Source organism: Athene noctua, chromosome 7, assembly GCF_965140245.1.
Source record: "Athene noctua chromosome 7, bAthNoc1.hap1.1, whole genome shotgun sequence".
Classification (NCBI taxonomy): domain Eukaryota; kingdom Metazoa; phylum Chordata; class Aves; order Strigiformes; family Strigidae; genus Athene; species Athene noctua.
The window spans coordinates 35,375,337-35,496,736 of NC_134043.1; the positions used below are offsets into that span (position 1 = coordinate 35,375,337).

The following is a 121,400-nucleotide window of genomic DNA, read 5'->3' on the forward strand; positions in this document are numbered from 1 at the left end:
ATCCTGACCCATGAGCTTCATTATATTTTCTCTCCCCTGTCCATCTGGGGAAGGGGTGATAGAGGGGCTTTGGTGGGCATCTGGCATCCAGTCAGGGTCAACACACCACATTGATGCAGGAAAACGAAATGGCAAATGCCTTTGGGGTTCCCTGTCCTTTAGAAAGTAAAGATTTAAGCTTGACTATAAGAGGTCATTGAAGCAGTCATAAAGGAACACAAGTCTGGCATGAATGTATTTAGTCAGATGTAGAGTCAAGGTAATGATGAATAATGACTAAATGCATTTGTAAACAGGTGCAAACCAGGTTTTTTTTCCCCTGCTTGGAGAGCTGCCACTGTTACATGATAGCTTAATATTTCAGCTAGAACTACAGCTGGAAAGGCAATGATATTGAATGATTTTCATTATCCATTCTGTGCTGGTGAAATTAACATTGCAGTGTAAATAATACTAAAATAAACTCATCAACTAGACTTTGCAAAAAGCTTTACAAAAAGGGATTTTTTTTAAATTTTTTTTTTGTTTTTGTAAATGACTGTACATTTGTGGAAACCCTCAACTTGTCGCTACTGCTGCTCTCTGATGTGGCAAGTGGCCTTTGAAAATGGGACCACTCACCGGGACAGTCCAGTATCAGCTCATGACTGTTTCCTAGCATTACTGTTATAGCACCAAGGCTCTGTTGTAAATGCTGCATAATACTTGCAGCAGAACCGCAGTCCCTAGTCTAGGACAATTAGTGACAGTTGCTAGACTAATAGCAACTAAATACTAATTAGAAAATTAGCACTAATTTGTTTTCAAACTGCATTTCTTGTCTTCTCGAGGTTCATGCTACAGGTACTTGGAAACATCTTCAATTTTGATGCGATCATAACATTGACTTAGCTTCTTGCTGTCACTGCCTTATATTCAGAGCATCTATTTTTGTGCATCAAACATCTATCTGTCTTATAGAAACCTGCACAGCAAAAATTGTAATATTCCTGAGGCTAAAAGGAGAGAAAGAAAGCAAAAGCATCACTAGCTAACTGAGGAATATTGGCTTTAATAAACAAACTTGAACAGGACCACTTGGTTTAAAAGTCTAACTAGACAGAGGTTCTTAATAAATATTTCTTCTAGCCTCAGACTTTTGGACTTGGGAAATATATTAATGTGCCAGTACTGAATAGATAATGTGGCTAAGCTTTTAACCAATGTTTCTAGCTTCCCAGCTGTTCGTAAATGTTCAACACATAACAGTGTGCACATATCAAATGTAAACATAGTCTTTTTAATGCTATATATTATTGTTGCTTGTTTCTGGGCTGTATTTCAGTTTGAACGGTATAATGTCGATATTGAGAAAGCAGGATGCCAAAGTGGACAGTACTGAAAAAATTATCTAGGTATTCAGAAAACTCTAGTTAATTTTGTAAAGACAAATGTCCAAACTTTACAAAAGTTAATTTTGTAAAGAATAATGTCCAAATATCTTATGTTAATAATAGATATAATTTATTACCTTGGAAAATCCATTCTGTATTTTGATTTGGATTACTGCTGGATTCAGAAGGATGAAAACCACTGCTGAAGTGCATCAGATTATTCATGGCCCATAGGGAAACAGCGTGCTACAGAGAAGCAGGTGTCCCTTTTCGCTAGGAATGCTTTCCATTACAGGAACAAGATTCAGAGTAACACATGGATGCCTGCAGGATCTTAGAAATCTCTGCTTCCTGCTACTCTGCATCCTTTTTCAACAACCTTTTGGCAAGATGAGACAAGAAATGTTTACATGAGTTTTGTACTTACAACTGCGATCTCTTTCAAGTAATTTTATTTTGGGAGACTGCAGCTTTTTGGTGATAATTTAATTTTTTTTTTCTGTCACTTCTTCATTAATGCACAGGATGTAGTGATAAAACCATGAAAATTTCTTCTAAGTTAACCATATTTAAATAATTTCTGTACCTATCCTGTCCATGAACCCTGGGAGGTGTCACAGTGGTGATGGCCTTGTGGGGGAAGCTGTAGGGGTCTCTCAATTTCCCAACCCTATGCTGCCCAGAACAGAGGAGTTCTCTGGGTCATGGCTCTCCCAGGGCAACCATGGTATACAGTATACAAAGAAAAGCTAAATGTAGCAGATCACTGCTGAGAGTCCATTGGAACTCAGCATAAAACAAATGGCGGGTGTCCTTACAGAAAGGCAAGACTTAGCAAAAACTGCATTAAAGTCCCAGAGGAAGGCTAAGAAGATGGCAACTGTACAAAAAAGATCTGTGTTGTGTGGCTTTGTGTAGGTCATGGGGATGATGGTGTGTTATCCATCCTTGTCCCATCAAGGAATGATTCATATTTTCTAGGTATTTTTCCCTTTCTTCTGTACATTTGACAGGAGTAATTCTTCCAGAATTAAAGCACATTCTGTCCTAAAAACAAATGTCCACCTGCAGAGGTTACTCTGGAATAGCTCTTCAGTAATGTTTTATTCCGAAGGGGAGTCTGCAGTTTGTCTTCGTGATGAGTTGCACTATGTCTCTGCTATTAGTAGGCCACTTGTGACAGTGTTCTTGAAGCAGTGAGGGGTTTTTTATCACCTGATAGTTTTTTAGCTCTAGGGATGGAAACTGAATTTCCAGTTGAATATAGGATAGTGATCACTTGGTGACAAACAGCTTCAGAAAAATGGACAGATTTTAAAATGTTTGGCACTCTATGCTGTGAGATTAGGTGTCGACAGCATTCCTTTGGGGTGATGTGAAGTCTCAGAGAAAGCACCCTGGCATGTTTTTATCTAAATGGCAAAGGAGCATTCAGAGACAATGAAAATCTTGGGGGAATCTTTGCACTGCTATGCTCAGAGTAGATGTACTGCTTCAAGGTGAAGTACTGGGCTTTCCCAGTCATGACTTAGTTCAGGTTACTTCATTTGAAACTGGACTTCCAAGGACAAGGTCCCCTTTGCACAGTGATCCATTGTCCCTACAGGATAGGTACGCTATTGCAAACTATATTGATGTGGAGGGAGGGGGAAAAAAAAAAGTTTTAGAAAAGGTATTGCAGTTTCCTATTTCTCTTGGAGCCAATTCACCTTCTGGAATAGTATTTTCAAGAGCAAATATTTTATTTCCATTATTGGTGTATCCTCACTGAAATGCTTAAGATATTCTCAGTTTCTCATTCAGTTCTATGGTAGAGAATTTCTTTCTTCTCAAATGCATCCTGTGGTATAGGATCCTTCTGCTATAGTGGTGTGTACGTTTGGTAGGGAGCCTAAGTTAGTCAAGAAGTATAGAGCTAGTCAAAGCTAGTGCATCTTAAATATGCTGTAGAAAGCACATGAAAAGTTGGAAGACTTATTTCTTTAGAGTTTTCATCATTTTGTGGTATTATGTTTTTAGTAGCAATATTTTAATTCTTTTTTTGTCACCTGTCTTCAAGATAAGAAAGCTTACTCGTAGTTGGGTCTTGCTGATGCTGCATAATGATTCTCAAATCTGTTCAAAGTAACTTTTCTCAACCTTCCTTCATATTGCTTCTTCATTTTGCCATGTAACAACAGGAATAGGAATGTTCTGGGATGTAGTTAAATTAGGATAAAATCTTTTGTATACACAAATACTTTCTTTAGTATTGGGAGGAATTACGGAAATGACATTGCAAGAGGCGATGCAGTTGTCTTGGGAAACCTATCGAGTGCATCATCAGAAACTGTGGGAAGGTGAGAGGCTGTTCGTGTCCATACAGATTGTCTCAGTTACCCAAAAAGATCAAGTCTAGAGCATGTATTAGCTTTTAATCTACCTATCCTATGGTCATGATAGTTTCAAATGTTTATATGATTTAGTCTTGAAGCTAGACTTTTGCCTAGTTTTGTTTTAAAAGCTATCTGGGAATCAAAGTGTGAATTAGAGGAATGCAAAGGATGCTGCTTCTAATTTCTTAACACTACTGATGGGGTTAAGAACAGCTCACGTAGCCAGAGGTACATTTCCAGACCTCAGCATTTTTTGCAGGGTGTCCTCACAAGGGGAATGGAAAATCTTCAGTAAGACTATTTCAGTGACTGTGCTGTTGCTGTAAGATTGTCATAATTTCATTGTGAAATCTTCAGTTGGAAAGAGCAGCTCTTTTACACTTCACTTTCTCATTAAGGTCATTTTCATTAGTGCCATTTTGCAATGACAATACATATCTGTATCTACATGACACATTTAGGAAAGATGGACTTTCTAAATAGTAATTTACAAATATTTTATATATTAATCAAAATCTAGCTATCTAGTCGTTTTAGTTTTCAACAGGAAAATTATTTGATTAATTGCTGGTAAAGAGAATAATATTGTTAAGTCATCTGTGAATTATTTGAAATTACATCTCTGTTTCTTTATGCAGTACTTCATGTGGCTCTGCTATCACTAGTATGAATCATGAAGCCTGCTTTTAGCATGTGGCAATAGCCTGGAGTTTTTGAACAGTGGCAGAAAAGACAACAGGGTATCCCTTTGGTCACAGTGCATGTGTAACCCGTTGTGTGGCAATGGGAGTTTATGCTCACAGTGATCTGAAAAATATATCCTTGAAATATGCAACTAATTATGATTAAGGAGTAATCATTTTACTAAATGTTATACAGTTTAGTGCAAATGTGAGTTGCGAGTGACAAATACACATTATAATAATTTTCTTAGAATGCTTAACTGTAAGATGTCTTTCTATTTTTTTTAAATTTGTGTAACATTAGTCAGGATAATGGGAACACAAGTTCATTATTCTTTCATTTTTAGAGCAAGCCTGGCACTGATGAGTGAGGCTGTGCATTAGCTGAGAAAAATCTGTAGTTCTCGAGGGGTGCTTTGTCAACAATCTCAGAACAGGCTCACTTAGTGCATTGAACAACCCAAGAGCAAAACTGACAGAATTTTGCACTCTAATAGTAATTTAATATAAATTATAGCCTGCTCTGGACTAAACTCTTAAGCAGCAGTGAGACTGTGGAATAATGCTGAAGTTGAAGATTCATGCTAAAGCCACTTCCCCACCCAGAGGTTTATGTGCATTTCGACTTCCCTTTAATCCCAAGTATGTGAAATATTAAAAAGCATTAAAAATATGCAACTAGAAATTTCAACAGCTGAGTTCCACTATCTTACTGACAGTGAGTAAGTGAAGCTTCATTTTTTTTGTTAACAGGTTTACCCATAGTCAAAGGAAAGCTGGGTAAGAACAGGTATACAAAGCACTCAAATGAGAAATCTAGACTCCTGGTTTCTCAACGGCAGGTCAAATAAATGTTTATGTGTTTCCATCCAATTGCCCATGTAGCTTTCTCGATATTCCCAACTAAATTCCTGGGGTGAAATACATTTATTCATCATAATCTCTGTAGTGCACTAAAGCAAGTCACAGTAACGGCAATATTCTCTTACATTCTTTCCATGTGTATAGAATGAGGATTACTTGAGTATTTTAGCACAGCTGAAATTTGGAATTGAAGACTTTTATCTCACTTATGAAATAATAGTCATGCAATTCAGATTCCACTCTATGATTTTGTCACTGAGTCCAAGGGGGTTTTATTCATTGTTTTACTGTTTGCTTAAATATGACCATCTGGACAGAGAAAGAATATGTGACTTTTCTTTATAATATTGCCAGTAACTCTTCCAGTTATTCATACTTGCCAACCATTATTGGAAAAGATCAAATATTTTTAAAAAGCCTAAAAAATCATTAAGGAACAAAATAAGACTTTAAAAATTTTACTGGAAGAGTTTCAAAGCTTATGTTTTTACCAAAAAAAATTGCAAAACATTCTTTACTGTCTGAAGCCCACATAGCTCATAGAGTGGGGGGCTTGTTGGAAGTCTCATGACGTGGACCACCAATGGATAGTGAGAGAAGACTTAAAAATTAACTGGAACAAAGAATTAAAGTATTATTCCTCCTACCTGGTGAATGAGTCTGTACCATACTCTCCTTGACCCACGTATCATATATTTACTTACTCTGTGTTAGGTAGTAGTGCTTTAGCAGAATTATCTCATGACTTGAGAGTGCATTCATCCAGGAGAAAAGAAACACATATTTTAGAAGGCTTTCCATATTTTTTAAAAAAACAACCAGACATACACAAAGCAACCAACAAAAAAAACCCCAAAACCCCAACATAAAAAACCAAACCACAAAAAAAAAAAAAAGAAACAAAACAAAACCAGAAATACCCACCAACAACAGTACAACACAGTTGGGTAAAAGGGAAAGAGAACCAAAATAATTTTGTGTTATACGGTTGTACCTTTTTAGCACAGGTTTGGTGTTAGGGATAACAAGACTTAGGCAGTTGTGGATCCTGACACAGAAATGTAGATGCTTGTGGGTGGCACCTATGTGTCAGATTTAACTATCTAAAATGTCTATTTTGGATTTCCCTGTGGTCAGCTTGTCAAGGTTTGAGTTGAAAAGGGGATTTTCAGGGATGTCTTTTGGAAAATATTAATCCACTGTATCCCTTTTCCATAATTTACAGTAGAGAGAGAATACTAATGCCAGGAGACTTTCAGAGATGCTGATCCAAGAATATGTCACCTTCTCAAGTCCCAGGGGAAAAGTGACCAAGTTACTTATTCTCCAAAAGATCATCCTGTTTGAGATACTATTTGCCTGTTTTTAGAGAAACAATCATTTTAGGTGTAAGATGGAGACTGGTTATCTCATGGATTTATTATACTTTTTTTCACATGACCTTCTGGATGCTAACTGTAGGATATCTGAAAACTTACATTTAGTGTAGATTGTAAAATGCATACTCTGTAGAATACAACAAGTTTAAAGCCAGATGCTTCAGCACAGTAGGAGGACCAGTGGAACAGAAGCTTCTCAGATCCAGTAAACCTTTATTTGTCATAATTTCAGTAATAACCAAAAGCATTGGCAGTTCAAGGTGCCTGACTCTTATTTCCACATCAATGCCACACAACCTTGATTTTTGTGAAAGTTTCACAAGCTTTTAGGAAAGCAAGGGTTAATGAAGTTGTGCTTTGCTTTGGGTTTTGGTGTGGGGTTGAGGTTCTTTTCCTTTTGTTATGATAAATTTTCTCCTTCAACAGAAGAAAATTTGGCCTTAGTTGCAAGTGCCTATATATCTTCAGTAACTCTGGAAACATTTACTGAAATTCTGTTAAGTGTATCTAATTTTGCTATGGTTACAGATTTAATGTGAAATTAAAGGTCTGTTAGTGGTAAAGGTTATAGAGGCAATACAGTGAAGTGCAGGAGGTGTTTTCACAGAATGACAACAGTCTGATTTGGTTTTCTGTTATCATCGTGTCATACTTGAACGTATGGATGGAAACTGCTCTAGACATGAGAACTTTATGCTTTGGCTCTAGAAAGGGACAGAAGGTCATTCTTGAAGTGATTCCCCTTAGGCTTATCTGTTTCTATTTCAATTTTTCCATTTCATGCTTGTTTCAATTTGTTTAGCACTCCTGAACAGGTGAAGCACATGGAAGAGATGAGGACAGGCTGAGAGAGTTGGGGGTGTTCAGCCCGGAGAAGAGAAGGCTCCAGGGAGACCTTATAGCGGCCTCCCAGTGCTGAAAGGGGCTACAGGAAAGGTGGGGAGTGGACTAGATGGCCTTTAAAGGTCCCTTACAACCCAAACAATTCTATGATTCTATGTTAATACTCTGAAAGAAAAGGTTTTAAATCATTTCACTAACTTCAAACATCAGTTCTTCCTCCCTGCGTTTACAAGAAACCCAGCAATATTGCAACTACTAAAAGTAAATAGACTTCCAAACATTTATTATGTGGTTATTTTCTTTTTCTGCTGTCCACGCTGATAGTACTAACTCATATCTAATAGAAACATCCCTTTCCACACACCTAGCAGGACCATTCCCAGGTTGTATGAAAGTTTTCCTCCGGGATCAGTGAGTTCTCCTGGGCCCCTTCACCTTTCAGGGCAACTTTCCACCATAATCCCACCTGCCAACTGGTGAAACAAATCAGAAGCCCAGGGCTGCTGTTCTGTTATTTTGTCTCCCTTATTGCCCTACTGCCTCAAAGTCATGACAACACAGTTACCCTTGGTCATCACATTCTTATCCAGGTGTGAGTAGCATAGGCAGTAGAAAGTCTCTCTTAAGCAGCCCACCCCATGCCCGTCTCCAACATCTCTAGGATTGCTGGTGCCCTGCTGTGTTGCCCTTCCAGCAGGTGGTGGGTTAGTTCAAGTCCCCACGTTAACCCGTGACCATGAAGTTTCATCTAGTTCCTCCTCATTTATTGATTCCATAATAGACACCCACCATGATGTCTCCCTTGTTAGGAGACATCTCTTTGATCCCAATGGCTCTGCAAATACTTGGAGAATCCTACTTCCTCCTGCCTGCTTCCCACTAGGTATGATGTTCTGTATGGGCACTTGGAGATGGACCTGATGGTTTTGCAGCTTGCTCGTGGGCAGTGCCACTCCTCTGTCCATGCACACTGCCCCGATTTCCACACTCCCTGGGGACTTGCACTCCACCCCTCAACCTGTCTAAAACTCTGCTCACTAGTTTGCGAGCCTGCTGGCAAAGATGCTCTTGGCCACTTTGTCAGACAGATCCCACCTCTCCCCAGCAGTACTCGCCCTCTCTCTGAGGGTCTTGTCATCACAGAAACCAAAGCCCTGCCTGCAACCACCCGTGCAGCTAGCTTCTGAGCCTCAGTAAAAGCAACAGAGGCATTTACAGCAAGCACTCTTGCTACTTCTCCCTGTCAGAATAGAGCCTTGTTCTACCTATATAAACCTCATACAAATGCAATTGTCTTTAACTGTTTAAAGGAAACTTTAATACTTTTAATAAACCATATATGAGTTGGTGTCACTTCTAGAACTGTGCAAAAACTATGTAAGTCAGGGGAAGCCAGGTCCTTGTCTGCACGTGGTGGCACATTTGGGACTGAGGCTGGCTCTTGAGACCTTGCTGCTAAAGTAGTAACCACATGGTCTTGCCTTTGCTATGTGCCTTATACAACAGGAACAGTTTTGTCTGTGGATGAGTAGAAACAGACTGTGAGGCTTGTTGAGAGGTGTTAGATCAGCCCAGGCTGGTTCAGCCTCACCAGCTCTAGGGAGAGAAGCTCAGGTGCTCAGTCCTGGAAAGCCAACTTGCAGGCATACATCCAACTCTGCTGCTGCATCTTGTCTATTGTTCTTGCAACAAGTAGATTTTGCCTAGCTCAGATATGTCTATCTAGTCTGTACCGGCATATTCCACTTATAAGAAGCTTTAACTTTAAATTGTGAAAATACAGTATCAGACACGGTTAGAAGAGCTCAATCTCAACTGACACAGCATTCCACCCTTCCTGTCATTGGAATGGGCAGGACCTAATATGGATAATTTACAAACTGTGGTATAAACAAGTTGTGGGTGTACTGGAGACGTTGGTGTTTGCTGTAAACTGGTAGAGAAGATGTTGCTAAATCTCTGAGTGAGATCCATGGCAACGCTGCCAAGGAACAATTGGCTTCCGAACCAGAATTAGGGTCCGTGGGAGCGGATCTGGAAAAGCCTTGTGAAGGCTGCATGGCCAAAACCAAGTAATCGCATTTTGTTCTAACTAAGCTCCTTCTTAATCACAGTTGAAAGAAATTTGTGGAACCAATTTTTGGTTCTTTTTCAGTTAAAGATCTGAAGTTCAGCCATATCTAATCCAAGCAATAGATACTGAGGATTGTGTTGTACCTTCTGTATACATGACTTGTTTTGAGATCCACTCAAAAACAGAAAAAAAGGACTGTTGTATGTGATTATGTGGTAGTAACAGTTAATGCAGATCTAGTCAAATGAGATCTTGTACAAGTGCAGTGGGAGATTTAAAGGAGAGGGCAGTCACAGACAGCTACAGATTTTTGAAGAGTTTTGTAAAGGCCAGTGGTCTTCACACAAGTACACAGATACCATAACAGGAGTATCACTGTCACCAGAAGAATTTGGTGGTAAAAGGCACAGGTCTGTGTAGGAACTCTTACTAGACCAGTACCTTGCTGCCTAAAATTTGTACTTTAAAATAAGAACCAATAAAAGGTAATTCACTATTGCTCATTACACGTGATGAAAGAATATGTAAGATAAGTCACCCATAAATACCTTGTTCACTAATGGTTAAGATGGAAAAGGTCCTTTACTGAAAAATACCTTTTTAATTTTTTTTTTTTAAATGTTCCTAAGGCTGCTGGTTTTAAATATAAATAATTAAATTAATCACTTCAGAATTTTTTAATGAGGATAAAATACTGAAAATCTAGGACTTTTTCTGGATACTTTCTTCCTTGGAATCTGAGAATCTCTACTTTTTTTTTAAACTTTATTATGAATGTTTTCATGAACAAAGATGAAGCTGTAAAAAAAAAAAAAAAAAAGAACAAAAAACAATTTTAATAGCAGATAAAAATTTTGACAAGCAAAGAAACCTAAGATCATAGTCACCTTCAGGCTTATCATTTTGTGGCAACTAGAGCTTGAGTCTAGATCTGATTTGGTTGATAAGAAAAGTTCAGATAGTTTTTGTGAACAAGAAGGGTAAGATGCTCATAGAAATCAGAACAGAAATCTGTGAGGATGCTCTCATAGTTTTTCCAATTTTGATAAGGTATTGGAAAACTGAAATTAAAAGACGTCAGTGCAAAAAGTAGATTAATAAATGAGTAAGCCACAAGTTATACATAAAAGTTAACAAAAGGTGAGGCAAGTAGCCTGAGAATATTTCAGAGACAACACGTGGCCTTAAAAGAGAATATTTTGGGCAGCTGCCTTCTCTATCTCCCTAGGAAAATGACGCAACTATAAATGGGATGTTCTGTCTGAATGGGTGCCAGCAACTTTCTCTGGAGAAAAAAACAAGCAAACAAACCCAGATTAAATAAATTTTATTAGTTTGATTTATCGAGTTTTTTGGCAGCTGTTGATACATACTGTTGTGACAACTCAAATCCATGAGATCTGACGGCAGGTCAGCGTATAAAATTCTGATGCCGTGGCTGGATGTTGTGATGTGACTTTAGAGGAATGGTTCTGCATTGGGGAAAATCCCGATTTTAATGCGCTGTCTAGAAGGAAAATACTCCATTTTGATAAAGTTATGCTGATGTTAGTTGAAGTAACCCATACCCAATGGTACATCTGGACAGACAGTGGTCATTGCTGGAATCCCATGGGATATGTTGTTCCTCGCTGCAATGGGTGAGCAATGCAACTGAACAGAAACCTCTGGCCAACTGATGAGGTGACGCTTCAGTGTATTGCACTAGGTGTCACCTATAGCAGCAAAGCAACGGGCTGCTTTTTTTTTCCCCTGGACGAGCACCTAGGATGTGCTACCCCACATGACAGCGGCATGCCGTGGGCAGCTGAGCTCAGCCCGAAGGCATGTGTTTGACGTGCCTCCTGCTCCTCTGCTGCTGCGACCACCCGGCGCCGCGCGCGAGGCGAAGCTGCAACCTGATGCCATAATGCGTGACAGCCAGGTGTTCAGTTTTGCTGTTTCATATGTCAGCTTTTCCAAACTTGATGAATAACAATATGAAAAATGATGATGAAATTGCTAGCAGGAGAGCAGATTACTGTTTACCTTAAAACAGAATAAACCTGTCATACAAAGATGCAGATGCTATAGCACAAATAGTCTTTGCTCTGTATGCCGTTGTGTATGATGCTTAAGAAAGAGCATGATTTCAGAGTGCTTCATGACATTGAATTTGCAGTGCTATGTCCCTAATACTATTGCTTGGTTGGGAAGGTAATTGCTCTTCTCCTGGGTGAAAATCTAATGAGGAAAAAAAATTCTCACTGTATTTCTGCAGGAAAAGTCCATGAATCAAATAATCTTAACTGCAAGCTATTAGTCAAGTCATCAGTAATTAATATTTTGCATTGCTACATATTCAGATTATGATGCAACAAATTTTAAAACATCTGTTAGTCTTGGCAAAGAACAAACCTTTCCTGGACTTTTCAGTTTAAGCATTCTTATGGTAGAGGAAATCAAAGTTTAGGCAAATGTATCCAGGATCATCCTGGATTTGGGAAGATAAAAATTGTTCTTACTGTCTTGGTTACATCCCATCAAATTATTTAACCCCTTCAAATTTCAGTTTTTATATTATGCTCAGTTCCTTGAAATATGTAAGAAGCAGACCGTCCTTTGCACGTGACTAGTTTACAATAACCATGTCATGCTTTGCAAATTGCCTTTTCTAAGTTTTGCGAAAACTATCTACTAAGTAATGCTTCCATAATGCTTTCCATGATACACTTCCTATACCATCATAATCTTTAAGGGCTCTTGTTAATTTTACTAGTGAAACATGGAACTTAAGGTGTATTTCCTGCCAAAAATGAGCACCGTTGTACTTTCCTGACTAACCAGGTCTCACCCAAAGGTCATACAGCATTCATCAGGAGTAACAGAAAAGACAGTGCTGAGCCAGGACTAGTCCCTCTGCCTTTCCACAGGCAGGATTCATTTGACCTGAATCCTTTCAGCTCTTGAGGAGGGATTGGCTTTACTTTTATAGAGTCAAGGTAGTATGATATATATAATGGAAAAGTGACAGGTTTGAAATTAAATTTTATTATTGACTTGTAAGTGAAAAACTTTTCTATAGGGAGAAAAGTTAATAGCTTTTAGGGTCACTGGTTAGTTTGAATGCATAATTAGATTTAGAGTGCAAATAGCCTCTAGGTTAAGAACTGATGCATCACAGGTTGACACATGGACTCTAAGCTCTTTTATTTTCTCTGGAAACTACTGTTTTGAAAACATGCATACTGTGAACTATGTTCACTTCTAAAGAAAAGGTACAGGTCTTTCCTGCAGCCTCAGAAAGCTTTAACAGTCAAGGCTGGTGAAAGTCAGCCTGATTTACACCCAAAATGCTGCAAAGTTCATTGTCACCTCGTCTACAGAGGGGTTCAAGGCTTCTGGAGTACTGAAAAACAGGCAGTAGAAATACCCACTGTAATAGTTCTTCATACCTCAAGTTCACCCTGTCCAACCATCAAAAAAAAAGTTTACACTTAATTTATCAGTACACCCAGTGATTAACTGCAGTAGCTTACTGTTGAACACAGACATACACAAGTCTGTGGGACCAGATGGGATACACCCGAGGGTGCTGAAGGAGCTGGCTGGGGTGCTCGCCAGGCCACTTTCTATCATTTACCAGCAATCCTGGCTGAGCAGGGAGGTCCCAACGGATTGGAAATTGGCCAGTGTGACACCCACCTATGACAAGGGTCAGAAGGCTGATCCAGGAAATTACAGGCCTGTCAGCTTGACGTTGGTGCCCGGGAAGCTGATGGAGCAGCTCATCCTGAGTAACATCACACAACATATGCAGGACAACCAGATGCTCAGGCCCAGTCAGCATGGGTTTATGAAAGGCAGGTCCTGTTTGGCAAACCTGATCTCCCACGACAGGGTGACCTGCTTATTGGATGAGGAAAGGCTGTGGATGTAGTTTACCTTGACTTCAGTAAGGCCTTTGACACCGTTTCCCACAGCATTCTCCTGGCAAAACTGGCTGCTCGAGGTTTGGATGGGCACACACTTTGCTGGGTAAAAAAACTGTCTGGATGGCCGGGCCCAAAGAGTTGTGGTGAAAGGAGTTAAATCCAGTTGGCAACTGGTCACGAGTGGTGTCCCCCAGGGCTGGGTTTTGGGGCCACTCCTGTTTAACATCTTTATTGATGATCTAGACGAGGGATCGAGTGCACCCTCAGTCAGTTTGCAGATGACACCCAGTTGGGTGGGAGTGTTGATCTGCTCGAGGGTAGGGAGGCTCTGCAGAGAGACCTGGACAGGCTGGAGCCATGGGCTGAGCCCAACTGGGGGAGTTTCAATAAGGCCAAATGCCGGGGGCTGCCCTTGGGCCACAACAACCCCCAGCAGCGCTACAGGCTTGGGGAGGAGTGGCTGGAGAGCTGCCAGTCAGAGAGGGACCTGGGGGGTGATTGACAGCCGGCTGAACAGGAGCCAGCAGTGTGCCCAGGTGGCCAAGAAGGCCAATGGCATCCTGGCTTGTGTCAGCAATAGTGTGGCCAGCAGGGACAGGGAAGGGGTCTCACCCCTGTACCCCGCACTGGTGAGGCCGCACCTCGATGAGTGGGTTCAGTTTTGGGCCCCTCACTACAAAAAGGACATTGAATGACTTGAGCGTGTCCAGAGAAGGGCAACGGAGCTGGTGCAGGGTCTGGAGCACAGGTCGTACGGGGAGCGGCTGAGGGAACTGGGGGGGTTTAGTCTGGAGAAGAGGAGGCTGAGGGGAGATCTCATCGCCCTCTACAGCTCCCTGAAAGGAGGGTGCAGAGAGCTGGGCATGAGTCTCTTGAACCAAGTAACAAGCGACAGGACAAGAGGGAATGGCCTCAAGTTGTGCCAGGGAAGGTTTAGACTGGATGTTAGGAAGCATTTCTTTCCAGAACGGGTTGTCAGGCATTGGAATGTGCTGCCCAGGGAGGTGGTGGAGTCCCCATCCCTGGAGGGGTTTTAGAGTCGTGCTGACATAGCGCTGAGGGATCTGGTGTAGTTGGGAACAGTCAGTGTGAGGTTCATGGTTGGACTGGATGATCTTCAAGGTCTTTTCCAACCTGGATGATCCTGTGAATGAGCTGTACTTTTGCACTTCTCCACAGCTTTCTTCCACAAGTTTTCTATAGTAGATGCTGGCAATGTCACCTATTTTGTGATTAATTAGAAATAGCCAAGAGTGAACAGAGCTGTACTTCTTGCCTATTCAAATTCAGAAGTTGGCCTGTAGCCCTAACTTCTTCCTTTGGATCTCACCAGGGCTTTTATAAACTAAACAGCAGAGACAATGAGCACTTTAGTGTTTCCAGAGCTTGTTAACATCTTATTTTTATGGATCCAAACATGCTACACATGTATTTCAAAGGAGAGGTACAGTCTTAGTGCTTGCAGGGAAAGATTGCATAGAGAAGCAGATGCAGTCACATTTGTAGTTTATTGAGTGTTTCTTTGCCAATTCTTTAAATCAATGAATAGGTAGATACTCGTGATGTTAGGAGACACTGTTGCTGTAAATAACATTGTTGGGATGAAGATAACGTGCAAGAGCATGGCTAACCTGGATCATTTCAAGCAGATAACTAAGGTTCTTCATGACAGTTTTTCTGACTTACATAGAGTATTGTTTTAAACTAAACTTGTCATGTAAAGCTTCTAGTTAGTGCCTTCCATAACCTACTATTCCCTAATTTTAAAAAAATTATTATTCCATAAATTTATAAGTGGAGGTGGGATGATTTGGTTATTAAGTTTGTCCATCCAGTACTTCACATTATAATACCCTGCTTTGTCTTGCTATAACTTTAACAAAATCTGACTGAACTGTCCAAGGCTAGTCTCGGGCTGATCTCTTTTTAAAAACATTTAGCCAAAAGAGCTCATTCACATCCAAGAATGAGTCAATCCAATAATCTCTGTGGTTAAAAAAGAAACCACCCTGAAAAAAAAACTACAAAAAACCCCCAAACATCAATGAACAAAACCCAAACCTAGACTCTACAGAACTGAGGAAAAACTACCTAACACTATGAATGGAGTTGGCCTTTAGTTGTTCCTTTGAAATCTGATTGTATTTAGCAAAAGAGTACATCTGTGGAAAATTTCAGTTCACATATGCTTAGTGGTGAAGACTTCTGTGTCAGCTGTTCAACTCCCCAAAGGCTCCATTTGAGCAGATGGGAAGGTTTCCTCCCCAAACCACAGCATTCAGCAGAAGCAGGATGAGTTGAATCTGGTTAGTGGGCAGGAGGGCAATACTGCAAGAAGGCTGCTCTCCCTGTGAAAGGGCCCGTGGGGCAGAGTGCGAGTGTGCTGTGGGCTGAGGTGGGGTGGGACATGCCATGAAAAATGGGAGGGAAAGTGCTACTTGAACCACAGCATAACTGGAACTGGGTAGGAGGTAGGTGGTAGAATAGCACTGGCAGAGAGACTGGCTCATGTTGGGAGGGGAGGACCTGGGCAGTAGAGCCAAGGAAGAGCTGAAGCAAAATCAAGATGAGGGACTGCCCTGTTGCAGGCGTGCATAAGCATCCTGGGGCACTGGAAAGCTGGATTCTACCTGTGTCATTCCTATGGGGGTCTTATGATACCAGGCAAGGAAATGAGGCTGTTTATTTCTCACAAATTATCCCTCACTGCCTTTTTGTCTTTCTAGGTACAGCTTAACAGTGAGATTTGAGTGACACATAAAGCACAGATGCTGCTGAAGTCTTTAGGACCTGAGCCTTGGAAATATAAGGGTGTAAAATAAGAACTGAGTGAATCATTGGCATCTCAAATTGACTGTCAATAAACACATTAATTATGGATCGTTCAGCAGCTAAAATCAACAAGATCAAAGCTCAGTTGCATGTTCCTTGAGCAGTACGTGAGGTCAATATTAAAAACATGGGAGCCAGGACTGCTTTACAGTAATTTAGTTTGGCAAAATATGAAGGACACACACTGCATAAAATTTCCATGGAATAAAATTTACCTGAACGTCAAGGTGGAATGCTGGTTGGAGTAGATGTTTTGGGGAATTCATACTATTTTTCTCAGTTTTGGTTTATTTTTGTTTTCACTGATACCAGCAAAAAATATTCCATCACTTGTGCACCGCATTTGTGCAGGGTACAGTTATCACTAGGCAGCCAGTAATGCTACTTATATGGGGGTAACTGAATTTGCATTAGGTTTAGTTTAGCTATCGTGAGTAAAAATAATTATTCAGGTGTCATAACAGACTTTGGTGGAGTCTTTACTATCAGCTGCTGCTGCCACACCTCTGAGGCTGTTGCTATGTGACTGCTGCATATACAGTTTTCAATGGGCAACATTACAGCCAGGGAAGGTCTAACCACACAGTATACAATGGGAGTTAATTGAAGTCTCCAAACAGTTTAAGAGGCTTTTGGTATGCCTCATGCAGAGCGAGACTATTGATAGTTCCTATGAGCAGGATGGGGCTATCTGGTGCCTGAATGTCACAAGTCAAAAGTTAAAGAGCAAAACGTTGGTGTCCCTTAAAACCAGTGGAAGTTTTGCCATCAATAAACCTAGGAATTCTCCTGTAATTTTGTAACTTTGTTTTTTGGAGAGGAAGGAATTGTGTTGTACTTCTACTTTGTGTGGCTTCACCACGACTGTGTATTCCAAGAGATTTAAAATTATCTTTTATTTACTCTGATTGTGTTTTGTGGGAAACTAAATTAAAAGTGTATTTAAGGGTTCCAGAGACCTGCTCTGATGAACTACATCAGGAGAAGCTGAACATTTGCTTGATGCTTGGACACAGCTGTAGCAGAACTCCTAATCATTCAAAAGAGATTGTAGAAAATCAGTTTGCTTTTAAGTTTCAAACCTCATCGCTCAAAACTTTAGATCTTAATATCCTTACATACAAATTTTTAAAAAGCAGAAAACCCAATACAAAATATTTACCACCTAGGCAGAAAATATATAGAAGAGGAAGGGAAAGAAAATCAAGTATTTTTTTGCCATTTTAAGGTGGTTTTGCACAAAGGAAAAATCAAAACTGAATTCTGGAATAAAACAAAAATGTGTATCATACTAATGTGAAAGTGTTTTAACAGTGATTGTGTTGTATTTCACATGTGAAATAAAATGGACTTTATAGTAAATAGTTTTTTTTAATTTCGATTAACAATTTTTTACCATAACGAAAATGTACAGAATTTGGGTGGAAATCTGTGTACTATGTTGACTCAAATAAAGATAATACTTTGCTGCAAACTTTTAAATATAATAAAATGCATTTAATAGCAATCTTTTGTGGTATCATCATTATTTATGGAAATAACATTCAAAGCATGGAAATTCAGTTGTGGATCAAAATGACCATAAAAACAGTAACCCAAAGAACCTTATAAACATGTCAACACCCATCATTTATCACAGATGGCTCATACCAATGTAAAAAACATACAAAATGTAGTATAATTCTCAACACATGGTTTACTTTGTTGCATTGTTCCTACATATTATTTGTGTTAAAATCCAGGAAATAATATTATGAAGAGAATATTGTTTTTTGTTTATTAAACTAAAGTACAGGTTAAAGTCATTCTTTTCTTGCGATGAACATATACCAACAGAGATTAAAAAATAAACATTTATTTACAAAATATTGATGCATACATATTACACAAGTCAGTTATATCAAAGTGGTTTTTTTAAACAATATCTGTAGCAACCAACTATTTGCATTGGTTTATCATAGTGCAAACGGTAATGTTGCAAAGGCAGGTTATAATGTGGGATTACGATCTGATTGCTAGACTTCTCTGCTGCCTTTTGTTTTACTACATCTAGAAAACTATTCCCTTTCATTTAAAAAATATCTATTTCTTGCGAATGTTGAATAGTGTACCTGAGGATAGGGCAAATTCATTATTAGTCTAAATTCTTTCACTTAGATAACTATCTTTCTATTTACTCAGCCTGCTTACGTAGCACCATTGCCATTGATTACTAACATACTAAGGAGAAAAAGGAATGGAAACACGCTAAATACACTATGCCATCCCTAATTTCAGGATTTGTCCATTTATGTGGAATTTCATCTGATACAATTCACAATTCTGCACTATATATTCAAGTGTTTAAGGATGATTCTGGTGGTATTGTGTAGTGGTGTATATGTTACCAGTATATATTTTCCTGTAAATAGAATATTAAGTGAAGCTGTGAAGAAATGGACTTAAAAGCCCGCTCCTTCCGTCCTCAGATGAGAAGGAGCTTGCTTTTGATTACCAACATGTACTGAAACCTGCATATAAATTTGAGTCTGAATGACTGAATATTGATTCCCTCACAATGTAAGAACTTCTGTGTTAAATCCGGTGATTTTGATTGTAGCTTTTCTGTTTCACTGGCTCAAAGCCAGCCGTCAGGTAACTATATCGTCCTTTAGTTCATGTTCTGTAGCTGGTGCTGCACTAAATCTGTACGATAGCCTATCATACAGCATATAGGATGTCGACAATGCCTAGCGTACGTAACTTCACAGTTTCAAAGACTGGTAAGGGGGTATAACTTTTTTTTTTTTTTTTGGTAGCTTCCACAATTTATGAAGCAGTGGATCTAACGATGATCTCATGAGCACCCGCAGCGATCTACAACCATGGCTGGTATCTTGCCGTATATTATTTGTTCTTTCCCATTGAAGTACAGCATGTTTATGGGGGACATTTTGGTGGGGGTGCAGCAAGGGCCTGCCGAACCTCTGGGGTTTGCTTGGTGTACGAGGTGAGTGTGCGGGTATTTTTGTAAAAATACAAATTCGCATTCTCCGGAGCAGTAATTAGCTTTGTATCTTTTAGGTGCAATAATCCAGTCCCATCCAAAAGCTTCGAAATCCACTGTCAGTGGGTAGCGACAACATCGGGATTCTGTTGAGTGTTCATCGCAGTCGAGGCCAAAATCTCTGCGGGACCGTTTTGGTGTGTCTGTAACTCTGACCTCTAAAAATGGGTTCTGTGACGAGAGAAGGAATCGGAAGCATTACTGAGGTAAGCCTAAGTTCAGTTAAAACATGCAAATAAATAGTATTTCAGACAAAGATACATCAAAATAATATTCTCAAATCACGCCTGCCACAAAACTTTATTCTCCTGCAAATCTCTGCTACAGTTGATCTCTGTTCAAGGATTTCTCTTGCTCTTTCATGCTGATGACCAGCATTTCTCTGCTGTTTCTCTATAAAGAGCTTTAATTTCTGAGCATCTGTTCCTCAAATCACTATTGTCTCAGTGCTAGCATCATTTCTGTTAACTGCTACAAGAGTGTTTCAGAAATTTGGAGGATGCTGGATTTTTACTTTTGGTGTGGGTTTTGTTTGTTTTAAATGCCGTAAGTAGAGAAGAACTCCCAAAAGGAAACAAAGAACTCCAAAAACTTTTAAAGGCCAGGACCAACTGGTGTTGGTCTCCTTTTTGTGAGTCCTTCTGAAATTCCCTCCACCAAAATCATATTGAGTTCAGGCTTTCTGGATATCAAAGAAGGTTTCTTGTCCAGACTAAGGGAGACAAAATTTGTTCTGTAATTGCTGTCGTGTTTGAATGACTGCAATGGCAGTAGAAATGAGTGTTTCCCCTGCTAGTACAGGTTACTTGTATTTCTCAGCTTTCCCCTCTGCGAGAGGGATGAATTAGCTGTCCTGGATTTGGAGGGCCAGCTAACATTTTGACTCCTGAAACAGCCCTGTGGCCAGGAACATAGTTCTGGCATATCTCCCATCCACAAGCCTCCCACCAAAGGTGTGTTTCCACAGTCACTAACTGAGACAAAAGAAACCACAACCTTCACAATCACCCATTTTAAATGTTCCTGAATTTTCCTCCCTTCCACGCACTGATTTCAGCCCTGTGTGTTGGTTTTCCACTGACTGGGCTGTCCCGTGAAGGAAGCCAGTTCCTTAGGAGTAAATAATAGCCCAGCTAACTTTTTTATGTGGGTTTGTCCCTTCCGCCTTTATGGCTGCAAGTTGTCCAGCTGCTGGAGATGCTCCTCCAAAATGTAAATGATATGGAGAGGGGCTTGGTGAGAGGAGCATCTCTGTACCAGGAGCTGCCAGAGAGGAGCCAGAGGGAACACAAGAGAAATTTCCTTTCCCGTTATCAGCCATACATCTAACCCTGCCTGCTGCTGAATTGATTTGTTTTTATAGGTGATGATAACCATGAGTTATCCACGTGTGTGAAAACACAGCGTTGGGTATTTGAATGGATGGAGGTGGTGAGGGTGTTCCTTATCGTGATATCCAGCTGGCCTGTTTCAGGTGTGGGAGATCCACATCTATATTGGATCTACGATTGAGATATCACAGTCTTTTTCCTTTAAGTTCTTTTAACTGCATTATACTAGTAAGAAGTTAAACATAACATAGCTATCTAAATACAGTTGGACTCCATGATCTTAAAGGTCTTTTCCAGCCTAAATTATTCTATGATAAACAGATTGATCTACAGCGTAGAAGTAAAAGTAAAATAATATTCTTTATACTTTACTCAAAAGGAAGGATTTCTTTTCACTCATCAAAAAGGTGATTGTTTCAGCTGTGGTAGGTTCAAGAATTTTTATAGGTTGTAGGCGATTAGTGATTTGCAGAAACAAATAACAAGGAAAATGCTATAGTTTAACTGGTGCTTTAATTTGTCCGTCTATACCTGAAGAAACCAGACAGTTATTCTATGCTCTTTCTCATCATTATGACTCATTTATTGTATCAAGCAGAATTTCTCTATTTAAACATTTCTAATAGGTGGAACGATGCGCTCTGTCACATACCGAAAGGTACAGAACTTAACATTATGAAGAAGATCTGCTCTCACCTTCATAAACATAGATAATCCTTGCTGTTGTTAATAGAAAATATATGCATGCAGGGTAGGGAGAAACTCCCTTGCTTTCTCAGCACTATCAGAGGCAACTTTCCTATCAATGAAAGAATCTAAGGACTATTCTTTTAGCTGTAAAATAACTATTTATTAAGCAAACTTGAAAACAATGTTACTTTGATCGTACTATCCATCAGTAATTATCAAAACATTTTCTAGTTGATGACTCTCAACGTCCCTCTGGAGTACTGCAAATTGTCTCAATTTTTCATATAGGGAAATGGAGGCACAGGAATGCTATTGATTTTGACATGATCAGAGAGCAAAGAACAAAAGAATTGGATATACAGAACTTTTACCTTCTATTCCCTAAACAATGTTTTCATTTTATCCTTAAAACACAACTTAAATACTTTCCAATAAAATGCAAAATATTTAAATGGGATTTTTCTAAATAAACTTACCAATCCATCTTCACCTGGTCCTGGGAAAGTTACAGCAAGATCTCGTCCATTCTCATCAAAAGCTTTTATTTCGATGCCTAAATTGGATTCAGGCTGTTTGAGCCAGTTCTGCAACACTGTCTTCACATCAATACTCTGCCAAATACCAGTGCCTGGGTTCATGTCAAGTTTCAAAGATCGAATTCCAGTATATCTTGTACCGTCTTTCATGGGTTTAATAAGTCTCAGGATCTGCACAAACACTGTTGTAGGTTTTTGGACTTGCCTCAAGTATATCCACAACTGTGCCTTTACTACTTTGTTATATTGTATTTTAGAGCTAAACTTAAAGAAGCAACATTTTGGTTTTCCCTCCATTTGTACAAGAAAATCAGCTATAAATGAATGGAAAGAACAGATTACTGAACAGGGAACAAAAAGAAATATGCATATAAAAACCCGATTTTTTTCCAGACCGTGTAGGAAGTCTTACAATATGTTATAAACAGTACCAGTAACAAAGTGGATTTAACTTAATTAATTTTCTGCGGTTTACGCTCTACAGCAAATTTAATGGATGTCAACAAAATCATTATGCTATCACCTAAAAGTAACATCACATGACAAGGAACTGATGATCATTTTATAAACGGGCTACAATGAGATTTGGCAAATCATTTTCTAAATAACTAGTTGGTGCCTTGTGCTCCACAGGCTAAGCAGAGCAGAGGTGTGCTCAAGCTGAAACTCGGCAATGATGGACAATCACGAGGAGATGCATGCTGTGGAGGACCTTCACGGTCCTCAGTGTGCTCGGGGCTCTGACCAGTGGTACCAGTGCTGTGGGCTGACCTGTACAGCTGCATAAAAGCCTCCTTCCAACAAAAGTTACCTGGGAAGAGGGCACAGCCTTCACTTCACAGTGACTACTACCAACTCACATCTGCTAGCCATCTCCCAAGGGCCTTCATAAAGCAACTTTGCATACACTGACTCAACATGTGTGTGGTGATCTAGCTATTTCTGATTTACTAGATAGTCTCAGCGTGCTACATATCATACAAACAGAGGCAGCCACGGGCAAACTACACAAACACTTTAATTTCTTTTCTCAATGGGAAAAAAAATAATTAAGGGAGTATTAATCTAAGGATCATTTTGTTTTCCTTTCAGTTGAACAATATTATAGGAAAGTCATGTGCAGTGCTACATTCCTCCTTCCTGTAGCCTACGACGCAGCTGTCATACCTAGTCATAGCAATATCTTTCCATGCCAGGATAAAATGGGTAATACTAATCTTAAGTGGTGCAGGGCTTTGACATTCATAAATCTCACCACTTAAGATACCTGTCTCTTTAGTGCATTTAAAATAGTTCAAGGGCTTTTTATAAAAAGTAGGAAATGAACTCAGTTCAATGAAGGACAATGACTTTTCTTCAGTCACTGTAATAATGTAACAGTTTAATTAAAAATAGTTATAAAGCCTTGGACATAAGAGGCTGGAATAAGACTGCTGACAGACCTCGACTTTGTGATAAGGCTGCAGTAATATATTGCTTTTAAGTACACATCTTATTAATTAAGTTGAAAAATTTTACAGCTAAAGTTACTTTTTCATCGATGCATATATTTTTAGTCGGCTAGAGCTGCTGATATTATTCTAGTATGTGTATTCTAACGATATCTGTAACTGCTAACATGCCTTATTATGATATTATTCTGATATTATTCTAGTATGCGTATTTTAACGATATCTGATAACTGCTAGCACATCTTGTATGTCCTGTCATCTTTTTTTCCTTTTTGACATCATATTCGTGTTATTTAAAAAAACCAGCTGCCATAGCCAAATACTTTAGCTGATGAAGAACATAAGATACTATAGTATTAGCTGTGCAAAAGATACTTGATAGGAGCCATAGCAGATGTTTAGCACTCAGAAGATAACTCAGAATCTGCTCATTCAGTAAATGCCTTCATTCTTCCTTGGCACGACTACTGGAGCTGATTGCTATAGCACGGACATTTTAACATTTAAATCTGTTACACACATATTTGCTTTAAATATATAGTTTTAACTCAGAGGTGGGTGGTGCTAGTTTATGGGATCAGCAAAGGAGCAAGAATTTAACTCCATACTTGCACTTGCTATAACATGTTGCAGTTAGGTAGGTCTAGTGCTCTAAGCTGTATTTCTGCTGATTTCTGTTGCTCCTAAAAATACTGGCCAGTGAAAGCTCCCTCAGGAAAATAGTTATCTCGTTATCTGCACTTGCACTTTGTATCTGGGATAGGAAAAGCCCTGAGTACTGCAGATAACAAAGTCAACTAAACTGCAGACTTCCCTTTGCTTTCTAAGGCAATGGGCAAATCCTAAGTGCTACAGGGCATACATGTTATAAGGAGCCAAAAACCAAACAGTAAAACAAAGGATCGCAACACAGTCATCTGAACCTGGCTCAAATTCTTTAGAAATAACGCTCTCCTCCCTCCCTCTAGCAGACTTCAGCCAGCAGCCTGTTGGGAGAGCCCGAGGAGGAGTTGCGTGGCTCTACAGCAGGGAGACAACTCTCTCGGAGGAGCGGTGGGAGGCGAAAGCAGCAGGGTTACTTACACTCCGTAGGCATTGTGATAATCGTTTCGGTGGTGGCATGATAGTCATCGTCTTCCAAAGAGCCATCGCTACTGTCGTCTCTCTGGACATCATACTGATCAATTAGTTCCTGTAGTGGAGGAGCTTTGGGTAAAAGTTGTTTAATAACATCCCTGCTAATGTTAGGAGCTTGTTCCAGACGCAGTTTGCTGAGGATTTGAATTTTTATGGCTTCTATTCTGGAAGATTTTGTATTCTGTCTCCACGTACAAGCATTGCACAGTCCATCTTTTTCAGCGTTCTCTGTGGGCTGACTACTGTCATCAAGAGCCACTGGATCAACTGAAATCAGCATGAACAGGTAAATATAAACATAGATCACTAGTTTTTGCATGATCTCACATTCAGTGCAGCGTTTTTCCCTTTTTCTTTTTTTTTTTCTTTTTTCTCCCTCCCCCTTTCCCTTTCAGTACTAAACAGATCCGTGAAAGCAAATGCAATCTGAGAGACAGCTTGCCACACTGGTGTACCTTATATATTCCAAGGGGGCTTTTTATACTCCAACTTTGATTAGGCTCATGTCGTCAAACCCAACGATTGGTTGCTGTCCCAACAATGAATCTGGCTGTCAGAGGGTAAAGCCCTGTCGATCACAAGTCACTAGACAGCGTTTAGTTACAGCCAAGGGTGAACTGATTTATCTGGGTGCTTCATAGAGGATATGTCTTCGCATACTGAAAGGATATATTTCCCAGTATTGTGGGCAGCAGTACTGAAAGACAGCACTGTCATTCTTAAATATATACCAACCATGTACTTGTACTATGAATCAAGACAGACCACTCTCTAAACTTGCTTTATGCTTCTACTGTTTTTTTTTTTGACTTGAAAGTTTGTGCTATTTAACAGAAAATCCCAGGGGATTACTGTTAGCAGGCAGGGAAAAAATACTTTAGAAATGCATTGCAAACATTGCCAACTTATGTTGTTCAACAACTAAAATAAATTGAGCGGTTCACATTTCAGAAAACTTTAATGGGTTTTCCTGCTAGGTACTAGCTAAAGCAGTAATAAAGATTTTGTGCATATATGACTCTATATAAATGCATATCTTATTTGTTTGTCCCTTTAGTATATATCTAAATCAACAGAACAAATCCTTTGCTGAATTAACAGTCAGTTATGGAAAATGAGTCTGTCCCCTCTTTGTGCTATCTCTAGATCAGCAGAATCCTGGACAATAAATTAAATATTGAGAGATCTTTAGTAGCAAAGGTATTTTTAAGGAATATCTTTAGCTACTCACTCTAATACTATTCAGAAATAATAGAGCTTGCTTATTCCATTAGTAGTGAGAGTACTGGAAGACTTAAAACATTTAAATCTCTACTGTGAGTATATCTTCTTTTTCCATATCATATTTTATTTCTGTTCAAACTATCTCTGTCATGCCAATTTAAGTGATACCTTTCTGTGCTTTCTTTAGCTTTCTACTCCAATATGTGTAAGTTCTCTATATACATTACAGTTTTAATTGCTTTCTGCATAAAAGAGATACATCTAGATGTGGTTTTATACTTACAGGTTACAGCTTATAAAAATCTCACAGCAATGTAGTTCACATTTGATGTGCTGTTAGCAAGAATTATGGAATTCACGCTTCTTTGGGGAGGTGGAGGGGCTGGGGGTTTACTGTTCAGCATAGGCTTATATTACAGCAAGCAGAAATCCTGGAATTTTTCTACGTTGTGTATATTTTTATATTTGGAATCTGTTATATTACAACAAACAGCAATCCTGGAATTTCATGCAATATGCCAAAGTTCGACTATCTAAGTTAGGACTGAATTGTCAGTTTCTCACTGAGTTTCTCTTTGTTTTCCATTCTAAGTATATATTAAAAGGTGTCAAACAGTGTTTTTTGCATATGTGCTTGTAGGAAAATGTTGGTATATAGAAAGATGTGGGACAGAACTTTCAAAGAGCTTTTTCTGCCTGGTCATTCATATGATTTTGTATCACCTCTCCAGGGCATGCAAATTCACTGCATAGCACAGACCTGCACCTAATATTCAGCTCATGACCAGTGACGTAAATCATGAGTATTCAATTGAAATTGATTGTCCTACCCTGCTGTAAAGTTGATGCAAGCAATAGATGTATCATGCTCACACGTTCCAGGCCTATGGCTTTAGTGTCAGACCCTGACATTCTGTTTTCAGCCAAAATCCATGCTTAAAGCAAGCAGTCTGACTTCTTAGCTCCTGAGCATTAGCTTTTTACACAAGATACCAATGCAACTACTCTCAACATACGGTAACATAAATGGGCTTGTGGTTCACTGGCCCTAGAAGTCAGGATAGATGTGAGTTTGCAGTGGGGACTGCCTACCATGCCTTTAACATATTTTAAACAGACTCTTAGTGCACTTCAAGGGCTGGAAATGTATTTTTATGGAAGACGGATAGGATGATTCACAGTGAGAATCTTTTTGAAAAGCACTGACCCTGTTGGTGAATTTTTAGGGGGGGTTAAGTTGGGGGTTTTTTGTTTATTTGTTTACTGTTATGGCAGTGAACGTCATAATAAAACTATTTTTAAATTATTTTTTATATTAAACCAGAATGATGTAACCAGTTGAGTACAAAAAGGAAGCTACCCCCACGTGGAAACCTTGACAGGTACCAGGTTTCACACTAGGAACAGTTTTAAAGAGAACAATGATCCATCAACAAACAGGTGGATTAATGACTGTGTAATCAGAGTAATTAAATGCTCTGACAGACTATGGCTGTAAGGCCACTCAGGTTGGAGCGGGGACAAGAGACGTGCTCAGCAAAGCAATGCCTGCAGCACCGTGACTGCTCTTTGAACGTGCTCTGCAGCAGCTTGCCCGCTGCTCAGCGGCCACACTGGTACCTGGTACCAGTGGTATCAGCCGGCTCCTTCTCCTTCAGGGTCTTCCCACTCTGACCATGGCTTGCCATGAGCATGCAGAACTTCTGTTTATTTTTCCCAATCTTCTGCCATGATTCCACTGATCTGCAAAAAAGGACCCCTTTAGAATTATGACCACAGAACCAAAGTTCTCTCCTGCCTGGAACCCCCGTGAGCTCCGAGCGGGAGGTGAGCTTGCTCTCAGCTGCCAAGGTGACATGTGGTGGCAACCAGATCCTACAGAGCACCATGCCTCTGCTTGCTGTTTAGAAGTAGGAGACAGCAACAGCAGCTAGAGTGGTGGCATAGGGACTACCAACCAAGGGTGACAGAAGTGCTCCTGAATTCACCAGCAGCCGCATAACCAAGAGCAATATTATTCCAATACTTCCCTCATAAAATGCACTTCATATCCACGTACTCTGAATAACTCTAGGTTGTTCGTAGAATACCTTTCTCTTTGTCTTTTTTATATGTCATCTGTTTCTTTTCTATGAGACTACAAGAATTTGGAAGAGAGCTTAAACAGTTGCACTCAATCAGGAGCTACTGAGGTATCTAATTACTTTAATAAGAATAATATAATATGCAAATTGGTTTTCTTTCTGACTTTCATTCTAGTGTTTTTGGAAAGTGATGACTACAGAAGTAGGTAACAAAGGTGAGAAAAGTAAGAAAGTAAGTGATAAAGCAACCAGGTAAATGTTGTTCCAAAAATTTATCTGGCAAAAAATAATAAATTAAACAAAAAAAACCCCAAACCAAAACTGAACACATTACCACCAGCAAAACTAAAGAAGAGTTAAAAACGAAGTGCACATCTTGCTGAACTTTATGGCATTTTAATATCATCTTTGGGATTTGTGTCATTCTACCCGCTGTGCCTGCCAATAGTGAATAGTATTCCCAATCCTAACTATTCAAAGATCATGGCTCAGGCCCCCAAAATCAAGCAATGTAAGAACGTGTTCCTTTCTAAAGGAAAAAGGCACACATCTGTCTACCTGTCAACTTCTCCTCTCCTTTCCCCCTTCCATCAGGATCTTTTGTACTCATTGGAAAAATTAAAAAAAAAGGAAAAAAAAAAAAAAACGACTACCCCCAACAAATTTGACTGATATAGAGGTTTCAAAGACACTGTGTTACTTGAGTTTTATGGAAAAACAGTGACTGTGTAGAGGGAAAGGGGATTACTAATGCCCTCCCTGAGGAGAAAGCAATCAGAGCCCAACCATTACCCATCCTTTTTGGCAGCCTTTAATCAGCCAATCAGCTTGTGCTTCTCCGTCGTTAGTCAGCACACTGATAGCTCTGGACCAACTACACTGTGTCATCCCTTGCTGGGCCAGCAGTCCAGAAAAAAATAAATAGGGAGCAGGATGGGATTTGAGCTTGTTTTGGAGGTGGACCAAGTGGATATGGAAGGGAACCAGGACGTTTCTGGGAAAAGGGAGAGTTACAGGGGTATGAAGGAGCTGCTCTCATGGCAGGGAAGGAGAGGGACATGGGTTATAACCCTGCCAGAAATTGGACAGCTTCGTCCTGTTGTAGGCTAGATTTCCAAACACTTCCTTACAGCCTGCGAGACTAGAAATTCACTCTTCTTTTTTCTGTTGTTTAAGTGAAATGAAATAGTTCCCAGAATTGATTCATCTCAGAAGGTAGAACTTGAAGAAAAAAACAGGTGGTGTGATATGCACTGTAAATCTGTAGTTGCTGTTTACGTTGATGTCAAGTCCTACCTCTGAACCAGCTGGCTTCTCTCCCTGATTTGTCTTATAAGGAAGATGTATCATTCATCCTGAACCCCTGAGGAAGATACTCTTTGAGTCACCTTTCCTCTCACCTTAGTCAGCACAAAGCCTAGTTTGTAGGATAGCATATTGAAGTGGATAGAAAAAAAACGTTTTAAATATTTTTGGACTGTATTCATCTCTCACTTAGCTGCAATAAGCTGTTAATACTGTTTGTGAAGTAATTTTGGTTGGAACAGTTAAATTTGAATAGAAAAATTTGGGCATATCATTAAATGCAATGGAGTTAAGGTGTTTTAAAGCGCTTAATTATGAGCCCAGCTGTCTTAACTCCCTGGGTGCTTGCTCTTAGTCACTTGAATTGTAAGATAAGTGCATTACTTTGAACCTCAAAGCAGATATAAGGTCGTGTCTTATATACAGCATCTAGAAAGAAATCTTGCAATAGCAAAAAGCCTATGAAATCATCATCCCAATCACATTGTGTAAACTAAAGCTGCAGCTACTGTAAGGCAAAAATTTGAAATTAAGGCAAAACCAAAATTAAACTTATTACCATGAACTAAAATCTGAAAGCTCTAACTAGTATAAATTCTTGCTCTGTAACAAATGCCCTGAAACAGTCTGTCCTCTGCTATACTTTTTTTTTTCCTACAAAGTAGTCACACATAACCTTCTAAACATTGTGCTATATCACCTACTGGAAGACAACTTTCTGCCTTTATTTTGATGGTATGGACATTTACTTCCTTCAACTTACCAGAAAGTAACCTTGTTTTCACCAGTTTTGAGTACCAGGTATCCACATGGAAGGAGAGCATGCATGGTGCAGGGTATGGATGCCCTGGTACACTGGCATCAACTCCTTCTCAACCCCTGCTGTCAGGTTGTTTTCCCAGGAAAACCACGACGTTCAGATATTTGGGATTTTGAGTGGTCTCCTCCAAGGTGTACTTGAATATGTGTCGGCAGTTTGAGTACCAGGACAAGTCGTCGCTCTGTCTGGTGGATGATCTCCTCGGCTCAGGAGCTATGGAGACAGTAGTGAGTTCTACCTGCTGAGGAGTTTCTCACAAGCCGTGGTGTGTAAGCATGCGATGGATAAGATGGGGGAAACAGGTAAAACTGATGGCAAAAAGGTGCTGTGGCCATTTCAGCCTGTGATGCACCTCTCAGCTTGCCCAAGAGATGCTGCTGAATGTAGGCTGCAGGGAAGTCATATGGGGTCCCCTTCAGCTTCTGGCTTACTCTTGTCCTTCTGGCCATCTCCTTCCTGCCTGCAGCTTTTGTGTTGCTGTGCATAACTGTGTGTGTGGAATGGGCCAAAAATGCCCCATCACTTTTTTCTTTCCTACATATTCCTGTACATGTTCCTCCAGATACATTAATGGAAATGAACTTTAGAAACAGTTAGGGAAATATATTCCCATTAGACTCATTAAAAATATTCAAGGAAGGATGCAATTACAGCAAAATCTGCCAGTTTTTCTAATTTCTCTTGTATTCAGGATTTTATTCTGCAGCTCTCTCTATAGTGTCTATATATCTTATAATAAATTTTACAAAAGAGCCCTGTTAAATACCTGTTTAATTCTAAGGGCTCTGACCTTGTTAGAGGATGCTAGCTTTTCTTTAGAGTTGTAGCTTTTATGCTTTTAACCAGAATTCCTGACATTCATCTTCAATGTCTTTTAAAATAGCTGCATCAGCCACCACATTGCTGATGGGAAACCTTGAATTCCTCTAAGGAGCTGTTACTGTACTTTGAGAAGTTTCAGTTCTGCATTTGCACAATCAAAGATCTTGAAATACCAAAATACTTTATCTTACTAGCATACTTAGTATTACTAGCTACAAGAATGCTTGTATTTTCTCTAAGGCACAACTTTCTGAAGAGGATTTTCAGCCTCGGAGGTCAGTGATTTGGTATGAGTGGCCTGTCCTCTGCTGGGTTGTTCAGGAACGGCATCCGCTGGGAAATGAGGGCCACAGCTTGGAAATCTTTTTTTTTTCTTTTTTTTTTCTTTTTTTTTCTCTTTTTTTAAATACATGATGTGTTAAAAGCTAACATATTCTTGACAAAAACATAAAAATGCAGTTTTACAAGATGTAGTACATTTGACTGTGCTTAATCTTGCCCAGTGCCATAATAGACAGAATTAATTCACTTTTTTGATTAGAAGATAGCTATACATGGGATAGATTTAGCTCATCATCTCAAATTACCCTTTTGCTGCCCTCCTTATGGACTGTGTACCTCCTTTGCTTTGGTCCCACTCTGTAGTTTTGCCTCTACTGAACATAGATACAGGCTGGATGGGAACAACCCAGCATCCACTTGTCTATAAGTGATAAGTAAAATCACAGCATATAATTATATACAGGGGTAAGAACAGCTTTTTTTTCCCTGATTTTTGTAAGCAGAGGAGCTAGCTTTGAGGTAAAGTTTTCTAAAACTCTTGGCATTTGGGACAGTGAATTCATAAATACATTGAATTCTAATGGTTAAAATAAAACCAGTTTTCTGGGATTGTAAACCTGGCACATCGTTCCATCAGTGTGCATCCGTAGTGGCAACACATTTGCTAAACTCCTTTTAAGATGCAACATAATCAGCCAAACTGTAGTACTTCTGATAATAATATAGTGTAATTATTTCACAATGAAATGAATGTTCAAAATGTACAGCAGTGTCCTCTCCTGGTCACTGCCGTACGTACTGGGATTGGCCAACTGCACTCACACCACGCATTGATTTCTGCATGAGCTGCAAAGGCGTTAGTCTTAGGTCTTTATATATAGTGTTTGTATGTTTAAGTGTTCTAAACAAAAATATTTCAAAAGTCAAAACAGCTCCAGAAGTTGTAAGACATTTCTTACTCCATGTAAGTGTAAGAATTTTTAGTTGCCCTAAATTATGTAGACATTTTCAGGAATCTACTTTAAACCTGGAACAAAACAAAGAAGAAGATTATCTTTCAGACTGAGAGCGACAGATTGTTTAAAATACATACCAGGAGAAAGGGAGGTGATAATAAATGCAACAACATAATTTTGACCATGAAACTTCTTTCAGAAATGTTCAGCAATGAAAACACGGTAAAGAGCACTGATATCAACTTTCTCCTTTACAAGTTGCTAGTTTTACCTCATAGCGACACAGGACTGATAGAGGGTGTAATGATTTTTCCTGCTTACAAAGCTCATTTAGGAATACACAGACCACAATACTTGCCCAAAGGTGGGTACTTCAGCTGGTCTCCCGTTATTGCTCCAAGCGAGCAGGAAGAGTAAGATGAAATTATGATACAAAATTTTCCTTTCTGCCACATGCTGATCTGTGCCAGTTTCAGACGGGCTAAACTGAGGCAAGAGCAACTACGATTGAATGAAAAGCAGTGATAACATCCTCAAAGAAATCAAAGAACAACATTCAGATCTACAGTCATCCAAGAAGGCCCTTGAACGTGGCATATTCATCAGCAAAGGAATTGTTTAATTGACAGCTTAGAGCTAGGTTACCTGATTTAACCCTGGTGTTAAAAATGCTGGTAATGTAAATTTTCAAAAACCTCATAGAAAAAAAAATGAAGCAGCTAATTTTTTTATGATGAAATATAACATATTAAAGCTTTCAAAGTAATTTAAAAACAAAAGTGTATAAAGGCAAAAAAGGGGCACAAACGGCCACAGTTTCTGATGAAACTGCTTCTATTAAAGTAAAACCCCAGAGAATCGGGTGGTACCTGTGAAAAACCCTGTACAAAATAATGCAGACAGAAAAAATAATGCAGACAGAAAATCATGTAAGGTGCTTGAGGGCTTTAGAAGACAAAGAGCAGATCACAGACTGAGTAAAACTTCTTGAGAATTTTGAGTGTCATTCGGAGGAGAAGAACATAAATGGTAAGTTTTATAATAAATGAGGTACCTCTGGAAGATTTTCACATAACTAGTGTGATTGTTCAAAGGTGTTGGGGCATCCAAGGGAAGAAGAAACACAGCCTTTAGTCCCTCGCCTTTCTGGTGTCTTTCCTTACTTGTTGTTCACTCCCTGTTGATGTAGTAAAGATGTTTCATATTTATGAGCTCCATTATGAAGCATCACATAAGAGCATCAGCTGAGGGAAAGCTGCCTATCCTGGCTAAAGCATTAGCTTTACTGCCCTTTCCTCTTGGGAATTGTCTCTGGCCCCTTTAGCAGACCCTTCCAATTCCTCACAATTTAAAGGCTGATGCTTTAAAAATTTACAAGTTTGCTTTTGTTCAGTTTTTTGTTTTTTTTTTTTTTTTTTTCCTTGCAAGCTTTTCCTTCCCATCAGCCTACTAATTGCAGCATCAGCCAACTGGTTGATGAGAAACAAGGATAAACCACAAAGGATTTGACTGTTTGAATTTTTTACCTTCAGCCACAGACTTTTAATCCCCTCTATCATTCTGGACATATATAAAACCACTTAGGAATTAACTCTTCATAGACTTGTAGCAGAGAGACGATCACTGTATCGATGGATATATGCCCTACACTCATGGAAATGGTGTAACGATTTTTTTTATTTTTTTTTGACAATGCAAATAATTGAAAGGATGCTGGCAAAACATATTATGATAATTCTGAAATATTACAGTGGATGTTGCTTCAGAGTTTGGTTTTAAGGTGTACTATCATAATTCTAGTTGGAGTACGAGTACTACTATTAATGAAGGCTAGAGAATGGCTTTTAGTGAGTAGATCTGGAAGAGCTAATAGAAAAAATATTCCTAGGATAAAAGATTAATAGATATACAAAGTTACTTGTATGCTACTGACTTTGTGATAACTACACAAAGCTATTTTTATGTCAAGTGAACTTTGTACCAAGACATTTTGAGTACACAAATTGGAGGAACTTCAATAACTGTTTCTGAAGTTTTAACAAGTAAGGAAAAAAGTGTCTTGCTACATACAAAAGCCAAGATTATGATCAATTTAAAATAATGGTACTTTGACCAAACCTTTAAGGCTTTCTAGCACATATTGATTGAAAGAGATGGATGGTACAATTAGGAATGCAATGCAAAATGGAAATAAAATTGACTATATCAAATGACTTTGTTATACTTGCTACAAATTATTAAAGTAGCTCAACGTTAAGACATTGAACCATTTTGTCATTTTGTCCAAAGCCTCTAGAACAAAGGAAAATTACTAACTATTGAATTGTGCAGTTGACTGCTTTGCTAATTCTAAAGTTTGATTGATGAATCTAATGATTTATATCAGTAACTCTGAGAGAGCAGTGTGGTAAATTTTAATATCCCAGTAATAACTTGGTAGAGAGAAATTGCTTCACTGGCTCTTAAACTGTGTTTAAATGCTATGTTTGTATATATGTGGTTATAGGGGGTGTATGAGTACATATGTGGATGGGTTTTAATTAGACGTTCAACCAGAAGAGCAGGTTCTCTGCTCAAAAACTTGCTCATTGCTACTTATACCGGTTGGCTTAATGAAAGAGATTGCCTTTCTGCATAGCACTTTCCTCATGTCAATCAGTCGGGCATTAGCTAGGAGGACCATAATGTCACTGAATACTTCCCGGAATTGTGCTACACAACAAACAGTATGCATTTCTAATAAGAAATAAGGTCTAGTAAAATAATAAGAAGGAATGACTTATTGCAGCATGTGTCTGGAATTGTATGAAATGTGTATTTGTTGTTCATAGAGGAAGAATGTTAGAAGTGCCGATTATTTAGTGACAGGCACATCTTCTTGCACTTTGGGCTAAGATTGGGTGTCAGCTGATATTGATATAAATTAGTAATTTATTAATCATAAATCAAATTAAAAGCTCATTATATGAGCATTACTATATAGGATTAAATCTTATTTTTTCTTTCAGACATTCAGCACTACTAAAGTGTAATAAAAAGAGGAAAGTTGATAGCCAATTTTGTAGCCTCTACTGTGACTAATATTGAACACACAAACAAGCATATTACAAAGGAAGGGATGTTATTTTTGCCTTGTGATGTGCTGTGCTTCAAGAAGCTCTTTGAATGGCCTCAAGCCGTGTTAGCCCAGAGTGAAACAGGACAATGCAGCAAATACAAACTCGTATCAGCTCTTTATAATACCAGCAACTACCACTGCATAGCACAGAATTTAATTTTTATTTTCTAGAGAGAACCTAATCAAAAAGTGCTTTTTGGTATAATGGTATTATCCATAGTTCATAGATCGTGCAAAAGTCACCACTGCCAGTAGTTTCTCCAGACAGCTAGGTATGATGTGTATTCTTTTCAGTTAGATTATATAAGAGTCCTAAATGCTCTGAGTCTTTGCAGAATTTACAGAGAGAGTATTGCTTCTTGAAAAATAGCCATCTTTCTAAGATGATGCTTTAGAGCCAGTTGTTGGGGTAGAGCTGCTCTTTGAGAACCGCTATTGATATGCAGTTCCTGCAAGACATCCGTCATGTTTTATGAACCTCTTTCTTCTTGAAGGAGCGTGTTTGCCATGCACAGTATATAAATCACAGTAAACCTTTCCCATATACCTTCTCTGTTAGGAAGGTAACTTCAAGGCATTGGTCACTGGGATGGAAGCGAGAGTGGATGGATGCTTGTGCTGGGAGGAAGGGCAATAGCATACTTACGAGAAACGTGCTGAAGGATCTCCTCACACAAGAAGGAACAACTGCTTTAGGGTCGTAGCAGCCTGGCCAAACTTTTCCTCTTTCCATAGAGAAAAAGAAAAATCAGCCGACGGTACGGGGGTGTTTTTTCACTTCAGCTTTCTCACAGCATGGTCCCTGTGGAGTTTTTTATTCAATATAAAAGTAGACAAGAACGTGCAACACAAGCATTCTGAATCACAGGAATTGGTGGAGGGTGAGAGGAGACTGACAGACAGCCAGCAGCTCCCTGGTTTCCGAAGTAATAGTTACTGAGCGCAGGAATGGCGGCTGCTTCTCTCCCAGCCACAGACTGTGGTGATGGTAACCAGATACTTCTCAATCTTCCAGCAATGGACTGAGCTTGAAGTGTGTTATTTCAGCTTTAATCTGGGGGGAAAGTCAGATTTCCTCTTGGGACAAGGTACGTATCCAAGCTTTGCCTTGGGAGCAACTTTCCTTACCTTTTTTCTTCCCCAGAAGTATGAAACAGGTACCCAAAGCAGGGGAACAGCGAGGAGCTGGAACCAGCTCGCCCAAATGAGCTCATGCTGCCTCATTTCACCTGGTGGTGAAGGCTGGTTTTGAGACATGGTTAAAGAACTGAATTGCCTTTATCTGATCCACACTGGTTCATTTGCCTCCCACAGCAAAGCTGAAATACCTGTTTGCATCCAGATATTCTGTTCACAAATTTCCGTAGCAGCAGCAGCAGCCATTATATAATTGTGGGGGCTTGGGTGTGTGGTTTGGGGTTTTTCTGGGAAACCTCTTTTGTCATCCTACAAATGATCAGAGGAAGAGCAGATGTTTTAATAGAGAACCACAATAAAACACAAATTTGGTTAACGAGTAGTAATCAATAAGAAAGTTAATGGGGCTCAGGACAATTCTTGTGAGTGTCAGAGGAGTTACACGCCTTCAGAGCTGATTTTGCATTCACATCACAAAATCAGTCAGGACCCAAGAATTCAGGTTATTTTCATTCCAATTCAAACAAGCCTGGTAAGCATTCTCTGCTTTTGTAAAGATATAATGTAAATATCTCTTATATATCTCACTGTTGACTCTCAGGGTTATATTCTTGGATCTAATTCAGCCATTCAGCATCCTAAGCATTAACATTCAGTTCATTTATATTTCTCTGCTTACTAAAAGCTAGTTCCTTTATATTTATGGGCATCTTTTTCATCACATTCACATGTCTATACCCAGAGATGCAAAGGGAAACATGGCTACAGGGAATACAAACTGTGCTTCCTGAATCCCTGTTCCCACTTTCGTCTTTCCATTCTCTTCTCTGGTTTTCACCGATTTGTTTTCCAGCAAAACTGTCATTAAGATGTGTGTTCTATGAAATATGTACTTTTCTGTTTTCTGCTGTTTAATTAAAAATCCACCAATTTTGGTTGAGGCTGTGAAATCAGAGATGACATGCATGTATTTAACATATAACCAGGTCCTTCAAGTCTGCTGTAAAATTCCTTTTCTTTACTAAAATTGCAGGCACTAGGAAATTGTATAATCCTCAAAAAATCTCAGTAAACCTGCAAAATAATCTGCCACCTCACAGATCTCCACCTTGAGCACTGCAAAGGACTGGCTTCAGCATCAAAGCACGAGATCAAAAATCCTTTCCAAACTTCAAGGTGCGCATTACAGTAAACCTAGGTGTTCTGAATCCATTATAATGGTAACATCTCCTGTGGGCTGATTATGTATTAGGTAAAGAGATTTCTCTTTTTATCACTATGGAATTTCCTTCCTTTCCATTATATTGATTCTTCCACTTTTTCTATGAGAAACAGAAAACAGCAATTCCTTATCTGCCTCCTCTGTTCCATGCATAACTTTAGATAATTTACCATGTTCTTTCTTTTCTATAGTAAATAGCTCTGCTTTTGCGTTTCAGCCCTGTATCATTTTTGTTTCCCTTCTCTAGGGTTACTCTGTGAGGAGTTTGTTTCTCTTAAAATGAAGCAATCAACAATATTCTGCAAATATGTCCAATATTTCAGACAAGGTAACAAATTGATTACACACCTGTAGATAAACTATAGTTGTCTTATACTTACCCATTCTGCACACCAGTATTTGGAAGGTACAAAACACACCTGCGTGTTGAACAGCAGTTTTTAACTGAGCTATTCACAGTGGCATTCTCTTTAAATAATAGCATTTTTTTAAAAAGTATAATAAACATAAAACCCTGTAAACTTTTCAAGTAATTCAATTCTTCCTTCTGGCTGACTGCATATTCAGTAATCCCAGCTGAGCAGTGTGCCTGACTGGAAGGCAGAATGAAAGTATTTTTCCCGAATCACTTCCAGTTTAGCTATAGTCAAACCTCATGAGAACTGTGGCTCTTAAAAGCAAGGCTAAATTGTTCTACTTTAGGTGGTTCTGGCTATTTCCATGACATGGAAGTTTCTTGCATCTAAAAAGAAATGTGCACAGGTTAAACTTGCTTAAACAATGTATTATTAAGTTTTAAAAAATCATGTAATAGTTCTAAATCCTGCACTTAAGTTTACCGGGGTGATAATTACAATAATAAATACTTTTATCAGTGATATCCCTCAAATGTAATTTAACAGTGAATAAGAACCCAGTAGTTCTCAAAAGTGAGATTGTATCACATAGACTTTGATTTTCTATATGAGATCTTAAATCTACCTGTCCTTACAAAGTAAAAGAAAAAGCTAACATTATTTTTACTACTACTCAGTGGTGTAGTATACACCTGGTGTATACACCATCACCTATGATATTGCTTGTTGCATAGCTCAGTGTTCAGGAATTAAGCTAGAATAAATTTACTTTCCATCTGCTACATGCATGAGTGTAGGAGCAACACAAGTTTCTTTAAAGAAGAGGAGAAAAAAAAAAAGTTCAGAGCTTAAATAAACAGGCTTTGTTCACTTGACTAACACTCAGTGACAACTTTGAGAAGTGGCTGAGAATCTTTCAAAATGTCTTTTCATGACTGATATAGCACTGAGTGTCTGAGGTCTTAACATTGGGGATGAGGGTGGGGTATGGAGACTATTGCAGCGCAAACGTAAACGTTTCTAACACCATGAAATCCACTGGAGGGGGGGAAGCACAAAATCTTACTTCTAGTTTTCTGCTAGGGAGAACAAGGAAGCTGTATCAATATTCAGAGAGAGGCAAACATTTCTTGACAGAATTCTTTACTCATGCCTATAATACTGACAGAGTCAAAGGCAGAGATTTTACAGCATGAAGTGTCTTGCTTTCTTCAAAGAACAAAACAACAATACTAAATTTAAAGCATAATAAAGATTCAAAAAAGTCACAGTGCTGGTTGAAGAGATCAAATCTTGTGTGCTGTTCCATTCTCTAACAAGCACATACATAAAGCCATGAGTAAATACTAATAAACCTGGCAAAATATCACTAAAGACAAAATATTCCAAAGGCAGTGTTATCGAAATCCTTTGAACTGAATTAAAAGATCATATGGACTTCCAAAGGCTGTGTGGATCAAGCCCTTGGAGAAATCAATTCTTGACTTTAAATTCCTGTGGCCTTTGCCCTTTTGCATCAAGCAGGAGCTTCTTCCAAAAATAATTTCCTGAATGCAAATGACCTGTTATAGCACTTATTACTTGGGGTATAATGTTCGAAGCAGAAGTGAACCTTAAATTAGTTGAAGAACACATATGAAACTCATAACTTCTAATAATAGTGAAGCAAGTCTTCCATATGTTGTTATAAATTTCAATCCAAGATGATTAATGCGGCTCACAGGCTACTCCTGTAAGATGATAGAAGAGATATTTTTGCTGCCTCTCCTGAGAGGGCTAGTGTTTCAAAATTATTTCCAAACAAGCATCTTCCAAGTAAGAGATGTTTCTCATTTTTTCCTCACCTTAATAAAAAAGGTGGTGAACACTCTCTTCTAACTTTGTCATTATATCAACATCAAACAAATATCATGACAGTATGACGTGATAGCGGTGTGTATGTGATATCCATGAAATAATCTGTTATATTCACTAATACAAGTCATTAATTTATCGTTGCTGTCATTATGTTTGAAATAGAGTGCTCATATTGTAAGCTTTCAGGGAATCTCAGGAATAAATTCAGCAAATCCATCTTCAAAGTTAATTGCACTTATAGTAGGCTTCTATCTAGCACGTTCTAAATCAATTCTGTCAAAACACTTTAGAAAAAAAAAAATCTTACAAAAGCCTTTAATTAAATTCATGCCAATAGTAAATTGGGTAGTGAGGTATTTATAGCCATAAACAAGTTGTAGTAGCCTGGGATCTTTCTTTCAGCATAGAAAAATGTGACTGGCAAAGCTCAAAGGATCGGTTTGGCAAGTAAGAAAGGTTATTTTAGTTTCAAAATCTTAAAACTTGGGCCTTGGCTCTACTGAAATCATTGATAATTCTGTCACTCACTTATGCAAAAATGAATTCATCTCTTCATTATATGAAATCCTGCTCTAAGGAGTGACTATGACCAACTGAAGGGGCATTTTTCTAGTTCTGTTCTCCAGGTTGTTTGGGAGACCTTGAATAAATCGATTTAGTATTTCTCATCCAGTATCAATAGCAGCAAGAGGACTGATTGTTAAATAGAGACCTTATTCTTTCTGTCGATACAGGCAGCTATCTGCCTGCCCGGTTGCTGGGCATGCCTGCACCCACAAAGCCACACTGTGTTAAGAGAGCGGAGCCAACTCCAAATGAGTTGACAGAACCCTACTGCCAACGTGACACAGAGCCACACAGCACAATATAATTACGTGTGCCCAGTGCTATACCCTGGCTTGTTCAGAGCCAGCTCACATCTCTCTGTACAGCCCTTTACTGCATGCACACGTTAAGCCTACACATTTTCCAAATTTGCCCTCATTGTCCCTCGTTTCCCCACTGTTAAAAAGTAAATATAATTTTCCACTTGGAGGATAGCTGTGAGAACAAAATGTGTGATGTTCCAAGATACTGTCCTGTTGAAACCTCTGTGAGGACACAGGCAGCTAGGTAAGGAGATGACTAGTGGTACAGGTTGCAGACATTAAGCAGTTATTTAATTACTGATAATGTGTGATGTTGTTCGTAGATGAGATAGATAAAAATACTAAATATTCTCGTTTGGCTGCAACTATTCATCCTGATTCATCCTCTCTGATTCAGAAGAACTGAGGCTTGAAATGCATGTCTGTCTGTGTGTAGTATTGACGCTTGCTGAAAAGAATTTGTCAGACCATATGTGTTTGTGAGCGCTGAACGACTCCTTTAGTTCACTAAATGCAGGCTTGTTTTGGAGCTAAGCGACACAAGTCTTGCTGTGGAAACTGCATCCAGTTGTTGGCCTCTCATCACAGGGTCTGTATCTGACTAAATTTTTCCAGCTAGTAAGAAGTCATGCCGCATACAAGTAGGATCTTGAACTTCGAACTATGCAAGACAATGTTTAATTCAGACATCAAAAAGCAGAAATTTTGACTTTGGGGTGAGGGGAAGAAAGGAGAGCCAGGAAGAGAGGGTAACGTTATTCAAGTTAGTAGGAGTGAAGTTCCAATATTAAGCTGTAGGGTTGTTGGCAGACCACCTGGGATAGAACGGCCTTCCTGGATATTTTTTGTGATCCATTTGTCTCTCAGAGTTTATATTACCTTTCCTATATTAATTACTTTATCAAAACTTAACCATATAACATTATGCTGAAACTCAGTCCAAGACCTCTCTTAGGTTTATGAGCTATTGGATCACAGTAGATTATTAGTCTACAAAACTATATATATATATATATATATATATATATATGTCTATCTGTGAGTATGCTTCCTTGTCAAAACTTGGGACTACATCCCAGACTGATATGATACAGGACGTCTGATACTTCTTGACAGATGTGCTTTATGACAGGCAAAGACTGATCCAGGTAGTTTTAATTCTCATAGGCTACTTTATGACATTTTTTCTCATGTACATTTCAAAGACAGCATCACTTAATACCAACTGAGGTGTGCTCTTTTGTAAGACAAAGCTTACTGGAAAATGGACAGAGATTGAAACTACCACCTTTAAACTTCCAGTGATAAATTTTGTAGCTTTGGGGTTTTTTTGGCAGGCCCCTAGAAACTTGATTTTGCCTTAGATCCTGTTTTCCTTCCAGACTGAACTAAGCCAATCACCTCTCACTGCATTTTGACAGTGTACTTCTGGGCATTTATTTTTGCTCTAGTATCTGGCTTTCCCCTAGCTCAAGCTCTAGTTTAGCACAGCAGCCACTGCCAATCCCAAACCTACAACACCTCTGAAAGGTGAACACTAGGTCTCAATTGACACTGACCAGTAAAACCTGGGACTTAATCCTGGCTTTATCCTGTCCCAAAGCTTATTCCACAAAGCCTTTACTAGTTCAAATCCTATGGTAGTGATCATAGGCTTCAGTGTGTTGTTTAGAATCATGCACATGATCAGATCCAATATTTTGAGTCTTTTCAGTCACAAAAGCTTTTCTACATGCGGTCAAAATTACCTTTTCTTGAAAGCTCTCCTTGAATGAAATAAATGTGTGGCAAGCTTATGCTGTCTAACTTGGTCTTCCAATTGAAGTATTTCCACTGCTGTATTTAAGGTGGGAATGGATATCATAAAATTAGAACTAGAAACAGAGAAAACTGAGACTTAAAAGCAGAATGCTAGTCCGTATCCTAAAAGGGCCCCTGAAACGTGCATTCACACTCCGTTGAATCTGTCAGTGTACAGCAACTGTTACACAAACCACCCATAACTAATGTTTATTTCAACAGAATTGTTCTACAATGCTCATGATGTCCTCAAGACATTTTTTTCCCCCAAGATAAATCACTTGTACCTTGTTAAAATTTATTTTTTCCTCCTGAAATCAAATCGCAAAGTTAGGGGTATCAGGGTCTATGTATATAATGAATTCAATCCATTTTCTTATTTTCTTCTTTGCCATTACATGGTTATAGATAATATTTCTATTTATGACTTCCAAAAATTTTTATTGCATCTTGCTGTTTGATCTGTGAACTGTCATAAATTTCACTGTGTACAAGAGCTCTGATTTTAAGATTATGCATCTAAAAATCTCTTGATACAGTGTAAAGGATATCTAATATCAGATAGTGGCACGGATAAGATAATTAGATCATTTGAGTATTTGGATAACATCTGTAGGTATCAAAATATTTATTATGTGAGGTAATCATGATGACAGATCTTTGTCAGTAAATTAGACTCTTCTGAAAATTAATTTCAAATTTATCTTCTCATTTCAGTGACAGTTGAAGTCATTTTGTGACTTTATAAAGGAATTTATTGAACATTTGTGTTGCAAAAGGGCATGTTGGTGTATGAGGGAAAGTACATGGGGTCTGATCTCAGCCAGCAAGGCAATTTAGCGAAATGAAAGTCTTCAGCAGCAATAACTCTGATTCAGTCACCCATAAATCTCCCTAAGGGATGCGTATCCTCAGCATCTGTATCTTTCAGTCCCCTGTCTTTGCCCTAATGTAGCCTCTGAGGGAGTCTCTACCCCAGCTTCTTTTTAAGGCATCTTCTGGCTCATTTCCTATTTGAAAATCCATTTGCTCTGTGCTCAAAAGGAGCCAGTTTTTCTGCCCACCTCATTAGTGCACTGATCAGTTCAGACTGCACCACCGGGTGAGTCTCCCCATGGCTGCCTGTGCTGGACAGGCAGCTGAGCAACAGATGAAATAAAAGCTATCCCTTACAGTGAGCGGGGATGCATGACTGCCCTCAAGGAAAATTGAGAGAAGTGGGCCAGGTTCTTAAAATAGCAAGTGACATTACAGCTGCTCTCACGGCAGCAAGGGTCCACCCTTTCACAAGATGGTCTGCACAGCTTGATTTCTCCAGGTTGAGAAACTGATCTTCTAGGCAAAGGTGGTTTGGAGAGTTACTACAAGCACTAAGAAAAACTCTCCATTTCATACCCATTAAGCATCTTTAGCCTTGTCCATAAAAACACATGAACAGTGTGCTTCAGGAAACATCTTCTGAAATGAAGAAGTGGTGGGTCACGGTCAACAGCCAAACACCCACCTGGCTGCTCATGCCCTCCCCTCTCCAGGTGGATCTGGAGAAAATAGAAGGCAGGCGAGGAGACTAATGGATGGAGATAAAGACAGTTTACCAGGTGAAGCCGAAGCTAGGTGTGCAAGCAAAGCAGAGGTTTATTTGCTGCTTCCCATCGGCAGGCAGATGTTTACCTGCTTCCCAGGAGGCAGGGCTTCAGCATGCACAGCCAGTGCTTACGTGGGAAGACAAACACCATAAACACAGATGTCACCCCTTCCTCTTCCTTTTCATGAGCTTGTGCTGCTGAGCGCAAGATCACAGGGTATGGGATATCCCTTTGGCCAGCTCGGGTCAGCTCTCTTGGTCACACGCCTCCAAACCAATCCATTGAGAGGGCAGAGTGGGAAGGAGAGAAGGGCTTGACGCTGTACCAGCACTGCTTGGCAATCGCCAAAATACTGGTGAGTTATCAACACTGTCCCAGCCACAAATCCAAACTGCGGCACCCGACAGGCCGCTGTGAAGAAAGTTAATTCCATACCCGCCAGACCTAGGGCAAATACAAAGCCTGTTACTCTTGCTTCCTATTTGTTAGCCTTCTTTAGCTGTTTGTAAAACATTCCTCTGAAACACATTATTTCTCCATGTTAAGTACATTAATGACCACAAATGTTACGAGATTGGGAGGAGCGGGGTTTTTGCATATCACTAGCATATAGCTAGTCTGTGGCTTCATCTGCAGTGATGTGTGCCTTTAACATCCACTTAGAAGCAATTTCCTATTTAATATTTTATTTTAATATCTTTTGTACTGGGAACTCTGGAAGAGATTTGTATTCTGGAGAAGGGAATGCTATAGGAAGATTGGATCCTTAAATTCCTCTTATTTCTCTGTAGTATTTCCCCTTGTGTGGCAATTTTTGTATGGCTACTGCTTTGTTGCTGTCGTCAGGGCTCTTAGTTTTCAGCATGTCAGTGACCATATTCAATGTGATTTTGCTTTTTTGGCAGATAATATTTGACTATTGCAAAGCTATAATCTCCAGTTTAGAAAGAAGATGGCGTTGTTTGCAGCCTCATGTCGCAGGGAAGCCTGATGTGACGTGTAGCAGTGCACATGTCAAAGTCTGAGTCTATTCTAGGAGAGATCTAAATTTAACAGATTTACCCGCTTTCTGTCTGTCCAGCTTCTCAGCTGACTGTAATTCTGGTGGGTGGCTTTTCAGTCACAAATCTCTTTTGATCCTCTTCGCAATATTCTAATGCCTCATGTTTGGTTAATCTCCTCACTGTGCTGCTGCCTGGTGTTTTCAGGGCTGTGGCTGGCATGTCCTCCCCTGCTTCATATTTTACTGCTGTTAGATACTGATAAAAAAAAAAAAAAAAAGAAAGGGAAGAGGACTTGCATATAAATTAGGAATATTTCTCTGGCTGGTCTATCGCCTTATTAGCAAAAATGTAAATAACATTTGGTATTTACTGTTTTCCTGGTCAATGTTTTCCAGTACTGCCGACAGCGTAAGGATGGTCCCCATTCACAAGGAGGTAAGTGCCAGACTGCACAGGCTGCACGCAAATCTCACCGGGCAGCGGCATGGCTGAAGCTGTGTCCATGGTGCCTCTCATGGACAGCTGATGTTCAGGCTCTCTGCTAACCTTCTGCCAAACATGATCTCCAGTTTCATATACAGAAGCAAAATGTGTATCCGCCTCTTTTCCCAGAGTTCCTGGAGGGCATTTATTGCTGCTGGTTTGGTTTTCCTTCATGACGAACACGCAGCCCTGCTTTGGGGATTTAGTGCTCAGCTTCTGTATACACCACAGCAGGAGCCATCACTTAGAAAGGCTTCTGAGGAAAAAAACCCAAACCTAGTCATTGCTATGGCACCAAGAGGAGACACAGACTAGAGGCCAGTGTTTGCAATTCCCTGGGGAACAGTTTGCTCCCATGAGCGCAGAGCCACCACCAGTGAGTCTCCGTTAGCTGAGATGGTCAACCTCCTCCTGCTGGAAGAAATTCCAGTGTTCTGGAAAACTGTCATCTCAAATGAGAATTAATTCTCAGAATCGTTTTTAAAGATTTCTCAGCTGCTGCTGAATTCCTCAGGTGTCTTTGCTCTGCCTTACTAGAAGACGCTGACGCACTGCCCTTGAGGAACGGGGGTAACTTAGAGAGTCCCAGGGAGTCAGCACCACTCTCGTTGGAGGACACCAAACCTGAAAAGCCCCCAGAGCATTAGAAAAGCATTAGGCTTTTGTAATACAATAATATTTGAACTTTAGAACAACCAGGAGAATCCAGTATGGGTGAAACTACTTCATATCACTCACCAGATACAAAAGTCTCAAATTTTTAGTAATTTTTTTTTTAGCTTGAAAACAATTTTTCTTTCACTTACACTTCTAGAGCATATGGTGCCTATAAAATGAGGCTTGACGTTACACAAGTGTCTCAAGTTTTGAAAGGAAGGAAGGAAAGATACACGCTTAGCTGGTGTAACTAATAATCCAAATATCAGTTAATCCTACTCTTTCTCTTACAGAATTAATGTTCTGTACAGTGTTCTCCTTCAGCCCTAAAGTCTTTTCCCTCTATATCCTTAGGCCAGATCCTGATCCTGCTTTTACTTCGCTATATATAGGCTAATGATGAAAGTGTCTTTTTATATTGTAACGGCACTTCAAAAGATGGAACCTATGTTGGATAGCTGTGTTTTCCAGTGTTTAATACTTACTCTGTCTTGTTTCTTGATAAATCTGCTAAACAAAGGTATATGATGGGAGATGTACAAAACTGATGGAGAATGGTCAAGAGATTTATTACAAACAGGCATCAGGTTTCTGACTAAAAAGCAGAAATAAGGAAAGCATTTTCAGTACTTACCTTGCAGAAAACAGAGGGGAAAAAAACTTCCATTGGCTTTCTCTGACAATGTTTTCTTGTAAACTTTTTTTTCTCTATTCTACAAAAAGACCCAACACATTTTCTTAATGAGGTCCTTTTAACAGTATTTCAGTGAGATGTGGTATGATGTAAGTTCTTGAAAATATTACAGGTTTTATCAACTAACCAAGACCCATTTTGTGAATTAAGTTTGTTTTAAAGACTCCTAAGATTGTCCTAGAGAGACTTTCTTTACAAACTTTCTAGATTAACAGCTCCCGTGCACTGAAACAAAAACATCTAACAATTTACATGTTCAACTGGCTAAAAATCTGGGCCGTATAGAAATGTGTAATTTATTTTATAACCTCTCTCCTGGTTTCTTCTTTTTTATTACTGATAAATATAGTTCATCTATGGGAGAAAATAATTAATACCCGCATAGTACATATCATTTTATTGGGGCAGAGTGCCTTTATTATGTAGCATATTGTTATTAACTTTTTAGCACATTTTTAAGTATCTAGACAAGTTCTAAGTAAATAATGTTGCTTCTTCACGGAAAATTTTGCAAATATGGTGGCTTAAATAGTTCCAAATGTCTTTGCAGAGGTGCTGGTGACTGGATGAAATGAATTACTGCAACTCAGCCTCTATCCATTGAAGTGCTGCAGCACATGCTGAAGTGTAAGTACATAAGTAAAACTGAGCATGTGCTTCAAGTACTGCTCTAAATGGGGTATTTCTCCTCTATTTTTTTAAAAACAAAACAAAACAGGTCTTTCTCCAAGTATCTCATTGTGATCATGATTGACAATAACAGTCCGCTCTTCTCACATAATGCTGGGGATTCATTAATATGTACAAAGTCCAGTGAATATGCTGATGGTTCATGTTGCTTTTCTCGTTTGAGTTATACCAGTATACGCACACACAGCTAACAAAAAAAAGAATCAGATTAATAGCAATGGCTTAAACATTATATTTTAAATATTCAGGATACCTCCACACAAGAAAGTGGAATTTGGGTTGACGGTTATATTCTAAACTCACAGTCAGAAACTATCAAACCCTTTTTTGAGAGCGGGAGGATGGGATGTTCTGAAAATAATTGTGATCTAGAAATCAATATTGTGCCCTAAGGTTTGGAGCAAGCGTGCAATTGCCACTGCAATGTACTTTTGTAGTAATGGAGTTGAAAACTGGGCAGCACTGAGTGATTTCTGTGACCTACGCTTGGGCATACTCCGATCATACTCGTCCTTCATTTTAATCAACGTGGTTGCAACATTAAGGAAATAGTTTAAGAAAATATGAACGCTGAGAAAAGGCTTTGGTAAATCTCAGTTGTGCGTGGAGTATGACAGCAATGCATAATAAAGCAAGAATTAGGTAAAAAAGAGAGGAAAAATCCATAGCTGAGGAAAGGAATATCTTTCCCATCATAACTCTTTTTTTAAAATAGAGCACTTATTTAAAAGGCCTATAAAGCTGGTTGTTGCAGTGAAGTAGACGTTTGCATTATGGGTTTGATTCTGAAACCCTACCAAAGTGCCTTATTGCAAGGCAGTCAGAGGGCGTGGGGTAAAACTAAGGCTTCTGGATTATTAGGAGATTTCAGCCAATGAGAAAACTTGGGGGGGTTTTAGCTCTTCAGATTCCATATTGATTTCTTTTCAGACTGCGTAACGTTTTCCAACCCACACAGTTAGTGGATTTCTGCACATATAAATAGATTTTGTAAAGTCACCACGTGACTGTGGGCATGTTGGGGGGTAGCCACTGGGGCAGAGAAGCTTCCCTTCTTTAACTCTTCAACTGGATTAGAAATATGTGCCTCAATAAAGTCCTCCATAATACAGGTGTATGGATGTATGTTTTTAAACAAAAAATTAAGGTTCAGCCAGCAATCAATGACTAGAAACTGAGTTGGCAGTTGGATTTGGACAGATGCAGTACTCCTTGGAGTTTCATAGCCCTTCTTGAATGTCACATCTCATGTCAATGAAATCTTAAATTCACTTAAGCACTACTTGGGAAAAGGATTTCTTTTTTTTTTTTTTCTCTGCTTTCTGAAGGAGAGGCAGGGAGAATCTGACCTAGCGTTTGTCAGTGTGCAGCACCAACAGACTGGCCATCTGGGCAGCACCTAGTCAAAACCAGAGCACAGGCTACTTTTTTGCCCACCCAGTCAACGAAAAAGCACCAAGTCAGAAGATTTGGAAGCAAGCTGTAAATTGGGCACGGATGAAATATGAGGGAGCTGAGATATTGCCAAGCAGAAGAGGATATGAGTAGTACAGAAATGATTGTAGGATATTGTGGGTTTAGGGGACACAGAGGAGAAAATGAAGGCTTGGAGGGGGAAGGGTTTGCAGTCATGGTGAAGCCGTGATGGGTAGCAGGTGGAAGGATGAGGACAGGAACTGTGAAATGGTATCAGAGGGAGGGAGAAAACAGATTTCATTTATTCTGTTACCCTTGGACAAACTCGTTAAATGTTTGCCATCTGCTACAGAGGTTGGTAAGTGACAAATTTTACACCAGAAGTAGTAGGTTAGGAATTTCTTACTGAAGTTGCTCTGAAACTTCAGCATAGCTATCATCTAGTCTGGCAGCTGGTTACCGTTCCAGCAATGCCAACACTAGCATGGTTCAGTAACTTCCATGGCTCAGTTTGCACCACCTTCCTCCCATTGCAAATGTATTTATGATGCATGCACCTTATTATTGGAAAGTGCTTGTATAACTCTGGGGACATCCAAGCAGTTGTCCCCTGCCAGGGTGAACACATGCACACAGAGCAGGGCATGCCAAGCATTTAGAGGGTTCAGACTATATTATAGGAAGATCTAGCAAACTCTAATAAGTGAATAACTAATAAAAATAGTTAATGAAATAAATATCACATTTTATGACAACAGAAAGGTCAAATTTCATTCAAAACATTTCTTCTGGAGGGAGAGTGCCTTCCTTACCCCTATAGGAAAGTGCTTTCAGCCACTCAAATTGGGGAGAGGGGTGCAAGAGGCAGCACAATCTGGGAAACTGAGTCCCGGGAAAGGCTTTGGTGCCTGTGTCTCCTCAAACCAGTCTGTGCACAGCATGGGCTCCAGCACCCCAGCAGGGGGGAGGGGACCCTGGGGACCCTGCAGCCCAGCTCTCTGGGCAACTGCTGTGCCTATGAGGCCCCTGTGCCTGGGACTGGCGTACCTCAGACTTGCGCATTGTGGTTTTCAACATCACGGCACCCATGTCTGGCCTCAGCCTTTCATGCTGAAATGCTTCACAAGCTAAATATTTCATCGATTGCCTGGTCTGTGCCTGGTAGTAATCATTTCAAGTGGATGCTCCACATTTAAAAAGACTGACTGCTTTGCTTGAGCCAAACATAATAAGCTGTCTTGCATACTCCACAGCTAATAAAATATTAAACACGTTTTGGCACCCAGAAATAAACACCGGCTCAAAATTCTCATCGCACCTGCCTCCGTCTCCTTTAACTCCCTTTCCCCCCCTGCTTTACACTGAAGTGCTGCTGCCCAGACTAAACGGTTTGTTGTTGGGTTGTGACACAGGGAAGTAAGCGGTGCACAAGTGCCGTATGGTTATTATCCGTCGGGATGTAACGAAGTAATCAAATCGGGTGCTAGTGATGTACTTGCAGGCTGTGCCACGCAGAGGAAGACAGCCTGTGAAATGTCTGTCCCATGTCTCAAAGTTGCTCGGTGGGAACTGCACTCGCTTAAAAGCTGAAGTTAAAAGTGGAGCTTTGCATTAGAAACCAGGCTAGAATGAAAAAGAGCACAGTAGCCATAAACCGCTAGAAAAATATTCATAATCTAGTTATGAAAGTCTTATTAAAAAACCTGTTTGTTTACACTTTAAAAATCACTGTAGTAACAACACCATTGTGTTAATGCAAGATAACCACGCCTTTCCAGTACTCAGTCTTGTTTTAATTCTCAGGGCTATGATTTTATTGGATTAGCTCCTCCACCCACTCAAGGGCAAACTAAACCAGTCTGACCGAAATCTAGACAGTTCAGTGAGTACCGAGTCAAAGCTCCTTGAAATCAAAGGGTATAGTGCTGGCGGCTTTAATAGGCTTTGGGTCAAGCTCCTAAAGCCTGCTCCTGCAAACACTTACACACATGTGTTTAGCTCCCAAGGGGCTTATTCCTGGCTGGGGGGGACCTCGATGCTGAAAAATCGCACATGTGAGGAGCTGGAGCGGATGTAGGTACCTGAGGTTGCCTGCCCTGGGAGCTGCCGCTGCGGGGAGGCTGGCGGGGAGGGTCGAGCTTTGCCCCCGTTTTTACCCCAGCCTCAGAAACTCTCCTTTCAGTCTCTAAGGGCAACGTGGTTCCTGTTGAGAGACGGTGTAGGGAATGCAGTGTGTGCAAACCCCCGCGCACAGCCCTTGTCAGCTGATTGCTTCCTTTGAGCCCTAAAGGTAGTAAATAGTAAAACACTTTTATTTTTTTTAATTCACTGATGGACTGTTGACAAGTAATGAGCGTGATATTGCGTGCAGTTATCGAGTGGTCACAACAGCTGTAAGCAGTGATCCTTTCACAGAACAAACTGCTGGATCTTGTTGGTGGAGGTGTACAGAGGTGGCTGCCCGCTCGCTGCCCCCAGCTCTCCGGGCTAGCGAGGAGGGCTGGGGCGTTGCCAGTCACCAGCAGACAGCAGAGGCCAGAGCGATGGCTCTCCCGGCCCTGTGCAGCCCCTCCGGGACTTGATAATGGCACTGCAGCGGGCTAACTGTGACCAGCAGCTACATTTATAACAGCCGTTTTCTTGACTGATAGGACCAGTGGCTTTGATAACGTTGCAATAAATTCCTTGGCTGGCCGATGCCTAACTGGAAAGATGTTAGAAACCTACCTGACAATAAAACTGTCGCCTAAATGCGCAGGAAGGGTCAGGCCCGGGTCAGCACAGGCATTCGAAGCGGGGGGATGAGCGCAGGCAGCAGCCCTGCAGCACCCCGGCTTGTGGCCTGCTGCTGTAGGAGACACCAGGGCCCGGCGTGAGCCCCTTTTCTGGAAGCCCGGAGCCTGTTGCTGCCGGGGCCAGGAGACCACGGCAAGCCCCGGGGGCTGTTTGCCAGCCCCGGCCCGGCTTGAGCCCTGGCACAGACCCGTACCCAAGGTGTGCGCTTTGCCGCCGGGACTCCCCAGGGGCGGGAAGGCTTCACCCGAGCTGCCAGCTCACAGCCTCCCGTGAGGAGTATTTTTCAGTTTTAGCATCGATTTTAGAAAAATTAAAAACGTTATTCCAGTTTGCTCTGCTCCTTCATTCGGGAAGCTTTCCTTTGGGGTGGGGGCATTTGGTCTAATTACTATTTTCCTGTAGTATTCCTGATTTGATGCTGCCTGACAGGATAAAACAGGAGGTGCCTCACCCAGGCCTCACCCCTTGCCTTTCCCCCAGTTGCCTTCACTTTACTGGTCCCCAGTACTTCGTCATTCCCCACTCTGTGGCCCGTCAGTGTTTTATTTGATAATAAAACTGAGTTGAACGTGCGATTCAGCTTCAGAAAGCCGAGTCGACCACGCGATCCCGATCACCGAAAGCTTTTACATGGTAACTCCGTCCTTTAAAAATGCTTCCCCTCATTTCAGAGAAGGAGAGGAGAAGCCAATGAGAAGCGATTTTCCTGGGCGTGATTTTTTTTTTCTTTTTTCCTTTTTTATTTTCAATTTTAAATCGCAGGCCCCATCCCGGCGCGGAGGCACTGCGCTGCCACAGGGGAAGGGAAGGGAAGGGAAGTGGCGGGCGGGGGCTGCGCGGGGCGGGGCGGGGCGGCAGGTTGGGGCCGCGGCCGCGGCGCTGCTGAAGGGCACGGCGGGGGGCGGCGGTGCCTCCCCTCCCCTCCCCGCCCCGGCCCGGCCCGGCCCGCCCGGGAGCCCGCGGCCGCCCCGGCGGTGCCGCGGGGAGGGCGGAGAGCGCCCGGCGAGCGGAGCCGCGTGAGTGGCGGCGGGTGGGGGCCGGGGCCGGGGGCCCCTCCCCGGCCGTTACCTGTGGGAGCGCCGCGGGGCCGCGCCGGGTGGCCGCTGGCTCCGCCGCCGAGCAGGCCGGGTGGGGGCCCGGGAGGTGCCCGCGGGGGTCGGTGGCGGAGCGCCGGGGGGCGGAGGCAGGGCGTTGCCCGGCGGGAGCCCGCGGTGCCGGCTGCTGCCGGTGCGCTTGCGGGTGGCTTCCCGAGAAGTGGTGTCAGAATGGACTTTGATGGTGGTTCTGCTTCTTTGTCGTTTACGAGCAGGAACCTGGAGGACGCGGCGTTGGTGGGACGAGGGCCTGATCCCGCGGGCGCCTCGCCTGGGAGGAGGGAGCAGCCCTGGCCGGCCGCGGGAGTTCCTGCTCGACGGCCGGAGGCGTGCTGGTGGCATCCCGCGCACAACATGCTCTCGGCACTCAAACCACCCCCACCGGCGTGCTGGTATGTCCGACGGCTTTCTTGCCCGCGTCTCATCTTGCTTAGGTCCTACAAGGAGGAGCGGGGTAGCCTGGCGCTGTGTCGCGGAGGGACGGGCGGGCTGTGTCCCCCGGCAGCCATCACAGTCTGTGGTGACCCGCGGGGTGAGCAGTGGCCGTGGGCAGGACCGGCCTTCAGCATCCTAAGCTCATGCTGTGGAGGAGAGGAAGAAAGAGCTGGGCTTTGAGGTGGGGTTTTTCAGGACAGGCGGCGGTGACGCCTTACTCCTCCCACCATCTGACGGAGAGGGTGCTAGCAGCAGTCTCCTCAAAACTGAGGGAAACGGAGGTGCTGCTCCAGTTGGGCCCCCGTGGGATCGCCTGGGAAGAGGTCGTACTATGGAGAGCAGATGCAGAGCGGGAAGGTAAACGGGGTGGCTGCTTCTCTGTAAGCTGCGTGCCTGCTGCGGGGAAGACGTGAGACAACGGTCTTTGCTGGCCGAGGTGGTGTGAGGGCTGCTTGCCTGCCCCCGCTCTGCCACGAGTGCCTTTTCCAAGCTTCAGCGCAAACCCGTACAGGGAAGGTTACCTTGATCTGGCACGTTGTAAAATACAGATTTAGTAGTGTAGGATCAGCCACGGCAAAAATTATAAAACACTTAGAAGCATCTCATGCTTTCTCATACTTCAGGAAGTAGGAGTCCAAATTAGGTTTCTAAATATAATAATTAAAAAAAGAAGAACAATACAGGGGTTTCTACTATAGTCTTAACAAAGGAGTATTTTTAACCTTCAGGTACATACAAATTACTTTTCTTTTGAACATTATGTTCTGCTCAGAAAATTCTTACTTTAAAATCACTTTGGTTTGTACAAGTCGCACAGGGGGTTGTGCAGAGCCTCGCGATGCTGACGCCTCTCTGGGGCCAAGGTGTCTCCGTGGCTGGGTGCCGGAGGGAGAGCCAGCAGTGTCGCCGGGCTGTGCCGGGCATGACTGCCTTGCCTGGTTGCCAGCCGCTCCGCTTCTCAGGCACGAAGGCGACAGCTCCGTCAGAAGGAGAAGAAGCTGGCATGTTAGGAGTGATGAAATTCAGGAAAACAAATACTGAGGGAGAGTTGTGAGACAGAGTGATATTTTTAAGGCTTAGGTAGTTCTTCATTGCAATTCTGGGCAGCTTTCCTACAGCTGGAGCATCTGGTTGTTGACTCCTCCCTTTGTTCTCTTACTCCTCGGCTGATTTCTGCCAATTGTTAGTAATGTAGCTGTGATTTTAAAACGTGGAGCTGTGTTTTCCTGTGCATTCCTGTGCGAGACGTGGAAAAATGGGTCTTCTGTTGCATTCTTAATTCTGATTCCCAGTTTTACAATTGGCTTCTGTATAGGGAGATTAAAGGACAAAATGGGGTTGTATGCTGCTTCTCTTGTACTCTTCTCTGGTTGATCTTGGTCAGATCCTGCCCATCTCCTTCCTTCTGACTTTCATTTGCATTAATCCAGTAGTGCCTTTGCTTTGTGAGCACATCCCAAAGCAAACCAATGTACGTCATTCATACCTTATGATCAGCAGCTCCATATGTTCATAGTTGAATCTTGTGACAGATACTACAATAAAACGCGACCCTGTCAGACTGAGATACTGATGCACTGTTTTACCTGCTGCTGCTCATCAGTTCTTGCTGGCAGGATCCCCAGGCTGGGCAGCAGCCAGTGATAACAGCAGGAGGGGCTTTCTTACTTGTAAAGATTTGTGCATCCCTGTTTGTCATCTGCAGCAGTCTGCCTTTGGCTGGCACCTGTGGAAGACAGTACTATACCTTTATAAACAAGGCTAGTTCCTAAGCTTTGGTATAAGTAGCTTGATGTTTTAACGTGTTCTTGAAGGTGGGCTCTTAATAGGTAGGCTGACTCCACAACTGACTCATTAGGATGGGAATTTTGTGGTTTGTATAGGAAAATACCAGTTTCCATTCTCGTTCATTCAAAACAGTGTCACAGCATCATAATAAACCAAGAGGCTGCTTTGTTTGGACCCAGCCCCATGCTTTAGAGCAGTCTAACCTCGGTGTGGGACTTGGCCAGTGACGCCCTTTGGTGGTATGCTGTGCATTTTCCCCTGCTGTGGGGAAAATATTTGTGGGGGTCTTCTTCAGGCTGTAGATTTGCAGCTAATACATACCAGGAGTGGGCTGATAATTGCAAGAACTGTGGGCTTTGCTGAAAGATGTGTTGAACCCATCCTCTTTCCACAGAGGATGCAAGGTGAGGAAACAGTTATACATCTATGTTAAAAATTTATATCCATTTTTTATATTTTGTTTCTGTTCACTCAACAGTTTTGAGCATTATTTTGTATTTGGGTTCTTGGAGAGTTTCAGATCTCTTCTATAACCATTAGCTTTTCCTTTCTCTGAACCAAGGCATTCTTCTATAATTTCTGAGGTTGGGTTCCATAAATCTTGACTGAACTTCCTGCAGATGGCAGTTTCTGAGAAGCTCTGCATCTTGTTCCATGCCCTTTCTTCTGTGACCTTGTTCTGAGGCCTTGCTTGCTCAGGTCCACTCTTACTCATCTAGAAAATGGGATTTCATCAACAGGAGGCATCCTGCTCTTGTTTGTATGAGGGTAGGATGAGTTAATGTTCTCCCTTGTCCATGGTCCGGCAGAGAGTCTGTACTGGTAAATGTCTGCTTACTTGAACTCTGAGACATTGAGGAAAAGAACAACAGGCATTGAAAAATCAAGCAGAATTAATACATTGTACACACCTCTGTCCAAATTTGGAGAAAACAGTAGCATGTATGGTTGCTTGGACAAGCAGCTAAGTTAAAACGAGAGCAGAAGCTCCAAGAAGTTTTCAGCATCCTTTTCGCCTCTTGCTTTCAGGCTGCTCTCCGAGCTGCATGCAATTCTGGTAAATAAACCACCGTACTGGAGGGAGGAGGGAGGATTTCAGGACAGGCTGACTGCATACGGTTTTACTTTCATGAAATCAGACAGCTACCAAGCACATGGTGTTCTTTATTTTTAACAAGACTCTTTTTCCTGAATGAAAACAAACCTTGAGGCTGCTGAGGACTGTACCTACTCGTGTTGTTTTTTTCTGAACTATTGGTATTTTCACCTAAAGGTTCCTTGCTTCACCTTTGCTTGCTACATCAACTGTCGTCTCATTGAACAGCCTTTTAAAGAAAGATAGATTCTGAAAAGTGTGTTGTTTCCCCATTCAGTTACAAGCTGGCTTAGAAGCCTGCAAAAGTTTTACCAGTTCTGGCCACCGGGGGGAAAATAACTCAGGCCTTTGAAATTCCAGCGTGTACTCGGGAGACAGATAAGCAGGAGACTTTCACTTACGTGCTAATCCTGCACAGCAGTTGTCTGCGGTTCCTGCATCCAGCCCTTTCCAATCTGTAGCTCTTATCTTGTTGGCAGTAAGCGGCAGAAGGGGGAGAGGACGGCCCTGCGAGGAATGAGGGCTCCATTTTTACTCTTCGTTGCCCAAGCTGTTGCAGGGTATTTAGGTATTTCAGTGATTGCCTGAGGTAGCTGGATCTTGGGAATTGTGCTTATCTTTAACTCTAGCTTTTTTTAACTTCCTATGATTATAAGGTCTTTATAATAAATGTTACTACAGTGTGCCACCCCTGTAGGATTTGCAGACAACTGGATGTTAGAGGCAGAAGTTAAAACTGGTGGACTAGGCGGCTCTGAGAGCCCCTGCCTGGGGCTGCTCTGCACGGGGAGCCTGGAGGTGATGATGTGCACTAAGTGAATGATTCATCCCTCTGCCATTTATGTGCCGCTGCTCTGCTCAGAACTGCAGACTATCCGAAGGCACAGTATCACGTGTCCTCCTGAATGACATCCCACCTTGTTAGGGAGAGGGAAGGCAGACAGGGGATGTTCTAGGTTTCTGTTTCTCTCCATTATTACATGGAGGATGTAAATATTTAACGCCATTAGGTGCAGTTCAGAAGTCTGGGTGCCTAAATGCGGTTTGGTTTACCTCTGCTGGTACATCAGCTGGGTCACCTGCCTTGAGTTTGAATACCTTTGTTACAAAGAGTAGCGTTTATTGTGTTCCATGCTAACAACAGCACTGTCATTATCTGACTATTCTCCCTGTGTGCTTGGATGATAAAGGTCCAGGTCTCAGCAGAAGCTCTGAGAGGGAGAAGGGGAAACAGAAGCGAACTTTTAAGCGTAGGCAGAAGATGGGGCGCTCCAGATGCTGCTCTATTGCCCTTCCTGTATCGTTGCTGAAATCAGCCATAACTGGACTTGCTGTGGAAGGAGGTTGGCATCCCACATGTAGGACAGGAGGCACTCGCCCAAGCAGTGGCCCCGCTGTACGCCCAGGATTAGGTGCTGTATATAAATTGTTGCAGCCTGCCATTCAGTCTGATTTCCTAAGTGCTGTATCATCATTTCATCTTTGTCAAAGTCAAATACTGTGGGTGAACAGGCAAACAGACTTCTGCAAGGCCAGCACTACAGATTCATCTAACTTTGTGATGATGTGTAACTTTGACATCTTCATGAGGGCTCCGTTCTATTTACTGGTTGCCTTTGCAGAGTCCCTCCCAGTTGTGAAGCTGTCCGTGCTGTTCTGGGGACAAGTGGGACGACTTGTTCAAAGCAGACGTGGTTTTGGTAAGTAGCATACTGAGCTTCTCTTGCAGATACCAAGGGAAAAACTAAAAGCCTCCCTGGCTGGAGGAGGGTTGCAAGGAGTCATGTTTGAATCTCAGAGTTTGGGAAGTGAGGAGCTTGGCTTTGTCACAGCAGAGATCACCCGCTGTGTTCAATTGGGCAAAGCTGCGCTAAGCTGTTTTGAAAAGTATGACTTACTTTTAATCTGGTGACTCCTATAGCAGAAAGTGTTGTGGAAAGCAATTCATTGCAGTATAGCATTGAACTTTCAGGAGATGTTCTCAGAGGTCTTAGGGATGGAAACCATTTAAATGGTAGCAGGAACTTACTTGCCTGTGATAGCTAGAGATGTTGTGTAACAGCAAAACTCTTGCTCTTATGTCTGTTTTCATCATGTGAAGATGTATTCCAGAGAGGCAGGCGAAACTCTATTTTTGTATATATTTATCCTTTTGTAATTACCTCTTATTGATGATTTTAATACCTGTAAAAGTCTCATTTCTCCAAATAAAACTGCAGTTATGCTATTAATGGGTTTTTTCCCTGTATTTTATGTTGTATAATAGTGAATTACAGGCATCCTTTTACCATTGCTTTGTTTCCTTCAGTGGTTAGGAATGAACTTACCTTGGCAGGAAACACTTAGCCAGGCTGGCAAAGAGACTGCTTAGCCCTCTCATGCAAGGTGAGTTCAGCGATGTGGTACGACTCACTCAATGTTTTCTCTCTCACTGTATTACCACAGGGCACACGTATAGTAAATAATAGGTGAAACAACACCTGAACTTTGTCATTGGAAACTTCCAGTTCCAGGGATATGGAAAGGAATGGATTGTTTTCAGGACTCTTCTTAAAATAATACACAGTGTTTATAGTATTGAAGTTGAATGAAGTATTTAAAAGCATATTGACTATATGTCCATTGAAATTGAGCACAACTAGGAACCTTTATTTTTCAGATTAATTAACTCAACATTTCAGTTATTGTAAAATTGGTCTTTAAAAAGAGAAGTTAAGGTTTGTGATGGTGCTGCTTTAACTCGGGGCTGACAGTGTAACAGTGCAGATTGCAGCTCCCTAACCTCTGCCCCTAGCTAAGCACGACAGCTCGTCACGTGAGGAACTGCATCTGCAGAGGGTTTTTGGCCTGAGCCTCAAACCATCTATGCAGTGGTTTCCAAGACACAGCTGGCAACAGATTAGAGCCTGGACACTGAGAGAAACAAGACTCCTCTCAAACAATTTTGCCTTGTGCAGTTACTGAATGAAACATCGTGCTGAGAGTAAAATGAGCGGGGTTTTTTGTTGTTTTGTTTTTTGGTTGGTTTTTTTTTTTTTCCCCTCTCTGAGGGTGTGAACATTGTGAGGAAAGCTAGAGGTGTTAAAATCCCTGTCAGAATTTAACACTCTGGAGATGAGGTAGGTGGAAGGGATTTAAACAGCGCTTCACCATGTATGTGCAAGCAATGGTTGTCAGAAAAACAACAAAGCAGAGGATTGAGGGCAGCTTCATTTGCAATCATTTATGTGCCAGCAATTATTAACTCAAGTAGAGCGGGCAAACTATAAAACTTACTGCAGTGACTTTGAAAGTGCTGTGCTCTATAAATAATGAAACGAGCAACAGTCGAGAATTTAAACTAGGGTCAATAACTTTGCTTTTAAGCTCAACTAGTAATCAATTTGGAACAATTCAGTTGTTTTGCATGCCTTGCTACCTATAGGTTTTATAGCCCTTCCTTCCTCTGTGTAGGACAGTCACACAAACATTTGATTTAGCCCAAATGAAAAGGCAGAGGTAAGAAGGTGGGAACGGAAGTAAACCCTGCAGAGGAAGATGCTGACCAAGGGAATGTGTGTCTCTGCCTGCTTTAGGAGATGTTTGCCTTCCCTCTACTCATTTCCTCCTTCTTTTTGTTGGACACTCACTCATCTGCTGGTGTCCCCTAACAAAAGAGGAAAGGAAATCTCCATTGTAAGATGAAAACATCTTAAAACAGTGATAAAATACTAACTAAAGCCGGCTACCATTTAACAGGCCTCCTTTAAAAAATGCAAAAAAAGGATAACATATAAAAGGACAGGCCTCCAAACTTAAGATAAAAAATCTAAATCTGATTAGTCATTAAAGAAATTGTCAGGGATGAAATGCTGATGAAACACATATACCAAGTGTGGCATAGAGCATTTGTGTGTTTGGGGAATCTGAGGTTTAAATCTACAATATTTACAGTTCTGGCTAAGCTGAAAGAGGAGACCATATCTAACCTAAAACTTGTAGGTGTTACCAGTAGTGTAGTGAGAAAGGATTAGACAGCATACCTGCATATCTCCCCATGAAGCTGGTGTATTGCTTTGGCTGCATAAAGACTGCAGCCTTCAGGTACCAGCAATGCTGGGTTATAGATGCCACTGGTGATTCTTCGCCGTATTAGACAGTTCAAGCTACGTATTTGTCCAGAAGAGCAAGTTTATGTTTATTAATGGTAATTATTGAAATTAGACATGCACAAGATATTACTGTTAGAAAGTCCTGAATTATTCAGATGCCTGAATTGCTTTCATACATCTTGGCCTCTGGTCTGTGAGCATGTTCTGTAAGCGGTTTAAGTTTCATCAGTGTATGCAGTTGACAGACATGGGTATAAAGCTCATGTGTTTTTTATAAATCTCCATAGGGATAAATGTGGTTTCTTCTGCAGTGATGGGAATCCTTCCTTTTACTCGTTTAATAACAAGTTAGTTCCCCTCTGTGTTGGGTAAAACTGCAAATGATAGCAGCAGGGTTTATGTTACAGGCTTGTTAACTGTACTGCCTACTCTAAAATACACTGGCACGTGCTGCAACCTGTCATTATGCACAAAAGAAACTTAATGAATTTTGTTAAAGTGATTTACAAACATTTCCCTAAGGCACTGAACTGTTCTGATACAAAGCTAGAGGTATGAAAACATCTGTACGTACTTTTGTAGTTTCAGAAGCCTTTTAGGTCTGACTTGCTGCCAGGAACACCAACCACCACTTCTGAGTGCTGGCACTTTGGTCCTACAAACTGTTTTCTAAATAGGTAGCGATGTTTTTATGAACTAGCAGAAGGAGGAGGGAAGCTTGTCACCATGAACCTGGCTCTCCTGAGTCAGCTGCTAGACTGGGGAAGTCCCATCCTAACTGTGAAGCACCATTTGCCTGCAAATGGGCTTCATTTCCTCTGCAAGTATTTGCCTGGGATCAGTTTACTGGAATGGAGCCCCTATTTGTCCCAGTATATAAAGCAAATACATAAGGCTTAACATCTTTGCCATGATTATGTTTTCAAAGGCTATTTACAAAAAAATCTTTAACTTTGGCTGACCTTAGTACAGCGTCATCGGGTGAAGCTGTAGGGAACAGTTGGTTTCTGTGCAGCACAGTCTTTATTTTGGCTGGCAGTCTATTAACTCTGGTAAGTGGGTAAGCTCATGCCAAGCAAAGTCAGCCATATCATGAGGTTCTGCTTTGCCTGTATAGAGAAAATAGCAAGAGAAACAGCTCTGTAGGCTAATAAACAAAAAAACGTAGCAGAATTTGGGGCTGAGCAGTTCTGATTCTTGAGGAGTCTGACAAAAGGACCCTGTCAGGTGTTTAGTTCCTCACTCTCCCTTCTCTAGATGCAGAGTTGTCCCTGTCAGAACTGCCTTGAACACAGCAGTCTGCTGCTGCTTTCCCTACCCCCTCAAGGGAAAAAACGAAAAGCAACTCTTGTTTCTCGTGAATAGCTCCTCGTGACTGCATGCTCAAGCCTCCTTGAGCAACGGCAGAATGACACTGAGAATCAGTGTCACTCTTGCCCAAAGGGTGTACAACAGCCATGGTGCAAGGCTCTTGTTAGGTGGTGGTTGTGTGGTGCTTCTGTGGGGTGGTTTGGGGTTTTATTTTTATCTTCTTTAGCAGCAGCAGTCAGTGGCATTAAACAGTATTTGTTTACAGATTCAGGAAAAGAGCATTGCATTGTCAGTTTGGAAGAAACAGATTTTTTTTTTTTTTTTTTTTTCTAAGACCTTTATGTTCCTAGACGGCTTACATCACGTACTGGGAATTGCATTCAAAGGCAGCTTGAATTCAGGTCAAGCTTTGCCTATTTGTAGTAGATGGATGCTACCGATAAAAACATTTTACGCACGCCATGCAGAGAATTATTAAAGTTGCTTCTAACAGCGTCTGTACTGAATTTAGCTTTCCTTTGAGCTCACTAAGAGTGGGAAACTATTTATTGTGTTTATATGAAACACTATTTTGACAGATTTCTTCAGAAGTAAAGAAGCACAAAAGGAGACGCTCTGTTCTTTGAAAATAAGTGGAACCACTGGCAAGAAGCAGCGACACTGCATCAAACAAGGAAACCATTTCCAGGTTATCAAAACATGCTGTTGAACTGAATCTTGCAGCTGCGTTTTCGAATGTACCATGGGATGCATCAAATCCAAGGATGCCTTTCCCGGTTCAAATGCTATCCAGGATGAAAGGATCGGGGAAGGCAATGAAGGATGCACTGGGGAGAAGTCATCGCTGATAGCAGTGAAGGTGGATGAGAAAAGTCCATCAAGCACCATAGTGCTAGACTACGCACACCGTCTGTCCCGTGAGATTCTCGATCAGGCGGTGAAACAGTGGGCAGTGACTGAAAGCAAATATAGCGACATACCTTTTATTGAAAGTGATGTGCCCTGAGCCCTGACTGGCAAGGACTGTCTTCACAGTGAGTGTCCTGTCTGTTAAGCAGTTTGTATTTGGTACTAGTGCAAATAAAGTAAAATCAGTTGTGACTTAAGCATAATGCCACTATATGAATGTGTTTGCAAGGAGAGGCTGAAAAAAATTTGCCTTTTAATCTATATTGCTAAGAAACTAATTGGATTACAGTAGAATCTATTAATTGTGTCATTTGTTATCAGCCGTATGTCGAGTATATTCTGTCTTTGTGTTGAATGTGATCAGAAATTAGTGTTAAAAAAAAGGATGAGAAGAATGTGGCTGCCCTGCAACTATACAAGCACTGCCACAGAGACCCCAAAGATGCTTAACAAAGTGTGGATTATTTTATGTACTGCATAAAAAAATCTGTGGCCTGTTTGTAGGTGAAGAGAGGAACTCTCTATGCTTGGTAAATTTGTCTGTGTTTGGCTAAGTGAAACCAAGGTCTGCATGTAGCAAGGATAACCGCTGTCTAAATTTTACTTTGATTCTTTGACCTGACTAAGTCTGTAAACCACAGAATGATGGTGATGAGAAGCATTTTATAAAACCAAGCAGTATTCAGGGAACCATATGGATTATGATACTATTCAGCTTCCATTCTGACGTGAACCAATGAGAAACATTACAATATTTATAAACAGTGCATTATAATTAACAGATGCTCTGGCTTCACTAAATGCATGAAGGCTATTCTCTAAAAATCCTGCAGTAAGACAGTTTAATGACATCTGATCACTGTGTTCTGACCAAAGCTGTTCGGGTTTTTTAGTTTGGGGGTTTTTTTTGTGTTCGGGTGCTGGTTTTGGAGAGGTTTGTTTAATTTTTTTTTACTGTAACCCAGGTAGGTATGCAGAAACTACTGATGCTAACTAGTGGAACAAACTTCCAAAGGTGTAACGCTGTTTTAGGACTGTTTGTTTCATGGGAACTATGGCTGCATTACACTAAAACTTCATTCTAAAGTAACACCCTTGACGCCTTCCTTCAGCTTCTGTAGGCTCATCACTTACCCATTGGTAAAACCATGTATGGCGATGCAAACGTGAGAAACCTAAAGCCTGAGCAGTGCACTGAATTAGTGAAAAAGCCTTAGGCCCAGAGCTAAAGGGCTACGTTCTTTACCCACTTGTATCTAGCTTGCATCCACACACTGCACCCTGCTTCTCCAGGACTTGCAGCCTGACCTACTGTACTCATAACTAGCATTTGAGATACCAAGAAAGGGATAAATTAATCGTAGTCATATGAAAGCTGCAATGCTGGCACTTTCTATAAAGTGAATACCTTGTAAAAGCTTGGGGGTTTAGCACCTGTTTGTTCCTTTTTCTGTTATGGCCAGTTTAAAAGACACAGGTTTTTGCTTAGATCAAAGTGCTTTCTGTTTTATGTTTCCGTTTTATAGAAAAATGCTTTCCATACTGGCAAAAACTGTTACTACTTTTAAAAGGTACATGTAGCTCTAGGAAATTATATAAAACATGATTTTTCAAGTAATGGGAGGCAAGCAGAAAGAAGACCATGTAAATTGTTATTTTCATCTTATTCTCAGCCATAAGACAGTCTATGAATTGAGCTGTTATGCAGACTTTGTGACACAAACATAGTTATTTGAAATTCACCTGTATGGGGAAGTGGTTTTATCAAGTCAACAGTGAAAAGTTCTTTGTAACACAGCACAAGACACCCATAGTTCACAGTGACCAGACTAGACCCTGCTATTAAGACTGTTCTCAGGCTTTTGCTGAAAAAGGGAACAAAATCTGCTTATGTTGTAATGTCTTTTTGTTTGATGTAATGTAGTCTTCTTTGAAGCCATATGTAAAGTGGGACTAAGGTATTATGGCCCATTTGAAGTCTACTGCTAGCAGTGATGCTCCTTGAAGCTCTAAGGCGTGTAAAACATTAGATCATACCCTACATTTGCTCCATCTAAAAAAACTCCACGCCTTATACTAGGGTGAATTAAAAAGCAAAACCAAAACACTGATCAGATCAGTTTGGATATTCCTTAACCAGAGTATTTAAAATTATTCCTCTTATAATAATAGCTAAAATAAAGCTTTATTACAAAAAGGGCCAATGTTTCTGTAACATTTGTCTTGACTCCAGAATGTTAACACTGCTAAAGACAGTAATTAAAAGGGGGGGGATAAAAAAAAAAAAAAAAGCCCAAACTCCATAGACATTACTTGCCAGATAGGGGAATATGGACTCTTAAAGTGAGTGCAGTTTTCTGTTTGTCTTGACCCTTGTATGAATGCCTTGGTGGCTGCCATGGGGAACTGGGTGTTGCAACAATTGCTATTGCAGTGTCTCAGATCCTTTCTTTGGATGTAGCTAGAGCACCTGATGCTCTTCTGGAGTCAGAGTATCAGATGCACTTTTGAAAGCAGCTTCTCCATTGGCAGGCTGCCACTGCATGGTCCAACAGCAGGCAGAATTATAATATAAAATAGCCTAAAGTTACATCACAGCATCTGTACTGATAAATACTGAAAATTTCCCCAAAGGAGCAAGTTACCTAGGTATAATGAAACATGCCTCACTGTGAGCTTCCGTGTGGAATGCTTACTCCGAGAGCCACCCGTAACCCAACACCGACTGCACCGCCTGCTGCTTGCTACCTCCACCAGGTCCCTCACCTGCAACCACAAAGCCTGGCTTCCCTCACTCACACTTGAAGATTACAGGGGCTTCAGTAGGGCCTGAAGTGCAATTCTGGCTGGCTTATGATGCTGTCTATGACACTGACACTTCAGGGAATGCATACAGCAAATGGAAAGCAAACAAGCTGACCAACAGGGAGACAGCTTCTCACCAGGAAAATAATCTTTTACAAGATGCTGTCTTTAATAAATAATGCACTTAATAAAAAAAACCCAAAACTGTTCAATCCTACAATCTGTTGAGATCAAAGGAGATCTCTTTCCAGAGTTCTGCTGTATTTTTAATAGGCATAATACTAACACATTCTTTACCTAAATACAATTGCATATGTTTACTTACAATTAGATTACTCTAAGCTGTATAAACCACTTACAGTGGCTTTCCAGTGAAGTTGCCACTGATTCTTTGACTTGATTTTGTGTAAAAGGCACTCCAGTATGGGACTGGCATACTCTGCAAAACCATTTACTTCTATTTAGGAGTTAAAAATACATTTGTTTTATTTTTCTCCAGGAAATGTAAGCATAGTCTGAGTGGGTACAATGTGACTGACTTGATATTCTGCTAACGGTTCAAAACTCATTAACTGCAGCACAACTTTGTAAAATTGACATTTCTGGAGTAAGACACACCAGTATTCCCAAATAAAACACACTACAATATATTTTTACAATATTTTTTGTGGAAAATATTTTCTTGTGGACCAAATAAAATTAAACTTGCCATCTGTCTGTATGACTTTTATTTGAGAAAAATGCACAGATTGGACAGAATCTTATTACCATGAGTTTAGGGTAATTCCTGTTCACATAAATTTTGGAAGCAACTGAACATGCAAGTTAAAGTTTATTGATTCAAAAGTATACTCTTGCTAAAATGTTGGAAGTCGTTTTCAATCACAGAAGGCATGATCCCTACTCCCTGGGGATTACTGTGTTTTTCATTAAATGTAGTCACTGAAAATTGCTCCTTTTGTACAAAAATAATGGAATTAACCAATTTTAAAAAAATAAAAATAGGCATTGTTTAATAATCTAAAACTTATAAAAAAATTTTAAAATAAGGGGGAGAGGTTTATATTTCTTACAGAACCAGCATGAGGTAGAAATTCAAGTCATATTTTCAGAATTACCCTAAAGGTATTAAATTAAATTTCTCAACTACTTTTGAAAATAAACTCAAGGACTGTCTCATAACAAATATGTACGTGGTAGCATTAAGTTGCAACTGAAATTTTGACAATTTTATCTTAAAGATTCTTAAAGACAAAGCAAGGTGCCATCTTTTCTTGATTTTGGTCTCTGTTTTGCTCACCTGTAGTTCTTTGAAAGTCACCCTAGTAGTTCACCTTGATGCCTGAATTTCCTGGACTTTGTTTCCAGGCAATAGCTTCTAGGAAGGAAGGAGCCGTAAACCGGTGTAGACCATTATTGTTGGCAATAAAAATGGCCCAATGGTGGAAACTCTGTAACAATTCTGCTGTAGCACTGACTTTTGGATTCCCCAGTGCTGATTACTGACTGTGTTATTTGAACAAAAGTTTTCTTCCTTTAGTCTCAGTGGTTCATCTTCAGAGAAGCCAAAATCTGTATTTGTGACCTGCCTATAATTGTAGAAACAAGTAGGAAGAGATACTGATACATGATTTGATTAATCATAAAAGAGCACGCAGTCTTAATGTTGAAGATTAGTAGCTACGTGTTGCATACACAGTTAGAAAAAATAGTTTTACCCCCCCCAAAGAATATACTTTTATCAAGGGGCTCTGGTTATGTCATATAACTTCAAAGTATTAGTATCAGAACCGAGCAACCTTTAATGTACATACAGTGAAGGGTCTTTGATGTATATTTAAACTCTGATCCCAACAAATATATTTGTTCAGATATGTTGTGTTCAAAAACTATATGATCCATGCAGCAGCAGATACAAGTTTTCCCATTCGTTATCTTCAGCACATACTGCTGTGTTCCCCCTACTTTTCGCAAATTTTCCACCCAGCAGACAGGATATTCATGGGCACAAACAAATGGGAACCCAGACTTGTTGGTATAGAGAAACTCCAGCCACTTGTAGTATTAGGACCAGGCTGACCTCTACCCCTGAAATCATTAGACAGTCACAAATATCAACAGGAAATGTGCTGCTTAGTGTTCAGAGGAAGGTCTGAGACTCTTCACCACTGTAAGACCAGAAAAAAAATAGCGCTTTCTGAAATAATGAAAAACTAATTATGCAGTTCAATCAAATATAATGGCATTTTTAAAAAAATCAGTTTTACAAGCAGACAGAAGTGTGCTCTAGGCTCTGGCAATATTATGTCATCTGAAACAATGTCTGCATCACAGAGCCAGACTGAATACTGACCAAATGTTAAATCAATAGAACAATTTCTTGCTCTCAGACTAATGTGCCAGTCTGACCTTTTATTTAAAGACTACTTAACACCATGGATTTAGGATGTCTTACATTTTGCTTTGTAGCTCTGATAGTTTCAAAGCTTTAAGTATATTGTATTTTCATTGTATAGAGAAGAATCTGAGGCACAATCCCAATTTAACAGATCAGTGTCAGACCCCAGAACACGAAGGTCTCCTTACTTCTTAGGTTATCCCTTAACTATGCCCTCTCCCCCTAACCTACGAGTTGATGCAAAAAATTAAATGTTAAATATTGTGTAAAGCAGCAAAATTAACAACTTGTATTGAAGTGATTTTCCTCCTTATTAACCAGAGATATTATTTTGCCATTATGGCAGCATAACAAAAATGTTCCTGAATGCAAAAAAATAGACTTACAAATCTCACGCTAGCTAACAGAGTCTTGTCAAACTTTATCACACTACTATTAATTTTTATAACATAGAATTAAGAAGATATTTAAGATGTCAATAGGCTTGAACTTTACAACTTGAGATCGTTGTTTCCCAATGGCTTAAAACAATCGTCCACAAATTCATCACTGACTTCTTCTAGAGCAGCTGGCTTCCATCTTGGGGATTGGTCTTTGTCAATCAGCACTGTCAGGTGGAGTATAAAAACAGAAAAGTTACTTGTAAACTTTCTCTAATTAAGATGACTTCAGATTTTCTCACAAGATTGGATTAAGACAGACAACTACAGTGAATGCATGGGGGAGAAAATATGCTCTGGAGAAGAAAAGAGGTTTGGTAACATATACGTTCTACTCTAACAAAATTTTCTGAGTTGTAGCCTGTATAGAGACACATCTCGAGTTGCCAGATGATACAAGGCACAGCGGATCATTTCAGGAGTAGCCGAAGCTTTGAAGGAACAGACCTGAAATTAGTGCCTTCTGTTAGAACTACTACTCTTGCCTGACTTTAGCTTCTTCATCTGAAACTGGGAACATTCATGATGCCCCTTTTGGACAAGGGCTTTCAAATCTCAGCAAAAGCCTTGTAGAGTACAGATGACTCAAAGTACATGTTAAATGCCTAAAGCTAACTTAAACACATCATACAAACTAATAATGAAACGACTAATGAGGAATGAGTAACACAGAGTATCTTTGTGGGAAAATCAATATTTATTTGTAAATACTGACAGATACTGCAGACCTATGTAGATTTAACTGTGAAGATTTGTATAATCTTAGTATGTATACCTTATGCTGTATTCTGGGAAATACATCACTGAAGATAAAATCGTGAATGAATTGCATGTAAAAGTATAATGAGAAAACATCAATTCTTAAAAAGCATTCATTGTATCACAGGAATTCTGAAGACATGTCAGCAAGCACTAACAATGGTAAGACAAGAGAGAATTTATTTGTGTGAAAATGACCAATTTGAATGAATTCCAGCGTGTCCTTCCAAGCACCTTTCTGGCTCCAAGAAAACCCATAAAGCTGCTATTCAAAGTGTTAATTTTTTTTATAATTTAAAAAAGAACTGCTACAATAACTGTGGCTCTCTAGGATGCACTGACTACCCAACTTCCCTCCTCAACCCACACTCCCTTCAGATGTGTGATATCAGCAACTGATCTGGAGATGCACCTGTGTCCCAGGAAACCTCCTGACCAACACAGCCCACAGCAGGTAAGGGGGGGACGGGCAAGAGGCACCTTTCATGTTCCTCTGCTGAGGACAGAATTTGGTTGGTTGGTTGGTTGTTTTTTTCTGATAAAGATTTTAGAGTAGGCTGGTTCTGAAGGTCTATTGATAGAAGACACAGAGACTACATATTTTGAAGAATAACAGCTGTTTTTTCTCTAAGTTGTCATGTCTTTTTAAACAGACTTCATTCTTGGTGACTAAACTAGAACCATCCAGGATGAGAAATGTGCAAAGGAGTTGGATTTTAAGTTCAATGGGAAGAATGCCTACCTAAAGAACATCTTAACCAAAAGACAGGCATTATGGTAGTTTGGTGGTAAAAATGTGACTTGAAAACTTTTTAACTTTTCCCTCTATAGCCATCACTTGGAAAGTGCCCAGAAAATAAATATCATTCAAATGACAACTGCACTAATTAATATTTCTGTAGCTGAAGACTTACAGACATCACAACTCTTAGCTTGCATCTCCAAAGAGAAAGGAGAATCAGAGCCCTGCATCTATTCACTTGCAAATACAGGACTAAGGGCTCCTTGGATACAAATAAACACTAATCTTGAAAAGAAACCCAGTATACAGATAGAAGCTGTAATTTCACAGAAAGTAGAATCTATGTGGGCAATTCTTTAAAAGAAATGTGCTGTAAAAGAGTGATTTTACTGGGTGACTTACTGAAAAGTTACTATTCTACAAGTTAATTTTAAACCTTGTGATGTGAAGCCATTTATTGTTTTGGGTCAAAATACATAATTCTCCCAAATCAACTATATTTATTTCATTGGAGTAGTACTTACCTAATGATTTTCTTCATCTTTAATTGAATTTCACAATCTGGCCAAAATAATCTTAACTGTTATCCACAAAAGCCATAACTGACTAGAGATGCTTTAAACTGGGGGGGGGGAAGGGGAGAAAAAGTCTGTGTATACTACTATGGCTTCAACTCTGAAATACAGTAGTAATTGTTGGTAATTCCCCACTCTATGGCACTACTGTGTAATCAAGTTAATCTTTCTGTCTGTATGTGTGGCCAGTTTTACTCTGCTGGATAAATTGAATGCTCATAAAGATGTCTCCAATAAAATCTTTACCCTTATATGAGTTAAAATATTTGTTTTCTAATAGTATCATGCAAATAGTCCCTTTCTGCATTAACTTCTGTATATTTTGTATTTCTCCAGCTTGAGATATTGATCATTACAAGAACAGAACAAAAATTCTGAAGACTTCTAAGGTAGGCTAAGGGAAATTCTTTAAGATAAAAGTAACTGAACATACACATTGTTTTAAGGGTTTGTTCTAACTTTTAAAGTTTGTTTTAGCTTAAAAAAAAAATTATCCAAAACCCCTCTGTTCAGTGGCAGTGACTTCACTGGACTTCAGTTAGTCTTCTATTGCTTAGCTTCAGCACAGCCAAAACATTGGTATTTCTATGCACCTGAAATTCTGTTAGTCACAATGAAATCTCTCTCCCTGCCCTCTGACTGCAGGGGGTTTGTGTGCCCAGGGTAAGGCTCACATCTGCCAGCTGCTAGCACTGCAGGAGGGAGGGCAGGAGCCACACAGAAATAAGATCTTTGCAGGATCAGCAATATGCAGAAGGCCTTCACAATTCTGTTTGAACTGTATGTTCCTGCACAAATAGTTAAGAAGCTAATTTAACAGATTTTTGTCCCCTCTGGCTGCTGCAATTGTAGTCTACTGGGATGTATTTGAGCAGTGACTCCGAAAAATGACCACTTTTCTTATCCAGTTAAGAATTAAAAAACAAAATCATTGGAAATTACTCAGGGCTATGCATTTCTTAGTTTATGTATTGTTCTATAAATCAAGGTGAAAAATTAATAACTGAAGTGATCAAAGACCATATTTACCATTATATGGGAAAATGTTGATGAAATATGATCTGTGAATTTTATGCTTTAAGGGATTTGTCTTTTCTTTAGTAGCTCCAATCATAAGAATTATAAATGGGGGAGACTGCCAGCAGATTTTCAGTCTGGTTGAAAGAAGACTGACTAAAAGAAAAATGAAATTTAGACCTCAGGTCAAAGCAGCTTTAAAAAGCTTTTAAACAAACTACTTCCCTAGCATGTCTATTAAAGTTATGGCTCGAAGCAGATAAAAGCTGTTATTAAAACCTGACCTATGGCCGTTGCCACTGAAAAACAATCTTCAAAAAGTAAAATCTGATTATTATGTCTTTACTTTGTGGTAGGTACTCTTGTGTTAGGGTCAACAGCTGGCTCTTAATTGCTTGGAATGTAATGCTTTAATAAAGAAAAAGCTAATACTTAACATTTTTATCATTTTCATTTTTATTCACTGTGGTTGATCCTGTGAAGTACTTAATAATCTTCCCATTACAAAGGATGCTCAGCACATTGTTGGATAATGATTTTCATGCGATCAGACGCAACTACAAAAGCAATCTTGAGTCAGATTCTGCACCACCCTTAAGAGAAACAATTTTAAGTATACAAATCTGAGAACAAGATATATGCAGTAAGCAGAGAGCACAAGTGCTTCAAGAACAAATTACCATTCTTAGCAATCCCCTCAGTGCAGCTGGATCTCTGGTGGGTTTTTTTATTTCTTCCCCTGATACAGTTAAACCTTTGCTACATCATTCTGTGTAAAAGAGAAGCTTCTCAAACTGCTGTCCTTGCAGCTTCTTTCTTTACAAGCAGTTTATGTAATTTACTGGCCATACTGACAAGTGATTTGCCTTTGTCCTCTACTGCATCCCCAGATGGTTTCATGACCTTGTGCATTACAAGTGAAAATTTGGTTCGGTGTTTATCTGACTCCCAGACTTTTGAGCTTGTCACTTCCTGAATAACTATGTTCTAGCAGCTTATATGGCGATTTAGAATATATCCTAGGAATATTCTTTTGAATATCCTTGTCCTCATTACCAACCCAATGAAAACCATGTACTTCTCAACACGTGTAGTTAAATTCTTCAAAGGTGTCTGTGCTAGTAAGTGCTAAAGATTAATTAATTAAAATTAGAAACTTTTTCCATGCTGTACAAACAAACATTGCATCTCTCACCCCAGGCTATCTAATTACTAATAGTGAACACTCCGTTACTCAAGTGGATTTTAAACTACTTTATGAAGACAGACATGAAAAAATGAGGAGGAGGTGATAATACATACTCGACTGTATAACTGTGTGAATTAAAAGCCAGGTTCCTTCAACCCCAAAGTGTTATTCATCCAAAAGTCTTGTACTGTAAAGTCCTTGGAAAAGGAAATGCCTGTGCTTTATTTCATCTTGTGCTGAATAGTACATAAATAATTACTACAGTTTCTAACAGATGTGACACTGGGTTTGACAAACTGCATAGTGAATCAGCAGTGGAATCAAGGACAGAATCAAAGTCTGTCCCCTAGATGAACTTGCTGAGCCACTGCTCTACTACCACTGCCTGTCCTGATCAGTGCCTTAAAATGCTTATTTATTTAAGTTTACATTTTGGGGTTTTAATAGTAAGACACCTCTATACAGAGGTATTTTGGATATGGGTGAAAGTAGTCTCTAACTTTTTTTTAAAATACAAATAGTTGTTCTTAACTTTGAGTCTTAAACCATCTTATAGCTGGCTGAACCAGCTATGTGGCAACACTATATCTGCACATACAAATGATATGCATAGCTACTCACTACTGTCAGCATTAACTATATTTTCAACTTCTCCAATGAACTGATGAAACTTTGTGGTAGTGCTGTGTTACCGGGTGGATAAATAACATTGGGAAACTGAGATTACACAAAGGAAATGTGGCTGTTACGCTTTGGAACAAATAATAAATTTTGGCCATGCAGAAGTCCAATAAGAGAAAACTATAGCAAGCTAGGAAGTGTTCTCTGGGCTGTTGCTGCATGCACTTTTCTTAACCTCCAGAGAAGCAACACAACAGTGAGTCTGCATATTATTAAGCTTGAGAAACATTTCTGGTGTGCATGCTTACCTGATCGAACCCCTTCATAGAAGTCATGGCCTCTCTGAAAGATTAAAAACAAAAAAAAAAAAGCAGCTGTAACATGACAGATTCTGTTTGTCCCATCATCCCACTTCTGTTTGAAATGTAGGTTCTCAAGATTCAGTTAAATCCCACTTGAACTGTTCTCATCTAGTCCTACTTTCTCTTATTAAAGAGCTCTATATCCTCCTGCTTAAATGCAGCCACAGCTCTTAAAATCACTCTGTTGAACTGTAGTTGATCAACCAACTTCTATGCAGTGCAAGCCCCCTTTGTGTTACATCTCATAGATTTTTCTAAAGGGTTTTGCATGATGAGGGCTAAGGTGTATAGGATTAGAAATTCTTCAGAGAAAGGCCAGCCTTCAGGAATCGTGATGTATTCTGCATACTTGGAACACTTTGCAGTTAAGTGGAACCCTGGAAACATCCAGTTATTTTTTTATAAAGGTAAATAATAACATTTCAATCCCTAATGATGATTCATTAGCAATGGAGCAACAATACTAGTTTTGGGAAAGATATGGCAAGGCTACTGTCAGGCACTACAACATATCAGAATTAAATACATTCTCACTCTCTTTTAAAAGCATTTATTTTAATTATCACAAAGCATTTACTCAGATTCATAAAAATATTGTTTTAAAATGTGATGAAACTAATAATAAGGATGCCATGGAGAAGTTTTATGAGGAATTTGTTATAATAATATATTTCAGATAATTAAGTTAGTAGCTCTATTCTACTGAAAGGATCACTTCCTCATGTAATCCAAGTGCTCAGTCCTTACTCTAAAATCTCTTGTTTTCTTTAAGAAATCTATTACAGCACTCCCAGAAAGCAGCGACAGACAACTATTCCCATTCTGCTGATGGGAACTGAGTCACTGAGGACCAAGTAATTTAAATAGGAAATTTGTTGAAGAACACCAGTTTTAAAATAAAGGTCCAATTAAAAAACTTTCTATACTGTAACATTATCATAGTTCTCTTAACAAAAGCCTTCTACTACTGCTATCTGACCATCATTAATGTAGTTTCCTTTGAGTTGCATATAAAACCATGGAACTGGAACAAAGACAGTGACAGCCTAACGAACACAAAAAGAAGATACTGAAAATTAAAACATATAAATGGTGGGCCCTTGATGTAATCTATATAAAACATACTCTCTGATAAACTTGCTACACCTCTGTGGCTGGAAAGAAACAAAGGGCTCAGCTGCTTGCTTACCATGCACGCTTGGGTCAGTCTGTATTCCATTGTGAGTACCTCTTGTAAGCTCATGGAAGCTCCTTCTTTGAGCTGCCTGAGAGTTATCTTTAAGGATGTAGGCGACATCTTATTAATAGTCTGGGGAAGACATTAACAATTAGTTTTATTCTCTTCAATGTAGACACATTTTCAAGTCTGTCTGTGTTTTAAACTTTGTGAAGTAAATGATGTTACTCTTCTCCCTGAGCTCACTTGTGATACCTATTCCTCCTGCTCTCTCCCACCATGCTGTCATACTAAATGAATTTACTTGTGTCAACTTTTATCAGTAAGATCTCTGGGATGTATGCCATCACTTGTGGGAAGCCTACAACTCCTAAGGTCACACTGTTTATGGTCAAATTACTACTAGCCAGGGAATCTAATGTAGCTTGAAAGCCATTTCCAAACAGATTCTTTTAAGAGGTGAAGGTGAGTTTTACAAGTAATTATACTCCATTTCTGAATTGCTCTTAGATGTTACTGATATTGTAGCCAATACTAGTATTGTACAGCATTTGAGTTTTATTTGGTACAGTAGTCAGAGTAGTAAGATAATAACAATGAGATTAGCTTTAAGTAGTTGCTTTATGATCATCGTCAATGACTAGACAATATATGAAGAACAAAGTTGTGGAAGAAAAAAACTACTAAAAGAAATCATACATGAATGCGTATTTGTCCAGGCTTCTTGTCCGGATCAACAGATACTGCAGTAATTTAGCCCTACACTGCTCTTCTGATAGGAAGCCTAGAGGTCTTGCCTTCCCTCTTTTGACAGAGCTACAGGCTATAAATATTACGCAACAGACAAGATCTGTTTAAGGCGCACAAACAAATACTGTAAATCTGGCTCTCATGACTGTCCTTCAATTAACAGCATGGCAGTAAACAGTAGGGGGAGGTGGGGAGAAAGACAAAAACCTAGTTAAGAAAACAGAACCGAGCTTCAAAGCTTTCAGGGTTGTGGGGGAAAGGCACTAAATCTTATTGTTGCTGATCTTTGTTTCCTTACTCTAAACAAGACTCTTCTTCTCCTGTAAACCCAACTAAAAGCTCTGTATTATTCACAGTACAATAGCCATTTCCTGTTAATTAGGACATTTTTACCACTACTGAAAAGCAGCAGATGGTAAGATTTGCCTCTTTACATTATTTTCATTCCAGACATTAGACTCCTTACCCAGAGACTGAAATGGCAGGTTTCCAGTCATCAACATTAACATTTTTTCTGGCTCCCAATTACTCTTCATCCCTCTCCAGACACCAGCTGATACAGCAGTGACCCATTTTGCCTAGTTAAGCTGGAAAACATGCAACTGCTATACAAGCAGGAGGCTGTGCAATTGTAGCTTAAAAGCACTGGTCCTCCATTCTGTTATTTGCATGTTGACGACTTCACTTAAGAGAGAAGCTGGTTTAGAAAGAATTACTGCTGGCTCAAACTGTCCACATTTCCTGAGTTCTGGTAAAGCTCTAAAAATGATCTGCCTTTCAGCTGGTAAGAGAAACCGGCTATACCTCTAATTACATCACTATGTAGGTCTCGGGTAGCAACTCTTAACTGGACCCCTTATTTCCCATAATGTGCTCTTACTGGCTCTACCTTTGAACTGGACATTTTCTCCTTTGAGTTTTACACTCTGTCATCTAGATTAGAAAGTTTTTGCTCAGACCAGGTTAAATGGGATGCACAGTGCAACCAGATGGTTCCATAGGAGAAACAATAATGGCAAGTTGTTTCTGATTAAAGAAAGCACTGAAATGGGGAAGATCTGAAAACAGTATTTAACCAGTCTAGTGCATCTAGCAGCTACCTTATCTTGGCATATCAATGAGGTTGAAGGTGGAGGAGGCACTGCCATAAATCAAGCTGAAGGAAAAGGAACAAGGAAAGAAAATGGGTAGGTGTAATTGCAGAAAAATGAGTCACCCATGTATCTATAAATACTCTGTACAAAGAGGAGGGGATCGGTGCTAGGGAACAAGCCTGAAAAGGAGACAGGATAGGCTGAAGTGGGGAGTACTAAAATGCAAAGTCGTCCTCATGGAAGTATTTGACATCTATTCCAGTATCTCTGAGACCATCTTGATTTCAACATAATGATCCTAAAAGCTACAAACTAAATTTGGAATAGAACTGAATTCCAGTAAGATGCTATCACAAGGTGACTGAATTAAGTGGCACCAATTCAGTGGAGTCCCTTACAAGAGTAACAGCTGGAATAGTGGCTGCATCTTTTGTCTCCAAGGCCCATTATGGCTTCTGACCTGAGCTGCTGAGGGTCCCTGAAGAAGGCTGTCTTTAATTTAAAAACAAACAAAAAAACTCCCAGAGGTCCAGTGTATCACTTCCCTGGCAATAGCTGAAAACACCCATCACTTACTTTCTGACATACCAAAGCATCTGTTCTTCCACATAATGGTACTAAATAATGGTTCTGGATGAGCTTTGACAAAATATGAGTAGCTAGCCAGAGCACCATAGGAAAGCTGCTTAAGGACACTTAAGATACATCACTCTCTTACTAGTCTGTTCAGAGTTCCATAATGCTTCTGTACTTTAATTCAACGCTACCATGATACCATCCAGCTCCACTCCTGTCATCTATCTCACTCGCTGCATATCCGTTTAAGGTTTCAGGAGCTAGTGTCTGCATCTCAGATTGACCAGGAGATCTGGACAAGGTGTCTAGTAATCCTTAGTCTCTGCAGTGTCCTGCACACTACACTGGAATTCAGTCAGTAACAATGAAGGCTATTAAATTGTGAAGTATCAGTGCTCAGGAGGTCATTAAGCCATTCTCAAGTAGAATTTTCTCATGTTCTTCTTACTTATGCAAACCACTTTATTATCACATACGTTAAAGCCTGCCAAGCAGGCACGTTTTGAAAGTAAAAAGCAGAAGTAGTGTAGATCTAACAGAACGGGATACCTGGGATAGCATGGCTCACAGCATACTTGCATTACAGCAGCACTAGTAGTTCTACTTCATTAACACTAAAAGGTATCTGTACATCCAAGGTGTGGATGTACCAAGGTGTACCTCCAAATAAGGGTGTTTGTATTAGACTTTCAGTTAGGGTTTATTCCATATGTTTACTAATACAGGGAAACAAAGAAAATAAGCATACACATTGCTGTTACTGAAGCCTTTACAGTCTCTGTATTTATCATTTGAATGTGCTATTGTTCTGGTACCTGGACACTGAAGTGAAACCCTGGCTTCACAGAGTGACAGGGAACTATCATCTATGGAACATACTCTTGGTACTGTGATAATACTGATGAGGAAAATAACTTGCTTCACACAAGTCAGTGAACTGCTATAAAGGATAATGTCCTATAATCTTACACTATCATGGTTTTGATACGTGTTCCCTGCTCTAACCAGTTCTTGGAACTCTGTTCCTCCAGGCGATGTGACAGCAGGCCAGTGCTCTGTCTGTAGGTGTTGTAAAATGCTGAATTGCTAGGGTGCAAGCTACCATTCTTCCTCCAGCTACAATTAAGTTTAATTACAATTCTGCTTCCCTAGTAAAACAAAAGCTCCAGTTTAAGTGGCAAGCATTTCCTGGAGAAAGCCAGATTTATACCTGAATCTCTTTTTAACTTTTTTCCCCACAAATGCATTTTCCTTCTTCAGTTTTGTGTATCTTTCACAGAAGAAATAAACTATCTGATCCTACAAGCTTACTCAATTCTACTGCTTAGCACAGAATGTGTGCTATTGAAACTTGTCTGAAACTTAGGCACTTGTTCACACTAAGCCTTGCACCAGCTAGAAAATGTGGGGTTTGTTTTTGTTTTTTTCCCCACAAATTTCTGTATGGACAGAAGCAATTCATTATCAGAGTTTCATCTCTTGAGCAAAATGGATAACAGACAATTGTTCAGAAACTTCTGTCAACTCCAAGGACAGTCATTCATTTACAAATCCCATGAAAGAAAAAAAGCTGCTATAAAGTCCTATTAAAGGCATGAAATAAGAAAACCGAAGAAGCAACAAAAAAGCCCTTTTTTTTCTGTTCAGGAATTAAAAATAAAAAAAACAGTTACACAAAATCATAACTTTGAAGTAGACAACATAGTTTTAAATTCTAAATTTAAAATATTAAACAAATGTACCCCCTAAACAACAAGGAACAAGAACTTTTTTTTTTAATAGGGGAGATCTGAGTTATGAGAATGCAGATGAAGGAAGCAAGTTGAGCAGGTTTGGGTAACTAGAGGAAACACGGCAGAACAAACTATTTAGTTATTGTATTTCAGGAACATGGTGTCTCCAGGCTCCTTGCATCTTTTGTAGTAGCAACTGTATTTTGAACAAAGCACCCTTTAAAGGTTATATGCTATTTTAGTATATCTTAAAATACCATAAAGTTGTATGAAATTAACTTAGAAAAAGCTATATGCAAATAATTCTTTAATTCTTTTCAACCTCCAGTGAAATTAATCAATAGTCCTGCAGAATTGTATTAAACTTTATAATCTACATAAAATACTGCCTTGTAACTCAACACTATAAAGAAATAAAAACCACCAAAAGTGACTATTAACATGCTATCAAACTGTCTCAACAGACCTTAATATGTACTCCCCGCCATCTATAACAGGGAAAAAAATGAAGAACTGAATTGTACAGCCTATATAGTTTGGGGGAAAACCATGATGGTAACATATGGTGGAATTCAGGTCTACAAACACATAAAATGATTATTCTGGCACTAGCTCATTTGACTATTTTATTCAATTCATTTGACTACTTGAATACAAGTGAGGAAAAAATTACCTAGCACTTTCATTCAATTTTGCTTTTTTAATACTTATGCTAAACTTCTTGCATTGTACTAGGGGTACTGATTAGCACAAAGATAACTTTAAAACTTCCTTTCTCAAAAACTGTTTGAGAGTTCCAGTGACAAAATGTTAAATCTTTAGTTAAAAACTAAAACCAAAAATGTATCTCTGTATCTGGGACAGGATGCCTAATGCTAATGATACTACATTATAAAATTATATTCCTTCTGCTCAAATGAAAGTCTGAAGATGATGGATGTTTTATTTTATTGCAAGAGCAGGATTTCATCTGTGAGCTGTAACCAAAGTTAAAACAGAGCTGCTGCTGGAAAAATGCTTGTGTTCTATCCAATTGTAAGTAGTGTTTGAATAGCTCCAAGATGAATGTTTACAAGGTACCTGAATACACATACTTGAAAGGAAAAAGAGCAAATACACACATTACTTATAAGTGAGTATAAGTTGCTTCTTGCTTTTGAGGCTGGAGTGTGTGTTAATTGTGTAGTATTACTGTACATTTTTTTGAGTAGTGACTACATCCAATACTCAAATGCATTACAAAGATCAAAAAACACTTTGTGATGATAAATTGCTTGCTGTTTATCCGAATAAGATATCTGGAATCAAAGAAAACCAAAACAACAGCTTTGCTTTATTCCAACCCTTGGCAATGAAATGAGAAGCTATAAAAGGAGCCTTTGTCACAAATAACCCCCTGATCATGGGGAAGGGAAAAGGAAAAGGGAGTTTGTTTTTTTTTTACTAGATTACAGTTTTATGCAGCATATGATGGTATTCACATTGCATGGTTTTACAGAGGAATATTCTTGTCTGAGTAGAACTACTGACAATTCCACAGGACTGTATGTCAGAACCTGAGGATCTCAGACCAGTGTTACACAGTTACTGGTGTTACAGAGTATTAGTTATGTTAATAAGGTGACTGAAGTCTGCCCCATGGTAAGAAAGTACAGAACCAGATTTAAAATCTCTAACAAAAATAACATAGAAGATGTTACCTCTAGCTGCTTAATGGCAAAAGGAGAACCATCTTGCTTTAATTTTTTAACAATTTCTTCCATACTATTTGCTGAAAAAAGACTAAAAGAAAAAAAAAAAGTTAACTGCTTCAGCCTTCCTCTTCCATATGAAGAGCTAGTAACACAGAAATTAGAAACAGAGTGTAACCAGCTGATTTGGCTTTTCTTAGCAATGTGTTCCCTGTTGTTCAGTTTTAAGTAACTCAGTTGACAGGCACCTCCACTTATTTATATAATTTCCTCCTCTCATTTATATAATCTCTAGCATTTCAATAAACCTCACTTACGAACTCTGATATTTATCCAGAAACTTAAATTACTACCATCAGTCTTATCTGTATTTTTATAACACAACAAATCTTTAGCTATCAGCTCCATTCTACTGGTTTGGTCTCAACATCTTTCATCTGTAAACCCAGTTACCACCATCCTTCTTCAAGAGTTTTAGCTGCTGCTTATCACTCTCCCTTATTTCTCCTTCCCTTTCTGATACAGAGAAGTTCAAACAATCATAAAAATGGCCTTATACCAATGAGTATAAATGTGCTACATAACATTTCCTGTTGAACTGAACAACTACTCTCGCAAATCCTCATCCATTTTCTATAGAAAATGTTTGTTTCAGTGTGCCATAGGGTAGTTGCTTAATATAATGGTGTATGAATCAAGCAAATACGCTCAAGTATTTAATGATGAGTGAAATATTTAATAAGCTGCTGATAAAGCTCCCTAAACACAAAGAAGTTTAAATGACCAACTTGAATGTCATCTCTATCACCTTATCTGTGGAACACGGATACTGTTACTGGATTTAACATCATGTTCTCCATCCAAAAGAATAAAAAAGAAGATTGTTAAATACCTGTTAATCTTCTCCATATGTTCATCAAGTACAAACTCCTTTTCTTGATCAACTTTGCTCTATTTAAAAAGCAAATACATATTTTACTTGGTTATTTTAGTCTAAAAAGCTTATCAGCACAGACAAATTTCAATGACTTGTGTTACAGAAATATCATATCATAACCAAACATTTAATATTCATAAGACACCGACATTTTCAATGAATTACAATTTTGCAGTGTGTATAAATGAACTTGACACTTTATCTTATGAATGTTAAAGATGATACCTCATAATGCAGTGCTTGCTCTGAGCTACTACGTATGCGTATGTGACTGGGTGGTTATCTTGTACACAAGTATTCATTGTTATTCTTGTTAATACATTTCTATCAAATACACTAAGAAAATCAGTGTAGATAAGTCTACTCAAAAACCTGAAAATGTTTTTAAAAATTTTTTCTTTAAAAATGTACTCGCATGTATATTTTTTTTAGAAGACAAAAAAAAAAAAAGCATTTATCTTCCTTATCTTTCCTCTGTCATTTTACAAAATTTTATTTTGACAACTAAACAGTGCAAAAGATCCATTGGCCTTATGTGGAAAGGCTGTCAAATGTTTCATATCTTCTGGCATTAAGGGGTTTAGGATGTAAGCAGATGTTTCAGTAACAGCAGCTGAAGCTGTGAACGGTTCCCTGTCATTTCAGCTCTCATAACTAACAATACACAGCTTCCTTTTCCATTCAATGTCGTCTCGTAAAGCAGTATACTGCAGCATATAATCACTCCTACTTCATAGCTTTCTATTTTGTCAAAATAATCAGTACTACTATGTAAATTAGTTTATCCCACTTATTTTTCTAATTAATCTTTATCTATGAATTTAGTAATTCCAAGCCAGAAATAACAGAGGCACTGCTCATTTTAAAGCCAAACAACTGTAATACTGATATTAAGTGAATACATTGAATCCTGATTTGACTCTAAAAGTTTCCTTTCTTTTGAAATAAAACTACAATGCACATCAAAACATCTAAAATAGTAACTGAATAAACTGATTGTAAAGCCAAACCCTTTTATTTTCATGCTGTTGTTACATGGGGCTAATACAAATACTAATTATGTATTATCAATACAGTTACATTCACCTCCAAAATCACAACAGGGAATGAGGGGGTTGGTCCACTGGGAAAACAACACCTTTCTCCCCCTGAAAATATTGCTTTAAGACCTCAGATGCTTTCCCTACAACATATCTGCACTCTGCTAATATCTATCCTATTGATAACTCTGTGCTTACTCATAGTCTTTCAATTATCTCAAGGTTACAAACATATAAAATATTTGAAAAATTAAAGGAACAACTTGAGCCTTTAAATTCAGGCTTCCAATCTGGACTGCAGATGGTCTGCATCAAAACAATGCTAAAATTTACATCAAATGCATCAAGCTAGCAAAATATTTCTTCAGGTTGATAAAGACAGGGTTTCTTGGATGGAAATACAACATTCACTTCCAAGTGAGCAATGTAGCATTTAATAACTGGTGCTGTAACTTCTGTAGCCTCTAGACTAGGCCAGTAGTTCTACCTCATTTGTGTTTGTCAGAATCCCTGAATTTCAGGTTAACTCCCCAGATTGCACTTGCCAACATGTACAACTGCCAGTCTGCTAGCGGCTGTCTATTTTGCCTTCTGCAAAGTGTGCTAGAAATCTAAGAATAACAGGGGAAAAATAAAGCAGCAATATTCTGCATCACACTACTGGCTGGAAACTTACATACACACATAGAAAGAGCGCTAGCTGATCACAATAAGAATTTGAGGGTATACAAAATGAATGAAAAGTGAAGAAAGATTTCAAATTTTAATTTTGGCCACATTAATCACGTAAAGACATTAATGCTACAAATTAGTATTTTATAGAGTGCAAAGAGTTTGGAAAGCCATTATTTTTTAACCATAAAACAAATGATCAGTATCGTGGATAAAAAAGAATTTGTATTTACATATATTTTAAAATTCTACTTGATTTCAGTAACTGATCAGATTACCTTCATATGGTAAGAGTTCAATAAGTCTGCAATATTTTCTGTTGAAGGAGATTTCAGTGCTATCAGGTCTTTCTCTAAGGCAGGTAGCTATTTAAAATAAAAATTAAAAGTAAGTAAAACAAATTTTATTTCTTGCGTTATTACTGCTGTGGTAATAGTACTATATAGTGTATATGTATATAAACAAATACACCCCCCAACTTTCAGACGGATCTTGAAGAGATACCAAGTAAACAATACAAGGAGCCAGAGTTCACTTTTCAGTGTTGATCCATATGAATTTAACTGTCTGCAGTGATCAACGAAGATCTCTGCTTCCCAAGCAGACCCCCAATGCAGTGCTACAGCTGCAGCAGGCAAAGCCAGCCTACAGCAGGCTGAGAGGAAAGAGCAGGAGCCTGGCAACCATGCTGTGCTCAAAATGGTATCTAACCAGCTCCGCAATGATAGTCATGGGTCTTTACACAGCAAAAAGCAAGTCATTGTTTCTTCTTCACCTATGTCCATGCAAGTTACTGGAACATTACGACCCCGACTTTATCACATATACTCATTTTTACACGTTCTTACAGCAACTGTAAGAAACAAATAGGATATCTGTTAAGGAGACTGATAAAGAACACATTAATGGGGTGTTACTTAGATTAAAAACTTTGCAGTTGTATAAATAATCTCTGATTTCAGACACTGTTGTCTAAATTGTATGGTTTTTTAAGCAACTTCAGTTATGCTCAGTAAATCATGCCCTTTGACAGCAGAAGCATGAAGACAGCAACATTTGCTCCCTCTTGCAAGCAAAGCTGTCACTATCTGGCAAGTGTTGTAATGACAGCTTGAGAGTATTTTACAATTCCTGTTCACAGTGCATAGCCAGCTAGTAATTGTGCCTCTGCATACACCCAAGTTGCTAAAAGTATATTAGTGTGCTACACAACTCAAACTAGTTACAGTTGTAGGCTGCGCCCTTGCTAGCACTGGTTAGGAGCTTACCTTTTCAGATTCTACAAAATGTGTAGCGATACCAGCTTTTAGTACATCTCTTCCTTTCAGCCTAAATCCTGTTAGTGCAAGGAAACAGCCAATCTTTCCAGGTAGTCTTGGCAAGAAATACCCTCCACCTACATCAGGAAAAAGGCCTGTAATAAACAAAACCAAAAAAAGTGAAGGGAGAGAAGAACTTGTCCTAATCATGCATGTAACTTAGCTATTTCTTCTTGTTTCACTTCTATCTCCCTGACTTAGGCTGGGCTCTCTTGTCCAAATTTCTCCTTGACTTGGTTTGACATTTCTCTGTCATCAAAACCTTCCTGAAAGCAAACTCTTGAACACCTTTCAAACTGTATCCTTTCCAGCGGTACATAATTTACGAACAGATACCAGACAATAGTCTTCGTTCTATTTGCCAACAACTTGAGACATTTTTAGATCTCTGAAGAATCAAGCATGTTCTCAGCAAAAACCAGAGCTGACACAAAGAATTATGAAATAATTTGTGCAAACTCAAACAGGATGCTGCTTTTTCTCTGAAATCTTTTAGTACGATAAAAATATCAAACAATGATGAAGTGCCCCCTGCACAGCTAAGTTTCAACAGATTTTGGGGCTGAGAATTCATTAATAGATCAACAATATTGCCAGGGTCTTCCTGAAGGTGGAGGCACAAGATGTTGACCTAATACCTGGCTCTTTGACAGGACTATGACTAACCCGCAATTTAAAAAAATTCTAAAAGATTCCAGTTTCGTGACAATCTTACTTTTTTTTTTTTTTTTTTTTTTAAATCCACAGAGTAGGGTAATTTCTAAAAATTCAAAGCTGTGAATAAATTTTAAAATACTTTTAATGCATGTAATTGAAAAATATATAGCTACTTTTATCAAAGTTTAAATATCTAATATAATTTCCTTGTCAAGATCTACCTTATTCTGTTATATAGATTAATCACCTACAAAATAAATTCAAACATTTTTTGTAACTTTTAACATTCTTAAACTTAAGAAAACTTAAGCTTAGCTGTATCAATCTTGGAAATCAAAATGGAAAGCAGCAGTGTCCAGTTACTACTACAAAATAATCACTCATGGGGCATTCACAAAACTGAAAGTCTTCTCATGAAATTAAAGATGTGATGTTGACTTTTTCACTTTGAGAGACATGAAAATAAATGAGAAAGAATACAAATGAGCAGTAAGAAACTCAGAAAACACTTGCCAAAGCAGAGAGATTAACTGGAAAGATTAAGATGTACGTAAGGAGTTTAAAATGGGTTCTGATAGAAGGTGGTAATTTTTCATTCACAAGTAATTGCTTTCAGTCACAAAAGAGTCTATGTGCTATAGAAAGACCCTATTACAAGTATCTTAAGATGTGGGAAATTAGGGGTCCCTGAATATTCCTCCCCCATAGGAAAAGGATGGGAACCGATTGGAGCCACTTCATATCAGTCACAGTTGTAGTATTCTATTCCCTTTCCCACTGACGTGCATGTTGCCATTAACTGATTTATTCCTCATCCCACAAGCTACTGAGATATAACAGCTCTTCTCCTAAAATGCTGAATGTCTTGTTTGCACCCTTTAAAAGCCCTAAGCTGTATTAACCCCAATTCATCACTTACCTTCTTTTTCATCTGTACGCACATTCTGAAGAGTCTGTTCTGCATTTTACCTTCTCAGTTTGAGCCATCATAGCTATAATGTTGATGCCAAGACTGTCATTTAGTTTTATGTTTCAATTCATCCGTCTCCCCTTGGATATCCTACTACTGCAAAAGATCCCTCATTTCAAAATGAAACTTCTCTTACAAATGTCCTCCAAAGCAAAAAGGCAATTACGTTATTCTCCTCATCCACCAGGACTGCAACAGCAACAGCCTTTTCCTCTGTGCTGTAATTAAAATATTGATGCTGAAGTCCTATTCTCCCCATGCTCCAGTAAGTTTCCAGAGGACAAGTCATCTTCCTATTGGGATCTATAGGGCCCTTCCGCATGGCCATACACAGGGAAATTAGTTCTAAATAAATTGCGAAGTTGATTAGCTTCAGTTGCTTTAGGGGTGAATAAAATTACACTGAATGGTTTCTTTAATTATTAAGGAATTTACAAACAGGTTTAGTGAAGATGTAACTAATCCACTTTAAGCTTACTTGGTTGCATAAACGTAGTCCACTATAGATTCTACTGTATCCTTTTCAAGGTCCATGTCTTCCTTTCATATCATTTTACTCCTCTTGTCCCTGTTCTGTGTATTCTTCTTAATTCAATAATGCTTCGCATATGTTTTTGCTTGCTACTGGGTTTCTCCTGAAGTATTTCATATACTTGATTTTTTTCCCTTTTGATAACATTTACCAATTATTTCTCAAATCCCTACTTAAATAAGAGAAGAACTGGATGTCTGCTGGGAGTGACCAGGAGAAAAGCCTATGCCTGTAACGCTGACTTGCAGTCTGTGCTCTGAGACAGATGCAGCACGCTTCACTGTAATCCCAAGTATGAAACTCTGCAGTTGCCAACCATAAGATAAAGGAAGCACTACTACATTCCTACCTTATCTTGCAGATGTGGTTGGAGGTTTATTTGTAAATGACTTCTAGAAAGCTAAAAACTTATAGAGGATATAGAAGAAAATGTCCTCTTATTATAACATCACCTTAAAGCCCACCTCTTACAATATACTTTCATCCTTTGTTCTTCCCACGAGTGGTTCTTCCACACCCTCCTACATCTAAGCTGCTTTCCAGTGCTTGACCTTATCTATGTCCGTTTCAAACTCCTACAATCTAGAATTGCCTTTTACTTCTATTTGCAAAGTGGCATATCTATCTATATCCTTTTATTTATGGTGGTGTATAAATGCAGAACAATTGTGTGAAAATGTAGCAGCTGAACGAATGCTTTGTTTTCATTTCACAGCAAAAGTGTCATCCCTAATGAAATCAGTGAACATATGAAATAATAATCAATTAATACAGTATCTAGACAGCTAGACACTTTAAACATACACCAAAGAGATCAAAACAGCTAAGCCCTTAAATCCAAACAGATTTCAGTGGGTTTACTTCTAACTGATCCTAAAAAGGGTTTTAATTACTTTCTTTCCTAAGCAAGTTCTAAGCTTTTCCTTTACATGTCTTCACAGTCTATTTTGGTTTAAATAAGTCCTTGTCAACACAAGAAATGTGTGTAAAGTATATAATTTTTGTTCCTCATATCTTTACCAAGAAGCAAGTGAAGAAGGAATTTTTATTATTAGAAAAATTTTATATGCCAAAGAACCTCTCTGTTTAGTTTAAAAAAGAAAAAAATTGTTTTCTTCAATTGGTTTTCTTGTACAACGACTGATTATGAACTTCAGGAGTTTAGCAAATTCATGCTGTATTAATGCTTGAGCTACTTAGTTTACTATGTTTTCCTTCAGCAGAGAAAAATATTTGGAGGGCTGCAATAGTTTTTCTTATCCCAGAGTTATTTGTTCAGAAAAATTATATGACATTTATCAGCTAGCAGGAATTGCTCTAATATTTTTTTCAGGATTTAAAATTAAAATGAGCTTGCTTATATTTGGAGGGTTTATTATGTTTTATTTGACTTGACACTCACAGCTCATTTGATATTTTAAGAATTTCAGAGTAAGTCTTCTGTAATGTTTCATATAGGCTGGACAGCAATAAACAATAGATGTGTAAGACACCCTTTAAAAATATGAAAAATGCTAGACCTTTTAAGCATTGGTAACAGGGGACACTACAAAAATCCAATCATTAGCTAAACGTGCATTTTAACTTTAGTTGTAAATGACATTATTGTACTTGAAACATTCTCGTCAAAAGCAGAATATTATAACTTTTATTCTCTTTTCAGAATTCAGTCCTGATTTTTTACATTATTTCTTAGTTTTAACACTATGTAACTGTTTGGAAATTCTTTTAAGAAAATAATGGTCAGTAGTCCTTACAACTAATTCTTTGAGGTGAAACTAAGACTGAACCTAATAGCATCAAGTCTGGTGCTATTTAAGATGTCTAACCACCAGATAAGGATCTCTATTCTGAGTAAATGTGTTCAACAGGGCCACATATGACCGACTAGCCTCATTCTCCTGCTTGAGAACATAAAGTTAAGAACAGCTGTAATCATCCTTCAGATGCCTTGCCTTGGAAAGATGTAGAAACTAGAAATTTAGCAGGAGGAAAATGCAGGATGGGTTAAACGTTTTAAGCACTCTTCATAAACATTGTTGATAAGCAGGGAGAAAGGACTTGCATGCTGATGAAAGCATTATGCCAGACAATAATAGGTTCAGTGTGGATACCCTGTTGGTGCCAGGATTGTCTTGAAGGGAAACATCAACAATTTCACAGGAGGGTTTACTTTAAATTGACTGACTTTTCTTGAGCCATACCACGATCTTCATATAGCTTTGAGACACAACATTTTCTTTTCTGTTTCTCAGAGTTGACAAAGAGGCTATAGGATCAAACATTAGAAAATACAAGGTACAAGTTGCTATTTAAAAAAAAAAGATAGTGACACTGTGATCTTGCCGCACACAATCAGTATACAACTGTAATGGGTCTACATTAATACTTTACAATAAAAGCTGGAATTCCAGAATCTGTATCCTTAACATTGCAGATCAGCTTGTAGTACAGCCAGTTTTGACTGCTACTGATTTCCAAATGTAAAGCTGACATACTTGCACTGGGATCTTCAGACTTTTTCTGCCTACATCTGTAGCTAAGACTTAGTTCCTCAGATCTACTTCCATTTTTAAAAACTTGTATCCTGATAGTCTTTGTGTCAGTCTAGACAGTAAACCCCAGGTTAAGAACCTCAGTGATCAACCTCCCAGAATACAGATGAGTTTCTATTAATTTAATAGAAAATACTTTCCATATATGGTCATCTCTAATTCCTTTTTAAAATTCTTTCATTACTGCCACTGCTTTCAGTCAAAGACGTTTCATCCTGATAACACAAACAGTGAAACTTTAAACACTTTATTTCCTAACACAACATAAATGTAATGTAATGTAAATGTGATAATCTGTTAAAATACTTACCTATTGCTGTTTCTGGCATTGCAAAAAGTGTCCTTTCCGTAGCAACTCGGAAATGTCCATGGACTGAGAGGCCAACTCCCTATGCATGGAGCACAAGCAAAAGACACAGTTATAAAATTACCGGTAAAAATAATCATAATCATGACCATAACCCTATGCAACACACCCCTTGCTTTGCTCTACAATTAAATAATACTAGATTTACTATGCACAACTCAACAGAACATTAAAAGGCCTTTTACAGTTCTAACACTAATACTACCTTTATGATTTGGCTGAAATAGCATTCTATCCTTTAAAAGACTGATGAGTCATACAGAGATTAACTTCAAAAACCCATGAGTGACAGCAACAGAAATGAGTGACCCCATTTTCTCTATATACTAGTAAGAGAGTTGACATCCTTTTGCTAATGTCATCCCATCTATAATTTTTGCTCATACGTCAAACCACCAACAAAAAATATGCCAATACTTTTGGAATATACATGAATCGCACAAAGTTGTAATTGTAATAATTTTTAAAGAAATAATAATTAATTATTCTTATAATGTGAGAATTACCTACTTTATCAATACAAAAGTATTTTAAGCAGGAAAAGACTTTGGCATTATTGATTAAAATTCAAATTATGTGGTTAGAAAGTCACTTAACCTGGGGACTTTTGTTCTCCAAGTCAGAAATCAAATTCACATTTCTAAGTATCTAGCCCTCCTCTCTAGCAGTCCTTCCTGATGAGACACTTCCCTCAAGAGCAGAAGAGCTCCTTATGTTGTCTAACACATATTTGCTGACTTAGGCAATGAGCAACAGCAAAACCCAATAAAAATATATGTTTTCTCAGTTCACACAAAATTAATTTAATTTAGATAAATGTTCAAGAGGTAAACTGACAAATTTAACGAAAATTGGTTATCTGACAAAGTTACTATTATTTAGTAATAATATTTGAAGTAATCCAAGAATATTGGGATTGCTGGGCACAAGCACAACATACAGGCAAAGGAGTCTCACTTCTCAGCGCTTATCTACATGACACATAATAGAAGTGTGTGTTAGATTCTACCTGGAGGCAAAATCCTCGACCAAATATTTCACAAGAAGTTTCTTCATACAAGTATTTTTTCTCTCATCCTTTCCACTGTTTCAGCTTACTTCCTTTCCTCACTGTTAAATTCCTCTTTACTTAGTCCTTCTATGCATCCAATTTTTCTGTTAAAACTAAGATATCTTAAATATCACTGGCCAAAAGAAGTAGTGTCCAGTGAAGATATAATAGATTTTTAAGTAACATTTCTAATTGTTTAGATACTAGAAAAATGGCATTTTACCCAACTAAGGCTATTAGTCTTCACAAATGTCTTCAAAGTATTTCATACTTTCCATCAAAAACAGTGAGATTAATTGGGTGATGCTTGGACCAGCATTATATATTTGATAGGCTTTTAAGGAGAGACTAGAATATAGCAGGACATCTTTCCATTTTGCTTAATCTTTGGGTGGGTTTTACATTAAAATTTTAAAAAATTACCTCAGTTTAATAAAAATTACATCCATTTTGTCATACCATTCTCAGGCATTCTTCCCTGGCCTCTCCTACAGTTCTGCCCAGCAAGAAATGAACTGTCACTGCTTATTCCATTAGGGTGATACATGCCTAAATTAGAAAATAATTTCAAGGTTTTTTCTGGAAAATCAATATCTGCCAGTCTTGAGTTTTAACACAGATGTATGAAGTTTTAAAGATTTCAGTCTATCTTCCTGAGAAATGGACACTTAAGGTAACTGGTTATCATACTTTATATCCAAAGTCTGAGTCAAATCTATACACATGCAGTACTGCTGTTTCAAGAAGACAAACAGAATTTGAGCAAATATCTGTATCTTATTTGCACAGGGTACAAACTTATGTCTCATCCCTTACCCATCCTTCAACCCTTTCACTTGAGGACTGGTCAGAGGTTGTAGATCTCATCTGAGCAGCAATAGCCCAGTATTTAGTTCTCTTGCAAATGCAAAGCTACATGTAAAGCTCCCTTCACTCCTAAAACTGCTCTATAATTCTTAAATGTGATTTCACCACTCCCAGATTTTTTTTTATATCATGACTGCCTATTTTCACTATATTTGAAAAAACCTGCTATTTTTATGCATGTTCAGCAGTGATGACAAACTTTTTGTAAAGATAACGAAATTTTTAAAAAATCAAGCCCATTTTGATCTTTCTAGTGCCTAATTTTTTTTTTTCCTAGTCCCATATCTAAGACAAATACTATCTATCATAAAGCATTTTTTCTGGCTGATTTTCTAGACAATCAGAGGTTTTTATAAGGACTCAAATTTTCAGCTTGAGTAAACAAGACTACAAAGAAACAAAGACTATAGAGTGTGAACTCCTTGAACAGAGCTTCTCTTCCAAGCTTGTTCTTTTTTATAATGATAAAAATAACTATAGTTTTAATAATAAAAAGTTTAAAGAGGTAATTTTCTTTTGAAAGAAGCACTTAAATCAGATTTCACTTTCTCAAGTGCTTAAGTCATAATTGGATTTGTTTTCTAGATAGCCTTCAAGTTTTATAGTATGGACAAGAGCTTAATTTCAGATGTGTATTTAAAAGACTAAAACTGTATTTTCTTTTCCATTATAAAAAAAATGGTGCAAATATGTCCTTACTTCTTAGATGATCATTGCTAAATAATGGAATATTAAGATAAAATTAGGAGAGAAAAATGAGTTAATGTTTTGAGGGTACAAACCCCAGTAATTTATTAAACCAGCGAGCATATGCTTTTGTATGTTTATTTGCAACTTCCCAAATGGTTATTTTAACACATTCACTGTATGTTTAACCTTCTTCATCTAATACAGAGGACAGATGCTTATTAGTTTAGTACTATCCTGTGTAAAGACAAACTCTTCCCGTCAGAAGTCTAAATGCATTTCTCCTCTATTTCTGCATTTTATATCTTTTTTTTTTTTTTTTTTTTTTAAATTTAACTGAAATCTTACAGAGCTAGAATCCCACCTAGGAAGCCCTTCATACTATTAAAATATCTTCATTTGCGCTTTGTTCACTTCACCAAATAGTTCCAGCATTTACACATACAAGTCTTAATGCTATGTCTTTATTAAAATATATCCTGCCCTGTCAGCGTTCTAACTTTCACGATCTTAAAATATACACTAAAGCTAATGTCTTCCTTCAGACTTTTCTGAGATAATAGATTCCTATGGTAGATCAGACTTGGTTTTTAATCAAATAAGACAGTTTATCTTAATTAAGTTAGTTTATCTTAATACTGTCATGAAAACTTTTTTTTCCACTGACATCCAAATGTTTGAACTTTGTAAAGGATACTTAAAGAATGAGACTAGAAGTTAGGGAGTTAAGACATGAACGAGCAATCAATTTAAGCAATCTTTCTGTAGGGTTTACATATTAATTAATCAAAAATACAGATAAGAGCAGAAATGGTGGTCTGACGGTGTATTACTGGAGATAGATTTGCTGTGAAGGTGTTTGGTTACAAATTACAGATTTATTACTACATGGATATTTAGACATTAATCTTAAAAACAGCGTGTTACACCTTCACTCAGTGCACCCCAAGGAGGCACATAACATTACAGGCAGTTCAGTCTGAATTCCACAACAAGCTTCTGAAAAAGCCAGTAGAGTATCTGAATTTTCCTTCCCATACACATGATTTCCTACTCAATGCCGTATTTCAGAAATCATTATGTGACTGTGTATAGAAAATTTATCATCGATTTCCATTTTTTCTCATGATGAATACAGAACCTTATTAAAAGTATTTTTCTGATCAAAACCAAGATCTAAATTATTGACAGATGGAGAAATGGAATACAGCTACTATAAATCTTAAAAGTTAAGTTGTAGCTGGAAGGCAGTATTATCTTAAATTGAGAATGATGCATATTAGTAAATCAGAAAACTTGTCACGTCTAGGGAAGTTATGAAATTGAGGGCCACCACAACAGAGAACCATAAAGAGCAAAATAAATACGCCCTTCCTGAACGACGTGCGTAAACATCTGTTCACATACAGAAAAGCCACAGCGAAACCATAAATCACACTTGTCCATTTAGTAAATAACCTAATTCAGACTGTGAAAGAATCACTGCCTAGAAAAGTGTAAGTGACAGAATGAAAGAAATACAATCAGAAAAGGCCTTTGGGAATGTTGTTTGTATCATCTTCACTAGACTAATAAAGAATTTTTAGCTGTTCAAGCAAACAATTTTATGATAATACCAATACTGTCTGCAATGAAAGTCCTGTTGTAACAGTTCACATCCAGTGATTACACTCACATTTAACTACATGAGAATACAGTTCCTGGTAGGGCTAGAACCATAAAAGAAATGTGGCAATCAACAAACAAACTGAGCGTAACACAACAGGCAAATATATCTGAATACAGATGTGTAAAAATAGCCAAGGTGCAGCAAAAACATTTTCAAAAGCAATAGCTGGCAAAGTAAGTGGGTGGAATTGATTCAGGAAGCAGCAGGAGCTTATAGCTATGTTAGATCAAAAATCACTGATGTAAGAGCATTACCCCCTGCATCCAGACACAGCAAATCTTAAACTGCAACAAAATTAATCTTCGTTCATCATTAATGTTATGGGCCACTCCAAAGCTTATAATTCATTTTCATCTGTAGATACTAACAGACAAGAAGACTTAGTGAACCAGAGCAACACAGCGTAACAGATCAATCTGGACTAAGAATATCACTTTCTTTGGTTGATGACATATAAATCAACTCTATACAAGTATTTTTAAAGTATCATTAAAAACCAGTGCTTTTTGTGAACTTTTCAACCATTTAGTGTGGTATTTTAAAGCATAAAATATTAATGTAATATGATTTCAATATAAAATATTAATTTCCAGATACTGATTATGTATTAAAGATTCTCAGTGCAAATACCTACAGGCATACAGAAGCACAATAAGCTGACTGGAGATAGATTATCTGTAATAATATCTGATGTCTCAGTCTTACTCCCCTGACCCCAAATTGTTTAAATAAATTGGATCCAACTATGTTAATAGTAATCATTTAGGTCAGGTGGTTCTTACAGTGAAACTTAGAGGAAAAAAACCATCGACCATTCTGTACACCAGTGCCGCTACAATGAGTGTCCTTTATCAACAGGATTTAGACTGAATTTTTAAAAGCCCCGTTTAGATTTTTCTACTACCAGCCAAAACTTATCAATGATCTCAAAACCGGTTTTATTAGGATATTTATCTGCAATAGCCATAATTTTTTCCCCTGCATAATCTGCAGGGAATGATCCAGTCTTCTGCTGGTGAGCACCCATACCAGTGTTGTGATCCGTCCTAGCAGAGCACACGAAGCAGCGGTGGCAGTTCAAGGCATGCCTGTGCAGTAGGGGTGGAGTGCAGAGTGCCTGCACTTTCATGTCCTCCCTTTCCATATAGGTTGGCTCCTCCAAGGCAAAAAGCAGCAGGTTGAACGGTTCGGTCTCATGGTCCAGTCTGGCCTACAGACACTGCGGCTCGACCACCATGACACAAACATAAATACTTCTCCCAAGAATTCCTCATGATTACTCAGAATTTTCTGAAATAACACCCTTCCAGAATTAAGAGTATTCTCCTTGTTTCTTTTTCACTACCGTGTATTACTTTCTAAGACTTACATTTAGTAAGTCTGCAAAGTTTCCTGGCATCAACAGATACATCTGTTAAAAAATACTCTTTCATGTCAGAGGAAGCAGAACTTTTTATGGACATAAGACTTCTGCTGCAATAGAAAGAAAAGAGAAGATGTAAGAAGACTTAGATCTGAAGAGCCTACAGCAAAAGTAATTAATTACTAGCAAGTGAAACTTTTTCTAGTGTTAAATTTTAGAGTACTCTTTTTTTCCCAATGTTGTTCCCCAGTGTCTCCCTATATAACTGTCCGTGTATGCTCAGCAAAAAGGTAAGAAGTGCGTTTTTTTATTATTTCTGAAATTCTGGAAGACAAGCTGTGTCCTTTTGTCTCTCTGTATCACCTAAAAATGTAGCTACTACAAGAAATCTGCATGTCCACCTCACCACATCTTAATGTCTGCAGGGAGGACAGGCAAGTGGGAGGGAAGCCGTTTCAGCAATTTGCATCAACACAGAATTAAGCTTTTAGGTTTTATCTTAAAACTGAAGAAACACTTTTTGTTCTTCAAGACAAGCACATGCAACAAAACTTTATTTAAACGGGGGCACAGTTATTTGGGATGACAGGAGTGAAATGAGGGGATTTTGTAATGATGTTCTATTTCTCAGGAAAAAGTGCTTAGAAAGTATAAAACAAATTAAAACTAATTCAAGGAGAAAATGAGCATTTAATTCTTCTGGAAATGATAAAAATTAGCAGAAATATGAAAGGATAGAGAAACAGACAAAGATAATTATTTTCAGAACTTTTTTCCTTGATCTATAATAAAGGGAAGGAGAGAGAAATAATGAGATAACTCTCAACATGAGACTAGGCATCTACATGAAGGCCTAGAATTAGAGAAAAATAGTGGAACTTTTAGCAGGAAAGAGTTTAGTGTTAAATGGAAAGAACAAATCTGTGCAGAACCCTGCAAAAATCTCTGCAATGACAGTGCAGAGGTAGGAAAGTTTTCCATGAAGCCAGAAATAAAACCTCCTTTAAACATACACTGGTTTCAGACAAAAATAATAATCTAGAATGTACAGCTTAAAACTTCAACTTTAGTCTCAGAGTAGACAGTGATATTTGCTCTATGATGCGATCTATATGATATCACATTGCACAGGAATGCAAACGCTTATTCTGTAATTCTGCAATACTGAGTGCAGTATGATTGTATAATACCAACATCTGCACAACGTACCTCTAGGAAGTCTGCCTTTCTTTCCTGGGTGTAAAGTAGTGGCATCTATTCCTTTTCTTAGTGTACATTAAGCAACTCAGTCATTGTAGAGCTGGGAGAGGGAGGGGGAGAGGGGTTTTACTTACAGCACCAGTACTGACCCATAATTTAAAATACATGTTTTTAAGACAGTGCTTTATAATAAGCCCTGTGGGGAATAACATCACATGCAAATCGTTGCATTGTTGAGTGGCTATTTGTTGTTGATGTCAAGAGCTGCTGATATTATAGTCTGATTAGCTACAAAATGAAGTGCACCATTTGTCCCTAGGATCATACGCAGGAGCTTAGCAGGCAGACCAACGTGCCAGATGGTAAATGTATTGTAATATCAGCAAAGAGCAAATCCTTTCTTAGTATTGCCTCAGCATTGTTTTCAACGTCCTATATTACAAAAGCTAAGTGGTACACATCAGTCTCACAAAGGTTTGTTTCAAAGTACAACAAATAACTATGTGAAAAATCTGTATTCTATTTTACAGAAAAAGCTATCTTCAGCTTTGAAGCACTGGCAACAAAACAGGCCACAAGCTTCTATGTGGTATACATCCATGAGTTTCCAGGGGGAGGGGGGAGAAGGGGAGAGGAGGAGAGAATTGGAAAGCAGCTTATCTAGGTTTAGTATGACAATTACTTTTACTTCAGGGTAGATTTTAGAGCATATATTAAAACCAAAGATGTTCAAGTTTCAGAGCATTATGACTGACAAGAGGCACTGACATATTTATAAAAAGGAAGAAAAAGAATCAGGAGAAGTCCCAAGAAGCGCTGACATTTTTAAGTTTGTTTCCTTGCTGTAAAAAAGGGTTAAAGGAGTAATGATAGAAGTGCTGTGCTATGTAAAATAATAATTTTTCATGAACTTTTATATGCTGTAGTTATGGTAGGCATATATGTATTCTAATGACTAATAAGCCGAATTTCTATAGTTTGCAATAAAATTTGCACCGCACATTAAAGAACAAATGAATAGCTATTTGTTCTGTAAGCAATATCCATGAATGCACATTCCTATAATTAAAAATTGTACACGTGTGCAAGAAGTGTGAGATATTTCAGATAGTTTTTCAGAGGTTAATTCTGATGTTTCCTAGTTTTTGAATGTTAGTCTCAAATGCTGCTATCCACACCTCTGTATGAAAGCTATATGCACACAACTTATAGGAATACTTCCTAAAAGCAAATAAATAAAAACCAGATGCAAAGACATATTACAATGTGGAGGAAAATGGGGAGCTCCCCCCCCACATTGTATTTTATACATTTTATACTTTATACATTTCTGAGAAATATCAGAAGACATTTACACATTTACAGAGCAGCTGCAATTATTGTAGCCCATCATATTTGTCTGGCTGCTTTTTCTGCAGATTCTCTATTAACAGCTCATAGTTCAAGTGAGATCATGATGAAGTAAAGCAGCCAGTTGTCTTTACACTTCCTACCTTCCTCTTTCAGTCTTCACTCACTTCAGCTAAACATACTGAAATGCCAATATTCAGTGGTTTACAAGCTTTTAACTTTAGTTTTAGATACAGGTTCACAACCTTAAATACTTTTTACTGAAAAGAACAGGCAAACATCAGGTGTTACATTCACAATGATTTTGTTTCACTAGTCTGCAAGAAAAGATAGCAATGCCAGGCAACTTGCTCAGAAGGAAAGACTGTCTGTGTAGATGTCCATACGCACGGATGGCACAGGGAGCGAGGGCAGAGCCTTCTCTCTTACATTACTGGGAGCTGGTTTTGGCAGTGGGCAGATTCAGGCTGTGGACCACTGAATCTTTAAGACTTTCCCTCCCTTTCCTCCTCCCACTGACTGCAGCAGTCCAGCCAGTTGTAACTCAAGGCTAACTTGTGAAGCCTGGGAATCAGGAATTTTATTTATGGTTTTTATCTGCAGCAGTAAGAAAGGTGTGTTTTTCCTTATGCTGCTTTAATCCCGACTACAGAACATCAGGCAATCAAAAAACCAAATTATTCCGTTTTACAAATATGTGATTTCAATTCAACGTTGATATTCATGTTTTTCAACATATTTTGGAAGAGAAAGGAAAAAACCTGTTATTTGCAGATGTATGCCAGGAATTTTACATATATGTTGGTAGTGAAAGGAACACTCCTAAAGAGTTACAGTCACACAGTCTGGATAAAAATGGGACAGCTATTGCTCAGCTCCAGCTCCTTTGTGTACCGGAAATCTGTTGACTAAAATGTCTAACATGCAAGCATCTTATGACATCACTACCAATTTACTTGATAAGAAATATTAATGTATTAAGAACTGTTGAGCAAATCCTGCTAAAGTGTAAATTTAGATTATTGTAACTATACTGGTAGAATCCCCGTGGTACCTGTAGCAAGCTGCTAACAACATTGCTCAAGTAAACATATTCATTCAGCTGTTGGAAAGTATTCACTGTAAATTACGTTTCTAGTCTCAGTAAACTCTCTTAAACTTGTATTGTATATCTAAGCCCTCATTTTCTGTTATGAATGTGGTCCAGATCTGTCAGAGCACTCATATACAGGCAATATGTTACATAAGGTAATATACAGACATGTTAATAAGTAACCAATATATTAAGTAAACATACTCACTGAACATCTTCCCTTCAATAACATTTTGATTTAGTTTAGAAAAATGTACAATGCAGCTGATAGTTTAAATACTGAATTGGAAAACTTTTTAGATGTTTCTTCCATTAAAATAAGAATTAGAAAAAAATGTTACAACTTAAATTACATGCAAGCAGTGCAAAGTGTAAAAATAGTCCTAAAAATACTCCTGAAAACTGACTTCATGTCTCCTTGTATGAAATTCCTTTAATTTAGGAACTGGCTTTCTTTTCACCTAATTCTTCCTATTTCTGTGATAGAGAATGATTTCTGTTAGAAATACTGATTCTTGAAAATGGACAACTTGATATGATATTTTTGGAGCAAACTCCTCCACAGCTTTTGGCTCCTTATTCCATGCAAGAACCTCAAACAACTAAGAAATAAGAAAATGTTTTTTCCCACAGAGGGTAACCACGGGAAGTAGGCCAATTCCTACTGTGACGTGCCAACATGCATTTTTTGGCACCAAACATCCCTAAACACACACAAGAGCGCAGGGGACTAATTTTTTTTTTTAAGCTATTTTCAAAAACTGCTGGTTGATTTCACTAGCACTCGCAGTTAATCTAGTATTTTGCAGTCAGGCATTTACTTTTGCCTGCTGAAGAACTTTGCTACCAAGAAAAATCACACATCTGATGTAAATCTCTATCACATCTTTCCCCATAGGTCTCAGAACATTATTATAGAGTTAACATTGGAAATATACAGAGCATTACTAAACAAACTTTTATATTTATAAAACCTTTTTGGAATCTTTTGAGGTAAAATTTCACAAATATGCCAGGCTAAAATTGAAATAAAGCACTGCAAGCTCCCTCCAGAGAAGTATTAATTAAAATGTTGACAAGTCTGTACTGATTAAAGCAGTATACAAGTTTAAAACACAGAAGTATTCTACTTTTTCTGAAGAGAGTTAAAATGTCATCCTTTCCCAAAAGTCAAATTCTTCTTAAACCCTTACTAAAACAAATGGACTTTAAATGATGCAACAGAGAATAATTACAGAGGAAAGATGCGAAAAGATGCAAACTTCAACTAAGCAAATTTCTGCCTTAAAGACCTACATATCAGGTTCTGAGATCCAATTTACAAGTGAAGTCATATTCCTCTAACAATGTCGGCCTCTAGCATCTTTTGCTGAAAATGAAGTGACACTAACACAAAAAAGAAGTAAAGCTAAATACTAGGTACTCAGTTTACTGTTCTACTGCAACATAAAAAGACATGGTAATTCTGAATCTGTAGTCCAGAAGGGAACCATGGTTAGATGCACAATAGAAAGAATATTTCCAAACCACTGAGTAAGTTCAGGAATTTGGCTGCATCTGTATTTCTGGTACCCCTAAATAACCCCCCGATTAAAATGATGTTGTCACTCAGTGAGCAGTATTCTGAAAGAGTTTCATGTTTTGAACTGTGGTGTTTCTGATGCTTCCCCATACACAGCATAGTTTCCCCTCACAAACCAACTAGGGAAACATAGCCTAGGTGGTATCACTGTGAAAGGGAGGGCACAATCATCTGAAAGTATATGAAGCGTTACCAGCAGTTTGCAATCAAACTGAGAGGACACACTAGCTGAGGTCATACAGAAGCCAATTATTAATGAAGTTTTATCTGGTATATTCATTATCTGCTTGGATGATGACATAACAAGGATTTCTATAATTTACAGATTACTTTTGGGGAAGGCAAACACTTTGAAGGGCAAGATCAGAATCAAAACCATCTCACTTTGGAGATCAGATAGAAACTAACACAATGAAGAGAACTACACTTAAGAAAGCAAAATCAGATGCAAAAATTACAAGTATGTTTTCTATGGAACAAATACCTAGACATTTTTCAGGGGTTTATAGCAACTATGAACCTAATACAAATAATAATGCAATACTGTTGCAAAAAGAACTACTTAAAGGTATCACGCTACAGCAGAGTCTCTACCAGCAGGCAGCCAAGGGCTGCAGCACACTCAACACACTCAAGATTCAATACACCTGGGAAGCCTAATCAGCTTGGTGTGGTGGAGCTGCAAAAGGCAATGCCAGCTGATATGGCACTCAGGTTTCTTGAAGGAGAAGATAAGTACTGGATTTTTTTCTCTTTGCAGTCTTTCAGGAGAATGGTAGCTCTACAAGGTTAGCTTTTCAACAAACAAGTTCTGTTCAAGGAAGAAGATTTAAAAATTGGTAAAAGGTAAGTGATAAAGAAATGTACTGTGATGGAAATTTATGTTATGTAAGGAGGAAAGAGGCAAGAGTAAAAGCTTTAAGAATAACTAAAAGTGGTGGTCCCATAGCCCCTGATGCTTTGAGAAGCCACTATTTCTATGGGCTATTTGTGACAGTATCTCTGTGATACATGGAGGATAATTATTCTGCTCTACTTGGTGCTGATGAATCTTCCAACTAAAATATTGTCTAGTCTCTAGTAATGAACTGTACAGTACATGAATTGGAGAGATTCCAGAGGATTGTAAGAAGACCCAAAGACTTAATCTATAGTACAGGCTGAATCACTATCCTTATCTTTATTAAAGTGAGATGGCTAGGAGCAAAGAATACAAGTATCTCAAAATATTCTTAGAGAGCTATGACTAGGACAGGAATATATTGATTACACATACTAAAGACTTAAACTGGACATGGAGAGGCAATCTTAATTTGAAAGAATAACTAAGCACTCAGGTGGGATATCTAGAAAAAACAGAATTCCTGCTGTAAGAGAGTTCTGAATGCATTAGGTGAAAATTGGCTAAGCAGTCATCTAGCTATATTTAGCCCTAATTCAATTGCAAAAGAATAATCCTGAGGATTGTCTCAGCTCTATACTTCTATATAGTCTAAAGCTTAACATATTTGATGTTATTACCTGAGTGACTAACAGACTCCAACAGTTCTTTTAAAAATTCTACTCTCTAATAGTCACATTAAAGATACTCTACATAAGTTACTTAGGATGTAAACTCCCAGTTTAGGTAAAAGACCTTGCCTAAAAAACCTGTACTGCTAAGTGTGCTGACAAAACTAATGAAAAGCCACTCATGAGTCCAAAGACCCACTTAACAGGTTTTCTTCTCATACTCCCAGTCTATATACTCGAAGTCCTTCTCTACTGAGAAAATAAAGCAGTCAGTACTAGGCCCTGAAATCTGAGGAAGTCAGGGATGAAGGTAAGGTTGGATGACATTTATCTCTTTAAATTGTGATCTGTGTTAAAGTTCCAACTTCCTATTACTCTCCCTAAACATGAAGATTAGAAAATAAGATTCTTGGAATAACTCAAAGCACAGGACTTAGGAAAGGATTTAAGAGAGCTTGCAACTCTACCAAACTCCATTTCTGTACTGGAAATGTTGCATGTTACCATATAAGTTAAAATCTTGCCCCACAGCAAGATGTTTTCTCACTCTAAAACTCAAAGCATTACTTGTTAAAGAAGTGTTAACATAATGATATCTTTCCAAACCTCTAATTTGCTAAAATAAACTTTGCAATTGTACTGTGTAAGAGGTCAGACTAAAGGATTAAATCCTATATATAATTGTCCAAAACCAAGAATTCCTATGTTTGAGCAACAGTCTTTACTCATCAGTAAAAAAATAAGTATCTTGGGGCCTATTTTGGCCTTATTAATAATTAAACACATAAACATTCAATAACATTAGACAGTAGGCCTGAAACAACAGCAAATTACTTTTCACAAAGGACAAAATTCAGCTGTGAAACTGAATGCCACAGGCCTTTCTGAGGATCAAGCCTACTTAATGTCAAAAAATACTAGATGAATAGTGAGGTGAGTGTGATTACTGATGGTTATTTAGCACTGTGGTTCTGAAATAAAGGCTAGCTCAGGAAGTTTCTAAATTGTGCATGCTCTAGAATAGGATGCTAAGGAAGAGGGTACTTCGTACACACTCTTGCAGATTCCTCCCTAAACTAAAAGCAATTGCCTTTACTCCTGAAAATTATGTACTTCTGCTCTGGCAATATGCCACTGCAGTTTTAAGTAGGCTTTACATAAAGTTAGTCCAGTGACCTGGACCACATTCGTTAACTTTCAAAGTCTACACCCTGTATTTCTTTTTTTTCTGTCAAATATTCACCTTGAATTCTAAACCCAATGTCATGATTTGAAAATATCCAAAAATCATCCAAAAGCCACCCCTCATATCTGTCTAGAGTACTTTATTTGGCTCTGAAACAAGTTTAAAATACTTTTATTAATCCTTTTAGTCTGTTACAGTAATATATTTTGTGGCAAAGCCCTATTTAAATCCATAGGTCTAGACTGAGCTTATAAATCACACTTCTATTCATCTCCAAAGAACTCAGGAAAAGATTGGGACTTTGCTAGAACCAAGAGTCCCAAACTTAGGACCTCATTTACAGACAATATTATTTAAAAAACAGTCTATTTAAATACTATGCATTTCTTGTCTACTGCTCAGGTATTTAATTTCAAGGAAATAATCTATGGATGGACGTCAACTAAAATAATCTGAATAGTAGTTTTTAGCAACATGAGAGTACACACCCAGTGTTTCCTTTAACAGTATATGCCCTTTACCAGTTAATGTGGTATTTATAGCTATTTCACTAATTTTTAGTAAAATGCAGTCATCCCTGCTTCATCAAACATACTTGTCACTTGAATTTACTACTCTGAATAAGTACAGAAAGGTGAAAAGATACATTTATACCGAATATCAATTTTTGATGAACTACATGAGGATAGAAGGTGCAGAAAACAAGCTCCACAGCCCCATCTGTTGGCTAATTAAGCTCAAGAAAGCCACTTACCAGCCTCTAACCAACAATGCTGAAGTGGAATCAGTTCATTTTTTGGATACAGTTCCAAGTTTCACCATCACAATCTGATATGTGTGCTTCTTGAACTCCCTAAGCACATAATAGCTAATTTTCTAATATGCTTGTGTGACTTTTAATTTCTTTTAAATTAGAACAACAGAGCAGTCACTGTGAATAATGCTGCTTTTGAGCAAGGTTGAGACTACCTGCTTGCATTTTCATTCACAGATAAATGGTCTATAGTGAAGTTGCAGTAAGAGGTGTCCCTTGATTTTTAAACCCAAGCTAAAACCACTTGCTTCTAAAGCCAAGGGCTTAAATGTAGATTTTTTTTTTTTAAAAGGCATTTACTGTAGTTTGTAAGTGACAAATGTTTCCAGCTCCCACTGACTTCAGGGACTTATAAGACAGCCAGACCTTGAGCATGTGAAATATGACCCGATTGTGTTAAAAACATAGAATCTAGAATCTGAGTGATTTATAACAAAGCATTTAATTATACCATGAATAGAATAACTCTTTCGCATGAATGCAGTTCTAGTAAATAATTACAGTAGGACAGAGCAAGCAGAACAAGGTAACAGTATGACCATGACAAGTTCAAAGGCTGTTATAGAGGTTTTAATCTATGAAATACCACTGCAGTGAACCTATTTGCACCACAATAGAAAACAGCTGCTGCAAGCCTTAAGTTTGGTTAAAGTCAGTTGTGATGAGGCTCCCAGTGCAGAAAATAGTGAAAGAAGAGGGTGGGGGAAAGATGGAAGCTAATGCACTTTCCTGTGTAAGCACTGGTCCATTTAGAGGAACCAAAACAAGTCTTACAGACAGGGGAGGTGACTGAAAGGAAAAAGCATAGAAGACAACTCCAAACTAACATAAAACACATACACAAAAATTAATCAGTGTTGAGAAATACTGCTGCTGACCTCCTTTGTTAAATTATCAGTAGATGCTTCCATGTACTGCCAATGCAGGGTGGGGAGAAATATGCTGATGAAAACCTGCACTCCTGTAGAAAGGGCATTATCTCAGAGTAAACACAGCTGTATTATCAAGTGCAAATTAACACTCAAGGTCAAAAAAAAAAAGTTTAAAAGTAATCTGGAATGCGAGACCCACAGTGTTCCCCTAAATTAGGCTGCATACTTGCTCAATCAAAATCTAGTCCCCTACCCCAAAATGAAGAGAACTGCTACTAGTATCATCAAACTGCAAGTTGTCATTCAAACTAATGGCACTTAAATCCTGTCAAGGTCCCACTTAAATTTGGGTATCCTATACTAAAATTTGGGTATCCAAGTAAGGTTTCAGACTAACTGCTGTCTTTTAAAAGCCCTTTAAAAGGAAGGAAGTACAGGATCATTTGACTTCATTATGCTCTTTTCAGTCTAAAAAAAATACTTTCAAAGGACAAAATTCTATTCCTGCTTAGGCCACAATCACAATGAGCAATCTATAGGACCTCTAAAAAGACATCAGCTGCTGGGCAGTTTTGCTTTCATAGCTACCCATGCTATTATTCAAAATGCCATAAAATAAATTGATTCCCTATCTCTTATCCACAAATCTCCAGATCTCTTATGTTCAATAAAAAACTTTTTCTGCAAGAGCTACAAGACTAGTCTCCTTTATGCTGAAAACTATAATTTATATATACTAGATTGGGAGAAAAAATGGCTATCTAGCTGAAATCTTTGGGGCTTGGTAGCAGAGAAGCAAAGGGGAAGAAAGCTATCACATGTTTAGATCACAAGCTGAAAAGACCACAACCAAAATGAACAAAATGAAACGTGTAAGGAAAGATGGAAAAGGAAGAGTCATGACAGGTGATTATGGATCATATGTTATGCTTCTTGCATCCTATCTTTAACAAACTTAATTTAAATAGACTGTATGATCATATCATATTGTCATGCATGAAAACAATAGAAATTTAAGTGACAATATGGCAGATGGACTTCGCTGTCAAATTCATCACTCAAAATAACTTAAGATTATGGTATTCTGCTCCCTGCTATGGTGTAAATATATCCAACAGATGTCAAACTGAAGAGAATAGCATTTTACCATGTAGAAAAGCATGGTATTGCTCTTTTAGCTACGTACTTATGGTGTCTAGAGCCAACAATTGCTGAAACAATTATTAGCACTGAGCATAACTAGCAATGCGATGGAGTTTTCTCCATGTGCTTTAATAATAAGGTGCAGCCTTGGAGGGGTCGCAGGGGATCGGGATCTTAACTCATGTTTTAGGAGTACTGCAGAGGTAAGAAAGTCGATGCATTTCCAGATTATTTGTTGGAAAAATACAGAACTCAAATGTCTGTTAAAGTATAACTTAGAATGATATTTTTCCAACTTCTCAAACAGTTGTCCTTTAATTGTATTTTTATATAGTTCTATTTTTAATACACTTTGACTGGAAAACTCTTCTCAGCTCTTGTATGATCTACAAACTCACACTTCAATATTCTGAAAACCTTTCTGAGGTTCTGCTCTTTCTCTCAACACAATTGCCAGATCCTCAGAGAAAACAGTTGCACTAGCTATCATAGAACAGTGGAAGCGCTAGCAGAGCAGCAATCTACCCTGACAAGCATTTGTTCTTGAAATGCCACATGTGCACTTTATTCAACTGAAGTACAGAATGTTACATTACTTTAAAACAAATTATATCAGTTATCACACCAAGGTACTTAACTTACCCCTCCCATTGTAATGCCATCAATAAGTGCCACATACGGCTTCTTGCAAGTGCCTGTAAGAAATGTAAAAAAATATTGTACATTTTTTCAAAAGAGTGGACCTGTGACTAACTGTATATACAACACATTTCCCCATGTCTGTCTTCAGCAAGAGCAACAGAAAATAAATGGTAAATTAAACAGAAAATATCAACCTATAATGAAGGTCCTTTATGTAATTCTTAGGCAATGAAAAGAAACACCAGTTACTGACTTACTGCTTTCTGAGTGTTGTAAGAGAACATTATACAACCATCAAATGTCAGACTGTTTGCTAAGTGACTATTGGACAATTTAGTCACATCTGGCTATTCTAAATAGCTTTGCAGGATGTTGACACACAAGTTTCCATTCTCCCTGGTCTCACAGCCTGGATTAACAGCACAGAGTGTGCACCAGCACTCCAGTGCTTTAGTACAAAGCCAGATGCATTGGTAGGTTTCAGCTGAAATGTGACTGTAAACTACTGCAATGCAAACATGTTCTGTCCTGCCAACTCTGTTGCATGTTACAACCCTGAATGTGGTGCAGGCAGGTTGAGGTCATAATGTCCTAAAGTACAACAGTGTTATCTATCAATTTTATCTGTTGGGGCCTTTAGGAGGCATAAAATTAAAGACCAATTCATGGAAAGATTTTCAGGTTGACTATGAATGAAACCACTGCCTCATGTTCAGTGCTTTCAGGCCAAACCTGTTGCTGATAGGGGTATCTGCTGCAACCATGTTGCTAGCTTTTCTGTAGCAACTATAGATCCTTGTTTAAAACCAGAACTATTTTAAAAGGCAGTTCAATCCTTCAAATTAGTAATTAGAAAATATAACAGAATTGCATTTTTAACTTTGTTCTTACATGAACATACAAGCTAATTCATGGGCTCTAGATGCTAGTTTTCAAACTAAATTTCTATAAAAGCATGCCTTTCCAATAGCAAATGCTGTGAAAGCAGCTCCTCTGGGTATTTTTAAGTTGTGAAATATAAGACATAAAGAAATCTTTTGGGCAGAAATCTGTATTAAAAGAATACAATCATACCACAGCTATCAAAAATCTAGGTTTTGTAATTACACACATTATAGACATAGAACACCCTAATAATTAAAAAAAAAAACACAAAAAAAAAAAAAAAAAACCACAAACCCTAACTTTTAAAGTATGTGCCCTTGCAACATTTGAATAGACTAGAATTGTTAGTTGGAAGAGACATACGACGATCATCTAGTCCAACTGCCATGGTAATACTAGTTTTTCACAAACGAATAAAACCTCAAACTATTTTTCTTGATGGAGGCAAGAAGGGTACATGACAAACATGGTAAAACTGGAAACTTTGTCAAACAAAGGAAAAACAACTTTTCAGAAAATACTCTCATAGCTCTATGCTCCTCTATGAATCTAAGTTGATATGCAACATGTTCACTTCTCTTCCTGTAGTGACTAACACTTTATGCAATGTTTAAAAACTCAAGATGTATTCAATTAACAGATGTATGGAGAGGTTTCTTCTCACCAAAACATTCAACTTTTGACTTTTACCCTGAAGAATTAATATCCTTTCTTAATATCCTTTACCCCAGTAAACTTTACCTAGTGTCTTTGCTGTTGGCTATTTTAAGACCACATACTCCTAGGTTCTTTGCAATAAACTGAGGCAGTTAAGTCATAGCTTGAGTATTAATTTATGCAATTTATTTAAATGGAAAGTTTTAACATAATTTGATCTTCTGCTTTCTGAATGCATATTAATGATTTTCCATGCATCTATTTTTAGCTCAGGTCATCTTTGAAGTAGATCAAGGCTACTTAGTGAAGAACTGCACTGTCTGCATCTAAGACTCAATTCATCCATAGTGGAAATATAACTACCCAGAGCAATGGGATGGGATAAGGTAGCTATCAATAGCTTAAACAAAAGAAACAAAGTCTGCATGCAAGGTATAAAAATGATATATGTTACACTACTGCTACTGAACTTGGTTTAAAAAACCCACCCATTACTACTTCTATTATGTTATCAGAGTCTTTCATGGATTAGCAAAGAGAGAAAGTGAATTTACATTCAAAGCCAGTATTATGAAAACAAGTGCTTCAGAATTTGCTATTAAACATACCAACGGCATTGTTCAGGATATATTCTTCTCTGAAGAAATCTTGTGTCAGTCTATCTCCAACTTTTCCAGCATCTGAGATAGCTTAAGAGAAATTAAAATTCTGAAGTTAACTCTAAGTTTAATAGAAAATACAAGTAAAAAAAAATAATCTCACCTGATAACAGCTTTTTTTCCTTACAGCAAACAAACAGCAACTTCATCCTGCTGTATTTTATTTGAGAAAATTTGCTCAAACTTAAATATGAATGCAAAGTTTCAAACTTGACTATTATGCTGGAGACTGTCACACACTTGTGAAAGTGCCGTCCATCTTCTGTGCTAGGGAACACTTCCCGATGTCTAGTAGTCTTGTTTGTGATATTTTGTATCAATATATAGAACAGTCACATAAAACTGATTATATGGAAGACTCTGAATACTAAAAAGAAGCCAGTTAGAGCAGTACAAAATGTAATGATAACCTGTATGCTTGTTTACCTAAAACTTAAAACAACTGCTAAATTTGACAGTTTGAAGATTTCCTACAGTTCATAGTTACAAAATTATCACAGATACATTGATCACCATTGTCAGCTCAGCATCTAAACATCTCAAATGTCAGACACAAATTATCCAGTAGTAACGACACTGCCTATTAGGACCCTTCAAATTTCTTGTAAAGAAGCAGTCAGTAATCAAAATCCAGGAAGAAAAAGGTAGAGACGAGAACCCGCTCTTCCCAGGAATTAACTGGCTGCTATTACCAGTTATTAATAAAACCCCAATGTTTATTCCTTCATACAATGTTCCAACAGCTGTCTCCTGGCAAATAACTTAAATAGCATCTGTACATCAAGGTGTTATAAGAAGTCAGCACAACTAATCTCTCTTACTGCTGTGTAGCAAACCTCTGTTTACCTGAGTCACAGTAAGTAACAGAAATCAATGAAAAGTAGTAACTGGGAAAAAAATATGTCAAATGTTTAAGTGACTATAGCCCTTACCTATGATGTCACCTCCAGCACAAAAAGCTTTTCCTCCAGTTCCCTTCATAATTATTAGAAAAATTTCAGGATCTTGCTCCCAAGTCTGAAAAGAAGTAAATGTTTCCATGTAAGATTAAAGTCTGTGCAAAAAATGCCTTCCCTGTATACTGTCTATAACTTTTATTTTACTTTTTCAAAAAGCAAATCATATACTTAAAATAGTGCAGAGCTCCCAATCTCTGAAGAAAGGTAGCACTCCCTAAAACAGTATGGGAACATGAAGTTGGGGCAGAAGCTGGGAATATGGAAGATACACTAACAATGTTTCAGGCCAAATCATGAAAATTGTGCAAATCTAAGATGCATGACGAGGAAAACAGCATTTAAATTGTTGACGGATTTTGTCAAAATGACTGCAATCAATGCTAATCAAGGACTGGATCAAATCAATTTGTGCACAGATAGTTTGCTAGGTACAAAGACCATGGGGGGGTTGGGTCTGAATACACTGGTACAAGACTTCAGCAGTGGTGCAACTGTATTGAGAAAAAGATGCCTTTTATAGGCTTTCCCCACCTTAAACTATGCTTATATATTTCACTTATTCAAATAAGTGTACCCAGATAAGAGAGACATTTCTGTATACAGCAACTGTACTTAAAATTATGCCACCTTCTAAGGTTGTGCTTCAAATAAAGCCTGGTACTCAGCACTACAGGTTAAGTATTTCTTTCTTTAAATGTTCTTCAAAGAATGCATAAATTTGCAAGACAGCTACCTATCAAAAGGCAGGCAACTATCCAACAAATACTGGTATCTAGTAAGTTTGACTTTGTGCATGTGATAAGCAATATTATTAAATCAAAAAGAACTATTTGCATGCTTTAAATTTCACATTACTTCACTAGCTTGTAGAAACAGTGCCTGTAAATCCATAAAATTGTTCTTTAAGGAGTGACACTTGACAATACCTTGTTTCTTAATGGCTTGTATCTTTTATTTCAGCCATGCAGCCTTCTCACAAACATGCACCCAATCAAGAGGCAACACTGCTGTATAGCTTGGAATTCGTATATGCTGGCTGGCCAGCTGGGCATTGCCAAAAGGAACATATAAATGATGAGCACTGCCTGCCTTTAATTCAGTTCTGGTCTTAATATGGGTGTCTCTTTATCTATCCAGATGCTAAATTTAATTTTGACAGCTGTTCCTTTGACATGTTTTCTCCTCTTTCTAAATTGTTTGAAACTGTATGTTCTTTCCTACAAATCTGAGCCCATTGGCCAATGCACTCACACAGACTTCCATTCTTTAAATCAGTACACTAAGAAGAGTCAGACCGAAATTTAAAATTGGTTTTGGATAACATATGTACAATGCATGGGTAGAAGTGGAGCTACTAACCTTTATTTGTGGATAAATTTGTTGGATCATTGGAAAACTTAGTGCATTGAGAACCTTGGGTCTATTCAAAGTTATTATTCCTGCACCTCCTCTCTTTTCCAACAACACGTCAGCTGTTGAATCAGTACTTTTAGACATCTTCTGTACATGCAAAACCAAGTAAATAAAGCAAATGTCATCAGTTAGTTACCTTGAGTAACATACTTACAAGAGTGTTTATGGAAACATTCTCAAAGCCCACTATTTAAGATCGTAAAACATGCATTTTGGAATGGTATGCAAAGGCTTTCCTACTGTACTTTGAGATTTATTTGCAATTCCTAAACAGTTCTTTTGAAACCACTTTATATTTGAGTCCTTCAGCGTAATAAATCTCAGACAAGTTTAAGTCACATACTCTTTGACAATGAAGAAAAAACAAAACAATAAGGAACCATGTTTTTGTGTTTTAAGACCGACATTCTGAAAATATCTGCAACGGTTAGAACACAGTTCCATGTGTCCCTACCAGCAATTTGACACTGCAAACCCAAATGTGCACGTTGCTTAGTCTGTAAGTAACTTCTAATAGTGGAGAACAAATCACTGAAGTATTTTTACAATTTATTTCAAACTCACAGTTAAATAACATTTAAGGCATATACAGAAGCTAACATAGAAACTAACTATAAAAGTAAGTAAAGCCAAAATAATTAAGTTTTAGTCTATATTATAATAGGGAGTTGTAACAAGGTACTCAAAGACCTGGGCAACTTCATGCCTGAGCAATAAATGATGACATTCAGAACCACTGTAAGCAGATACATTAGAAGCTGCATGTGCTGTCTCAGGGGGAAATTAAGAATCCTAAAAGCTTCTAACTCAGTCAAACAAGATGTTATTCTTACCAAATGTTGTAATATTACTTGCAGTCTGTTGAATGGATTCAGCCTGAAAAAGAAGTATTAAAAGGAGAGCTCAAAGCATAAAATTGCTACACAATCCCCAAATACTACTGAGTTAAGCAAAGCTTTGTCAGAAAAAAATCTGAACACAATTGTTTTACATTCTCCTTTTTACATTCAAGTACATTAGAGGGCAATTTTGAATTCAAAACTGTTGGAAACTTCTTTGCTTACTAGTAAATAGATAGCAGATACAAATGCCAACTACTAATGGTTTTGATATGTTCAATTCCAAGTTAGGAGGACTTGGAAATAAGAGGATAAAGAGCTTGGGGGATATGCTTGATACTTAGCAGTGTGTGTCTTTTAAAAATTTACAGCCTTTTTCTGGACATTTAAATGCTAGCATTTTTTAAAAACGATCTTGTGAAAAAAACTGTGCCTTTCTAAAGCTTCCATTACAACAAACCTGCCCTTGTGTCCTTGCGTGCATATATATTTACGTAGAGTTTATGGGACAGCTTGAGCAAGGCTCACGCTTCTGTTGCTGACAGGAGATAGCCGTAGCGGGAGATTTTGTGAATATGCTACTCCATTTAAGTAATGAGGTTGTTATTTATTAACTGTCGCTGTACTCTACTGAGGAACAGTTAACAACGGCATTTGCTGGACTTCAGACACCTGGCTTGCATCAACATTAATGAGCAACTTCAGCTTTCAGCTACTTAAGCACCAAACACAGTCAATTAGATGCTAACGTCCTAAACTACTTTTTAAGCGCATGCTCGTTTTAGAATGGGAAAATTAATTTAGGCCTAAATTATATTTTATACCGGTTCAGGGGGTTACCACCCCCAGCATTAGAGGCCTGCCCAGAGCACGGCTGCCTGCCGCAAGGCCGCGGCCGGCGCCATTTTAAAGCTCCTCAGCGGGGAGCTGGGGAGGGGGAGAGGAAGCTCCGGGGAAGCTTCGCCGCGCCTCAGGGCGGCCACCGCCGCTTCCCCGTTACCTCGGCAGTGGCCTCAGCACTCGGGCCGCCATGGCGGCAGCCGGCGCGGTCGATCGTCGTCATCGGGCAACAGGGAGGGGTGGGAGAGGACGCATGCGCGGGGGAGCGGGCTGCGGGCCGAGCTTTGTTCCCCTCGGCGTCCCCTCACCCTGCCTCTGGGAAACGGGCATCGCCGAGGGGATGTCGCCTCCTCTGGGCCCCTCGCTCTCCGGCGGCCGCCGGCCGCTTGCTCTCCCCCTGAGCAGCCTTTTTCCAGTCATAGGGACTGAGAAAGGCTGCAAGCCCCTCGCTGGACAGTTGTATGAAGTGGTTTTCTTACCTTGACAGGATTGGGGTTGAAGCGGCGCTGCTCCTCATCCTGGATTAGGCCCGGGAGGTTGTGAGGGGATGAGGTGAAGGCTGTTACTTCATCGGTGGAGCAAACGACGCCGTAATGTAGCAATAATATAAACCGTGGTGGTTGGGGGGTGAGGTGGAGAAAGCCGCTTTGCCAAATTACCTTCAGGGCCGAACTCTGTGGAGTGAAACTGTATTTTGACATTGGATTGTTTCCAGCAGTAAAACTAGTTTCTTAATTTCTGACCTCCCTGTTTCTCCTCCTGCTTTAACACCTGCAGCCACACCTATGCTGCCCTCTCAGGTACTGACACATGATTAACCAGCCGGGATTAAGGAGCTTCTTTAACCACCAAAAACTGGTTATCGTAGAAGGTAAACACATGGATTAAGTAACTAATGTGGTTACTGTCCTGGCAGTAGCTACAGACAGAACTGTGAGCTCAAACACAGCAGGAGTTCAGCATAAATAGACTCGGAAAATGCAACCAGGAAAATAGCCATTTTTTAAAAAATAGAAGATTAAGACATTTGAGAATTTATGGGCATCAGAGTAGGAGTCCATAATGCTAAATTCACTTTTATTTCAGTAACTATGTCAGACCTGATTTTTTAGGCTGACACATACCAGCATGAGACTGATACCAAAAGGTGCGACAAACCGTGGGGTAAATGAAGATACAGAGCATCAGGTGGAAATGTAGCTTCATCATCTCTCAATGTAGCAAGTTCTTAGCACTGGCTGTCTCGATTCGCTATTGTAATTTTTTTTTTTTTTAAGTAAGTCTTAAAACCTTGTAACAAAATTATTTTGCTGGAACAGAAAAAAAATCCCAGCTCTCTGAAGCACTTCTAGAGAAGTCCCCAGAGGGCAACCTTGCTCTTCATTTCAAGAAATGATTCAGTCCCTGTTTATAGCAGAGTCATCTGTATTGGCATTTCCGTTGCAGTAACTCTCAGGGTATATTAAATTGGGTTGTAAAAATCTTAATCAAACTAAATAGGCACAAAAAAAGACGCAGAACATTTCTGTATAATGTAGTCTTGGTTTTCAGTCTTGTACACTGTGAACAACAAATAACAGAACAGGACGTGAGGTGCTTTTGCGGGCATCAGAAGACTGCCTATGGTGAACTAATTAATTGAATTCATTAAGCAATCCAGACTATTTGAACTTTTACCTACAGATTATATGATCACCAAAGATGCAGGCTGTTAGTATCATTTTGAATATATGCAGCCCTTTATGCTGTTTTACAGCAAGTACCATGCAAATAAATCTAAACCAGACTAAATGACACCAAATTATCACTGTTGCCAAATCTGAACCCTTACTTAGATTTATATTTTAAAATATATTTTTGAGGATGAGATACCTCTGCATCTCTCATCCAGGCATATCCAAATTATGGGGAGTTCAATAAGCAGATAACATTTTTGTACTTCATAACCTATGTCTTAAAGTCTATATGTTTCACAGACATATAGGAACATACATTTTCTGTAGGATAATCTTTTTGTTAGTGGAGGTGTGAAAATGAAGAAATCTCTGTGTGTAACCTAACCCTGGGTAAGAGCAGGTGGAGGCTGTTTGAAACCCCTGGAAATCTCTTTATAAATTCCACCTGCACATGGTGCACATGGGCAAGGCTGTGATCAGGACATGATTACATAGGATGTCTGTTTCTAGAGTCCAAAATAGAAGTCAGTGGTCTGATTCATCTTTTACTTATGCTGATCTTAATCTGTTCCCCTCTGGCTTCAGTATAAATAATGGTGTAGACCCTTTCTTTGTTGTCTTCCAGCTGTATGTCTGATTTAGAACAGGAGTGGGACCCGCTCATTTGTAAACAATGAAGTAACAGCAAGCATTGTCTTGTGACAGCTGCTGACTTCTTTCCATGGCACTGATACTGAATTTATGCTTAAAGCTTTCTTTAAATTCTTTCCCTTTTTTTTTTTTTTAATTGCTTTCAAGAAGAAGGGGTGCTGACAGAAGAGCCATCTTCCTTGAGCCTAGTGTTCTTAATTTTAAAATATGCTGGTGATGGTTGAATTTGCCTGTAGTTTTTTGGGGGATGGGGCAGTTTTATGTGTTAGAAAATTGCGGTTCTCTCAGAGGCAAGTTAATTACTGCAAGCCAGTCCAAAAAGTAACTCAGATATCATCCTGATTTTTAATAGTCCTCCTGCACACCCCATTTTTTGCAAAGTGGAATATCAATGTGAAAATGTTCTCTAAAAAGTAAATCAAAGACTCCTATAAGTAGAAATAGTAAAAAGAGTAAAAATAATGGAGTTGCATGAAAATAAGCAGAATGAAATTACTTTAACCTGGGAGTTTATCGATGATATTGCTATTAGCAAAGAGGGCTGCAGGAGACTGAATGTACTAGGGGTGAGCAGCACCCCTAGTAAACAAGCCAGGAACTCGGGGAGTCTGAGTGCAATAGCCAAAAGCATAGGCAAGTTGTAATTCCTCCCCTTGGAGAATTTTCCTGGCAGTGTGTTCAGCAGGTTTGGAAAGAGAAAACAAATTGCAGACTGTAGGAGGACTTTAGAGCTGAGCAGATGTTTTCGGGTTTTGTTTCTGGGGTTTTTTGGTTTCTTTTCCAGAAAAACACAGAACTTCAGGATGTGGGAGCTCTTGCTCCCAAGGATTCCAGGAGCAGCTCAGCTGTGCTCTGTATGCCGCCTGTATACCCCTAATTAATCACACTAATTTGTACCTCTCACTCACTTGCCTCTGAGGGCTCCCAGTGTAGTCCACCAAGACCAGATAATAAATGGTACAAGTACTTCAGCGTGTCCCAAGCTCCTGTGTCCAGGCTTGCTATAAATTTAATCTTTTCCTCTGCTGGTCTAACAGCTAGCATCTAATTTCTCTATGTGTGGGTAGTAAATGCATCCTTACAGTGTATGAAGGTAAGAAAAAATGAATCTGTGAAGGCTTGAGGAATAGAATGGGAAAATTTCCAGTTCATGCCCGCTGATTATTACTGTACTGACAAGCAGGACTCAAATTGTTTTTTCTCTGTCCAGTCTTAGCTGACGATACTCTAGAACACCTCTGCAGATGACACAGGTTCAAATTTCCATGCGCCAACCTGGACACCTTATACCAAAGGCTCAGGTCTGCAGTGGACAGTCTTCCACTGATGTCCGTGAGAGTAGAAGTAGACTTAAAATAAGTGGAAAACTAATCTGTTTCTCCAGTCGCTGACAATAGGCCAGCCCAGAGAAGGACTGAAACAGAGGAAACATGTATGTGATATGGAGAAGCAAGTTCTTGCTTTTGTCTGTAATGTGAGTAATCCCGTGGGAACAGAGTGCCTTCCCCAGGGCTTTTGGTCAGAGACTTGTCAGATAATGCATCCATATAACGTCTGTAGTCATAGATCTGGGATGAGGGCACAGCTGAGGGCATGCAGTAGTGAATTTCTCCTGTAACAAGAAATCGTGTGAGAGGGGAAGAAAAAAAAAACACTTTTGTTACCAGTTAATTTGCATTTTATCAGCGGGGAACTAGAAGTGTTTGGAAAATGATGAAAGCAAATCCGTAATGCAACGGGGTGAGTGAAGTAGTTTCCATTGCGTTTTGGCCTCAGCGAGCAGCGGGGAAAGCGCGGGGGGTGGCTGGGTGCTGCTGCAGCCGCCGCCGTGCTGCCGAGGCCGGGGAGAGGCTCCAGGCGAGGCCCGGCCACCAGTGGGTTCCTCCCTCCCACCGCCCCGGCTGAGACACCCCGCTCGCACTGCATCCACCCTGCCAGTATCCCCTGCGTTAGCCGGGACCCTGGGCAAACACCCTCCTACATCTTTCTTCCCTGCTGCCACAAGCAATCTGTCACTCCTCCCCCCCGAACCACCCTCCACCTACGTACAAACCCAGAACTGTAAGGAACGCCCTCTTCCCTTCCCTCCCCACGGGTCTGTTCTCCTTGGGGAGCGAGAAACGCTGCCTTCCTGGAGATCTGGTCAGCCCTGCTTCTGGCTTTGAGACCCGAACTGTTTGATACCTTTCAGGACCACAGCTTGGAAAGCTCTGCTTGCAGATCTATTGTGTTAGTTTTTCATTTGCATATAATTGCACATGTGCCGGTGGGAAGGGGCTATTTGCTTCCCACTTGCTTTGATCTGCCTCCCTGCCTAAGAGGGCCGCTTCTCTCCCTTCCTGCTCTGGCCTCCCACGCACCCAGCAATGAGAAATGCTGTAGAGAACTGACCAGCTCCCAACCCGCCCACCTGAGGAGGAGGAGCACTAGCAGCAGCAGCACATTTCTCTCTCTCTCAGCTTTTTAAACACAGTTAAAAAGAGCTGTAGTGTGGGTGGAAGTAGCTGTAGGGAGTGTGTGTGGGATTGGGGCCAGAAGAAAGTGAATTTCTGCTGGTAGGACAGTTAACTTCTAGTGGACCAAAAAAAAAAAATCCCCAAGGGTATCTTACTGCTGAGGGTGTCTTTGCGTGTATAATTAGTTCTTAAGGTTGAGTTTCCCAGGTCTGGAAAGAACGAAACCGAGTTTCTTTTTTTCCTGGGAGTGCAAGTGATGGTACAGTGGCAGCCAGCACTCCTCGCTCAGGGAAGCTTGCCTACAAGACGTCAGGAGTCTGCTTAGAAAATTATATTTGTATTGCATCCCGTTGTGTCATCATGTCTCTTGTTCTGCTCACAATGTATGTGCTTGATTCGGTGAGAGTCAGAGCTGCCTGTATGTAGGAAGAGAAAAAGGCATGTGGTTTTCACAGTGTGGGTCTGTATTTCAAAATACCATCCCTGTTGGACCTCTTGAAATAGCACTATCCCAGAATATCAGTTAATTCAAGATTTACTCTAAATTTGTGCTTCTATAAGAAATTATATTTAAGCTTATTTATGTTAACAGGATGTTATTTGAGGTGCTTTGCTTGTATTACATGAAAATAGCAGTGAAACTAGTACAGGAAAACAGAACTTGTAAGACTAGCGGTATAGAGTGCAAAGTGGTACTGCCATTTCTTAAGAAATCTCTCTGATAGATTCCAAGAACCAAAGGTGCAGAACAGCTTTCAGGTTCTGACTTGGTTTGATTTAGCGATCTGGAATACAGGTTCTACAATCTGTAATCCTAATCAAATTTGCCCTAACTTGAGTTAGTTACATGCATTCTTCTCAATCCAAAACTCTACCTATAAATTTAATTTGACTAGATTTCTCACCAGCATCAGACTTTCCATATATATTACTGATGCAGAATCTTATATCAGGCTGTGGTCTGTAACGATTCAAAGAGATGCAATAACAACCAATTAATGAAATTTGACTCTCAAAGTATAGGAGATTTTTTAAAAATGTTGCATAGAGCATGTAATTTTCTCCTAGTGAGTAGAAACATCAAACTTGATATTTGGTTTTAGCCCTGTTAAGTAATTTTCTTCATGGACAAGGAGTGCACACCAGAGTGTGAAATCCTGTCACAAGGCAGTTTACATTCCAGCAAGACATAGGAGGTTGCCAGACCCATTTCACAGACCAGGGCTGCACAGACACAATGCAGGAGGGAACTCAGCTCACTGACTTGAGTGCCTCCCCCCCACTGCCAGCCTATCTCCTGTAGCTCTGGAGATTTTACCCTAGAGTAAGAATGAAAAACGCAGGCATAATTCCTCACACTGATCAGCTCAGAAACAAAGGAAGTTATGAATAAGCCTAATTAACACATTTGCATGTGACACAACATAAAGATCAGCTGATGGACTTATGTTAGCAAGAGCTAGAGCAGTATCAATGGAGATGTAACCTTAATGGAACTAATTATCCTGATGTTTTAAAAGTCTTGTTTCTGAATTGTGATTAATATTTTAAATATCTCCTTATAACCTTCCACTGAATCTTACGTAACTCATAATTATAATCTACTGGAATTACATACCCACCCTGAGGAGGAACAATATTCCAAATAGTAAGTTCATGTCACTTGATTGATCTACTTTAAAACATTGCAGTAATTCCTTTGTCAGCAGCATTTTGAAGCACTATTGGCCCGCTTGTAATTCTGTCTCTCATTTAGCATTCGTTCAGTTAACTTTAAAGGTAGTGCTTTTCATACCTTTTATATCAATGAATGTACATCAAATTTAAATGCAGATTATATGCTTACCTTGCCAACTACTGTTAGCCTAAAATTTTCCTTGTATGATCTATTGTGGTGGAATGATATTATTCAAGAAGAAGTAAAAAAACCCCTAAACACTTAGAATCGTTAAAAATCTATTTTAGGAGCTCGGTCCTGTATGTAACATTCCTGTTGGCCTCCCTGTTTTACCTGTTGTTCAGCTGAAATGTCACGTGTTTACCAAACCTCTCCTTCTCAGGGGTTGTAGTGAATACCTAGTTACCTCATTTTGTTTCAGTCAAAATCATAATGAATTAAGCACAAAAGTATTTGATGCTAATTAGTAGCTTTCTGACAGCCCAGGGATTTGATTAGTACAGAGAGAACCTTAGATATTTATTTTAAGAATTTGTTGCTCTAAATTGAAGTGAGGCTCTTTAGCAGGGCAGTTTGGCTGACAGCGTGACAGTCAGTATCCTATTAAATGGATGTGTGTGTGTGTATTCAAACCTTTCCACGTTACTCATCTGACACCTTGTGCAGGTATTAATTTTCACTTGAAAAGATCTACATTTTATTTTGAAAGTCAATATTAAGAATATTTTTCAAAATGTCTTTCTATTTATTTAATTCTGGAGTACAACTGAAACTGTTCATAAAATCATGCCTTAGAAGAACATTGCCTAGAGAAAGATACCTCAATGCGACAAATGACGCGAAGGACAGCAAAGCAGATTGGAGAATTTAAAAATGCGGAAAAGCATAGGTCAGCAGAATAAACAGAGACCTTTAAGTTATTAAAAAATAAGCATATATCATTCACTGCTGCAGAAACATTTTGTTTGCAAGTATAATTTATGGGCCTCCAATATGGCATAATTGTGAGGAAATGCCAGCTTCAGTGCAACTCAGTTTGCCAGCTTTGTGTATAATTATTAACCTGGTGGAAAGGATGTGTAGCAAGTAAGAAGGGAAAGCGTTCAGTTTTTTTTAAAAAAAAAAAAGAAATATGGTCATCCTGGATCATAAACAAGCTTGCAATGGAAGTGACAGGGACAGAGTACTTGGTTCCTGGAGCCCTCATGCAGTGGATATACTTCCCCAGGGATATACTGCTTGGCAAAGAAAGGTGGTGGCAGCTGTGGCAGGGCACAGTATAGGTCTGAGTTGTTCACAAGGAAGTACATGGTCTCGAGTACCAATAGCTGCTCTCTGTAATCTCACTCTTCTGTCTGACCCGTGGATTCCATGCTGCCACTGAGTCCCCTTTCCAGACCTGAGCAGTTTCTCCTTCTCTCTTGCTCGCTCTCTGTCTCTGTGATAGCAGGCTGGAACGGAGGTTCATGCTGCTAAGAGCAGTATATGGGAATATATAATTATTTCAGAAATAACATGCAACACAGTGTGATTTAGTCATACTTTGACACACCTCTGTCTGCCAAGAAAAATGCAGGCACTACCTTAGAGAACTGTTGCTAAGAGCACTTCTTCAGGCTCTAGGAGTGAGAAGATGCTTTATTGTACAGTTAACTGCAGGAGTTAACAGCAGGGTTTCAATCTGGGACCTGCCAAGATATTAAAGCACACAAATCTGTTTCTTGAATTAAAAGCTGTGCTTCTGCCTAGGAGATGTAGCACTGTGTAGAATTAGCCTGGGACGTTATTTTGTAAATTTAAGACACTTTGAAAAGTTATTTTATTGACATTTGTAGCCTAAAAAAAAATTTAAGAAGTTTTGGCCGGCACCAAGAATAAATGTCTGTTGTTTGTTTTATGCTGAAGTTAAACAGTGTTCTAAAAGACTTTATGTTAAAAAAAAGAAAAAAAAATCCATTTTCAGTTCAAAATGTTAATGGAAATCTTTTTTTTTCCCCATGACTGAGCGGGAGAATCATGAAACACATTTGGACTGTGCATTCTTTTTCCTGTGCCACCATTAGCATCCCTGTAGCTTTTGTGAGCCTTTTGGAACATTCACCATCAACTAGTTTCTTGCTAGTAAGAGACAGCTGAATTTTGCAGGTACAGCTGTCTGTCAACTACAATAGCAACATACAATTTTCAACATTCTTTAAGTAGTCAGAAAAAGCAGACATTGGGAAGTAAGTTTGTACCCTTTTCACCT

At 38.9% G+C, this 121,400-nt stretch overlaps 3 protein-coding genes across 7 annotated transcripts; 1 reads left to right on the forward strand and 2 right to left on the reverse strand.

Moving 5' to 3' along the window:
* Window positions 1-17,889: 17,889 nt before the first annotated feature.
* Window positions 17,890-24,882, reverse strand: MSTN (myostatin). Its single transcript, XM_074910491.1, has 3 exons — window positions 24,475-24,882; window positions 21,881-22,254; window positions 17,890-19,554 (listed from the first exon to the last, which is right to left on the reverse strand). Exons 1-3 carry the CDS (start codon window positions 24,845-24,847, stop codon window positions 19,174-19,176), a joined length of 1,128 nt encoding a protein of 375 aa, XP_074766592.1. The 5' UTR covers window positions 24,848-24,882; the 3' UTR covers window positions 17,890-19,173.
* Window positions 24,883-52,509: 27,627 nt separating this feature from the next.
* AKAP19 (A-kinase anchoring protein 19) lies at window positions 52,510-64,721 on the forward strand. Of its 3 annotated transcripts, none has more exons than XR_012633948.1 (4): window positions 52,510-53,592; window positions 57,742-57,819; window positions 58,428-58,504; window positions 62,100-62,262. XR_012633948.1 is itself a non-coding variant. In XM_074910622.1 (4 exons), exon 4 carries the CDS (start codon window positions 62,264-62,266, stop codon window positions 62,525-62,527), a length of 264 nt encoding a protein of 87 aa, XP_074766723.1. In that variant the 5' UTR covers window positions 52,585-53,192; window positions 57,742-57,819; window positions 58,428-58,504; window positions 62,100-62,263; the 3' UTR covers window positions 62,528-64,721. The 3 variants fall into 3 exon arrangements, 2 of the variants coding, with proteins under 2 accessions (XP_074766721.1, XP_074766723.1); XM_074910622.1 differs by having other exon boundaries at window positions 52,585-53,192; window positions 62,100-64,721; XM_074910620.1 differs by lacking the exon at window positions 58,428-58,504 and having other exon boundaries at window positions 52,531-53,192.
* Window positions 64,722-66,048: 1,327 nt separating this feature from the next.
* HIBCH (3-hydroxyisobutyryl-CoA hydrolase) lies at window positions 66,049-113,459 on the reverse strand. Of its 3 annotated transcripts, none has more exons than XM_074910617.1 (14): window positions 113,171-113,459; window positions 111,846-111,888; window positions 110,959-111,099; window positions 109,573-109,657; window positions 108,590-108,670; window positions 106,440-106,492; window positions 89,352-89,430; window positions 84,277-84,422; window positions 83,287-83,373; window positions 81,252-81,310; window positions 80,369-80,450; window positions 74,528-74,647; window positions 73,285-73,318; window positions 66,049-68,240 (listed from the first exon to the last, which is right to left on the reverse strand). In XM_074910617.1, the coding sequence occupies exons 1-14, from the start codon at window positions 113,206-113,208 to the stop codon at window positions 68,125-68,127; spliced, it is 1,164 nt and encodes a 387-aa protein (XP_074766718.1). In that variant the 5' UTR covers window positions 113,209-113,459; the 3' UTR covers window positions 66,049-68,124. The 3 variants fall into 3 exon arrangements, with proteins under 3 accessions (XP_074766718.1, XP_074766719.1, XP_074766720.1); XM_074910618.1 differs by lacking the exon at window positions 113,171-113,459 and adding an exon at window positions 112,852-112,958; XM_074910619.1 differs by lacking the exon at window positions 66,049-68,240 and adding an exon at window positions 71,640-72,552.
* Window positions 113,460-121,400: the final 7,941 nt, after the last annotated feature.

Bases quoted from the DNA above. Each gene is read 5' to 3' on its own strand.
- HIBCH (XM_074910617.1), bottom strand. From the start codon at position 113,208: ATGAGGAGCAGCGCCGCTTCAACCCCAATCCTGTCAAG. The intron at 89,431-106,439 runs GTAAGTTAAGTA...CTCCATGCATAG, and splicing joins ATGGCATTACAATGGGAGGG to GGAGTTGGCCTCTCAGTCCA. The intron at 84,423-89,351 runs GTAAGTATTTTA...TGTTTATTACAG, and splicing joins AATGCCAGAAACAGCAATAG to GCCTTTTTCCTGATGTAGGT.
- MSTN (XM_074910491.1), bottom strand. From the start codon at position 24,847: ATGCAAAAACTAGTGATCTATGTTTATATTTACCTGTTCATGCTGATT. The intron at 22,255-24,474 runs GTAAGTAACCCT...ATTCATTTATAG, and splicing joins TATCACAATGCCTACGGAGT to CTGATTTTCTTGTACAAATG. The intron at 19,555-21,880 runs GTAAGTTTATTT...CTCTCGTCACAG, and splicing joins GACCAGGTGAAGATGGATTG to AACCCATTTTTAGAGGTCAG.
- AKAP19 (XM_074910620.1), top strand. From the start codon at position 52,982: ATGGTGGTTCTGCTTCTTTGTCGTTTACGAGCAGGAACCTGGAGGACG. The intron at 53,193-57,741 runs GTATGTCCGACG...TTGCCTTTGCAG, and splicing joins CCACCCCCACCGGCGTGCTG to AGTCCCTCCCAGTTGTGAAG. The intron at 57,820-62,099 runs GTAAGTAGCATA...CTATTTTGACAG, and splicing joins TCAAAGCAGACGTGGTTTTG to ATTTCTTCAGAAGTAAAGAA.